Genomic DNA, 144179 nt, shown 5'->3' with positions numbered 1-144179 from the left:
TCTTTGACAGATGGCCACACATTTTCTCCGCAAATACTCCAGGTTTATTGCCCTGCACTTGCTTGGCTGGCCTTGGGCATTATCATGTCTCCAGTGCTATCTGTGCCTTCATGTCCTCCTCACAACGTGCTGCTCTATTTATCTGTGGTGGGGCACCTATCGAAGTGAATGCATCTACAATGGTGAAGGGTATGCATGATTCATGCAACACTACTTCCTCAGACTGATGCTCCATCTCTGAGCACTGCACTGTCTTCTCTCTCAACTCTTAGTGTACCTCTTGACAAGATGAAGGACATATGTCATGTAGGTGACAGTAGGATCAGTTTAATATTTAATGCTGGTGATAATGGTTCTCCAATAGCCAGGAGTCAGTCAGCTCAGTTGGCTAGTTTGCAATACAGTATGACACCAACGGAGCAAGTTTAATTCCTGCCCCAGCTGAGGACAGCATAAAGGCCCTACTCTCTCAATCTTGCTGGAGTTGTGGTGACCCTCAGATTAAATGAGAGAGCAGCCTATGGAACTATGGCAACTTACAGTTTTCATCATTGACAATTAGTGCTCAATGGAAAATACTTTTGCCCAGTCTCAATGCCAGCCCATCTCACCATCAGTGACAGCCTGGCATCATCACTACACTGTCAATTTTCAATGCAACTCCATTCCAATTTCTCCCAGAAGATGTAACACCAGAAGATGCAGTCAAAAAAAAAAGCAGAGAGTTAGGACTTATAAGAGTATAGCCTTTGACCAAGACATGGTCATGAAATTTGGTGGGTGGGGGCTGGTATTACTGCGAGTTGGGGAGCACTGGGTCAGTGATGTTTGTCAACATAAAGTTGAGGAGGAGCTTTGGGAGACTTGTTTCTTCAAAGCTCCACATTGAATACTTCAAAGGATATCTGTCCTGGAGTCTAAGGAGCTGAGAGTTATACAGTGCCTGACTTCCAGGAATTCAAGTATGCATGTCCTAAATGTGATCCACAATCTTTGACCCTAGTAGAATTGCTCATCTCCTCTGCAACTAATGATAAATTCATATATAATTAAGAACATATGAACCACAATAGGCCATTCAGCCCCTCAAACCTGTTTCACCATTCAATTACATCATGGATAATCCATGGGCTCTTGGCCCATATTTGTTCATTTTTGTTAAACAAAAATTTATCCATCTGAGGTTTAAAATTAACAACTGAATGTTCATCCACTGCCATTTGTTCCAAATCTCTATTACCTTTTATGTACTTCCTAACGTCTCTCCTAAACCATCATTCTCAGATTATGATTGTTAAGACTTAATCCTCAGACTATAACAAGGTTTAAATTTTCTAAGTGTTTTAAAGTGAGATTAAAAATGTAAAAGCAATAAATTTTCTGGAGAAGCATAGAATCACAGACAAGAAGCTCTAATTTCCACATGATTCTGCACATGTGTGAACTCCACAAGTTGCTGAATTTGTACTTTCGTTTTAACTAAACATGACGGACATTTAACTGACCACCTCCTTCAGAGAGCACAAGAGCTTTCTCTATCTCCAAACTCATCACCTTCTGAAATAACCCCACACAGGCCAGTATCCCATCACCAAGTCACCTTTTATTCAAACATGGAGAATCGATGACACTAATCCAGTTCCCTCAGAGCCAGCACTCAGAGTGAACAGAACCTCTGACTCTCCTGTTTTTTTTTCTTTTTTTCTCCTTCTTCTTCCTCCTTCTTTTTCCTCCTTCTTTTTCCTCCTTCCAATACACTGGCTGTGGGCCAGCTAGCTCAGAGTTAGTCCCCTCCTCTGATACAAAAAAGGAGAGTCCTTGACACTGAGCCAGCTCTCAGAGTGAACAGAACAATCTTCTGTTTATCTTTTTTTTACATTACCCCCACACTACTGCCTAACTGCGGTAGTGCTTATTTTTCCCCCCGACTCTCCTGTTTATATCTGTCAGCCAGGGCTCCCTGATTGGAGCAGGTTAACAGCCCAATCAGGGAACTCCTTTTCTGTGAGGTCCATCTGGCTGACCTCGTTACAATGACTACACCATCAATTTTCAACCTCTCACTGACCAAGCCATCCCACACAGTGCTGTCAGTGAGAGTGCTGCCAGTGTTCCAAGAAGTACAAGTCCTTTTCAACGCTGCATTCTTTGGGTGGCAATTCTGCAACGGACGCTTAATTGTTTAGTCTCCATAAAGAACCTCCACAAAGCTTACTGCTCTGGGGGAGCATTCTCTATAGTCTTACTCTTGCATTAGGGATAGCATCTGTAAGTTTCTGTGATTTCCTCCCCATTCAAGTCCCAAGTAATGCCAGGCACAAAACGCCACCCTCAATTGTGAATCTAAATGTTAAAAAAAAAGCTGCTCTCAGTTAATCAGAGCACAAATGATTTACATCATTATGGCCAGTTTGAATCTGACTCTAGCTACAAACTAGTGCAATGAATTCTCCCATCCCCCAAATATATTCAATGTCATGTATAGAACAAGGCAGCTTCAGATTATCTTAATTTCTGAATTAATTCAGTTCCTGTATTGCCTTATTGGGAAGAAAACTAAAATGCATTGTGTGAGGCCAGTTTTAAGTGGAGTTCCACCACCAGAGCTACCTTAACAAATATAATCAATCAAGAAATATTTTACACATTTTTGATTCTGAGCTCTGTTTAACAACTGACAAAATGATCCAGTCTTAGTGAAATTCTATTTTTCCTTCATACTATTAAAGCATTTAAGTTTTAAAAACCAACATATTCCTCTCCCAAGCATATCTTGTTGCAAGTTGCAGGCTGTTGAGATTCCCTTTTTTTTAAAAGAGGGGGAATATTTAAAATCCCTAAAGTCCCAATAAGTCTTCTGAAGGATATAAAAGACTAATTCAGTCTGAGGCTGGAAGGACTGGGGGAGGGGAAAGGTTTGAAAATCTCAGACAAGTAAAATTTCTGGAGGAAGGGGAAAAAAAAAGTTGAATTTTGAAGAAACTATTCAGATTAACACAGACTCCACAACGCTAACAAGTTAATATGGAGACTTTGATAAAATCCAGTCACCTTAGGCTTTTTTTTGTGGGCACTGAAGAAAAGGAAAAGAAAAGTAATCTTGCATATATTTTGCACATTTCATGATGTTAGGAAATCCCAAGGTACTTTCTAGTCATTTAAAAATTTCTAAAGAATCCACACAATGCAAAAGCAGGTCACTTGGCACATTGAGGCTACACTAACACTCTGAGGAACATACCCACCTAGACCCACACCATCCCTGTAACCCTGCATTGGTGAATCCACCCATCCTCCAGCAATTTAGTATGGCCAACCCATCTCGCTTTGGATTGTGGGAGGAAACCAGAGCACCCAGAGGAAACCCACACAGACACTGGGCGAATGTGCAAACTCCACACAGCCACACAAGGGTGGAATCAAACCAGGTCCCTGGCACCGTGAGGCAGCAGTGCTAACCACTGAGCCACTGAGCCACCAAGCTGTTGTGATTAGTGTCATTGGAGGAAATGCAGCAAGCAGCCATTTTGTCCATGGCAAACTCCCACAAATAGAAATGTTGACCATGACCAGTTTTATCAATGTTCATTCAGGATAAATATTTAGCTTCCCTGAGCTCGTCTGAAATAATGCAGAGATATTGTGTCTCTGTTTCCATGACGTATGACTCGATTATGCTTTGTCCACCTGAGAGGATATGTTGGTCGACCCAACTTATGGATTTCCATGTAATTCTGCACATGTGCAAACTCCCAAGACTGTTATCAGTTTCAGGAGAAATATGACAGCAATCAATCACTGATTAGTATATCAGTTTGATGATCTACCCTCAGATCTTGACCCTGATCTGTTCTCATTGGTCTAATCTTTAACACGTTTAATATTGAATTGAGCGAACCCTCAGCTGGTCACCAGACCTGGAGAGAGTGTCTGTGGAAGGAGAATAATGTGCTTAGCATTTACACGCAAAAGACAGCACCTCTGAGAGTACTGTACTCCCTCAGTGTTAAAAGTATCAGCCTAGGCCCTATCTTCTTTTTCCATGAATAATACTAAAAGCATCTTCAACCTCAAAGTTAGGATCTAGAAAGTGTGAGCAGTGATGAGACTATTGCAAAAAGCTAAAATGATGAAGAGGAAGAGGGTTAAAAAGAAAATAGAGAAGCATGATGCTGCTACAAGTAAGAGTAAGGAGGAGAGAGATGGGGAAAATTAAATATCTCTCCTCTGGCCTATGCAAAGGGAGCTGATTTGCAACTTGCCGCCCACCAGCAATATAGATCAGTCACCAATATGGAAACTGCACATTCTCATTTCTATTAGAATTGCATAACCTTTAGACAAAATGGGCAAATGAAAAAGCAGATACATAGTATTTCAAGAAGATGCAACATGTAAAGTTGTTAAACAAGGTTAGGGTTCATATGATTGAAGGCAACAGTGTAATGAATTGCGTATCAGTTGACAGACAGAAAACAGTAAATAGGAATAAATAAGTCATTTTTGTGTCGGTAAGCTGCATCCAAAGGGATTAATGCTTGGGCCTCAGTTGTTTATTATTAACACATATATTGATTTATATATAAATTAAATTATTTATAATCAATAATCAGTATCAATTATTTAGATGAGGGGGCTGAGAATAATGTACCCAGGCTTGCTAAAGATACAAAGCTAAGTGAGAATGACAACTGTAAGATGTACACAAAGGGACATAGGCTAGTTAAATGGTTAGGCAAAAAAAGTTGTACTGAGGGGAAACGCAAAACTATCCACTTTGTGAAGAATGGAAAAGTAAAATATTTTTTACAAAGTTGAAAATTAAGTTAATCTTGGTATCTCAAAGAGTTTGGGTTTCCTTGTCTGTGAACCACAGGAAGTTAACATGCAGATACAGTAAGTAATTAATAAAGTAAATGGTTAAAAGAGTTGGAATATAACAGTGAGATTTATTGCAATTAAAGAGGCATTTCATGAGATCACTGCAGTTTTGATCTACTGACTTCAGGAAGGATGTACTAGCCTTGAAGAGGTTACAATGATGGGTTTGTTAAATTGATTCCAGAGATGAGAGGGTTTACGAGGAGAGAATAAGTAGAACAGGTTTATATTCTCTGGAGTTTAGAAGGATGAAAGGTTGAACTTGTAAATGAATGAGGTGGCCTGACCAGATAGATGCTGAGCAATTGTTTTCCCTCGACTCTAGAGTCTAGAACACTGGAGCATAATCTCAGCATAAGGGGTTGGCCATTTAAGACTGAAATAGTCATAGCATACAGCATGGAAACAGACCCTTCAGTCCAAGACAACCATGTTCCCACACCAAACTGGCCCCACCTGTCTGCGCTTGGCCCATATCCCTCCAAACCTTTCCTATTCATCTACTTATCCAAATATTTTTAAATGCTGTAACTGCACCTGCATCCACCACTTCCTCTGCCAATTCATTCCACATAAGAACCATTCTCTCTGTAAAGAATTTCCCCTTATATCCTTTTAAAATATTTTTCCTCTCATCATAAAATATGCCCCATTGTTTTGAAGTCTCCCACTCTGGGGAAAAGAACTTTGTTATTCACATTATCTATGTCCTTCATGATTTTATAAACCTTTTGCTCTTACTATAAAATGGTTTTGTGTAAGATGAGGAGAAATGTTTTCCCAAAACCTATTGTGAATCTTTGGAGTTCTCTATATCAAAGTATATAGGTCCTCAGTCAAAAATGCATCCAAGATTTACATTGATCGATGTTTGAGAATTAAGGAAACCTAGTGATGTGGGAATGAGGTGGGAAATGAAGTGAAAGTTGCAGCTCAGATAAGATTGAGTGGCTCAGTAGGCCTGAAGGTCTGGATGTTTTATTCCTGGCATTATTTTTTAAGTTCTTTTGTAGTTTTCTAATATGTTATTAAACAAAACCCAGTATTGTTTTGTGTAAAATAAATCTGCAACATATTCCCACAAGTCTGTTTTCTAACTCATTGCAGATGGAAAACCGAAGAGTCGCAAATGGGATGGAAATAGTCTTCCCCGTGGCAAGTAATACTGTCTACACAGAAAGTCTGATACTTCAAATAGATTTCATGTAGTTAAGATTCCTTTTCAGCTTATGTATGAAATCGTACTACTCTGGTGCTTTGGAGAAAAGGAAGAATGCAAAAAGAGAACAGTAAGATTAGCAGTCAGCTCTGTATAACAGCCGTTCCCTTAGGCACTAAAGTTCATTAGAGTTAAAGAGACACTTTACACTAAAACTGGATGTGATTTCACTGTAAAATCATCTAAAATACTGCTCATGTAATTTTGTAAAGACTGGCATAAACCTGGGGCAATGTTAAAACTCTGGAATTGCAAAGGAGGATCATATTTTGATGAAGAAGCGTGGGCTTGAAACATTGACTCAATTTCACTCTCCACAGTTGCCTCAAGACCTGCTGAGTATTTTCTGCATTTTGTTTTATATTGAGTGAAAAGGCATCGGCACAGTGATAATATCCAATCACTGGTCACTTTACTAACTATGACCAAATGCAAACTTGCCTATTCTCAATCTTATACATGTTGATTTGACACCAGATTAATAAATATCACTTAGTGATATCATTGTGCAAAAGTTAGCACTATCAGGGGAGGGGAGAAAAGGTCAACACTTAAAATGGGAGAGAAGGAAGAGAATTCATGCAGCAATCGTTGCAACTTCCTTTTAGTCAAAATTATTGCAGAAGGTTAACCCAATTCAGGGGGATTGGTGATCAGAAGGGTAATTTGTTAGAGTTCCCACTTTTTTTGACAGTGCAACAATGTACACACCACGATGGGTTAACTTTGTGGTACCGCTGATGGAGATGACTATAAAGGATGGGGAAGTGGTGAAATTAATGAGATATGAAAGCAGTGCAAATACATTTAATTAACTTTTGAAGAAAATTTAGTTTCAGTTAAACAACACAGTTTAGATTAGATTAGATTAGATTAGATTACAGTGTGGATTATGAAGAACCTTATTTTATTCTTGAATGGGATGTGGGCACCGCCATTTGTTGTCCATCTGTAATTGCTCCTGAATTGAGTGGCATACTAGGTCATTTCAGAAGGCTAAGGCAGTGGATTCCCTTCCTTCCAAGATATTAGTGAACTGAATGGGTTTTTACAACAATTGATGATCATTATCATGATCAATATCATTGACATATTCCTGATTTGTTAACTGACTTTAAACTCCACCAGCGGTTGAACCAATGTCCCAAAAACATGAGCCTCGACCACTAGATTATTAGTCCAGTGCATTACCATTGTTGCCTCCAGAATGAAAAAACAACCTATTCAGAATGTGCTGGAGCTAATTTGTAGGAGAAGGTGAGGACTGCAGATCAGAGTCGAGAGTGTGATGCTGGAAAAGCACAGCAGGTCAGGAAGTATCCGAGGAGCAGGAGAATTGACTTTTCGGGCCAGAGCCCTTCATCAGAAATTCCTGATGAAGGGCTCTGGCCCGAAACATCGATTTTTCTGCTCCTTGGATGCTGCTTGACCTGCTGTGCTTTTCCAGCAACACACTCTGGAGCTAATTTATACCCAGAGTTGCTTTTTCCAGCTCTCTCTTTTTTTTTCTCCATAAATGTAGTTCAGACTGAGGTACACCATTCTTTAAATCATCAGCAGGAAAGTATCTAGTCATACAATAATGGGATAGCACAACATCATGCTTGATCATGTTCATGAAAATAGGATACTGTACAAAAATACATTGAGTATTTGTTTTGCCTTTGAAGGTTTTAAAGTAAAGCTTGAATTAGATGAACAGGACATAATGGATTTTGAAGCTTAAAAAGATCTTAGAGATGCTTACTTTGGAACAGCTTAAGCAATTACTGTACATCCGTTACATCTCAAAATGAAATGATTTTATTAAATTAATGAACTGATCAGGAACAGCTTTCTGATGCAGTTATGCTTCAAGATCTCAGTCTAATTTCTAAGTTCCCCGTCCTGTCCCTCTTGCATCCCTGTCACCGTGATAGCAATGACAACATATCCCCCATGTGTTAAGCAAGACCCTCAATGTGACTCCTTGGATTAAAATGAATGCTATCCAACATTGCATGCTCCCCCTTGTGCTTAACCTGACGAGAGACACTGTGCCTTCCAGACCGAGTTTATTTTTCTTCTGTACTCGTCTGTTCATCAGTGTCTCCACCTCTATGACTCTATGTTACACTGTAGGGATTCTATGATTCTATTAGTCAGTAGATGGCTTTCTCACTGTTTAAACCACATTAGTCAGAAGATTTGATGTCCAATTTATATTGTGTGATCATCTCAAACTAGGGCATTCACATACATTCCAAAACTACAGCAATAAAAAATATTCAGGTACTCACTCCAGAACATGATCCAAAAGATATGCTAAATATGTACCATTCTGGGGCACGCTGGGGTAAAGTCCAAATTGAGATTGGCCCTGATGTCCATCCCTCATGGACAAACTTCCTGCTGTCACACATGCTACAGAGAGAATCACGTTGGGAGCATTATTGACAGCTAACATTCAGCCTTCGGGAAAGCAGTTTTGTCAAATGAAGAAACTAACAAGCTTGGAGTCAAGGCAAGGCAAGTGAAGGGAGCTGAGGAGATCAGCCATGATCTCAAAAAGAAGCAAAATACCACAGATGCCAGAAATCTGAGACATAAACAGAATTTGCTGGAGAAAGTCAGCAGGTCTGGCAGTATCTGTGATGAGAGAATCAGAGAGAATGTTTCGAGGCTGGTATGGCTCTTCTTCAGAACTCATGCATGCCCTTGAGCTTTTGGAGTTTGCGTTCCTGAATTCATGAAAAGTAGAGAAAAAACTTTTTGTTAAAGTGTTGAATGAGATAAAGAATGAAATGGAACTGGGGATGATGATAGCTTAGAGATAGTTTGAGATAGTGCAGATGGGGTGAGGGGTCTAGAGTGTCCATGTGGCAGTGCGTGTGGGTCTCTGGGTTCGGGGGGATTTGCTGGCTGAGGAGCTGTATAAATCTTGGAGATACCTCTGATTCTGGCTGTGTTTGAAACATGAAGGATGGAGCTTGAGTTGGAATCTGTTCAGGGTAAGGCAGATCTTAAGACAGTCACTGGTGAAGGAGTTATGGCTGTGAAAGCCAGCTGTGTACCATTCTGGGGCATGCTGTTGGGAAAAATCCAAATTGAGATTGGTTCTGATGTCCATCCCTCATCGTAAACACTTTATGAAACACTCAGAGGGAGATAGAAAACAATGAAAGTGAACAAACCAAAACATTGAATCGGAAATCCCATCGGAGAGAAGTCTTCAAGGTGAGTATGCTTGAAAGAGAAACGGCAGTGAATTAAATGCCCAAACACTGCGGATGCTGGAAATCTGAAACAGAAAGTGCTGGAGAAATTCAACAGCTCTGGTGGGATCAATGGAAGAGAAAAACAGAGTTAACGTTTCAACTCCAACATGACTGTTCTTGGCTCCCTCTGACACAGAGACAGGAGAAATTGTGATGGGCAAGGAGAAAATGACAGAAACATTCAACAAATTGTTTTGTATGTCTTCACAGTCAACAACACAAACCACATGGCAGCATGGTGACTCAGTGGTTAAAACTAGTTCGATTCAACCCTCGGGCCACTGTCTGTGTGGAGTTTGCACATTCTCCCGTGTCTGCATGGGTTTCCTCCAGGTGCTCCAGTTTCCTTCCACTGTCCAAAGATGTGCAGGTTAGGTGATTGGCCATGCTATATTGCCCACAGTGTCCTGGGATGTATAGGTTAGGTGAGTTAGCCATGGGAAATATAGGGTTACAGGGATAGGGGTGGGTCTGGGCGGGATGCTCTTTGGAGGTCAGTGTGGACTCAATAGGCTGAGTGGTCTGCTTCCACACTGATTCTATGAAGTGGAGGTTAGGCAAGAAACTAATAAGAACTTAAGATAATTAATATTAATCATGAAAAAGTATTAATCAGAGTCTATTATTATTATTATTTCACATAATGGAAATTGAGTTTAACAAATTTATTTGAATTTTTGAGAATATAACTAGTGGTGATATAAAGGGAGCAGGTGGCCTTGCAAAATGCACTCAATGATAAGGTACCATGTAGAAAGTTTGATGGAGTTTGCTTGGGTGAGGGTCAAGGATTAATCGACAGGGAGCAGAAAGTTGGAATCTTCAAGTTGTCAGGTTGTAATTAGTGGAGTGCTGCTAGGAGTTAACACTGTCAGGGTCTTAGCTATTTATAATTTCCATTAATGAACTAGACAAAGTTACTGAGAGTATCGTCTTGGCCTTTGGGCTAAGATCAACTCGAGAGTGTGTCGTATCCAAGTTTGCTGATATTATAAAGTTGGTGAGAATACAAGCTGCAAGAGGCTGCAAAGTAAGGCGGTAGATGGAGTACAAGAAGACAATCTATGAGGATATTCACAACATCATGAATAAAGGAATAGAAAAATAATTTTAAATGGTGGGAAGCTTCTAATTGTTGGCATTAAGAAGTTTGGGTGTACTTGCACAAGAGACACAGGAGATTAGTTTACAGGAACAGCAAGAAATTAGAAGGACAAATGATATACTGGTCTTTATTGGCAGTGAATTGGAGTACAGTGAAGAAGTCTAGTTATGGTTGTATAAAGCTACGGAGAGATCACATCTGGAGTATGGCATGCAGATTTGGTCTCCATCCTTAAGGAAGGGTATGCATTGTGTATGGATATGGTACTCAATTAGTTTCTGGCATGGCAGGATTCTGTGATGACAGGATGAGTCAAATGTGTCTACAGCGACCGAAGATTAGAAAAATAAACGATAATCTAATTGAAACATGAAAGATTCTGACGGTGCTTGAGAGGATGTTTCCACCTGTCTGTTAGATCTAGGACACGGGGGTCACAGGCTCAGGTTAATGGTTAAAATCATTTGAGTCATAGAGATGGGCAGCACAGAAACAGACTCTTCAGTCCAACATGTCCACGCTGACCAGATATCCTAAACTAATCTCGTTCCATTTGTCAGCACCTGGCCCATATCCCTCTAATCTCTTCCTATTCATATACCCCAACCAATGCCTTTTAAATGCTGATATTGTACCAGCCTCCACCACTTCCTCTGGCAGCTCATTCCATATGCGCACCACCCTCTGCATGGAAAAGTTGCCTCTTAGGTCCCTTTTATATCTTTCATCCTCACCCTAAACCTATGCCCTGTAGTTCTGGACTCCCCCATCCCAGGGAAAAAAACTTTGTCTATTTATCCTATCCATGCCCATCATGATCTTATAAACCTCTATACTGTCACCCCTCAGCCTCCAATGCTCCAGGGAAAACAGCCCCAGCCTATTCAGCCAATCCCTGTAGCTCAACCCCTCCAACCCTGGCAACATCCTTGAAAATGTTTTCTGAACCCTTCAAGTTTCACAACATCCTTCCGATAGGAGGCAGACCAGAATTGCACGCAATATTCCAAAAGTGACCCAACTAATGTCCTGTACATGACCTCCCAATTCCTGTAGTTGAAAAATGTGGTGCTGGAAAAACACAGCAGGCCAGGCAGCATCCGAGGAGCAGGAGAATCAATGTTTCGTGCATAAGCCCTTCTTCAGTGGCAGATGGAGTTTAATTCAGATAAATGCAAGGTGCTGCATTTTGGGAAAGCAAATCGTAGCAGGACTTACACATGTAGACACGGGGAGAATGTACAAACTCCACACAGACAGTCACCCAAGGCTGGAATTGAACGTGGACCCTTGGTGCTGTGAGGCAGCAGTACTAACCACTGAGCCACCATGCTGCCCCTTTTTCAAGAAACAAAAGGATGTCGTGAAACTTGAAAGGGTTCAGAAAAGATTTACAAGGATGTTGCCAGGGTTGTAGGATTTGAGCTGTCAGGAGAGGTTGAACAGGCTGGGGCTGTTTTCCTTGAGCATCAGAGGCTGAAGGGTGATCTTATAGAGGTTAATAAAATCATGAGGGGCATGGAGAGGGTAAATAGAGAAGGTCTTTTCCCTGGGGTGGGTGAGTCCAGAACTAGAGGGCATAGGTTTAGGGTGAGAGGGGAAAGATATAAAAGAGACCTAAGGGAAGTTTTCACGCAGAGGGTGGTGCATGTGTGGAATGGGCTGCCAGAGGAAGTGGTGGAGGCTGGTACAATTACAACATTTAAAAGGCATCTGGATGGATATATGAATGGGAAAGGTTTGGAAGGATATGGGCCAGGTGCTGGCAGGTGGGCCTAGATTGGGCTGGGATATCTGGTCAGCATGGATGAGTTGGACTGAAAGGTCTGTTTACATGCTGTACATCTCTATGTCTCTATGACTCTATGCCATACTCACAATCCTATCTACCTCACAATCCTATCTACCTGCTACTCTTCTTTCAAGGAACTATGAAACTGCACTCCAAGGTCTCTTTGTTCAGCAACACTTCCTAGGTCCTTACAATTAAGTTGTAAACCTTGCCCTGATTTGCTTTCCCAAAATGCAGCTCATCACACTTATCTAAATTAAACTCCATCTGCCATTCCTCAGCCCATTGGCCCATCTGATCAAGATCCTGTTGGACTCTTTGCTGTCCACTCCACCTCCAATTTTGGTGGCATCTGCAAATTTACTAACTATATCTCCCATGTTCACATCCAAATCATTTATATAAATTACAAAAAGCAGCAGACCAGGCACTGATCTTTGTGGCACACCACTGGTAACAGGTCTCTAATCTGAAAAGCAACCCTTCACCACCACACTCATCTTCTACCTTCAAGCCAGTTCTGTATCCAAATTGCTAGATCTCCCTGTATTCCATGAGATCTAACTTTTCTAACCAGTCTCCCATGGGGAACCTTATCGAATGCCTTACTCAAGTCCATATAGATTACATCTACTGCTCTGCCCTCATCAATCCTCTTTGAGTTTTTTGAAGGAGTAACAATCAAGTTCATAAGACATGACTTCTCATGTACAAAGTTATGTTGACTATCCCTAATCAGTCCTTGCCTTTCCAAATGCATATAAATCCTGTCCCTCAGGATTCTCTCCAACAACTTGCCCACCACTGACGTCAGGCTCACTGGTCTATAGTTCCCTGGCTTTTCCTTACCATCTTTCTTACATACTGGCACCACATTAGCCAACATCCAGTCTTCCAGCAACTCACCTGTGAGTATCAAGGATACAAATATCTCAGCAAGGGGCCCTAGCGTCCCACAGGGTACACCTGATCAGGGCTGAAAATGTGTTGCTGGAAAAGCGCAGCAGGTCAGGCAGCATCCAGAGAACAGGAGAATCGACATTTCGGGCATAGGCCCTTCTTCAGGAAGCCCTGATCAGGTCCTGGGGATTTATCCACTTTTATGCCTTTCAAGACATCCAGCATTTCCTCTTCTGTAATATGGACATTTTTCAAGATGTCACCATCTGTTTCCCCACATTCTGTATCTTTCATGTCCTCTTCACAGTAAACACTGATGCAAAATACTCATTTAGTATCTCCTTCATCTCCTATCATTCCACACAGAGCTGGCCCTGCTGATCTTTCTCTCCCTAGTTACCCTTTTGTCCTTAAGGTATTGATAAAATCCCTTTGGATTCTCCTTAATCCTATTGCCAAAGCTATCTCATGTCCCCTTTTTGCCTTCCTGATTTCCCTCTTAAGTATACTCCTACTGCCTTTATATTCTAAGGATTCACTCAAACTCTGCTGTACATACCTGACATAGGTGTTCTTCTTTTTCTTAAGCAAAACCTCAATTTCTCTCGCCATCCAGCACTCCCTATACCTACCAGCCTCGTTCTTTTATTTCTGTTCCATTCCTGTCATTGTGACTCAAGCTAAGTGTGCTTTTGTTTTGGACAGTAATGTAATTGATGTTAAAAGCCCAGGAGAGCTGAGAAAAAGGAAACAAGGGGGTAGAGTAAATTCAAAACTTCAACCGCTGCCTGGAGTACATTTGAACATGAAAATCCAGTTGAACGAGCAAAAGCAAGTACATTGGAATGTCATGCTGCATTAATGCCTTTCAACATACAACAGTTCCCACAGCTAACCTACTGTTGCAAGAAAATGTTAGTACATTTCAGTGAATTTTTCCTTTTCCCTGCCTCTCCACATCACAGTGAGATTTATACACCTCCTTCTACCTGGAGAGAGCTCCTTAGGTAATGAGAATGATGAAAATGTTCCTTGCTGCAGGATATAAAGGGTAATAACCACTTGAAATTTAATACAACGTGCTCTATCAGTTCATATTGCCGTGACTAATGATATGAAGTTACTGGCTGCGTTTGCCATGCAAGTACTCTCTTGAGACAACGTTCCAAATTGAGGTAGAGCATCTCGGAGCTGAAAATAAAACTGATGTGTACGAAGTCAGCATTTAACAATGACATATTTCTGACTGTCACCACTTAGGAATTACATGACCCAAACATGGAAGACTGAACTGAACAGTGGTACTGAGCAATAGACTCAAACATGTTTTTAAAAATTCTGCTACTAGGTTATGTTTCTAACTCAGGAGCAGCAATGAGAGGGGCTGGGGAGATATTTATCAGCTCCATTAAATACGGAAGAGAAAACAAGGATCACAGAGAAATATAAGTTGAATAAAATTTTATTCTGATACTTAAATTGATTAAGAATGTAAGAAAACAGAGGAGGAACAGATCATTCAGTCCCTCAGGCTTGCTCTGTCATTCACAACATCCATGGTTGATCCAATCATAGCTTCAACTCCTCTTTCCTTTTTGTCACCCATGATCCTCAGTTCCCTTAGAGACAGACTCTCTTATAGCTTGGCCTGGATAACAAACAAACAAGCACAAGCCTCCTTCTTCAAGAGAACTCAGGCAAAAACCATCTTCAATGGACTGGACACTATGGCCAGGCAGTTGAGAAGCATCTCTCCTGCCAAATACAACTGTCGAATGGCCACTGTTGAGGGCAGGACAAAGAAAGTGCTTTGAAGATGCTCTGAAGTCATCCTTGAAATGTGATGCCATTAATATTAATGACTGAGAGGGGCTTGCTATCAATCATTCAAAATGGCGACAACTTGTCCATCAAGCTGCACCCCACTTGGAATCGCAGTGTCGAAATGCTGAAGCAGGACAGTGACGTGGAAGGTTCTGGATCCCTTTATTCCACGGAACATACATGGTGTTCATGCAGGGAATGGGTGCAGATTGCAAGGGCTTGAGGAGGATGGGTGAAGGTCAAGGATTGCCAGACTGTGGTGCTGAGGATCCTGGTGGGTGGGCCAGGGTGAGGAGTGTGAAGGTCTGGGGGTTGGACTGGGAGGCAGTGGCAAATGTGGATGCTCTGTAGTGGATCAGGGATATACTTGCATTGTGGTATTTATATATCTGTAAATGAACACTGGCTATATCCCACATATGTCTGTGATACAGACGATGGTTATAATCAGTACTGTATATCTATAAGCCACACATATGTAATGTTTATGGTGATATAATCAGCTCTATAATCCACACACACACAGTGTTTAAGGTCTACCCAGTTATTATATGTCACTAATACATGATGTTGATTATTGACATATAAAGACTGTGTAGATTTTAAAGTGTTTCTTGTCTTAAATGAGAGGTCCTTTATTCTGAAACCGTGTCCCTAGTTTGAGATTTCCTGAGGAGGAGAAACATCCTCTCAGCATCTCCCTGACAAGAATATTACGTGTTCCAATAAGATCACTTCTCATTCTTCCAAACACCAAAGAGTAAAGGGCCAACCTAGCGTCAGACATTGCACAAGAAGCAACCTTTTCAGTCTACCCAGTCTAAGCTGGCTGCTCATGGGACAATCCAGCCAGTTTCATCCCTCGCTCTACCCCAGTAGCCCTTGACAGGAGGAGGCCGTTTACCTAGCTCGCCTGCACTGACTCTCAGAATGAATAACTCATCTCACACTGTTCCCTGGCTATCTCCCTGTAAGCGTGCACATTCTTCCCTTTTGATTGCTTCAATTGAAGCTGTCTCACTCTCCAGACTTTAATCACTTGCTATGTGAAAGAGTTTATCCTCCTGTCCTTTTTGTTTCTTTTACCAATTACTTTAAACCTGTGCTCTCATTCATGACCTTTTCAAGCGGTCGAGCAGTTTGTCCTTATCGACTCAGCCCAAACCCCTCATGAATTTGAATTCATCAATTTCAAATCTCCTCTCAGCCTTCTTTTCGCTGAGGAAAACAGCCCTGACATCTCCAATATATCTTCATAACAGAACTTCCTCATCCCTGAAACCATACACATAAATCATTTCTGCACTCTTCTCCCAGTGCCTTCACTTGCTTCCTAATTGTGGCAGCCAAATATCAGACACAATACAACAGCATTTTTTGCAACATAACCTCCTTGCTTTTGTACTCTATGCCCCTGTGAATAAAGCCCAAGATACTGCATGTATCCAGTGCTCTCAACCTGTCCTGTCACTTTCAATGCATAATGCACATATATATACTCAGATCCCTCTGCTCCTGCATCACCTTTGGTAATTGTGTTGTCTATTTTATATTGTTTCTCCATATTCTTGCTGTCACAATGAATCTATTCACATTACTTGGAATTGGACATAAATTGTTACCCCTCTGCCCATTCCACCGACTTGTCTATGTTATTTTGAAGATCGACACCACTCCCCTGACAGTTCACAATGCTCGTAACGTTCATACCATCTGAAGTCTTTGAAATTATGTCCTGTACGCCAAAGGTCTACATCATTAATATATATCAGGAAAAGTAAGACTCCCATCACTATTCCTGAGGGAGTTCATTACAGACTATTCTCTAGCCTGGGAAACATCCTCATTCTTTGATGCCTGTTACAAACAATTGTGCACTCATGTTGCTACTCTCCTTTTAGTCTATAAGCTATAAATTTGGCGGCTTGACCTTTTGGAAGCTTGAGAACGCCACATCAACAACATCAACCTTGTTTGCTACCTCTTCAAAAATATCCTATAAGTTAGTTAAACATCATCTTCCTTTATATCTATATTGGCTTTACTCAATTAAATTATATTTGTCCATGTGACTACTAATGTTGTCTTGACTCATTGTTTCTAAAAGTTTTTTCCAGGCCTACTTTTGCATTTTCTTGAACATGGGTATGAAATTAACAATTCTCCAGCCCCCTTGCCATCATCCTGAGGCTAGGCAAGACTGAAAAGTGACGGTCAGTACCTCTGCAAGATCTACTCCTAATCCCTCAGTATCTTTAGATACATCTCATCCTGTACTAGTGCCGAAGCAACTTTTAAGTACAGACACTTATCTAAATACCTCTTCCCATCAATTTTAAACCTGGTAGTCTCTGGAATTACTTCTTCTTTCATGACTTGGGCAGCATCTTTATCCTCAATCAAAACAGCCGCAAAATATTTGTTTAATTCTTCAGCCATGCCCCTCGTTGCCATGTGTAAATTTGTTTGGTCCTTCTACAGCTCTTATTATTCTTTCAGGGGATTTCGGTGTCGCTGGCTGGGCTAACATTATTGTCCAACCCTTGCTGCCTTTGAGGAGGTAGTAGGGAGCTGTCTACTTGAACCACTGAAGACCATTTGGTGTATATTGGTCCACAATGTTGTTAGGGAAGGAGTTTCAGGATTTTGATCCAATGACACTCAACAATATATTTCCTGAACAACACACTTAGTGGCTTGGAGGGGAACTTACAGGTGGTGGTATTTCCATATATTTGCCACTCCTACTCTTCAAAACAGCATCTGGAAGATGCTTTCCAAAGAGCCTGAGCAAATTTCTGCAGCACATCTTGCAAATGCTGCTCCTGAGGCTCATTGATGGAAAAAGCAGATGTTTGTAGTTGTGGTGCCAATCAAGCAGGCTGCTTTGTCTTGAGTGGTGTCAAGCTTCTTCAGTATTGGAGCTGTACTCATCCAAAAAAGTGAATAATATTCCATCGCATTCTTGACTGTAGATGGTAGACAGGTTTTGGGGATTTACAGGATTTCCAGCCTCTGATCTGCTCTTGTAATCACAATATTTATATGGCCAGTCTACATCAGTTTCTGGTCAATGGTAACCCCCAGCCCCAGGAAATTTGTAGTGAGGGATTCAGTGACAGTGATGCCATTCAATGTCAAGACATGATGAATAGATTCTGTTTTGTTCTTGGTGGTCACTGCCTGTCACACGTGTAGTGCACCTGTTACTTGCCTTGTCAATCCAAGCTACGTATGGACTCCTTCACTATCTGAGGAGTTGTGGATGGTACTGAACGTTATGCAATGCTCAGTGGACATCCCCACTTCTGAACTTATATGGAGGCAAGGCCAATGATGAAGCAGCTGAAGATGGCTAGACAAAGGACAATACCTTGAGGAATTCCTGCAGAGATGCCCTGAAGCTGAGATGACTGACCTCCAACAATCGTCTTCCTTTGTGCTAACTATGACTCTAACCAATGGAAGGTTTTCACCCCAATGCCCATTGCCTCGAGTTTTGCTCCTGTTCCTTAATGCCACACTTGGTCAAATGTGGTTTTGAGGTCGGGTTGGTCACTCTCACCTTACCAGTGGAATTCAGCTGTTTTTTCTGTGTTTGAACCAAGACTGTAATGATGTCAGGGAACTGAGTGGCACTAGCATAACCCAAACGGATCATTACAGAGAAGTTATTTCTAAGTGCTGCTGATAACGTGATAATGTCTTCCAACACTTCACTGATGGTCAGGAGTAGACTGATGGGCCAGTAATTGGCTGGGTTACCTTTGGCCTGCTTTGTGTATACATGAAATATCTGGACAATTTCTCACATTGTTGGGAGGATGCCGGTGTTGCAACTGCACTGGAACAACTAGACTAGGGTCATGGCGAGCTCTGGGCACAAGTTTTCAGTACCATTGCCAGGCCTGTTATTAATGACAAGGCCTTCCTATCAACAGTTATGTGATTCATTCACAGGTAGCTGAACAGTTTGGGGCTGTGAACAAGATAGAAAGAAGCCAGAGGATCTCCAGCAGCTCCAGTGGGGGTATGGACTCCCCCTACCCCAGGGAAGAGATTTTATCTATTTATCTTATCCATGCCCCTCATGATTTTATAAACCTCGAAAAGGTCACCCCTCAGTTTCCAATGGTCCAGGGAAAACAGCCCCAGCCTATTCAACCACTCCCTTTAGCTCAAATCCTCCAGCCCTGGCAATATCCTTGTAAATATTTTCTGAACCATTTCAAGTTTCACAACATACTTCCCATTGCAGGGAGACCAGAATTGCACACAGTATTCCAATAGTGGTCCTAACCAATGTCCTCTACAGCTGGAATATGACCTCCCAACTCTTAAACTCAATGAACTGACCAATAAAAGCAAGTGTACCAAACACCTTCCTCACTATCCTATCTACCTGTGACTCCATTTCAACGAATGATGAATGTGGACTCCACGGTCTCTTTGTTCAGAAACATTTCCCAAGACCTTACCATTAAATGTATAACTCCTGCCCTGGTTTGCGTCTCCAAAATGCAGCACGTCAAATTTATCTAAGTTAAATTCCATCTGCCATTCTTTGGCCATTGGCCCATCTGATCAAGATCCCGCTGTACTCTGAAGTGACCTTCTTCACTGTCCACTACACCTTTCAATTTTGGTGTTATCTCCAAACTTCCTAACCATACCTCCTATGTTCACATCCAAATCATTTATGTAAATTATGAAAAGCACAATAGCAGATAACACACCATCAGAATATTTCCATTTTGATACATTTCATATTAAGATTTGGAATATCTTAAACCTCTGTCACTGCTGTTCTACCATCTCCCCTTTTAACTAATTTTTGCAGTTCTACTTTAGCTAATGCACTCTTCACACCTTTGCAGTTACCTATCTCTTTTCAGACTCAAGTTTCCCACACTTAGTGAGAAGTTCAAACATGTTACACTCATTCTTACCTAGAGGCTTCTTTACTATGTAACCATTAATTCGTTCTGAGTCGTTACACATCATCAGGTATGGAATAGATTGTTCACAATTCTAAGAAACAGGTCAAATACATTCTGTGAACTAATCTTCAGTTACCTTTCCCTATCTTATTTGATTAATTTTTATGAATAAAATTGCCCACATTTATTCTTGTATCTTTCTTACAAGTCCCAATCATTTCTAAACTTATACTTTTACAACCTAACATAGTTAATGGGCTTATAGTGTATTTCCACCAGTGATTTATTTCTCTGGCTTTTAAAAAGTTTCCATCCAAACTTATTCCAAATCTTGACTTCTGAACCAAGATAATATCTCATTACAATTGTCTGGTCATCTTTTATTAACAGAGCTACCTCACCTCCTTTTCATTACTTCCTGTTCTTCTGAATCGTGAAATACCCTTGAACGTGTAGATCCCAGCATTGATTACTTGACAACCATGTTTCTAAATAATTATATCATACCTATTTATTTCTATTTGCACTGTCAATTCCATCACCTTGTTATAAATTCTGTATTTTCAGATTTTTAAAAAATCTTTGAATTGTCTTTTTTGTATTTTCTTTAGTCTAATCTTATGTGCTTGCGCACTCTTTGGTATGTACATTTTCCCTGTCACACTCAGGTTACCATTACCCATATTACTACCTTGCCTTATCCTTTCTTACTAACTTTGTAAATCTTCCCTCACACGAAATCTGCCCCTTATCATGTAGGTTAAAGTTGTCTCTACAGTCCTAGTTATGTGTTTTGCCAAGACCTGTTGAATTCAAGTGAAGCCCCTCCTTCTCCAGTACTGGCACCAGTCTTTAGTTGAAATCCACATCTCCCATAACAATCTTTAAACATGCATCAATTTATCTTGTATAAAATTGCTTAAGACTCAAGTAAAAATTTGCAGACCAATAACAGTTTTTTTTTAAACATTTTGCCACTTGCAGTTTATAATCTTTCAGGATGTCTTTCTTAGGCCTTTCTGTGTCTTTGGCTCACATGTGGAATCATTGGACTTTTAGCCTCCAAGATACTTTTGCAGCTTCAAGCAAGCAACACAGCTTTTGGGGCTTATGCCCTTGGCTACTGAGGTCAGTATCTATACTTCTAAAAATACTTTCCCTTACTAGTACTATGTTTCTTTTAACACTCTCCTCCAATTTGAATAGTCCCCATTGTATGATTTTATGTTTGATTTGCTTATCCGCTATTCAAGCCCCTTCTGATGCATGCAGGCCCACACAGACTGCAACAACCTTGACCTTTGAGTCCATAACTTGGACACCAGTTTGTCAACTCTTGGTCCAAAGTTTCTTGAGCTGCAGATATGGTTTCTGTGTATCACAGTAATGTCCAGTATTTCCCACATTCTACAGCTGCAACACATCACCTCCTCTGCCATTTCAGTTGTATTTTATTTAATCAATTAAGGTTTCAAGTTTAGAAACTGTTACTTCTACTTATATTAAGTCAGATAACCTCTTCTTCAAAAATGAGTGGAAGCAGAATGTTTGAATATTTTTAAAGGAAAGATAGTTGAATAAGCAGGGGGTGAAACATTGCTTTGGGTAGTCAGGAGAGTGGAATATTCACATCAGCCAGGATCAAATTGAATAGAGGAGCAGGTTTGAACAACCAAGTCATCTATCCTTGCTGCATGTTCCTTACTTAGTTGTGATAAATTTATAGTAATTATATCTCCAACGTGAGTTCATATTACTGTTCTAATTTAAAGAAAAAAAGTCAAAAGCAATTAACATACTCACTCAACCAGTAAACGCTTCAAGGCCTTCACTCTTAGATCATGCTGCTTTTTATTCCTTCTCTCAGAATACTTGTTGCATTATAAAAGGCCAGTGTATAAATAAATGGAAATTTCAATGTAACTGATTAATTTTCAATTGCACACCATTTAAGTTATACCTATTGCGATATCAAAGTGTATGAGGCATGAAAAACAGAGTCAAATTCAACACATTTAAATTTGCTAGCTTGGTCTTTGTGGGAATACAAGGGTTAAGTGAATGGAAAATAATAATGGTTATTTCAACCAAACAAACACTTAACAGGAATGTCCTGTCTTCTGCATTCTTAATAGGATAAAAGCAGTAAAATGCCCAAAAGCATAAAATTATGAGAAATCAGGTATGAAGGTCTGTTCTTATTGTAAACATTGCAATGGTACACATACCTATTAAGGGCATCGTATAACTTTCTTTTGGTTCAAGGGTCATCATGAGGAATGTTGAAACAGTATGAAAGAAGACATCTGGTTGATGTTTAGTAAATGATGGAATTCTCGGCCTCCTTGGGAGCTTTGTTCCAGTCAAGAAAGGTATTTTGAGGCAGTTCATAAGGACTCTGTCTATAAGGGATGATAACGACTCATAGATCCGATCATGTGGGCAGCAACCAATCTAATTGCTGCAGATTTTGAAAACAGGTACAGAGAAATTTAAGAAAGGCCGGCCTTCCCTTGTTCCTTGCCAAACAGCCAGATGTTGGCCAGCACGTTAAAAGTATATCTTTTTCCCTGCGGTTCTGACCAGGTGTGACAGAGATTAGGGGGAACCATCTCAGAGAGGTGAGAGAAAAGCTCTTGTGTATGTTGAGGGAATATGTAACCCTTTAGTCACTTGGTTGAATTATAGTGGACAATTAGAAGCAAAGTTTCAGTTTTCTGTGGCCTGAGTTAAAGACAGAGTGCCTGGGTGAAAACAGACGAGTTTTTCTGTGAGTTAAAGAGTTTGAAGGACAAGACGGGGACAGCTGGAAGATTTCACTGTTCACCACACTACTGGAAGGATGTGCTTGCAGTGAAAGGGGTGCAGAGGAGATTCACCAGGATGTTGTCTGGAATGGAGCAGTTTATGAAGCGATGTTGTATAAGTTCAGGTCGTAATCTTTGGAGCCGAGAAGGCTGGATGGCGACCTGATTGAAGTATATAAGATTACAAGGGACATTTGCAGGATGGATAGAAAGCAGCTGTTCCTCTTTGTTAAAGAAAATTTGAGGTGTCGTGGACAGCGAAGAGGGTTACCTCAGATTACAACAGGATCTGGACCAGAATGGGCCACTGGGCTGAGAAGTGGCAGATGGAGTTTAATTCAGATAAATGCAAGGTGCTGCATTTTGGAAAAGCAAATTTTAGCAGGACTTATACACTTAATGGTAAGGTCCTAGGGAGTGTTGCTGAACAAAGAGACCTTGGAGTGCAGGTTCATAGCTCCTTGAAAGTGGAGTCGCAGATAAATAGGATGGTGAAGAAGCCGTTAGGTATGCTTTCCTTTATTGGTCAGAGTATTGAGTACAGGCGTTGGGAGGTCATGTTGCGGCTGTACAGGACATTGGTTAGGCCACTGTTGGAATATTGCGTGCAATTCTGGTCTCCTTTCTATCGGAAAGATGTTGTGAAACTTGAAAGGGTTCAGAAAAGATTTACAAGGATGTTGCCAGGGTTGGAGGATCTGAGCTACAGGGAGAGGCTTGAACAGGCTGGGGCTGAACAGGCTGGGGCTCTTTTCCCTGGAGTGTCGGTGGCTGAGGGGTGACCTTGTAGAGGTTTACAAAATTATGAGGGGCATGGATAGGATAAATAGACAAAGTCTTTTCCCTAGGGTCGGGGAGTCCAGAACTAGAGGGCATAGGTTTCGGGTGAGAGGGGAAAGATATAAAAGAGACCTAACGGGCAACTTTTTCATGCAGAGGGTGGTACGTGTATGGAATGAGCTGCCAGAGGATGTAGTGGAGGCTGGTACAATTGCAACATTTAAGAGGCATTTGGATGGGTATATGAATAGGAAGGGTTTGGGGGGATATGGGCCGGGTGCTGGCAGGTGGGACTAGATTGGGCTGCGATGTCTGGTCGGTGTGGACGGGTTGGACCGAAGGGTCTGTTTCCATGCTGTACATCTCTATGACTCTAAGTGGGTATAATTTTAAGGTGAAAAGTAGGAGCTTTAGAGATTTGGGGAAAATCTTATTCAGCCAGAGGGTGGCGGGAATCTGGAATGCACTGCTTGGGAGCATAGTTGAAATGGGAAATCCTACAAACTTTAAAAAGTACTTGGATGAGCACTTGAAATGTCATATCATTCGAGGCAGTGCACCATGTGCTGGAAAGTGGGACCAGTAAGTTTACAATAGCTTTTTTGCCAGTGCAAACTCAACAGACCTCTTTGATACTGCATGATTCAGCTTTGCAGCATGTGTAAACCTCTCACTTCATAGTTTAAATCAAGCCAGACAAATCATTCTATGTTTTGGAAAGTTTCAACCTCTGTGGAGTATTTATAAAATGAGGACAAAACAGAATTGAGAGACTTCTGCTTGTTTGCTTTCTCACTGATGGGTTACATGATATTATTTGCTTCTCCTATTTGCTACTTATGCTATTTCCTATTCATCAGTGTAATGTTGATGCATACTTCAATAAAGTTAATCATTTTGTAATCTTGTATCTTTGCCTGTCATATAGTTCAGATTCTCACAGCAGTTCATGCGTTACTCCAGAATAGCAACTCCACCCTCAGTGCATTCAATTCCCTCTTACAATGTTCAGCAAATCTACGAGTGTTGAATTTGTAATCTTTTGAATTAATTGTCAAGCAACTTATTCCATGTTAGCAAAAACATATTTTATTAATACAGTAGTAGAAGATCAGCCCAAGATGACCAGGATATCAGTCCCAACTAGTCACCCAACTAACCGCAGCTTTCATTATTCAGCAGTTTGGTTATGACTGATTAACACTGTAAAAGAAACAAAGTCTGGTAGAACTTGAATGGTAAACACAATATTTGACTAAACTTCAGAAAGAGGTCAACCTTTAGTACATTTAGAATTCCCTCACCACCAAATTCCTGAAGCAGGTCCTCTGTTGAGCTGGTCTTTGTGCTACTTGACTGCACCAGAGAGACTACATGATTCAGTACATTCAGCCTGCTTTTCACACGTCTCCATTCCTTCTCAACGTTTCCTCACTTATGAAAGATTTGACAATGCTTTACAGAAATAAGCAGCATTAGGATTATTTGTAATAACAACGTACACATACATGCTTAAGTGTAAGAATAGTTCCTGCTTACCCTACAATTAATAATATGCTATATTCCCTACTATGTGTCATCTTTGCGTTTGTGGAATATCTAATCATATCAAATTGCATTGAAGTGTTGCAAAATGTGTTCCTTTTGAATTTCAATTGTTTAAATAGGCAAATGTAGCAGCCAAGTCTCAAATAATGAGATATGAGACCAAGTAATTGATTTTATTTTGCTGGTGTTGGTTAAGAGAGAAAAAAATTGTTGAGAAATGGGGAAATTCTTAAAATTTTATCGGTGTAATATATTTTTAACATCAAGACCATCTTAATGCACATTCCAGACAATTATGAACTTCTGAAGCATAATCACTGTCACAATGTAGGAAATTTGTCAGGTAATTTGTACACAGCAAGTTCCCACAAGCAACATGATAACGACCAGATAACCTATTTCTTGATCAATATTTTTGATGTTGATCAAGAAATATTCTGTTAAAAGATCCCATTAATGTCCACTGAGAAGGCATGATATCTTGCTTAAAAATCTAATACAGAAGATTGCATCTGACATGGTAGCACTCCATCACCTTGCACTAAAGTGTCAATCTATATTTCACTGAATAGGGCAAAAACCCAATAACTTGAAGTGCAGTATTGCCAATTGAGCCATTATGACTTTAACGAAACAGCAGTTCCTCAGTGCAGCAGTGGAGTATGAAGATTACATTATGAGCAAAAAGCCTTACCCAAAGTCTTAGATCTACTGGAGGAAATTGACGGAGGCCAACTCTGTACTCAATCTTATGTTAAGTTCGATAGTACTTCGGTTTATGTGAAATAGTTACTTTTGCCTTTACTTGTCAAGGAATGCAGAGACCAACTTTCATACTAGATAAAACCAGCTTACTCGACAAAGGTACTATATCACCTCTAAGGAACTGACTTTACCAATTGGCTCATTGGAAGATCTAATGCAAAAAGGATTTTAGCAATGTTAAATAAAAACTGAGACAAAGATGGAACTGAAGTAACTGGATCGAATTGCCAAGGAAAAAGTCTCCATGGATCCACTGGCAGTTGAATGAAAGCTCAAACTTTTTTTTAAAGAAATAGAAAGCCAACATGACTTGGTGTTTTGAGATGAAGCATAATTAATTCCTTTGGCTCAGTGTTGAATAGCACTTATGGAAGAATTACGCTGTTATTACCAAAAAATAAACACTTGTTTCAGTGCCAAGGTGACAACAAAGAAATGAGAACCACTAAAATTTGTTTCAAATCTGTATACATGATTTCATATATATTTAAATCAAACAGGCACTAAATGATGCAAGAACATTAGAATGTCCATAAAATACCAAATTTCATTACAGAAACAGTTCTGTTTTGCAAGTGCTGTAAATAAGTATTTATGCACACACCTAAACATATTGCAGTGTACAGTATCATTTTGTATCCTTTCTGTTGAGTTTCTCACTATTACTGGATCACCTTGGATTAATCTCAGCTTCTTTTCTCTACAGCAAACTATATGTTTAAACACCTCTTTTACAATCAGGGACCCCGGTTCAATTCCAGCCTTGGGCAGCTATCTGCATTGAGTTTGCACATTCTCCCAGCGTCTGCGTGGGTTTTCTCCGGGTGCTCCAGTTTCCTACCCCAGTACAAAGATGTGCAGGCTAGATGCATTAGTCAGGGGAAACGTAGAGTAATAGGGTAAGGGAATGAGTCTGGGTGGGTTACTCTTCAGAGGGTGATTGGGCCAAATAGTCTGTTTCCATACTGTGGGGATTCTCTGATGATCTCCTCCAGCTTCACCTCTACCAATAGGAGCTCCATCACTAATCTCTAAAATCCCTTGAACTTGTAGTTGTCAACCAAAACTATTTTTCATCTTTCCTGGAACTCCATTTTTGAATCTCTCCAATCAGGTTTCCACCCTGTTGTAGTACTAAAGTAGCTCTTATCAAAGTCTAAAGATGATATCTGATATGGTTGCAGCTAAGGTATCCGTTATCTTTCTCGACCTATCTGCAGTTTTTGACACAGTTCATACACTGTACCCCTCCAATGCCTTTTCATTGTCATCCAGATCAGTGGAACAACAGTCAGCTGGTACCATTCTTATCTAAGCACAACCAGAAAATCTCAGCCCATTGTATATTACCACCTTTGTTGCCCCTAGGCCTTGGCCCCGTTTCCCATTACTCATCTACATACTACCCTTCGGCAACATCAAAAAGTAGTTTTTCCCGCATTCTGACAATACCCAGCTCTACCTCATGATTGGCTTTCTCAACTGTTCCACGGTTGCATAAATAATCAGATTGCTTACCTAACTGCTAGTACTGGATGAGCAGAAATTTCCTCCAAAAATTGAAGCCATTGTTTTCAAGTTCTGTTGCAAGCAGTGTTCCCCATTACCAACTGCTTCTCTCTCCCCAAAAAACAGCTTGAGATGAAGCCCGGCTCTTTGCAGCCTTGGCATCATATTTGAATCTCAGATGAGCTTCTCACCACACAGCAGTTCCATCACTAAGAATGTCTATTTCCATCTGTAACATAAAACAATCCTGCTCCTACCTCAACTCATCAGCTGCTGAAACCCTCATTCATGTATGAATTACTGCTAAACATGATTTTCTAATGCATAACCGGCTGGTTTCCCGTATTTTAACATATACTTGAGCTCATCCACAACTCTGCTGTGTGCCCTGATTCACATCATATCCTGTGTTCTATTACCTGTGTGCTTGACCTATATTGGCTCCCATTTAAGCAACATCTTGATTTTAAAATTATGTGTCTTGTTTTCAAATCCTTGTTGCCTCATCCCATCCAAGACATCCATCAATCCTGATCCCTTGAGCATCTTGGTTTTAATTACCCATCATTAGTGGTGAAGCCTTGAGCTGGCTAGGCCCCACAGATTCCTTTCTAAACCCACTCACTTCTCTTGATTCCTTTTAAGATGTTCCTTAAAACATAAAGCTTTGATCAAGCTTTTGGTCATCTGCCCAAATATGATTGTGTGTCTTGGTGTTGAATTTTGCTTCATAATGCTTCTGTGAAGTGCTTTTGGATGTCAATACAGTAAAGACTGCATAGAATATTGACATTTCTTCCTCCTTTTATATTTAGTGAGGAATATTAATGTTCAGGCAAATAAGCACCAAGCAAGTATTGCATATACTGAACAATGGATACTTTCCAAAAGGTGCATCTTAATCCTAAACTCAGACAAGCATCTTGTACCACACCACTACAAATTTTTCCATTACTCACACCAACTGTCCTAATATTGCTGAAGAAATTGCTAATTTAACATTACTTTCTATTGAATAAAGAACTTAACTATTCAGAACCAAGTTAGCTGCCCAGGCTAATTTCCCATTTGAGGCTTTCACCACATTTGGGCTAGATTGTAACTCAAGCTCCAGTACTGAAAGTGCACAGAAACAACCCACTGCTATTCATTCATGAAGGACTTTTGCGACATTGGTGTCATCATGTTTGCATTTGTTACCTTTGTCCTGGAGCTCAAAATTGAAAATATCCTCAGCTAACTTCAGTAATGCAGTCCGTGACAAATTAGTTATTTCAATTTCACTTTTAGTAATCGCAGGCTAATGGATGTTCAATTGTATGTCGAAGCAGGCAAACCTTTGCAACTGAACATTTTGCCAACTTGGAGGGGGGGGGCGGGGGGGTTTGGAAGGTGCCTCAAAGACAATACAATGAAACTAGAGTAAGGGGATAACCATCTTTCTTCTTTCCTCTTACCAAATTAAAAACCCCAGTAAAATAAAACTCTGAGGTTCCTGAATCAAATTAATACTCAAAGAGCTTTCTGTGGCTTCTCAGCTGAATGATTACACAGGGTTAATGCAGAAAGGCCACAAGACACAAAAGGAATTGTTCATGTCCATGCTTATTTCTGTTGTCTGTTAAGGAAAAGGACAGTTGACAAGGTGCCAACTGTGTAGAAATGTTGTGCTTCAAATAATTCTCATTAAGAAATTAAGCGCAAAACACAAAAATTTTATTCCTGACCGCTGCTTAAATCGAACTCTCTTCGCCAACAGATCACTGCGTTCCACGTACATAACCAACATGTTGAACATTTTCCTTAAGAATCAAACTGTTGACCCCTCGCATGAATAAAAGGCTACCATTCAAAGGTGGCAATTTAAAATTAGACCAAAGAAAAACCTCAAGAACTATAAAGTGTTAGATTTCAAAAAGTCTTCATCTGTTTAATATTATTGCATGGGCTTGAATACTTGGAACATATATAAATTTGCTCATCTTTACCAAGTTAATAGGAGGGGAAGCTTTGTAACTATCTGTCCAATCGGAGACGCCAAATGTACCATAAACCCTTGCTTGGCATAATGAATACTTAAACAGAAGAAGTACAAACCTTCCAAGACAAATTGGATGTCTGAATCCAAAGTCAGAATCACTCCAAATAATTTGTATTTTATATACCGTTATCATACACATTCTACAAATTTCTGTATTAGCATTTCTTCAATAAATTGACTTATTTACATAATTGTTAACAAAAACTCGCACTGTTTTACAGGCCAGTGTCTTGTGGAGTTCCAGTTAAATGCTTTCATCAGTGACATTGAGGCACTGGTATGAGGCAAGTGCAAATCATATCATGTCTTCTGTTTCTTCTCAGCTGGTGAGTAGTCCGGATCCAGCTCTTTTCGCAACCTTTTTAAGCCTCCAGAAGGCTGGCCAGCCTCAGCTGGTGACAGGGTCCCTTGGCGACAATCAAATATTTTCTGCAATGCTATCATTTTTTTAGCGCACTCGTAATGCTCACTTATCCCAGATTGGGAACAGTCTTCCTTGTGGTGTAATGAAGCCACCTGTACACAGCCACCGGCTTCGGATTTGGAGGCCACTGCGGAATCCATTTGCTCTGAGCACATTTGTTCACAGTGGCCTGCACACTGCCTTTCAAAAAGGCCGTTATTGCAGGAAGTCTCTGAACACCTGTCTTCCACATCACAAGTCCTGGTTTTGGATTTATCAGTGTGGTCAGAATTACTTCTTGCTCCAACTAAATAGATTTCTGGAGAGAATGTGGACTTAAATTCCTGACCAGATTCTTCTCTGCTTATCTGCTGTGTAGTTTGTGCATTCACACATTCCAACACCTGTGCGTGACCACATAGCTCTTGTGCCTGGCTGCCAAATGCTTGACACTGGTTAGTTAGGTTACTGTTGCTTCCAACACAGACCGATTTGCCATTAACCTTTTTTGCCTCATAACAATGCTCAGCACAACTACTGGGGGCATCTTCAACAACATAAACCTGTTCTCCAGGTGTAATTTCCTTTACAGGTGTTACAGTACTGCATTCATGACCAAGTGAAAGTGAATGCTTGCTCTTTGCCTGTACTTTTCTATTCTCTGCTGAGCTGGTGCTTTCACCATTGTGTTCGTCAAAACAACTTTCCTCTCTAAGTCTGTGAGGTACTACTGGACCTTTCCTTGCAGAATCATTTTCTTGTGTTGAAGTATTTATTGAACTGCCTCTCTCACTTGTGTTTGGCATATCTGCCAGTGACAAAAACGCCGTGGTGTCTCCCTTTGTTTTCAACTGTGATTTGAAAGTGTTCTGGATTTTGCTGTAGGCTTTATAAACCTTTCTGACCTCAGATTCGCTGTCTGAGTAAGGAGATACTCTTCCCCTGTTGTCAAACTCAGTGCTGCTTCTTTCTGGGGAGGACGAAGCTGACGAATTATCACCATCACGTACTTGGGAATAGTTACGACGAGTCTCAGCACTACATTGCTTTAACTTTTTGAGCAGTGAAGTACTCCTTTTCTCCCGACGGAGCTTCTGTTTGGCTCTCGCGGCGTTCCTCTGCCGCATAGATGCACGGCGCCTACCATTACTGCTGGAACTACTGGAATCATTTGCCTCTGGGCTCGGTGACCGAGGCCTCTTCACAGGATCGGCATCAGAATCTGTATTTACCTGTTGGTAGTTGTTCTCTGAGGAATCAGAGTCATTTGAGAGAGTTCGAAGCCGCTCGTCTTGGTAGCGCCGGAGGGCGGACAATCTCTGCCGACGTGACCGCAGGTCTTCCCTGACTGCGGATGTATTCAGCAGCTTCTGTCGGTCCAGGGTGTAGGTTGCCTCATCCGAGTCATCCCCCTGCTGGGGTGACAGTGGCAACGAAGCAGACGATTCTGTATCGCTGTATCCTGAACGCTCACTCGTCCCTGCACGCAGCTGAAGAATTGTACTCTCGTTCAGGTCACTGTCCGAGTCAGAACTCCAACCTTCAATCTCACGCCGTACAAGAGAGTCAAAAAAAGCCATCATCCTTGGATCTTCCTGAACAGACTGGTTAGCGTAGTCATGAGACAGACCACTCCCACTGTTTAAGACAAGGCTGATGTACTCTTCATGCGTGTAAAGATTGCGGGTGTCATCTTCCACTACTCCTTCTAAGTCTCCAGCACAATCTGGTTGGAGGTATGGACTCCACACCTGTATTTAGAAAGCACAGAACATTGTGTTTACCCTAAGAGCAACTCTTCCGGAACAATGTTTTTTTAAGAAAACAGGATTTACATAAAACATAAATAGACGATTATTTTCAGATTTTATAATATTATGCACTATTAAAATTTACAGCTCTCGCATATCCTTATGGAAATTCACTGAAGGTAGACAAACTTTAGCCTCAATTGTAAGAGAGAGCTTTGCACTTAAATCACAATACTACAGGCCACAACAGTAACAATGCATAAGCATTTACTCTGTGATCAAATAGCTGATTTAAATCAAACTGAGAATCTTTTTATAGTGATCAGTTTTATCGCAATCTTGCGAGAGAATTTCACCAATACCTATACCATCACTTAATTATTTAATCGAGGACCTTCAAATGAAAAGAAGCTGCTTTGAGAAACAATATAAATTAGGGAACAAAAGGGATAGGTAAGAAGGTTTGGTTGATCCAAAATATGGATTTATAGCTATTTATTTTTTAAAGGGTGGCTATAAATATGGAGAATTCCATCAGCAAGTAGAGACAGATGAAGATTTCCATCAACATGACCGTGCTGTCGAGAAAGGCACCGAGTATATCAGTATAAAAGGTAAAACATAACATAGATAATTGTACCGAGATGAGAAATTCATACAGTCAAGAGAAATTTGAGAGTGGATTCAGAAGATATTGCAGTGGCAACATGGTGAGTTATCACTGCTTGACAGGCCATGTCCCAAAAGACACTGGACACTCACCGGCAGGCACGCAGGGCCAGATGACAGGAGGATGTTGTGATTGGAATATGAGACCCAGAAGTCATAAATATTTATCCTTCTGCTTTTCAGATGCCGAAAGTAATAAGCATATAAAATGAAATGATTTTCAACTGTGATCTGAAGATATTCTGGATTTTGCTGTAGGCTTTATAAACCTTTCTGACCTCAGCCTCGCTGTCTGAATGAGGAGATGCTCACCCCCTGTTATCTAACTCAGTGCTGCTTCTTTCTAGGAAGGATAAAGCTGACAAATAATCACCTATGATATATCTTCCACAATCTCAGGGCACCTTATGGCCAACCAAGTATTTTTAAAATGTAATTAATGCTGTAATGTGAGAAATAGTCTGATCAATTTGTGCACCGCCAACTCGTACAAGTAACCATTTGATAATGACCAAATCTTTTATGATGTTGATTGAGGGCAAAAACTGGCCAGGAAATAGGGGGTAACACTCTTGCTCTTCTCTTAAAACACCCCAAGATAATTTTACATGAATCCAAAAGAGAAATTGGCTAGCATCCAAAAGCAACACCACTGACAGAACAGCACTTCCACAGTATTTCGCTTTTAGGTTTCTTATAATCTACGAACTCCTGATGTCGAAGTGAGTGTACTCCTGGCTGAGCCATGGTTAACAGCAGTTAACCAATGCAACCAAAAGCAACAGGCTGGTGAGAGCTGCACCTGTAGAGAAGGCAGACGATCATTTCAAAAACAAACATATATCCAGCTCTCATGTGAAGCCTCCACCACTCTCCCAGGCAACTCATTCCAAACCCTAACTACGCTCTGAGTAACAAAGCTTCACCTCTCCTCACTCCTAGCTCTCGTACTGACAGTCTGGAAATCATGACCCTTAGTTACTGACATCCAACTAGTGGAAACTGAATACCCTTCTTCACCTTGTCAAAATTCTTCACAATTTTGAACACCTCAATAAGCTCACCTCTCAATCTTTTCTGCCCTAAAGAGAATAAACCCAATCACTCTAATCTTTCCTTGTATCTAAAATCCTCATGCCTGGTATCATTCTAATAAATCTCCTTTGAACTGTCTCCAGGGATTTAACATCCTTTCTTAAATAAGGTGCCCAGAACTGAACATGATGTGATATATGTGATCTACCCAAAGATTTATATAGATCTAGAATCACTTCCCTGCTGTGGAATCTAAAATTGTAAATTAGTTTTCCTGTGAGTTCATCACAAATTTGTGGGAGAAAGAAAGTCAAAGCAATTTTATTTTCACTAAAGTGTCAAACATCTTTACTCCAGAGATTGGAGTATTTTGGTATGTGTCATTTCAGGTCCTCAATATCTGTATTGCAATATTGCAGAAGCGATCGCAGGTTGGATATAATTGACATAATTCCACAGTGAAGCACTAGTCCAAAAGGTGCACATTCCAAATTCAAGAACATTTTGACTACAGAGACATTTAATCCACATACAAACAAAAATCACATCTTTAATTTGTGAAGCAGTCATCAGTCACCAGTCCATATTTCTTCTATTCCACCTACAGACAAAATCTGGCTTGGCAAGGAACTTTTGGGGACCCAATGTGATGAGAAAGAAATTGCATTTATGGTCCTTCATGTTCTCTCAGCACAGCCAGTCAATCTTTTAAGGTTCATGAGTGATCAGTGATGAAAGACCTTGGAAAGGAAGTTAAGTTTAAGTGGATTCCACAAGTCACAGAGCATTCCTGCAGTAGAATGTTTGTACAATGCCACTATGACACTCAGTAAATGTTCTGGTGCCTGAGCTATATGGCACACTAATTACTATCCTTTAATTAATACTTTTGTCCTGGAGAAACAAGCTAGCATGACTCAAAAATGTTTAGTTCCTTTGGTTTGTTCTGGACCCACAATAAAACGAATCCCCTTGACAAGTGTCAATCTTTGATCTTAGCTTAGGAGGTGGATGGCCTAGTGGTATTATCACTAGACTATTACTCAATGATTTACGGACCCGGGTTCAAATCCTACTATGGCAGATGATGGAATGTGAAATCAATAAGTTCTCAAATGGAGAGTCTAATGATGACCATGAATCCATTGTCGATTGTTAGAAAAAAACCCCATCTGGTTCACTAATGTCCTTTAGAGAAGGAAACTACCATCCTTAACAGCTCTTGCCTACGTGTGACTCCAGACCCACAACAATGTGGTTGATTCTTAACTGCCGTCTGGGTAATTAAGGATGGGCAATAAATGCTGCCTTAGCAGTGACACCCTCATCCTGCGAATGAATTTTTCAAAAATGCCATACTTGGTCAAATGCAGCCTTGCTATCAAGGTTTGTCACACTCACCTCACCTCTGGAATTCAGCTCTTCTGTCCATGTTTGAACAAAGGTTCTAATGAGGTCAGGAGCTGAGTAGCCCTGGCAGAACTCAAGCAGGGTGCCAGTGAGCAGGTTATTGCTGACAGCACTGTTGATGACTCCTTCCATTACTTATATTTGATAGTAGACTGATGGGGAGGTAATTGGCTCGGGTAGATTTGTCTTGTTTTTTGTGCATAGGACAAACCAGGACAATTTTCCACATTTTTGGGTAGATACCAGAGATGCAGCTGTACTGAAACAGCTTAGCTAAGAAAGTGGCAAGTCCTGGAGCATAGGTCTTCAAGTACTATTGCCAGAATATTATCAGGGCCCATGGCCATTGCAGTATCCAGTGCCTCCAACCATTTCTTGATGTTCAAACTGCCTGAAGACTGGTATCTGTAATGTTGGGGACCACTTAAGGAGGCCAAGATCGATCATCACTTGGCACCTATGGCTGAAGATTACCGCGAATGCCTCAGCCTGGTCTTTTGCATTGATTTGCTGAGTTCTTCTATAGAGGATGAGGATGTGTCGAGTCTCCTCCTCCTCCAGTGAGTTGTTTAATTGTCCACCATTATTCATGACTGCATGTGGCAGGTCTGCAAAGCTTAGGTCAGACTGATTGGCTGTGGAATTGCTTAGCCCTGTTGAGCACTTGCTGTTTATACTGTTTGGCATGCAAGTAACTCTGTTTAGTAGCTTCACCAGGCTGACACCTCATTTTCAGATTTTGCCTGGTGCTGTTCCTGATATGCCCTCCTGTACTTTTCATTGAACCAGGGTTGATCCCCTGGCTTGATGGTAATGGTTGAGTGGGGGATATGCAGGCCATGAGGTTGCAGGTTGTACTGGAGTACAATTCTGCTGCTGATGGCCCGCAGTGTCTCATGGATGCCCAGTCTTGAGTAGCTAGATCTATTTGAAGTCTACCTCATTTAGTATGGTGATAATACCTTACATTGTGGTGTGTGGCACTATCAATGTGAAGGTGGGACTTCACAAGGTCATTCTTACGAAGTGTCATGGACAGATACAGCTATGGCAAGCAGATTGGTAAGGAGAAGGTCAAGTATGTTTTTCCTCTTGTTGGCTCCCTTACCAACTGCTGCAGACCCAGTTTAACAGCTATGTCCTTTATGATATAATCAGCTCAATCAGTAGTCCTTCTGCTGAACCACTCTTGCTTATGGTCACTCAAATCCCCCATCTACCATAAATTCCATGCCCTCTCCATCCTTAGTGCTTCCTCTATGTGCAACATAGAGGAGCACAGAGTCGTCAGCTGAGAGAAGACTGTGCATGGTGATCAGCAGGAAGTTTCCTTGCCCATGTTTAACCTGATGCCATGAGACTTCATGGGGCCCAGAGTCAATGTTGATGACTCCCAGGGTAACTCCCTCCCGTCTGTATCGCACTGTGCTGCCACCTCTGTTGGGTCTGTCCTGCCAGTGGGACAAGACATATCCAGGAATGGTGGTATCTAGGATATTGTCTGTGAGGTATGATTCCCTGAGTATGATTATGTCAGGTTGCTGCTTGACTAGACTGTGAGACAGCTCTCCCAATTTTAGCACCCGCCCCATAATGTTAGTACATAGCACTGTACAGGGCTGACAGAGCTGCTTTGACTGTTGTTTCCGGTGCCAAGGTCAATGCCAGGTGGCCCATCTGGTTACACTTCTTTTTGTAAGAAAGTGACTGAAGCAACTGAGTAAGTGGCTAGCTTGGCCACTTCACAGGGTGGTTAAGAGTCAACCACATTTGTGCGTATCTGGAGTCGCATCTACGCCAGGTCCCCAGAACACTACTTGAGTTTCTGGATCAATAGTCTAGCGATAATATAAGGCCATCACCACTATTCACTTACGTACAGTCAGCCACAAAACAGCCTCAATTAGAAGAGAGCAAGGAAGTCATCTACAAGCCTTCCCAGGCAGGGACCTAAATCAACATGGAAGGAGGAAAGTGACAGTGCTCCTACCAAAATAAATGATCTTTTTGCCAACAAACCCATTATTGAGGACAGGACAAGATGCCAACCAAAATCAGCAGCACTGGTGTTAAATGCTGTTGTCACTACCTTCTTTTTGTGCAAACTCCAGTAGAGCTTCCTGAGAGCAAGCTAATATTCACCACCTCACATTCTGGAACTAAAACAGCTCATATGCCAAAACCTAGGTGCTCAAGAGCCACATTGCAAGGCTGTAAACACTTATTAAAAACAAATAGAATGCAGAGATTCAAATATGGCTCCCAAGTTCCTGTGTCAATCAGCTGTGGTAGGCGGAAGTGTCAGCAGTTGATTTGATTTATGTGAAGGTTGGTAGGGTGGAAGGTGAGCACCGGGGGGCGGGGGGGGGGGGGTTCTGTCCTTGTTACAGTTGGAGGGGTGGAGTTTGAGGGCGGAGGGGCGGGATGTGAACGAGATGCATTGGAGAGCATCTTTAACCATGTGGGAAAGGAAATTGCGGCCTCGAAAGAAGGTGGCCATCTGGCGTGTTCACCTCCAAACTGCTCTTCCAATGCAGAGGATCAGAAATGGGACTTTTTGTAGCCCTGAGAATTATCACAGGGAGCCCAAAGAAGATGCTAATATACACAATTCCAAAGGCAATCAGGAACATGCTGAGGGGACAGTTTTCCTGCAATTAATCTTTCCTATCAACTACTCTGAAGTATAGGAAAAGATCAATTAGTTGATTTCAAAGGCAATTTCAGTAATAGGGAATTTCAACACAATTTCATTTAAAACTGAATATTCAAGTCGAAAATCACTAAGTGGAGACCCCACAAACAGTCAAAATAACTATGTGGTTAGACAGCATGCTCACGTGTAAAACTACACAAAGATTAAAACAAATTAATGCAGGAATAAACATTGTATCATGATATACATACAGATAAATCTAGAACTCAGAACAGTTTAATCCAGGCATGTAAAACAAAAAATATAGTTATCCAGAATGAGCCAGGTTCCCGTATTAAAAAGTTTACTGTCTACATTACCTGCTATATTAAAATGGTAGTTTTGTTAAGGAAATCTTCAAATAATGTAATCTCAGTTTATATAAATGGCCAAGTAGCTGAAGTCTAATTTGATCAACAGCAAACTCTGATTCATTATACAACATACCTTGATAATCTTTTCCACACCTGATGAACAGATCATGTATGAATGAGAGTTAAAGCGCACTTGATTGACGATGGAACGATGGCCCTTCAGCACCATAAACGCACCATTCACAATTCTGGCAGGGCCTCCTGCAAACAATTTACAGAAGTATAGTTACACATCAGCTTGACTTTAAACACTTCTAAATGTTGCCAGTATTTTTGACAAATACACATTAGATTCCAGTGCATAGTCAGTCACATAGTCGCATAAGTAAACCAAGATAATTTTGTCTCCCAATTATCACTCGCTTTTGTCAAAATTGCTGAAGGTGTACTACTGCTTTCAATAACCCGATGAAGAAAGAAAATTGGGTTTATCCAAGTGCTCAAAAGGTTTAATTCATTACTTGAAGGCCATACTCAAATCTACAATTAAATTTTAATCATTCTTCTTGCTGACAAGTTTCCCAAATGCTAACCATCATCTCCCACCATGATCTCTTGACATTCCAAAAACAAAGTGCCATGGTAACGTTCTTGCTGCAGTTGCAGTGTTAAAAAAAAACCTTAAGTTCTTAAATAATATGCAAGGGAGCCACCGCATACAATGCCATGCACATCCACCACAAGAACATGTTTTAATGGCTCCTAGCAAAGTGTAGACTGGCAGCTTAGCTCTCCAGTAAGAGGCCCAGACCATCTGAAAGATGAGATATGGCTAAAGTCTTAATGTCCTGGCTGTGGGACTCTGAAGTTAAAGGAGTTGGATCCTCTGTGGCAGGGCACCTGGCAGAGCAGCAACCCAGGCCAGTCCTGCAAAATTAGGGAGGCACACTGTTGCTCTTTCTGCCTCCCCAGAAGTAAAGTCCAACCTATGCTAATGCTCCACAATGCAAGATCCTCGCAGTTCTACCCAAGAATGCCACAGGGAATGCCTGTTTTATCATAAAATATTGTACGCAGCTGGACTCCTTCTTTAAGCAGCTGTTTGGTACACGTAAATAAGGACCTCATTGAAGAATGTCATAACAAGGATGCAACAAGATCTTCCATTTTATCTTTAAGCTGCTACTGTTGTGATGGATGGAGGCCCATTAGATTCATGCTCTAATTTTAGCTCCAAGTGTCAATTTAAGCTCACAAACTCAAGATGTCAATCTCCACCAATTTCTGCATAAAACAAGCCTGGGCTGTTTCCAACAGGCACAGACTCACACCAGAAGTCTATCAGAATTTGCTATAAATTAGTAATGTCATCCAGAAAGAACGCAAAAGATTGTTTTATGGGGTGAAAAACATAAATTGCAAGAACCAAATAATAGCAATTTTGAATGTTTTCTTTATTCATGTAAAGCAAAATTTATGTACACCACCCACCCTTTCCTCCCAAAAAGGATACAACTGCTGTTGTTTTCCTGCAAATTATCACAACACTCTTTTGCTTAGTCTTCTTTACCCACTTCTCTGACAAGTGAGTCACTTTCCCAGAGTAACATGACTATAAATACAGATGCCGAGAAGGTAAGAAGAAAAAGTAAATCTACATCCTTCCATTTTGTGCTGCTATTCGTTTACAATCCAAGAAGGTACCATTTTGATTTCATTTTGTCGAACTGCATGAATGTAGAATTCATACCATTTGTGAGAAAAGGTAAACCCCCTTATGCACCTTCCTTTCAAGCGCCTAACAGATCATTAAATTTCCAGGCTAATTTTTTTTAAGAAGATGGATAAATGGTAAAGAAAATTAGGAAAATTTGACTCAAGGATTAATTTGATCTGATTACAGAGATTTAGTTCCATGCTCTTATTAAAATAACATCCTTAAGTTTGGGGGGGGGGGGGGGGCGCACAGTGGTTAGCAGTGCTGCCTTGCAGCACCTGGGATGTGGGCTCAATTCCAGCCCTGGGCGAGTGTCTGTGTGGTGTTTGCACATTCTCCCTGTGTCTGCGTGGTTTCATCCGGTGCTCTCCGGGGGACAGAAGAGAAATGTTGCTGTAATTGGGGAAGTATAGTTAGGGACTTAGGCACTGTTCTCTGTGAACAGGATCAAGAATCCCAAAGGCCGTTTTGCCTGCCTGGTGCTCAGGTTCCGGTTATCTCATCTGGACTGCAGAGGAACGTGGAATGGGAGGGTCAAGATCCAACGGTTGTGGCCCACTCAGGTACCAATGACATAAAGAAAACTAGGGCAGAGGCTCTGCTAAGGGAGTATGAACAGCTAGGAGCTAAATTAAAAGGCAGAACCAAAAAGGTGGTAATCTCTGTATTAGCACCTGAGCTAATTGACACAGGGTCAGTAAGATTAAGCAGGTAAATACATGGCTCAAAGATTGGTGTGGGAGAAAGGAGTTCAAATTCATGGGACATTGGTACCAGCACTGGGGCAGAAGGAACCTGTTCCGATGGGATAGTCTTCATCTGAACTGTGCTGGGAGCAGAGCCGTAGCGAATCTCACAATCTCAGCTGTAGACAGGGCTATAAACTAAATAGATGGGGGTGTCAGTTATAGGCAAAATTAGAAATCCCAAATTAAAAGAGGAGTTAAGAGTGCAGAACTCAGGAGAGGTTATTTAAAATTGCCAGCATAGACACAAATAGGAGAGAATCTGGAAAGGGTTAGCAATCAAACTTCAAAGTACAGAGGAACCTTGATTATCCGAATATCAATTATCTGAATTTCGGGATTATCTGAAGAAGATTTCAAGGTCCCGCAAAAACGTAACATCAAAGAGGTAAGTATGTTTGATTTATCTGTATTGAAGAACATGTGAAAACACTGGCAAAAACAAAGAAACACAAGCAGCAGCGACTGGATTTTTTTTTAGGTAAGGTTTGTTACACAGCCCTTTGCAAAAGTAAGTGTTTTACAGTACACGGTATTCCCGTCACTTTACCGGGCCGTTCATGAAAAAAAATGCCAAGAACATTAATGCATGCACAAGGCGATACTTCTGTATTTCTATCGCAAGACTGAGTTCCTGCAAACTGACAAAGGCTCTTGCGATCATAGAAGCTGTTCGGGACCTTGTTTACAAGGAGTCTTCACCACTCCTTGCCAAATACTAACTACTGCTACATTTAAAAAGCTTTCTCGTTTTATCATTGCTTTATTTTGTTCATTATGTGAAATCTGTGTTCTCTTGTGCTCAATACATTAAAATTATAGATTTAAACAAATTCTCTGGTAAAGCACAGCGTTAGATCAGCATGGCTTCCCTTGTTTAAGGTAAAGTCAATTATCCGAATAATCGATTATCCAAACAAAATAGTGCCCACCCATCTTGTTCAGATAATCTAGGTTCCTCTGTACACTGGAGAAACGAATGACAATGTAAAGAGGGATGGTTAATACAGGACTGAAAGTGTTATACTTGAATGCATGCAGTGTAAGGGATAAGGTAAATGAGCTTGTAGCACAGATCAAAATTGCCAGGTATGACATGGTGAGCATCATAGAGACTTGGCTGCAAGGGGATCAGGACTGGGAGCTGAATATTCAAGGATATACATCCGATTGAAAAGGTAGGCAGGTGGACAGAGGGGGTGGGGTTGCTCTATTAATAAGTGAAATTACATCAACAGTAAGAAACGACGAGGTAGGATCAGATAGTGTAGAGGTACAGGGAGGAACAGGAGAATGGGGTTGAGAAACTTATCAGCCATGATTGAATGGTAGAGCAGATTAAATGGGCTGAATGGCCTGATGTCTGCTCCTATGTTTTACGGTCTTATGGACAATATTAAAGTATTTACCCAGATTAAAACCTAGACTTCCACCTCATCACCATTAACCTTACACACCTACCATCTTCCATCCCAGCCATTCATCCATCCAATCATAAACATTCAAACTGGACATTTAAAACTTATTGGACACCTTATGTCATAAAAAGGAAACTTGTTGGATCTTTCCCCAATTTTAATCCACTGGCACGGAGCTCACTGGAGGATGCTGCGCTCTGCATTTCTGATAAGGCCAAGCTTAGGTGATTGAAGAAATGCAAATCATTATCAAGTACTCAGGTGGAGCAGTAATCTGATGATGATTGCTACTATTCAGATTATTCAGGTTATATTAACTCTGCTGGCAGTAAAGTATCAGACAAGTTTACATAAACAGTTCTGTTATATTTGTGGGTATTGAAATTAGTAGTAGACAAAGTTGGGAGAAAACACATCTCTACAAAAGATTCTACACAAGATACAGGTACACAATCCTTTCTGCGAAATCTTTGGGGCCAGTTGCTTTTCAGTTTTTGGAATAAATGACATTTTCACAGCGAAATAAGAAAAACCTAACAGCAGATGCATATGTGAATAGTACAAGCGCTGAGACACAATTGATATCTGCTAGTGCTAGGCCACACTGCCACATTACAGCTGAGGGACATGGTTCGAGTGGTGTGAAGTTGGGTCACCTGTTCGCACGCCAAATTGACACTCCACGAAAAGTATATCGTATTTCGGAATTTCGGCTTTCAGGTAAAGGATTGGGTACCTGCATTTTTTTTTTACTTATTCAAAGGCCATGAGAGAGACAACGAACAGTCGCAAGACATAAAACCGAGCAAAATAGGCCAGATCTTGAGCCAGGTGAACAATTTACATAATTATCCCAGGAACCACTTGCTCCAGACCCTTCAGCTTAAAAATATTTTGCAACATAACTTGCTGGAAGAGCATCTCCTTAACTGATGAAATTTCAGGGTCAAGATTGAAACAGTGGAATGACTAAGATGGGAGAAAAATAACCAAATCAGGTAGAAGAGGAGAATGGAGAGAAAGGAAGATTAGATTAAGATCACATAAAAACATAAAAGGGAAACAATGTTATCAATTTAGCACCTGAAGAGTCCCCAAAGCTTAAACTGTCCCCCCTCTAATGCCATCACATGACAATCATCAGCAAATACTTTGTTGCTTTTTAAATTACTTCACTTAACTCTCTATGGTGAGTTTAAAATGTAAGTAACATGCAAATCCAGCAAATACTTAAAAATAAAGGGGAGGATATGGGTGACATACATCCAGTGCAAAGCAACAGCAGAATGTCATAAAATCAATCAGCATGTTCTGGAGATTCAGAATTCATGCTGTACCTCATACCCCTGAAGGGACTGGCTGACTTGCACATTAATAACTTTGTTTCTTGTTAACACAGCTTCCCCCTCCCACCATTACAATCCAGCTGAACCCGAGGGCAGGCTGAAACAGTACACTCCAGTCAAATTATGGGATGCTAGGCTTGAGCAAAAATATCCAATTACCAACTTTTCTTACCAGCTGGTATTTAAAATTATAGTGATAATACCCCTTAAATAATAATTTTCAAAAAGCTAATGCTTAAAATCTAACATAGTCAGTAGAAGTAACATAGAAGTAAAATCTAACATAGTCAGTTTCTACAAACCGATACTTCAAAAGTCAAGGCTACATCAAACAAGCCTGCAAATCATTACACATTTCTCTCTCTGCACATCTGAAATAAATAGTTAGAAAATTAAATGTTCACACCATAGAACTGCTTTAGGATGGCAAACAGAACCTCAATAGCAATGTGACACTGCTACTGGCAGAAGTTACAATTGCAGTTAGAAGCAAGCAAAATATGTTTCAGTGAGATACCTTAAAACTCAGAATACCTAGAGAGCAATTGTTGATGTTGACTTGAATTTACAACAACCTAAATCAGTTTTAAAAACATCAAGGAACTATGTAGACTGCTGTCAGATAACAATGGAAGTTATATATTAAATACTCATTTAGAATGCTGCTCACCAGGATTGGAATTGTTTTAAAATAATCATTCATAATGGTTTTTCAGATCTGTATGTATTTTTCCTATGTGGGAGTGTAGGAAATACCAAAACCTATTGCAACAACGCAATGAAACAGAAAAATAAATTACAGTTATAGAGCACCTTTCAAGATCTCAGAATAAATCTCCTGTTACATACGAAATGGGTCAGTTGAATTGTGTGCAACCAAGTCCCACACCCAACAGATAAACAACAGGTGAGACAGAGAATTAACATCTCATTGGAAATGTATCTTCAAGTACTGCACTGATGTGTGGGCTGAATTATCTACATATATGCCTGGAATGAGACTTGGATCCCTAACCATCTTAATGTGAAGCTACCATTAAGGCAAGGCTTAATTGGTACACCAACACTTATATTAAAGGAAGCCATGACTTGGAGATGCCAGTGTTGGACTGGGGTGCACAAAAGTTAAAAATCACGTGCCAATTTATGGTCCAACAGGTTTATTTGGAGGCACTAGCTTTTGGAGCAGTGCTTCTTCCTCAGGTGGTTGTGCCTTACAATCTTATTCTCCACAACCACCTGATGAAGGAGCAGTACTCTGAAAGCTAGTGCTTCCAAATAAACCTGTTGGACTATAACCTGGTGTTGTGCAATTTTTAACTTTATATTAAAGGATGCAAGTTAAAAAGTTGATAGAAGGGACTCTTGTGGTGCAGCGGGTGTCCCTACTCATGGACCAGGAGACTCAGATTCAAGTCCCACCTGCTCCAGATGTGTAATAACATTTGTGAACAGGTTGATTAGAAAAATAGCTTAAAAAGCTGACAGAAGCAATCAAGAGTAATCAATAAAGCAAGTAGCTGCACATATCTAGGCAACGGTCTTTGCCATCACCCATCAGGGTGTCAAGCAGACAGCATTTTCAAGTTTGCTTTATGTGGAATACATATGAATTCCAAACAGAAACAAAAGGAAGACCTGCAGATGATGGAAATCAGAAACAAAAACAGAAACTGCAGAACAACTGTGAAAGTGTGTCACTGGACCCGAAAGTTAGCTCTGCTTTCTCTCCACAAATGCTGCTGGACCTGCTGAGTTTTCCCAACAATTTGTTTTTGTTGCTGCCACACGTGAGTTGTTGAGCAGGATAATAAGGCTCTACTCAGAAGTTACTGAAATATAATTTTGATTGATAATTTTTATTTATTTGTGAACACCTTGTATGACAATTAAGTTAAAAATCACACAACACCAGGTTATAGTCCAACAGGATTAATTGGAAGCACAAGTTTTTGGAGCGCCTTCATCAGGTAGCTGTAGAGCAGGACCATAAGATACAATTTATGGCAAAAGATTACAGTGTCACACAACTAAAATGATACATTGAACAAACCTAGACTGCTATTAAGTCTTTCATCTTTTTGAATGGGTTGCAGGTTTCGGTTCATTAGTATGTAAATCCCAGAACTTCTTTTACGTCACATTCTTGAGATAACAAGGTTTTATAAAAAAAGGTGACATCTCAGCTCAGATGATGCATTAAAGGTGTGAGGTTAGAGCCTGTCTGTATCCTAATCTTGAGTCAGACTGGTTCTATTTCCGAAGTGGAATTTACAAAATATTACATGGATTGACTGCCTGCAGATTGTACATTTTTTGAGCAAAATAGCATGTATCTGCAAATACAATTTCACCCCATAAACATATCTTTGTGTGTGCATGTATGAGAGAGAGAGAGAGAGAGAGAGAGAGAGAGAGAGAGAGAGAGAGAGAGAGAGAGAGCACATGACTGGGAAACACTTCAGCCGTCAGGAACATTTGGCATCGGATCTTCGAGTGACCATCCTCCAAGGCGGACTTCAGGATAGGCAACAACACAAAGTGGCTGAGCAGAGGCTGATAGCCAAGTTCAGTACCCATGAGGATGGTCTCAACTGGGACCTTGGGTTCATGTCACACTACAGGTGACCCCACTACACTATACACTCTCTCTCATGCGCACACACACACTCTTCCATACTCTCACTCACGCAGACCCTCTCTCATAGTTATGGTCCCTCTCATACACACACACATACACACTCCACACTCTCACCCACGCACACACCATCTCACAGGCTTATACTCCATCACACTCTGACTTTACCAAGCTTGCACACATGCAAACACATTTTTACGTGCACTCACATACACACTCTCTCATGCACACACACAAAAGTCTATGGGGTGAATTTTTATTTGCAGAATTATATTTGTAAATACATTCTATTTTGCCCACAATCTGCAGGCAGTCAATCTATGTAATATTTTGTAAATTCTACTTCGGAAATAGAACCAGTCTTACACAAGATTGGGATACAGACAGATTCTAACCTCACACTTTTAATGCATTGTCAGAGCTAGGATGTCACCTTTTTTTTTATAAAACCTCGAGTTATCTCGAGAATGTGACTTAAAAGAAGTTCTGGGATTTATATATTAATGAACCAAAACCTGCAACCCATTCGAAAAGATGAAAGGTTTAACGACAGTATAGGTTTGTTCAATATCTCATTTCAGTTGCATGACACTGTAATCTTTTGCTATAAACTCTGTGTCTTATGGCCCTACTCCAGAATTACCTGATGACGGAGCAGTGCTCCAAAAGCTAGTGCTTCCAAATAAGCCTGTTGGGACTGTAACCTGGCACTGTGTGATTTTTAACTTTGTCCATCCCAGTCCAACATTATGACAACCAAAATATCATTTTTAGTCTACCTTTTGTACCAGTTTATCTTCAAAAGAAGCAGAACCATCTAAACAGAAATGCATAAAGGCAAAATACTACAGATGCTGGAAATCTGAAACAAACATGAAATGCTGGAGAAACTTCCTCAGAACATCATCCCAGACTCAAAATGTTAACAGATGCTGCCAGACCGGCTGTAATATATGTCTGAGGACTAACTCCCTGAACATTTGCTGCGTATTAACTGAATTCCAATATTTGTATCCCATTTCTTGTTTCAAGTTGACCATGAAGTTGTTCTGCTCTCCTAAGCTGGTTCAGGTTCTGCACTCAACCTGGACAGAGTTTCCAAAATTGAGCACCTTTCAGGACACTTAACACATTTTGCTTTTTGAAGAGGAGTACAGGAGTGCTTAAAATAGATTAGAGAATGGAAAAAAACCCAGTCACAATAAATTAACTTTTTCAAACATTGCTATAAAGTACAAGTTCAGAATTTGCTCACTCAAAACCACACACAAAGAGTCCCTAACTCAAAACTTAGAGCTCCTGTTAAGACTGTCACGTTTTTAATAATGATTCCCATAGCTGGAAAGAGACTGCCAAGTAAACATTAAACAATGAAATGTTTCGTACAACACCACTAGGAGACTGATTAAATCCACTTCTAGGCAGACTTTTACAACAGGAAGATCAAGGACACTCACCTCATTAGTCCAGGCTTCTATTAAAAAAAACATTGCAGACAAGTTTAAAAACAAAACAAATTCATTCTCCTAATTACGTATTGGGAAAATGTCTATATAAACTCAGACTGAGTGTCTCTTCTAAAAGAGCTATCATATATTCTTTATTTACCACAAAATTAGATATAAAAACAAATCTAAGTAAATCACATTAGGTTAAATTATAACTCACCTGTCTCCAAACTGGAAGGAATGCGCCACATGTACAGATTAAAGTCATCAGAGCCAGACAGAACAAACTGTAACGAGAGAAAAAGATTGCTTATTTTGTAAAGATTAATTTAAGAAAACTTGCAGATGGGGAAATCACAAACAAACTTTAACGTAGATGAATCAGAGATGATATACAACAGACTAGTTAGGTCTGTTTCTGTGGCTTATAAGGACTGGGAGAAAATTAGGACTGCAGATGCTGGAGATCAGAATCAAAATGTGTACTGCTGAAAAAGTAGAGGTGGTCAGGCAGCATCCGAGCAACAGGAGACTTGACGTTTCAGGCATAAGCCCTTCATTGGGGGCCCAAGGGGGCTGAAAGGTAAATAGGGGGGAGTTAACTCTGCATCAATGTCAATTTCACCAGTTTCCTCATCTCCCCTCCTTGACCTTATCCCAGATCCAACCCTCCAATTTGGCACGGCCCTCTTGAACTGTCCTACCTATCCATCTTCCTTCCCACCTCTCTGCTCCACCCTCCACTCCGACCTATCACCATCAGCCCCACCCTCACCGACCTATCACCTTCCAAGCTACCTTCCCCCAGCCCCACTCCCCTCCTATTTATCTCTCAGCCCCCTTTGGCCACCCCCTCCCATTCCTGATGAAGGGCTTATGCCCAAAATATCAACTCTCCTGCTCCTCGGATGCTGCCTGACCTGCTGTGTTTTCCAGTGTCATACCTTTTGACTCTGTGGCTTCTAAGTTACATAACTTAAATTCTTCACCCCTTAAGAAGCATTTTCAGTTTCCTTTTCCCATATTTTCTACATATACATAGTTGGCTATTCGCACTCTTTTAAGTGGAAGTTTCACAATTGAAACAATTAAACTGTTTTCATTGATCAAAAATCAACAATGAACAAAAACTGAAATGTTATTGGCTTAGCTCTGTTGTTTCCTCAACACTAAATACCAAAAAAAAGCGATACTATTCTTAAAAATTAAAAATCAAGTTAGTTAAAGCAATGCACCATTGAAATCTATACACACTGCATTGCATTACCCAATTACGAATTTTACAAATCCTATTTCACCTCATTCCAACCCTAATTTCTGAAGCTGTAAGGTATAAATGTGATTTATAGAACTAACTTTCCAAATCAATGTCCTATCACAAATGGATTTTTTTTAGTGTATAGAAGGAATTTTCACATTAATTGCATTCTACAGCCAAAACAAAAACATGAAACATAAATGGATGAGGTTGGAAAGTGTAGATATATAAAGGAACCCCGGCATTCTTGTTGATACTTCAGTGAAGGGTAACATGCAGATGCAGCAAGACTTTAGGAAGGCTAATGGAAATGTTAGCGTTTATTGCAAGGGAATTTGAGCATAGGCGTAGTGGAGTTTTCCTTCTAGGAGCTGGGTTAGACCTGGAGTACGGTGTACAGTTCTGGTCTTTGCATCTCAGAAAACAGATTATTGCCATAGGTGAAGTGCAGCAAAGATTCACCGGATTTGTTCCTGGGATGTTGGGGCTGCCCCGTGAAACTGGGCTTCTGTTCTCTAGAGTTTCAAAGAATGAGAGATTATGTCATTTGAAACTTACAAAATACTTAAAAGGGATAGAAAGGGCAGGTGCAGCTAAGATATTTCCCCTGATTGGGGAACTGAGACCAAGGCACACAATTTAAAAAATAAAGGGGATGCCACTTATGTTACTGGGTACTCATGTTGAAATCCTGCCATAGCAGATGATGAAATTTGAATTCAATAAACATCTTGAATTAAGAGTCTAATGATAACCATGAATCCATTGTTGATTGTTGGAAAAACGCATCTGTTTCACTAATGTCCTTCAGGGAAGGAAACTGCCATCCTTACCTGGTCTAGCCTATTTGTGACTCCAGACCCACAGCAATGTGGTTGACTCTCAACTGCCCTCTGGGCAATAATTGCTGACCCAGCCAGCTATGCCCATCTCCCATAAATACATTTTAAAAATGTCTGAGATGAAGAGAAACATTTTTATTCTAGGATTGTGAAACTTTGGAATTGTCTACCATTGAGGGGTGTGGAAGCTCAGTCTTTGAGGATGATAATGTTGAGTTTGATAGATTTCAGATTACCAGTGACATAGAGATATCAGGACAGGGTGAATAAGGCATTGAAATATTCAATCAGCCATTATCACATTGAATGGCAGGATAGGCTCGATGGTTTCCTTGTTCCTTGCCAAAGCCATTGCTGAAGTTGTTTAAGAAGAAGAAAACAAGATCAGAATTGTAGTTTTAGTGCCATTTTTAATTATTGCGATGAGTATTGGGCGGTGGAATTTAAACAGTAAGCATTAAATGAGAAACATTTTTGGATCCTTAGCAGAGCACAGTCATGGTAAGTGACTAAACAACAGTCACAAACCAGTTTCTCCCATCCAAGTTCATTCTTATTTTAAGCTTCTGAGATCAGACAAAAGGCTGGTATGGCCACAAGTTTGGCCACAAACCAAAGTTTAAATTTGGTTACAATACCATCAAACATAACTTTTTGTAAGAACAATTAGCACTATTGAAGCACATTTCCAGTTAGCCATGTATTAAAACAGGCAGACAACAGGAGACACAAATGATTATCCCTGCCATTTTCAGCTACAAATAAAATGTAATGATATTAGCAGTAGGAAGAAGAGCTGATTCAGTGTGTGCGCACATGCATGTGTTAAAATGCAGTAATGTTGGCAAATATTTTGGAAAGCACTGACAGAGGATACAGATTATATAAGAACCTAAGAAACACCTTAAGTGTCTTCAAGTGTGTTCTACAAATTTGTAATGATTTACTGTATCTTAAAAAAAATTTACAAAACGAGTGCATTGCTTAACTGTCGACAATATTGAATTTCACTTTTCACCTTAGTCCATCAACCTATACTTTTAAATAGAATGGTTTGAAAATGGTCACTAGTGTTTTAACACTACTTGTGGCATGTTTTATGACTCAGTTACATTTTTATTACCAATTCTCACACTTGCGTTAGGCATTCTAAAAAAAGATCCTAAGATCATTAGAAGTACAGGTAGCTCTTTCATAATGCGATGGTTGTTTTCTTGTGCAACCCGTGTTGTAGAGAAATCAGGTTTTAGAAACAGCGCCCCCAACTCATCAATCACGTTACAGTGAATTTGTGTCAATCAAACACACATTATATATCAGAACAACCTGTAAGAGTAGGAGTAGCCATTCAACCCATCACACATGCTCTATCTTTCAATAAAGTCAAGGCTAATCTAATGGTGACTTGAGCTCTGCTTCTGTCCGTCTCCCATAACCCTTCCGTGTTGATTCTAAATGTTTCTTACTCAATGTTAAATAAAACAAATATCCCAGCCTCAAGTGCTCTCTGAAATTCCACCTCATCATCTCAATAGGAAGTCTGTTATTGATAAACTGTGCCCCTGAGCTCTCACTCCACCTTGCCTCTTGTTTTTCTTCTACTCTTGTTCTATGCTGTACCTTCTACTATTGAGGATGGGTACACAATATTTGTTCAAATTCTCTGTCATTTCCTGGTTGCCCATTTTAAATTTTCTCTAGTTTCACTAAGGAACCGATGCTTACTTCAGCTACTCTCTTCCTTTCCATCAGATCTTAACACCTTTGATTCAAAGTTCTCACAATTGTGTTTAATCTCCTCATGGTCTCACCCCTCAGAACTTACTAGAAATTTTCTTTTCTCCAAAACTAGCCTGTTACAAAGAAACCTCTACATCAACCGTAGCCATTGCTTTCTCTGACTCATAGTGGTTGCACCATCTATTGGTCAAGTCCTATCTCCTTTCCTAGAGCCCACTGTCTAAGGTCTTTAAGACCCTTTTTAAAACCCGCATTTGTCAGCAAAGATTTAGCCACTCAATCTAACAGCATCTTCCTTGTTATGCCTGATTACACCTCGATAAAAACTTACGGGGTACTTTTACATACAATAGATGAACAAATGTACACAATGCAATTTCTGATTTGTTCTTCCCTTTTAAAAGTGTTTACTTAAACCCATTATCTAATGGGTCTAGAGAATTACAGAGAATAGCTTCCCAAACTATTTTCTATTCACCACTTATGGATTGTTGATGCTATACCTCTTTGTTTTTAGCACTGTCTATGAAGTAATTATATCAGGACATGCTCAAAATTCAACTAAGCATTGTCTACTTGCACTTGTTGAAAAGAGAAAATCAAACCTTTGCTGAATCCACTTAAATTTAAAACTTGAATTGGTGCCATCATTGTAGGTAAATTTTACAATTTATGAATAGTGCCCAAATGTGAGAAACAATCTTAGTTTATTACCAAGGAGAGAAAAGCTTTTAAGTTTTCATCTACTTTTACCTGGAGCAGAAATAGCATGAAGCAAACATTATTTCTAGCAGTGCTGTAACACCAGTATATTCAGAGTATACTATCCTTTTGTTTCAAAGAGAAAAGGAGGCTCGACAATATTAAGGATTAAATGCATTTTGTTTAGTCCTCATCATTACAACTTCCCACATTAAAGTATATTGAACTGATGTTTTCCCACTGGTACAGTGAACAGCTGGCAATTTCCATGTCAAAGGGAGGAAACATCACAAACTACCAACGGCAGAAGGAACAGCCTAAGGCACTTTATAGAGATGTAAACCAGAGGCATATCATAAGATGAATGGCAATGGTAACTTGCAGTCTGAAAAGCAGTAATAAAACAATCTACAATAAGCAAAAATTATTAACCTCTTAAGCGTTTCCAATTTATTATTTCCGATTTATTTTAACCGCAGTATTACTTTTGCTTTAGTGTAGTATAATGTGAACAGAACACCACAGTGCATATGATTCATTCAATGCTCAGTCCACATTACTATCAAGTCAGCTCTGAAAGCCTGGCTAAAGCACTAGCAATGACTGTGACTCAAGTCGCCCCATGTTTCAGAGAGCAGGGTGACACGGTGGCACAGTGATTAGCACTGCTGCCTCACAGCGCCAGAGACCTGGGTTCAATTCCCTCCTTAGGCAACTGTCTGTGTGGAGTTTGCACATTCTCTCCGTATGTGTGTGGGTTTCCTCCGGGTGCTCCGGTTTCCTCCCACAGTCCAAAAATGTGCAGGTTAGGTGAATTGGCCATGCTAAATTGCCCGTTGTGTTAGGTGAAGGGGTAAATGTAGGGAAATGGGTCTGGGTGGGTTGCTCTTTGGAGGGTCAGTGTGGACTTGTTAGGCTGAAGGGCCTGTTTCCACACTGTAAGTAATCTAAAAAAAATCTAATAGACTTTTGACTGGTTGGAAAATTTACTTTTAGAAAGGCTTTCAGCCATAAAACGACTGCAAAATTGTGAGAATCTTCAAAATTAATTTAAACACGAGACATAAATATGAGCAGACGGTAGAAAAGTGGAGGGAAATGAGTCAACACAACAACAAATTAGCGCTCAGTGAATGTATTTTTCATTAAACATTTTCCCTAACCTTCAACAATAACAAAGCTTCATTCATCAATTTAATGCAGTGACAACCTCCGCTATGTTTATTTTGCAGTCAAGAAAGGGAAAGAGCAAGAGGTCTGTTCTCAGACTTCCACTCAACCCCCTCGCATACAGTCACCCTTCTAACGCGTGCATCTGACCAAGACTGACACCCTCTCCCCGCCGCTGCAAACAAAGCATTTCAAAAAAGGGAGGAACAGCAAGTTGGCCATCAAGTCTGCTCTGCCATTCAGCAAGATCAACAATCTTCATTTCCACTTTCCTGCCTTTTCCTCTTAAACCTTGATCAGCTTACTCGAAGATTAGGGTTACTGGTCCTAGATTCGCTTGCAAGGAGAAACAACCTCTCAGTAGATTCTCTATCAAGCCCCTACCCTAAGAATCCTATATGATTCAATAAGATCTCCTCTCATTTTTCCAAATTTCACTGGATACAAGCCCAACCCACTCAATCTCTCCACATAAGAAAAGCCCTCCAGATGTGGGATCAACCTTGTCAATCTTCTCTGGATTGCTGCCAACATCCTTCCTTAGATGAGAGAGCCAAAACTATTCACAGGTTCAGTGCATTCTCTTTACTGACATGATTCTGCTTAATAAGTGTTTAGATTTAAATTTATGATATTCCAGTAATCCATGTGCCTCTATACTGTAGCCATGAAGCAGCAAAAGCATGAAGCATTCAATTTAACGTTAAGACACACCACGTAAACACAGCACGGCAGGAGACTATGGAACTCTGACTCCATCACCTTTTGAGGAAGAGTGTCCTTAAATATTTATAAGACAGAGGTAGGTAGATTCTTGATAAGCAAGTAAGTAAAAGTTCATCATGCCCATCTGGTGTGCAGAAGCATAAAGTAATAGATCAGCAACAATCTTGTTGGATAGTGGAGTAGACCCAAGGAGCAGGGTAATCCACGCATGCTCCTAATTCGCATGCTTATGTGAATGTGTGTATGATGTCCAATCTTCCACCCCACCCCATACATCATTTTAACCTATTGCTTTCAAACTAAAAGCTCTTATGAATTCACCTCTTATCACTTGTTCTCATATGGAGTTTCCATTTTAGCAACCATTACGATAATTTAAAAAAAATTCCTGATCTGCCCCTTCATTTTTTTTGGATAATTAGGTTTTAGCCACTTCTCTTTTTAAAAGCCACTATGTCTGGTAATGACATGGCTGAGCTCAACAACTTCTGTGCAAAAATCTACTTCCAGCTTCTCCTTTCACTTTATCTCATTAAATTTCTGCTCGTTACTGGCTCATTGACTAGTGGGAACAGTTTATTTCTTAGTCATTGAATCAGGTCCCTTCCTAATGGCCAACACTTACATAATATTCTTTTAAGAACAGAAAGAATAGACTCATTATATTTGGATTTCCAAAAGGCTGCATTATAGACTCATTATTAAGGTCAGAGCATGCGAAGTCAGGGAACAAGTAGGAGAATGCATAACACACTAGCTCTAAAACAGAAAACAGACTAAGGGTGAAAGGTAGCTATTCAGAGTGGTAGAAAGTTTGAAGTATTGATGTGCAACAATTGTGCTAGGATCACAGTTGCTCACTGATGCAAATCACTTACATGAATTTTTTAGACTCGAGAATTAAAGCACAATTTTAAATGGAGGGGAGGCTGTGGTGAAACAGAACGTCACTGGACAAATAACCCAAAGCTCTATAGAAGCACGGGCTGAAATCCCATCCCAGCAGTATCAAAATTTAGATTCAATTAATTAATGTGGAATATAAAGCTCATCTCTGTAATAATGACTATGACAACTATCACTGGTCACGGCAAAACCCAACCTCCCTCCCTTTAGAGAACATCTGCCATCCTTTCTTGGTCTAACCTATGTGTGATTCCAGATCCATTGCAATGTGGTTGAGTCTTGACTCTGAAACGGCCAGGAGACCTCTCAAGGGCAATTAGGGATGTGCTACAAATGCTTATCCAGGACACTCACATCCCATTAATGAATAATCCCTTTAAAGAAGAAAAATTGTAAATAACACCAAGTTGGATGAATACAGCTAACAGAACAAAAATATGACAAAAATAGAAGAAGCTATTAATCTACTTGAAGAATAGGTGTCTAACTGGAAAATTAATTTCAGTATAACTAAGTGTAAGGAAGTACATGTTGGTATGAAGAATAATGGGCCATATGTGTTTCGGAAAATCAGTTTCTAAAAAGGAGGGACAGAACAGAAGGAATTGGCAGTCAAGATACATAAATCATTAACTTGAGTGGTACAGGCTAATAAGGAGATTTATTAAAAAAAGACAAGGAGATTAATTTCTAGGATAGAATTGAAAAGCAGAGAAGTTACGTTAAAAAAAGACTGGAATGATACCAGAACTGAAGTATTAAAGTCATCAAGAAAAGCTAAACAGGTCAGAACTGTTTTCCTGAAATGTGGAAGACTGAGGGGTAACCAGTGCTCCTCAAGATTATGAAAGGGTTTCATAGGGAAGACATGGAAGATGGCTCTGAAAACTGGACACAATATTGTAACCATTTCACTATTTTAAAGAAATTAAATAGAAGCTGCTGCTGCGGATTTGCTTTCTCCTGCTCCTTCAAAGTGTTTGCTTGAGGCTCAAGTTGGCTTCGAGTAGGGTCAATCGGAACAGGAGATTTGCGAAATCACTCAGTAACCAAGTGAAGTTAACAATAAAGAATAGCAGGTTAATTTGATTAAAAACAGAACAAGATATCACTCACTCCATCGCCTGGATACCTTAAATATAAAGTTCAAGGTGCTCTCAGCTTTTAAATAGAGGCGTGTTCTATTTGTAGGAAAAGTAGAGCTTGGTCATTGCTTAGACAAATCAAAAACCACTCCATTCAACTCTCTTTCACATAGAATTCACACTACATCTCAGAAGTATGCATTCTGTGCAAGTAAACCAATCTGTGGAAAGGCATTAAACATTGCTTTTGATATTGTTTAAACAAGTAATTTGAGTCTATTTAATAATGAGGAGGGCTTTGAGATTAATTTTATTATTTTGGATAGAACAGGAAGCAAAGGAGAATGAGAATAATTAATACTTTAAGTAATTTTTAAAATGCCAAAGTAACACAATTTTAATCATGCATCACATATATTTAAAAGATTGCTCAACACTTGAATGTATACAACTGACAAACAGAAATGAAACTGTATTTCATTATATAAACTTTACCAAACAGCTTTTGAAAAGTACAATGAGATGATGTTAGGGCAAATCTTAAGCAGCTTTACAGCTCTGTCATTCATATGGCAGCCAATCTTTTACACCAAGATGTTAAACAATTATATGCTTACATGATAAAAACAAATTCGCTATAAAATATATTTTCATACCGTATATCAAATGGGATGTGTTTTGAGCAAGTTTCTGAAACTGATACCTTTCTTTCCCAAAATCTACATAACATGCAAAAACAACATTGTAGAGAGGTCTCATACTATGCCAACATTTTACATATTTTATAATTACTTTCACCAGGTGAAAGTTGCTGTTGCAATGAAAAGAACTTGATCATGTTCAGGTACAACTTTCCCGATTCTCTTCCCTGGACAGTATAGCTCTCTGCTTCATTAAAAGAAACTCACCTAAATTCAACCGTTACCCTCGCAGTTCTGTTAAATTAAATATCTCTATACCTTGTTTGGCTCCTACTCCACACTATATTGAATCTATAATCATCAGCTTCAAATCCTTCCTCGTACCACCTGACTGTGCACTGTTTGCATTCTACACTATTCAGAATAGAACCAACACAGCACTCTCCTTAGTTTGACTGCCTTCTGAATCATGCAGCTATACTCTGCAATTGTTTCTCCAACTTCATCTACTTCTGTAGATTATACCTTCGAAAATCTCTTCAAAGTTACGTCAATTTGACTCAGTTGGTAGTACTGTCGTGCCTTAAGTGAAAGATCAAACCTCACTGCAGAGTAGTGGACAAAATTTCGGTCAAAAATCCAATCCAATCCTGAAAGATTTCTGCATTTTGGAATGTATCATGTTTCAGACTAGATTATAAATCCTGCTTCTATGTTCTGTTAGACATAGATCCCACAACATTAACTAAAGAAGACGACTCATGTTTGACACATCAGTGAATGCATGCCTCTCAAAGTCACTGTCTGAAACACCCAAAAGATGAAAATGATTGATCTATTAGAAAAAGTGACAGAAGCAGCAGCAGGAAGAGAACTAAATAAATTCCAGAAGATGCAGTACAGAAGAACCTCACAGGAGGCTCCATAGCACTGAAGACATCAAGTAGACAGGGGACAAAATGTCTGCAGATCAATTTCCCAGCTCGGCGAACATACCCACAACTACGGCAAAGTGACAGTAGCACGACTTCAACAACTACGTCTTCACAATGAGTGGTGACAGGATAGGAGAAAGTAGAAGGGGGTCAGATGCATTTTGCCTTGCAAGACGTGTTCCATTGTTGTCAGCATTATGTCTAACAGGTGGTCACGCTCAGTAAGTAAGCCAGAGCACCTGATGTGAAGGACAAGGCAACAAAACAGATACCTGTTCACACACCATCTAGTGGGAACTGTCCTGAACCTTATTATCTACTGTCGTCGTTCAAGATTCTCTTACCAATCTTTTCCGCAAGAATTATCTGCAGCTTGCTTCCTTATTACACAAACAGTGGAAAAGGCGAAATATTTGTCTCCAGAGAAAAGGCTTTTAGCCATCACCATTCATTAGACTATTTATCACAGTGTGCATGATTACAATAGTGGAGGGACAGGAACAACTTTTAAGAGTTTAGTGATAAGCAGAAAGTAGTCACAACAAGTGTTTATTTTTCAATAATGGGTCAATATAGTTGGGGGGAGGCAAGAGAGATGTGCTGGGGAACAAGCAAATGCCAAATATATAGAGATGGAGAGAAGGTTATATGTTGCTGCAGTACATTCATAAGAAGATGCATGCCTACTTTTCATAAGTTCATTACATCAATATCGCTAGGTTTTGGTGTACATAGGTACAGCTTCTATACTTGCCTGTGTGGTATAAATAGTTACCAATGAACGCATCATGAAAAAATCCCAATTTGCACCATCATGGTCTCCACTGCCGTTTTAGAGAACCTTCAATACTTCAGATACCCTTCTCCACTTCTTAAGTCATGATGTTACAGTCGGCTGCTAGCCATTTTAATTGCCTCAAGACAAAGTTACCAAACCTCCGGGAAACAGCTGCAAGCAATTCATGAGAAAAATTATCTAAGTATTAAGAATAAATGTTTCTTCACTAGCTTTAACCACTTTTAACTATTAATTCTACAAAACATTTGAAATGAGGATATCATTTCAATTCAAAGGTCATCCAATCTCTGTTAGCTTTCAATTGTTGTGCAAAGGCAGTCTAGAGTGAGGCAGGAGTTGCCATAAAGCCATTACAGCGAGTATGGGAAATGACCTGTTAGAGTGACATGCCATATGATGAAAATGCCAGCAATGATTCTGGCTTCTCTTAGTAGCCTTGGTTTAAGATGATGGAGTAGCATCTGGCTTCCTATACCCAGAAGGAAAGCTACCCATGGTGTACACTTTGAATATTTGCTGCATGCCCATCACATGCAACTGAAGAATAACATGGAAAATCATTGCGGGTCTGTGGTGCCTTAGATGGACAGCTACCAAACCTGTGAACCACACACACACATCAAAACCAGTTTCTACGTATTTACCAGACTACATCTGGTAACAGAAAACCAACTGCAAGTTTAGTCTTGAGATTTGTAGATTAAAGTGAGGTCTTAAAGAGAAGTTTATTGTGCTACCAGCAGGGTTCAACACACTCCAAACCAACAAGCATATCCAATCCAATCTAGGAAGACCAATCTGAAATTGATCTCCAGGTATGAAAATCAATATTCTGACTTTCCAGAGAAAGCAACGGGATTAAACTCAACAAGTTACCACTTGTCATTGGCTGCATTTAATTTTCAACTAAACACCTAAAATGTACTTCTGGGATAAATGTTTCCAGTGCAAACATGTGGTGTGAATGCTTTGTTCTGCCAAGTGCGTATTAAATAGTATTTAGCAGTGACTATGAAATTTACTCAATTTACTTGCTGTTCCATGTAAACGTGTTAATTTCCTCTCTGTAACTCCTAGAAAGTCATCAGGGAGATTGTGCAAGTCCACTCAGCAGCTTGAAAAGTTTCAGACAGTGAATTGAGCTGCTATCACCAGAGTTAGCAAGGCATTGGGCAAGTTCCTGTACAGTGCAGCTGGATCAATCTTTAGATAATGGGCTTTCATTCCATTCATGATCTCAAGCCCCAAGTATGGTGATGATTCCTTTTACTTAATATTCTATTTAAGGAGGTAATAAATTATACTCTACTTACCAAGAAACATTTGGACAGGTGGGCACAATGCTTTTGAAGGGCAAGATTCACTGGAGACTCTCATTGATGATGTTACCTACTCATGGTGATGAAACATCTGAAAACAAACCTTCAAGCTCAGCGAGCTAACCTATCATCAACCTGAGCTACAAATCTTCTCAAAAACTGCAAGCAAGATTTGTTCATTATGAAATATTGCAGTCAATACATTCATAGGGATTTATTTGGATTTAGCACCATGGAAGAACCAGCCATCGTTGCTGACATCAGCTGAGGCATACCTTTGGAGTATACCCACCCAAAAGGTATACCTCAGCTGGTGTCAGCAACGATGGCTGGTTCCTCCACTGTACTAAATCCAAATAAATCCCTATGAATGTATTGACTGCAATATTTCATAACGAACAAATCTAGCTTGCAGTTTTTGAGAAGATTTGTAGCTCAGGTCAATAAGTAAGTTAGCTCACTGAGCTGGAAGGTTTGTTTTCTGACGTTTCGTCACCATGACTTGCTCAGTTGGATGGACAGTTAGTCTGCAAATCAGAATAATGCCAACAGCGTGGGTTCAACTCCCATATCAGCTGAGGTTACCATAGGATTCTCCTTCACAACCTCTTCTCTCGCCTGAAGCGTGGTGACCCTCAGGTTAAATCACAACCGATCATCTCTCTCAGATGAGAGAACAGCTCTATGGTATGGTGACTAAAGCAACTTTACCTCTACTTACAACTTTAAGATGGAGCATGCAGTGCAGGCCATAAAACACAGAAGCAGATGTCAGTCATTCAGAATCAAGTCAGTGCCATTCAATGAGATCTTGGACAATCTGAATGTCTTCAATTCCACTTTCCAACTTTATCCCTATAAACCTTGAATCCCTTAAAGATGTGAAATCTATCTCAACTTTGGATATATTTAATGACCCAGCCTCAAAGACCTCCTATAGTAAATAATTCCACAGATTTACAACCTGCAGACAAATTTACTCCTTATCTATGACGTTAATTTGAGATTATACCCACTGGTCATGGGGAAACAATTTCTCTGCACCTACTCTGTCAAGCCCCCTAAGATTCTGATACTTTTCAATAGGCTCTCCTCTCATTATTCTAAACTCCAAAGAGTACAGGCCCAATGGACTCAACCTCTACTTATAACACCAGGGATCAACTTGGGGAGCCTTCTCTGGACTGCCTCCATTGCCATTCCATCTTTCCTAAGATAAGGAGACTAAAACTGTTCGAGTTGTGGTCTGACTAATGCTTTACATAGTTTAGCAAGACCTCTCTATTTTTATTTCTCATTCTCTTGGAAATAAAAGCCAACATTCCTGCATTCTAGCTTTTTGCAACTCATGTTTTGGATCCCCAAATGCAGCCTCTGTGCTGCAGGTTTTCTACATTCTTCCCCATTTAAATAATATTCTTCCCGTCCAAGTCTTTTCCCATATATGCCAAGTTTTGTATTCCCTGCATTACGAACTACATCTGAGCAGGTACAAGTAGTGCTCACCTCTAGTCCTGTGGCACAAAATATACACAAACTAAATTCTTATCGCTGGTGTTAAAGCACTGAAGGTGGTCAGTAGAAATCCATTGGAAAAAGGAGAGTAGAAGATAAAGGCTGAAGAGTTTTTCCCAAAAGCTTTGAAATTTAAGTGTTGCATGAAATCCTTTGGGGCTAAACACTTGATCAACAGTGGAGTAAAAATAACCTACTCAGCCCTGGAACATTTTCAATTAGGTCATATATAGTTCACCTTTATTTCAAAGTCCATTCACCTGCCCAGGACCGACAGTTCTAGCTATGCTTACCAAACAGAAATCTAAGCAATAGGCTTCAAATTCCATCAGCCATTTTTTTAGATTTTTGTACCTGCTCACCAATAATACAAAACTCAAAGACGAGACCATTTGTTCCTCCACGGTTCTTAATCTCCTGATAGCAACTTTTTATTTAACCTACTTTTCTAATCTACCTGCTCAGAGAGGTTATCACACCTCTAACAGCAACTGAGACTTGAACCTGGACCTTCCAGTTAAGGGGTAAGGACACTACCACTGTTCCACAAGAGGGCCCCAGAAAAAAAAATTCAGATGTGCGTTTCCTGGAACGAGGTGGATGACTTCACAACAGCCACTAATAAACTGAAATCAGCTCATTTTGACTATTCATGCAATCATGTTCCCATCATGTCTGCCAACCTAGTGTCACCTGCCAACTTGAATTTCTACAAGCCCCTCTTTACCCAACTAATCGATAGATATAGAGAAAAGCTATATTCTCAGTATAGATTCCTGGGACTTGTTATATTCTTCTGAACAAAATATATCTCTTTCTCATGCTTTCCTTGCTCTTCATAGATCCCTTTTCCTACATTTTGCTTCCTACCTTCCAAATAATCACTGACCCATATTACCCTTCGATTTTGTGTGCTTTATTTTTGCTAAGAATCTATCATTAAAAAAACCTTCTGGAAATCGATTGAAGCAGCAGCTACTACAGTAGGGGACTTTAAGTCCAGGAGGTATAACGCCAAAGGAAACAAATTGACAGCATTCCACACCAAATCCTGCCGTGTATGCTTCATCAAGCTGTCAACTACCTGGAGCCAGAGAAAGTAAATTAGTACACTGCGTTTATTGCAGCCCACATTCCTGGTTAGGAAACGTAAATTCCCAATGCAGGGCTGATCTAACTCCCAAATGAACTAAGTTTAGATGAAATTATAGGAGGCTGGTCGGTTATCAAGATTAGAATACCAATGCATTTCAGATTTTGGGTCGCAATTAGCACTTAAAGGATAAATAAAAATTTCTAACTTCTGTAACACCTCTCGACCAGGTCTCCTGGCCCAGAAATGCAGACAGTATCACTGATCCAGAAGAGTCCTCAAAGCTACTTTGTTACAGATATTTTTAATCCACCTTTTGTGATGACACTCCTCTGAAGCAAGGGAGGCTTGAACATAGGCCTTCTTCTGGCTCACTACTACTATTCCACAAAAGTCCTTAAAATTCACAACCTGTGATGGTCAGGAATTGAATTAGGTCAACCTGCTCAGAAGGCAGCAATGGTCACCACTATACTATCATTGCTGACTAAATCGGACTTGTATATACTGTTATAATCACCTCAATATGACACACATCTGGGGCCAATGGGACTTGATTCCCTTGAATCCAACCTTCTGGCACTATTTTGTTATATGTTTACCAATTGTTAGAAAACTACCCAATTAACTTCTCTAAAAAAATACAAAAAGAATATGTCATTAATTTGTTCTATTCAAATTAATTTGCTCTCAGTAAGGAGGCTGGCTCAAGGTTCAAGCTCCACATGCTCCAGAGGTGAGTAATAGCATCTCTGAACAAGTTAATTAGAAAACATTTGTTGCGTAGTCAGGTGGGAGATCAACACCAAAACTTCACTCCTACTGATTCAAGCGATGTCTTTATTGGCTACCACACCAATGCATTTACAGTGGAGGTAAAAGCTACATCAGGGCACGATATCCATATTGGAAGGTTCCTCTTCAAGTTTACTTTTTGGTTTTCAAGGGCTGCTTTTTCATTCTCACTAACTCCATTATAAATGATGCAATCACATGGTAACATTACTTTCTGTATTGATATATGTACTGTGTGATATTTTGCAAATGGACTGAAGAGGAAGCAGAATTAGAAGAATTCACCAATACCAACATCAATAATCAACAAAACACCATTAAACTTAAAGCCCCGACACACAAAGAAGCATTAATTACACAGACACACAGGATTTAAATTGGCAGAAGACAACACATTATAAGCTGGCAATTACTTCTCCTCAAAAATAACTTACGTAAACTTGAATACACAAAAATCTATCAACTTGCAGATTTGTGAGATCACATCACATATCCACAATATTTTAACCAACCTTAATACACCTACCAATAATTTAACAGCTGACTTACTGATCATTACTAAAGCATCCATTGTGTATTCAACACATAGCCCCTGAATATACGCAGCATTAAGCTAGAGATTCCACATTCATGTGGAAGTGATTTTCTTAGTGATTTCAAGTTCTCAAAGATTGTTTGAAAGGTTTAAAACTATTCTCCCTGCATATTACTTGTCTCTCCCTCCCAAACTTTGTGACCTTCCAGTCTACTCACCACATCCACCCCTCACCTTGCAGCCCCTGTCCCTCTCTCCTTGCTCCCATCCCCTTGTGGCTTACCCATTTCCTTCCAAATTCCCCTTGTGGATTTCATATCTCCCCAACTCCTTCCCCTTGTGGTCTTCCCATCTACATCTCCAGCACACCACCTGTCTCTCCCTAAGCATCTTCAGCCTGTCCTTCCTCCACAGATGTGGCTTCCCCTCCCCCTGCGACCACCCCGTTTCCCTTGCTAAAACCCCCCTTTCCCCTTTTTAGCAATCAGGAACCACCACCACCTCAGCTGCTTTGGCATTTCCTCCTCCTCATCCCAACAGCCTCCCTGTCCCCTCCCTCCACCCCTGCTTCCTCTCCCCACATCCTTTTGTGATTCCCCCGCCTCACTTCCAACCCCACCCTCCCACACAATTCCTGCTCCCTCTGCAGCGTTCTTGGCATGATCTCTTCCCCTCAGTGTCTCCTGTACCCCTAAATCCCCCAGCTGCCGTCTCCCTCACCTCTCAAAACCCTTCAGCCATCTGCTCTGTCCAACCCTACCCGCACTGCACCCTCCCGCTTTCCCAACTTTCCCTTCAGTCCAAATCCTCTTCCCTTCTCTTCTCCCAGCATCCATTTCCTGCTTTCCCCCATTCCTTGCTGTCCAGTAAAATCCCGCCTATGTAAGATAAAACTGTTTCTGAAAACATCTTATCGCTAAACCTTGAGAGTTTGGACAACTGAAACATATAGTAGCACAGTCACCTCCTGATCAATAAGCTCCCTCTCCACCTGAACTCTGATGTGGAACACACACTGCTTTTAAGTTATACTGATATGGGTTTAAATTGTGTCTTCAATGCCTGCAAAATCTCTCCTTTTTCGTTTTTCTGCCATTCGATAAGGCCTGAAAGACTCTTTGTTTAGCATTTATAACAGGGCTACTCATCTGATTTGCTCATTGTTTTTACTGAATTCTGCAGCTACTTCATAGTTTTACCACTCAGTGTGGAAAAAGTTTCAATACTGTTTCATATTTAATTTCTGCAGAAGTAGGGATGGAAGATTTATCTGCTATTTTGACCCAAATCCAAAACTGCAAACTAATTTTTTTTTTAAGGTAAACTTCTTTTTTGTTTCCTTCAGTAGTTGACACTTACAGCTCTGTAAGTCCATATATTTTCAGCTTACCATTTCCGACACAACGTAATAAGCGACATCTGGGATGGTTGCCATAGACTGCACACAAAAGAACTTAGAGTCAGAGTCCTCCAGCACAGAGACAGATTCTTTGACCCAAACTGGACCATGCCAACCAAAATGTCCATCAATGCTAATTGCATTTGCCTGCTCTGAGCCGACATCCTTCCAATCCTTTCCTATCCATGTATTTGTCCAAATATCTTTTAAATTTTGTTAACGTACTTGCCTCAACCACTTCAGCTGGCAGCTCATTCCATATGTGTACCATTCTCTGTGTAAAAAAGTTGCTTCTCAGGTTCCCTTTTATTCTTTCCCCTCAAACTTTAAATTGATGCCTTCCAGTCCTCGATTCCCCAAACCTGAGAAAAAGACAGTGCATTCACCCTATCTTTGCCTCTCAGGATCTTAAACGCTTCTATAAGAACGCCCCCTCAGTCCCCTACACTCTAAAGAAAACATCCTACCTTGTCCAACCTCTCCCTATAATTCAGACTGTTGAGTCCTGACAACATCCTTGTAAATCTCTTCTGCACTCTATACAGTTTAATAACATCCTCCCTAAAGCAAGGTGACCAGAAACAAACACAATACTCCAAGTACGGCCTCACCAACGTCCTGTACAACTGCAACATAAGTTCCCAAGTTCTATACTCAATGCCCTGATTGATAAAGGCCAGTGCGCCAAAACTGCCCTGTCTACCTGTAACTCCACTTTCAGAGAACCATGCACCTGAACTTCAAGGTTCACTTACAACAGAGGTAGAGATCAGATGACTGGCAAGCCAGTTAATATGTCAAGTACATTTGCATTTCTTCAAACACCTACCTTTCTCAATTTTGGTCTCAATGATTCTCCCTCCTATTCCTCCCTACTTCGAAAGATGCCAGTTCATCCTAATCTCTGCTATACATGTCTCACACCAGATTTCACTAATCTATGTTGATGCTAGATAATGTTGGATCCTGGCATCCCAGCACATCCTTTTTAGAATCATCAATCAGATGTCAAATTCTCCTCAGAATCATACTGCAAATAATCAGACCCTTCAATCACTCCAGGTCCATGCTGAGCATAATCCCATGCCAGAGTAGTCACGCCAGCCCTGGTGTCTGTCTGTCGTACATGCTCACACACACTAAAAAACGTGCACATGTTCATCAGCCATGCCATGCCTTTAGCCACTAGAGTTTGAAACCTCCCTCTTCTAAAGCTACAGGACATGCACTAATGAGCAGACATTCAGTTCACCCTTGCTAAATTTTCTCTTTTGCTTGATACCCAGTTTTCTCTGTTTCCTCCTCCACCATTTTTCTACATTAGGAAGCACACAAAAATGAAAATAGTTCTGCCTCCAGGGTTTCAATAGCTATTTGACCAAAACACTTTATCAAACAAGCAAACTATTATTCTGAATTATTTTCAGGCTTTTAAATCAGTTCAGACTGATGATATAATGATTCAACTTATTTAGACACCATTCTGTTTGCAACATGCAATCTTGCCAAAAAAAAGAGTAAACTTGGCTGCCATTGACACAGCCTGAAACATGACCAGGAACAGAGAGAGAGAGAGAGAGAGAGAGAGAGAGAGAGATGGAGAAAAAGAGACAGACAGACAGACAGCTACATCTAGACAGGAAGCTATCTTAGGCAGCACCCAGTACCAGATATGCAATGCTGGATCAGAAGTTACTATGAAGTTTGATGTGAATGGGCTATGATCATACTGCAGCTAATTAAGCACAGATTGAGGACTGAACCTTGTGCCTTTGAGTCTCTATGGTTCAACTATACATTGGATAAAGACATGAAAGTGCTAAACTGAGACAGGATAGTTTTAAACACACCAGATAATGTGAGTTGAAAAAATAATTTTTGCACTTTAGCTGCAAAAGGCAATGTACTCCCTGGTTTGACAATACTAGAGGAATTATTACTGTGTTTATATAATAGGAGCATGTGCAGCCATATGAGCCTTCTCCACCACATTGCACCATCATGGCTAACCTCCTAGTGGCAGTAATTCTACTTTCCTTCCTGCTACCCAGCCCTCAATCATCCTCAACTTCCTTACACTGCTCTCCATGGAAGAGAATTCATGTACTAAATGTCACACCTTTTATTTGTAAGTTGTGCTCCCTAATTCTAGAATGTCCCTTAAGGGGAAACATTCACACAGCATCTACCTTGGCAAGCCCCCAACATATGTTTCAATAAGATCATCTCACATTCTTCTAAATGCAGAATATAGGCCCATTAACCTTCAGCCCAATAATCAGCATAGTAAACGTTCTCTGAAGAGTCTCCCACACCTTCTTAAGGATATCAAATCTGCACACAAGACATTCATGCACTCACACCAATGCCCTATATAACTTTGATACTCCATCCCCCTTGCAATAAAGGCCAACATTCCTTTTGCCTCACTAATGATTTCCTGTACTTGCATGCTGTCTTTGTGCTTCAGTTACAAGGTGTCCCAGATCCCTCTGCACCATAGCAGCTTGCAGTCTCTCAAATTCTCTGATTTCTCACTCTTCCTGCCAAAGTGGGCAATCTCACAAAATACTCCATCTGACACATTTTTGCCCCATCACTTAATCAAACTATATCCCATTTTTGACTCTCTGTATCCTTTCCTCAATTTGGTGTCCCAACTATCTTATTAGCATCAGCAAACCTCAATGCGATACTCTCAAGTCGTTTCATCAAGTTCATTAATATAGATTGTAAGTGCTTGAGGCTCTAGAACTGATGTCTGTTGCACTCCACAGGTGACAGTTTGCTGAAAAATGACCACTGTTTCCTGTCAGCCACAGCCTTCAAATCCTCCTGAAAAACTGAAGGAAAGCATGCGTTGTACCTTTTTCAATAAAAGAAAAGGATAAATCTGGCAAGTATGGGTCAGTTATTTTAATGTTAGTGGTAACGAAGTATTTTAGAAATTAACAGTCATTTGGACAAGCATGGATTTAATATAAAAAAGCTGAAAAATGTGTTGCTGGAAAAGCTCAGCAGGTCAGGCAGCATCCAAGGAGCAGGAGAATTGACGTTTCGGGCATAAGCCCTTCTTCAGGAATGAGGAAGGTGTGCCAAGCAGGCTAAGATAAAAGGTAGGGAGGAGGGACTTGGGGGAGGGCGTTGAGAATGCAATAGGTGGAAGGAGGTTAAGGTGAGGGTGATAGGCCGGAGAGGTCGGGAAGATGATTGCAGGTCAAGAAGGCGGTGCTGAGTTCGAGGGTTGGGACTGAGATAAGGTGGGGGGAGGGGAAATGAGGAAGCTGGAGAAATCTACATTCATCCCTTGTGGTTGGAGGGTTCCGAGGCGGAAGATGAGGCGCTCTTCCTCCAGGCGTCGTGTTGCTATGGTCTGGCAATGGCGGAGGCCAAGGACCTGCATGTCCTTGGCTGAGTGGGAGGGGGAGTTAAAGTGTTCAGCCACGGGGCAGTTGGGTTGGTTGGTGCGGGTGTCCCAGAGGTGTTCTCTGAAACGTTCCGCAAGTAGGCGGCCTGTCTCCCCAATGTAGAGGAGGCCACATCAGGTGCAGCGGATGCAGTAAATGATGTGTGTGGAGGTGCAGGTGAATTTGTGACGGATATGGAAGAATCCCTTGGGGCCTTGGAGGGAAGTGAGGGGGGGAGGTATGGGCGCAAGTTTTGCATTTCTTGCAGTTGCAGGGGAAGGTGCCGGGAGTGGAGGTTGGGTTGGTGGGGGGTGTGGACCTGATGAGGGAGTCGCGGAGGGAGTGGTCTTTCCGGAACACTGTTTGGAGAGGGGAGGGGAATATATATCCTTGGTGGTGGGGTCTGTTTGGAGGTGACAGAAATGACGAAAGATGATACGATGTATATGGAGGTTGGTGGGGTGGTAGGTGAGGACCAGTGGGGTTCTGTCCTGGTGGCGATTGGAGGGGTGGGGTTCAAGGGCGATGGAGCGGGAAGTGGAGGAGATGCTGTGGAGAGCATCATCAACCACGTTTGAGGGGAATTTGCGGTCTTTGAAGAAATGGCCATCTGGGTTGTTCGGTAGTGGAATTGATCCTCCTGGGAGCAGATGCGGTGGAGGCGAAGGAATTGGGAATATGGGATGGCGATTTTACAGGGGGCAGGGTGGGAGGTGGTGTAATCTAGGTAGCTGTGGGAGTCGGTCGGTTTATAGTAATTGTCCGTGTTGCGTCGGTCGCCCGAGATAGAAATGAAGAGGTCTAGGAAGGCGAAGGAGGAGTCTGAGATGGTCCAGGTAAATTTGAGGTTGGGGTGGAAGGTATTAGTAAAGTGGGTGAACTTTCAACCTCCTCATGGGAGCATGAGGTAGTGTCAATACAGTCATCGTTGTAGCGGAGGAGAAGATGGGGGGGTGGTGCCAGTGTAGCTGCGGAAGATGGACTGTTCCACATGTCCGACTAAGAGGCAGGCATAGCTGGGGTCCATGCGGGTGCCCATGGCTACTCCTTTGGTTTGGAGGAACTGGGAGGATTGGAAAGAGAAGTTGTTCAGAGTGAGGACCAGTTCAGTCAGTCGAAGAAGGGTGTCAGTGGAAGGGTACTGGTTGGGTTGGCGGGAAAGGAAGAAGCGGAGGGCTTTGAGGCCTTCATGATGGGGAATGGAGGTGTATAGGGACTGGATGTCCATGGTCAAGATAAGGCGTTGGGGGCCGGGGAAGCGAAAATCATGGAGGAGGTGGAGGGCGTGGGTGGTGTCCCGAACGTAGGTGGGGAGTTCTTGGACTAAAGGGGACAGGACTGTGTTGAGGTATGCAGAGATGGGTTCGGTGGGGCAGGAGCAGGCTGAGACAATGGGTCGGCCGGGGCTGTCAGGTTTGTGGATTTTGGGCAGGAGGTATAAACGGGCAGTGCGGGATTGTGGGACTATGAGGTTGGAGGCGGTGGATGGGAGATCCTCTGAGGTGATAAGGTTATGGATGGTCTGGGAGATGATGGTTTGGTGGTGGGAGGTGGGATCATGGTCAAGGGGGTAGTAGGAGGAGGTGTCCGCGAGCTGGCGTTTAGCCTCAGCAGTGTAAAGATCGATGCGCCAAACTACTACCACGCCTCCCTTGTCTGCTGGTTTGATAGTGAGGTTGGGGTTGGTGCGGAGGGAGTGGAAGGCTGCACGTTGCGAGGGTGAGAGGTTGGAGTGGGTGAGAGGGGTGGATAGGTTTGAAGAGATCGAGGGCGGGTAAGAGGCCAGTTCCAAACCTCGGATTCAGCACCGCCTTCTTGACCTGCAATCTTCTTCTCGACCTCTCTGCCCCCACCCCCTCTCTGGCCTCTCACCCTCGCCTTAACCTCCTTCCACCTATCGCATTCCCAACGCCCCTCCCCCAAGTTCCTCCTTCCTGCCTTTTATCTTAGCCTGCTTGGCTCATCTTCCTCATTCCTGAAGAAGGGCTTATGCCCGAAACATCGATTCTCCTGCTCCTTGGATGCTGCCTGACCTGCTGCGCTTTTACAGCAACACATTTTTCAGCTCTGATCTGCAGTCCTCACTTTCTCCTATTTAATATAAAAAAACCAGCCAGCACAGGTTTTTTCAATGACAATTTGTGTTAAACTGATACAGCGGTACAGTTAAATGTTAATAGTAGGAACTTTCAAAGGGTGTGTGATAAAGGGGAAGGAATACAATGGATTGAGAATTAGTGAAGGAATAGGAAGTGGAAAAGGCAGCTGAGCTGCTGTTTGTAATCTTCATTGCAATAAAGTTCCTGAAGTCCTTGTACTTGCTGGAGCTGAGGGAGGGTGTAATGGGTGTCTTTAAAATAAATAAAAAATACTGTCATCTTATATCATTAACAACGAAAAATGATACAAACACAGTACACTTAAAGAGAACAAAGTGAAAAATGTTCAGTTTTAGCAGCGTGAATAAAAACTGGCTTAATTACAATGGAAAATTCTGAAGTGACAGCACTTCTGCTAAAGAAAAACAGCAAATGCATATTGTCAAACAATTCATATGACACATAGTTGTTTTAGAATTCAATGTCGAGGGACAATAGTTTTTCAAAAGAAAAATAGTGTCATTTTAACAGGCATACCAATCACATTTCAATGGCTTTGAATTAAAATTTCCAAATATTAAATGGCCATTTAAATGCTGATATAACAGGAATTTCATATTCAATGATACACAAAAATCCATCATTACGTATGACTGCAATCTCAGGGCAACTGAAACTTTGGCCAGCACCTCCACAAGTCTACATGTGAATGTGGGATATCAGTAAGGTGCAATAGCATACTTTTAACTCAAATGGAAACTTTCACCAGCATTCCAACAATCTGTAAGCATGTTGCAATTTACATGCTGAGCAATATGCTCAGTTACTACCTGAAGTATAATCCACAATTAAAGTTGCCATAGTTCTTCTGGACTTGCCTCTCATTAGAGACCGGTGACTAATGGTGGTTTAACCTGTGGGTCTCCATGCCTCAGGCGAGGGGAGAGATTGAGAAGGACAATCTCAGCCAGTGCAGGAAATGAAGTCACACTACTGGCATCACTCTGCACTGCGAACTAACCATCCAGCTAAATGAACCCCCACCCTACAATCTACATTTCACTTCTGCTGATTCTTATCATGAACAGAAATGCTAATCCAAACACACCCACCCTGTTAAAGTCTAATTTACCACTCAACTTGTTAAAGAACATTAATTTTTGTTTTATTCCCATTTACTCAAAGGAAGAGAACTAAAGTATTTTAACAGACACTGCACACAATACTCAAAAGGTCTTGCCAGTAACTATATTTAACAAAATCTCAAGTCTATGAGCTCATCCATAAAGGCAAAGCTCTCACTACGTAGGCAAATAAAAATATAACAAGTCCACCAGACATTCCAAACATACTGCTACACTGAATAACAGAAACAACATAGTCTCGTATGAATGCCAGGGAAATATGTCCAAGAAATGCAAAAAGAAATAGGCATTTTACCTCCATGGAAAAAGTTTCCAAATCCTGGTATAGCACAGCTCTTAGTTACCCCCATTGTTAATGTCAATTTTTTTAAAAATATGACAATTTCTTCTTGCTACTGGTCATATGGTTTAACAGACTACTGAACAATATGATACGTTGCCTAAAACAGCTCAGTATATCACCTTTATTTATGGACACATAACTCGACTCAGCAATTCTTAATATAATTTCATTCAATGGTGAGCAATCAGCTTACTCTTAAGGTCTCTCAGACCCTGGATGACAATGTAAGTAGCTAAAAGCTACTTTTCCAATCATTCCTTTTAAATGGTGTTTACTTACTTGATCACGGTCTCCTGCAAAGCAACAGCTCTTCATAGTGCAGGAATTGAAATATCCTTGGTTATCAAACTCAAACACAGACTGTGGCGAATGAATGTCATATAATACTGGAGGGAGGCGACGCCGCAGTGCCAACAGCTGGGTCCCACTACTATTGAAGCGGACACTCATGGCACTCTGCATAGGAAGTTTTCCTCCATAACGGAGCAAGGAGCTACAAGAAGAACACAGGGGGTTACAAGAAATCCTAGCATACTACCCACCTGTACAAATTCTGATTATTAATGCACTTTTATCTTTGCCACAAGTTTCTGTTGTTTAGAAATCTGTAATGAACCCATCTGCCTCAGACAAGGAACCAATGTTTTCAGAGAAAAACAACTTCTGCTCAGACATGTGAACTCTGCACGTTGATTAAGCAGCAAGATCTTTTCACACCACAATTAACCGATTGCAGATTTGTCCAGAAACAGAAGCTCAACTGATAATGCAAGAATTCATATTGTCCTCAAATTCACTGGTTGAGAGCTAGCAAAACGCCTTCAGGAATTTCAAGTCAACCCTTTCACGCTGGGATTGAAATCACTGGAATCCAGTGTTGCAGGTTTAGAGTTTCCTGACTTTTATTTCATTATTTCAATTAATGTGCCAAAATCATAAATCTTTCATAATTCTCGAATTTCACTGCCCACCAATCACAATCTCCCCTTCCAAATATCAACTTTAGCATCATCGAAAACATATTTAAAAAGTGAGAATCTTAATGCAAATAAAATTAGGAACAGAAATAAAATCTTCAAGACATGTTAGATACTCAAAGATTTCTGGATGCAATGCAAACATACCTATTCTGTACAGTGAACACAGTATCAGAAAATATTTTGATCTACAACAGGATATTCATTAGATTATTTATTTGTGAACACCTCAGGCTGTAAAGCTGATTATAGTGCATTAGAAGACATTAAATGTCACACAATCAGTCAATTAGTATATCACAATAAGCCACAGTATTCTACCAGAACTGTCACAATGAATTCCCAGTTTTTTCCAAAGTTCAGGCATTGTGACACATCTCTGAAGGAGGTGATACTTGAAGCTAGGTCCTGTCGCCCAGAAATAGGGACAGTGTTACTGCGTCACAAGAACCCTTTGACATTACCAATCAAAGTTGACTGCCCCTCAGTCTAGTGTTTAGTGAGAGATTATGAGCATGGGAGAGAACAACAGAGGCATAAATAGATTGAACTTTGCCAGGTAGATTTATTTGTATCAATAATACATTTATCCCATAAAAAAATGCCCATTCAACACCAACAGAAATAAGTATCCTGTTCCTCATGTGACCTGTAGCTTTTCAATGAAAATCTACAAGGAGCATTCTAACTTAACATTTTTATTCACTGCGCGAGTTTAGAATTTCCTTGACAGAAATTGGTACTCGTGTATCGCTGATATGACTGCACAATACAGCCAAAGTCAGATGTCCTAGAAGTTAAAAATATTCACCTCAAGGATGACTAACTAAGTGCTGAGAGCAGTTCTAGAAATAAGGGAAAAAATATTTTCTAACATCAATAAATCAAAAAAGAAAGCAAGAAGCTCTAACTCTTCTAGTTACTCAAACCTCTAATTATAGCAGTAGTCTCAATTTTATATATTCTTGTTTTCTCCAGGCTACAACTGGAATCTCGTTGTGTATGGATTCAATTTATTATAGGAGGATCTTACTAAATCCTGCATCTTCAGTTGACAGCTTCCCATAGCACAACTAACCATTTTGAAATTGGTTTTGAAATAACCACTTTGAACCTAATATAAAAATAACTAAAATCTAAGAATTAAGATACTAATTTTGCTTCCTCCAATTTAAAAGTTATCCATTTTTTTTCCTTCAATTATATTTCTTCCACTACTGGATTGCTGAATAATGACAAATTTACAAGAAAATGTACACATCCTCCTTCCTTATTAACAGATTTTCTGAACTAATCAATGAGAATATTTTGCTTAAAAGTTTCAAAAAGAATTTCTCATTACTCTTGGCCAAGGCAACAATGTATGGAAAGTTGATCAAGCATTCTACATTTGTAAACAATAGAGAACAACCAATCTGTATCTGCAATCAAAAGCCATTCCAACACAAGTCGTATAATTTGGTCAATAAGTATAGAACTAGTCTTGCTTCCTGTTGAAACGTTTGTCTTTTCAAACTTCCTCAGAACAAACTGATAAAAGTTTGGGCAGCACAGTGGTTAGCACTGCTGCTTCACAGCACTACGGACCCAGGTTTGATTCCCACCTCGGGCAACTGTCTGTGTAGAGTTTGCACATTCTCCCAGTGTCTGCGTGGGTTTCCTCCCACAACCCAAAGGTGAACTGGCCATGCTAAATTAAGGGCTACGGGGAGAATGCGGGTAAGTGGAGTTGAAATGCTCATTCAGCCATGATTGAATGGCGGAGTGGACTCGATGGGCCGAATGGCCTTACTTCCACTCCTCTGTCTTATGGTCTTATTGTTGCATTGGTCAGGTGTAAATGTAGGGAAATAGATCTGGGTGGGTTACTCTTCAGAGGATCAGTGTGGACTTGTTGGGCCAAATGGTCTGTTTCCACACTGTAGGGAATCTAGTCTAATCAAAATGGCAGACTCGATCGAAAAGATACCCAAAATGTTTACTTCAGCCATGTATTTCCCTACCATGGTTTAAGGCACTAATTTATAAGTAAAAGTATCATTATTACAAATTAGAAAAAGCTGGTATGCTATACAGATCATAAATTGTTTTTCTAAGACTTTGAAGAGTTCATTAAAAACTCTCAGTTTGTTCATCTACAGAAGATAACCTTTTAAAAATATTAATTGTAAACCCATGCTAGCCAATGATATGGTTGCTGATTTACAAGCCAAAAGGAGAATAACACATTCTACTGCTTAGTGTTAAAACAATACAAAGGCACCCAGTCTAAAAAGACCGTTAGCTCATCTTTCAACTGCGGAATCAATTACTTTGAGAGATTTACACATACTTATTCAGCCACAGTGAAAGTGCCTGCGAGAGAAAGGAGAGTGTCATAAGCTTTTTCCAGTTGTCTGATATGGATGATTTAGCAAGTGAAATGAGCAAATGTGGATGTAGGTTTGCTTGCTGAGCTGGAAGGTTCATTTTCAGACATTTCTTCACCATACTAGGTAACATCTTCAGTGAGCCTCCAGGTGAAGCTCTGCTGGTGGTTCCTGCTTTCTATGTTTGGGTTTCCTTCGGTTGGTGATGTCACTTCCTGTGGTGACATCATTTCCCGTTCTTTTTCTCAGGGGGTGATAAACGGGGTCCAAGACAATGTGCTTGTTGATAGAGTTCCGGTTGGAATGCCATGCTTCTAGGAATTCTCATGCGCGTCTCTGTTTGCCTTGTCCTAGGATGGATGTGCTGTCCCAGTCGAAGTGGTGTCCTTCCTTATCATATGCAAGGACACTAGTGAGAGAGGGTCAGGTCGTTTTGTGGCTAGTTGATGTTCATGTATCCCGGGATAAGGAAAGACACTACTTTGACTGGGGCAACACATCCTAGGACAAGCCAAACAGAGACACGTATGAGAATTCATTGAAGCATGGCATTCCAACCAGAATTCTATCAACAAACACATTGACTTGGACCCCATTTGCCACCCCTGAGAAAAATAAACAGGAAATGACATCACCACGGGAAATGACATCGCCAACCCAAGGAAACCCAAACATATAAATAGAAAGCAGGAAACACTAGCAGTGCTTCATCTGGAAGCTCATTGAAGATGTTACCTAGTTTGGTGACGAAACACCTGAAAATGAACCTTCCAGTTCAGCCAGCAAACCTATATCCAGAACCTCAACCTGAGCTACAAATCTTCTCAAAATGAGCAAATGTTTGTCAAAAGGCAACCATTTTTTGATCACCAGCATCAATAGTACTTTCTGCATTTAATATTTTCTATGCAGAGATCCAAATAATCAGCAGAAATATTTTTAATGCTCAAAGATATTAAGCTGTCAACCTCTTTTCTCTTAAATTACTTTATAACTAAAAGGATTCAACTTTTATGTGGCACACATTACATGGGGAAAATATCAAAGGAGTTCACACAATTACTGAGAGTACAACTACTAACACAGGTAACTGAGAGAAAATACGAACATTTAAAAGAACTCCTGGAGTTCAAATTACACATCCATCATTATTAGCTTTTATAAAAGTTCAATTTCTCTACTTATTTTTTTTAAAAAGTCATATGTAATACCACCAGACTGACTCAAAGCTCTTACAATCCCACACTCTCTCCTCAGAAACATACATCTTGAAGTAATTCATATGGGTGGCACGGTGGCTCAGTGGTTAGCACTGCTGACTCACAGCACCAGGGTCCCAGGTTCAATTCCAGCCTCGGGCAACTGTCTGTGTGGAGTTTGCACATTCTCCCAGTGTATGCGTGGGTTTCCTCCGGGTGCTCCGGCTTCCTCCCACATTCCAAAGATGTACAAGTCAGGTGAATTGGCTGTGCTAAATTGCCCATAGAGTTAAGCACATTAGTCAGAAGGAAATGGTTCTGGGTGGGTTACTCTTCGGAGGGTGTGTGGACTTGTTGGGCCGAAGGGCCTGTTCCCACACTGTAAGGAATCTAATCAGTCACCCAACAACATCCCTTCAGTCCTAGTCCTAATCATCTTCATGCCCAGTCATTTGGCCCCCTACAAACAAGACCTTCCAGATACAACAAGAAAAATGAAACAGTTCGAAAATCAAGTCCAGCATGTCTTAAGCTGCAATTATTAACTATGTAGCCGAGAGTGACAGCTAATGCATTTAAACCAAATCTACAAAAGAAACAGTAATCGTCCAGATTGTAATGAACAAATTAGACCCCTGGATTCCTAAATAAATAGTGTATTTTTAACTGAAAAATTAAAACATTCTGAAGTCATTTCAAAACTTGAAACACTAACTCTGTCTTTCTTTCCACAGCTGCTGAATCTTTCCAGCACTTTGCTTTTATTCCAGATTTCCAGAATCATGATTTTTACAGCTAGCACTCATTAAATTTACCCTTCATATCCAATAATGCTTTAGGGAAGTTCTTTTTTTTTCCCAAAACCTTGCTCATAGGATGTAAGTATTACTTGCAAGGCCAACATTTATTGTCCATCTCTAATTGCTTTGAGGAGGTACGATGAGTTGCCTCCTGAACCAGTGTAGTCCATGCGGTTTGGTTTTAGGGAGTTCTAAGATTTCGACACAGAGACAATGATGGAACAGTGATAAATTTCAAAGTCACACTAATGGATAACTTTGACAGGAACCTGCAGATAGCAGTATTCCCATTTGCCAGTTTGTTCTTCTGGATGATCAAAATTGTAGGTTTGGAAAGCAACATTAAATATGCCTTGGCAAGTGCATCAACAGTGGTTCTTTTACATGATACACACTGCAGCCACAGTGTGCTAGTGGAAGAGTATGTGAATATAGTAAATGAATTGTTAATCTACTATTTCATAGTAGATTACATCAAGCTTTGAGTGTTGTTACAATTATATTTATCCAGGCAGATAGGGAAACACTCTGTCAGACGTTAATTGTACCTTGCTGATGCTGTACAGGCGTTAGGAAATCAGAAAGTGGTTAGTCCAGAATATCTAGCTTCTCAGTATTTATGTGGGGTTTACCCTGCTTATTTTTTGTTCCAACGGTGAATCTCAGGATGTTGGCACCAGTGGTTTCAGCCAAGGCAATGCTATTGAATATTAGGGGAATACGACTAGATTCCCTCATTGGAGAGGGTCCTTTCCCAGCATTTGCATGGTAGAAATGTCATTTGTCACTTATCAATTCAAATATGAATCTTGTCCAGATCTTCTTACCCATTTCATTCTCCGAAGAATTGCAAATGAAACTGAACACTATGTGACAATTAGTGAATATCCCAGTTCTGTTCCTACAGCAGAGCAAAGGTTATTGATGAAGCAACTGTAAATAGATGGGCCTCGGACAATGGTCCCAGGAACTCCTCTACCAATTTCCTGGGACTGAGATAATAGGTCTCCAGAAACCACAAACAACTTCCTTTGTGCTAGCTATGATTCCAGATAGTGGAGAGATTTTCCCATGCTTTACATTAATGAGTTTTTATTGTGGGTTTTTAATGTCATACTCAGTCAAAACACTGCCGTGATGTGAATAGCATTCACCTCTGGAATTTGGTTCTTTGCTCATGTGTAGATAATAATTGCAATAAGGAACAAGTGGTTCTAGCAGGTCTCAAACTAGGTAGAGGTCAGGTTACTGCTGCGGAAACAACTGATTGTATAGAACTAATTATTTTGCAGATAGTTGAGTATAAACTGTTGGAAGATAATTGCCTGAAGATTCAAAACACTAAATCTGTTTCTTAATCATGTCCTCGTACAATAGGAAAAGGATTAATCAACTGATCTACAGAATCGAACTATGAAAACAGTACTGAGCTGAATCCCTGTTCCGAGGTTTCATCACATCTTTTTAGATCTGCTCAGAAAATGCCAAAATACAACTGTATAAAATAGGACTGTCCTCGCAATGGTAAAATGGCCAATTGTACCAAATTTACGGGTGAAATTGATCAAATATGCAGTAAAGAAAATTGAAATTTAAAAGAAAGTAAATGTTTTATTTACTTATTTTCATTTGTGCAGTTTATTTTAAACTTACAATTTGTAATGGTATCTGCCCATCTTTCACAAATGAAAGAATAATGTTATTTAAATCCACAAATCTGGTTAGCTCATTTTCACGACACCATTATAAATTTAACCCAAGTTCAGCAAGTGTTTTGAAAAGTCTCAACTGCCTTCTAAATAGCCTTCAGGATAAAGTTTTTGAAACACAAGAAACATTCTTGAATCAGAGGTTCGAGTAAGCACTTGATTAACATGTCTCATCAGTGATTTTATCTTTTCTCTGTTGAGACTGGTCTCGTGTTTAACTGCAAATTACTGACAAGAATTTAACTGCTTCAGTATGGTCTTGAATTGATTTCTTGATATGCCTCGTGCATTCTTCAATAAATTCAATTTGTCTCTTAGGTGAAAAGTCATGTACCTGAAACTCATGAAAAGTCATCTAACTGAAATGTGAACATTCACTCACTCTCAAGAAGCCTGGCCAGTTGAGTACTTGCAGCATTTTCTGTTTTTATTTCTGATTTCCAGTATTCACAGTATCTTGCTTTTGCTAAATTACTTCAAGTCTTTCAACTTGTGTCTCTCCCATTTTCACAGTCAACATGATCAGACTAAATCAATAACAGAAACTCAGTGGGTCTGGAAGCAGTGTTCTAAAAAAGAGCCAGACCAGGCTTGAAATGTTAACTCACTCTCTACAGATGCTAACAGATCTGCTCAGTTTCTCTGGGTCTTTTTGAGATCTCCAGCATCCATGGTATTTTGTCTTTATTCAAATATGATTACCCTCGGTTTACGATAAAACCTAAAATACTGACATTCGATTGGGGCTTGTGCTTTTTGCTTCTCTTTTCTTTTCAACAAACAACCAATGGACATCTTTTCAATCTCTTTCTTGCATAGTGCATTCCTTGTGTGTGTTTCTTTTTCATGGTCAACTTTTCCAGTTGCAATCTGCAAAGCATCCAGTTTACATTGCTAAGATTGGAAGTAAAGCTTGCATTGCTGCATGGAATCTCTGCATTAGGAAGAATGTAGAGAGAAGTACGTGGGGAAACAGTTTCCATTTGATATCACATTTTGGATGAACTTTTATTTCTGAGTTACATGTCATTCTATTCTAAAGATCTTGCAATTGAAAGAATTTCATGAACTGTAATATGAGGTGGCTCACATTCATTTATTTTACTCTTTCTGCTAATCCTCCAGTGCTTCATCTGCACTTGGACTAGGAGAATTAGTACCTTCAATTTTAGACTCAAACTGATGTTGTTTCATAAAAATCAATAAAACTGACGGCAGAGAAATTCACCATTGGGCATGTAGTGTTTGTGCTGCTTTATTTAAAGTGTCATGTTTAATCCCACATTTCTGCCTTCCATATAGAATCCTTAAATTTCCTCAAGTACTTAACTTAAAATTACTTATGGAATCAGCTTTCACCACCTTTTTAAGGTAATGTCCCAGATCCCGATAACTTGAGTGAGGACATGACTCATCTTCCCCCTATTTTTGCCAATTATTTTGAATCTATTACCTCTCGTTGTGAACCCACTTGACATGAAAAGACTTTTTCCCCCTCAATTACATTTCAAAACCCCTGATCTTGAAAACTGATGCCAGCTCACATCTGAGTGTTTGCCTTTCCAAGGAAAACAGTCCGAACTTTTCCAACGTCTGTGTGACTGAAGTCTCTCATTGCTGGTAACAGCAACATAAACCTCATGTTGTCACTTTTAATGTCATCTCATTTCTCCTTAATTGTGGTGCCCAGAATTACCCACAATACTCCAGGTGAGGCCTAATCAGGGATTTACAAATTTAGCAGTGAGCTCATTGCTTTTATAAGGGATATGGGGCGGGTACGGTCTGTTTCCATGCTGTACATCTCTATGACTCTATGACTATTCCTCTACTTAGAGATCCAAGTAAATCATATGTCGAGAATACATTATGTGCTAATTTTTCCTTTAAGGACATATAGGCCAACCGCTGTATCCACGGGTCCGGTTTCCACTGTTTCAGTTACCCGCGGTTTACCGTGGCCTGAACATATTACAGGGAACATTCCAGAACCAGGAACCGGGGGCTGCCGGGAAGGTAAATTTCCTATTTAAATGAATGGGTTTGTGACTATCCATGGTTTCGGGCTTCCGCGGTAGGTCTTGGAACGTATACCCCGTGGGTACCGGTGGTGGTGGTGGGGGGGGGGTGCTACTGCAGTTTGTCTTCTCTGAATATTTTCTACTGCTCTATTTTCTATTCTTCCTTATCCTACAATCACCTTTTCTAATCCACTTATGGTAGCTCCCTTAACTTACTAAAATGAACTCTGACCAATAAAGTACTTGTACCTCCAATTCTGGTTAAAAAAATTTCATTGCAATTATGCAATCTTTTACTAGTTCTCCCTCATGTCCTTTTCAAAAGATCTTTCTCCTCTCACCTTAAAAATATGCCCCTTAGTTTTGAACTCCCCTATCTTAGGGAAAAGACCTCTGTTATTCACTTCATGATTTTATAAACTTCTAGAAAGTCACTCCTCAACTTCCTACGCTCCAGTGAAAACCAGATGTAACTCCACTTTCCTTCTTGCTAGACTTCATACATTGAGAAAATTCTCCTACACCAATACATGAGAAATTATTTATTCTCTGACCAGAACTTCATGATATAAATTGCATAGAAACAAGTTTCTTTTTACTATTCTATTCCTGCTAGAGATCTTTGAAGCTTACCAATAAACCCCTTATCTCTCTATATAAAAAGAATGCCCCCAGTGCAACAGCTGTTCCTCAACTCAGGTCAAATTATCTGGTAAATCCTCCAGTAAATCCTCTTTAGACAAGTAGCACCCTTAAATCAATATCACCACACCTACTCCACCCCTGCCTTTTTTCATCATTTTTGGAATAATTTGTAATCAGGATTATTAAGAACGCATTATTGAGTCTGTTTGAACCATGTCTCTATTAATGCAGTCACATCATAGTTCCATGTGACAACTGGTGCTACAATTCTTGTAATCTTATTTGTTAAAGTCATTAATTTACTGACAAATTTGTATCATCTTTACCACTTCTGCTATTTTTCTCCATCTGAGCTAATCAGTATTTGGAATATTTCTAATTTTACCACTGTTCATATCTATTTTGCTCATTTTCGCTCCCCTGTTATCTTCGGGTTACCTTCTCTCAATAAAATTAGCTTGATACCTTCCCGGCCACATTAGTTAACCTTTCAAGTGACATTAGCCCAGGCTCAGTGTAGGTGCAATCATTTTGTCAAAGTGCCCTCTCTCCAGAGCCCAATCAAATACTTCAAGAATCCAAATCCCCCTCTCTTGAAGTTCCCCAACATTTACCTGCACCATCTTCCTGTTTCTGTATTCTGTAAGAGCAAACCTGAAATTTTGACTTTTGGAGGTCTTTTTTCAAAAAACATTTTCATTGAGAAATTTTTTCTTTACAAAATTATACATTTACAAAAATATAACAATTTAAAATTATAACAACAATTACAATGAACTAACTACTACCCCACTCCACAAATCAAAACTATACTCACTACAAATCAATAAATAAGTAAATAAATAACGCCACTCAATGCACACACACCAAAGCTCCCAACCTTCAGAAGTATTACTTATTACACCCCTTTTAATTCAGGATTCTTCCTCTCAGGGCACAAGGCTCACTAACCCTAATCATCATGGCTAAACAAAGGCCCTAATTAAAATGGCAGACAAATCTGCTTCCAGGTAATTCAAAAAGGGAGGTCCTATTTTTAACCTTTTCCTAATTGCTGACTGACGGTCCTCAGAAATGTTTGAACACTGATCATTAAATTCTGGATGCCCCTGTTTCCTCATAGAAAATCTTGACTTGGTGATATTCTTCAGCTTGGAAACAGGGAGACAACATGCCATTGTGGTAATCACAAAGGAATAATAAAAATGTTTGTCCAAGTAACTCGCTAATGAAGCCTCAGACAATTGCAAATTTTGCCCTTACTTGCTCCACCACCGTGTACAGTAAAACTTCCCATGACCATGCGAGACCTTTGTTTCTGCATTCTTCCAAGATAAAATCAATCACCCTGATTTTCAAAATTGAAAACAGGTTAGTGAGTGCCACTAGCCTGAGGAACCTCTGCGATGTGCTTTCTATCTAACTGGTCTAGTAGTCACCTAGCCCCTCGCCTCTTGCATTCTGTTGAAATGCACATTTGAGGAAATGTTCAGGCTCCCAGATGCATGGCACTGAGTTCAAGCAATTGGTGCCAATCCTGCATATTTGTGAATTATCCTAAAGTTTTCACACAGAACTGGACATGGGTTCAGTAAGTCCAAACTTCAACAAGAGAGAATGCACTCATCTCCTCTTGACATGCGTAGCATTATCATGGCCATGGTTGCTAAAGCACATAACAGAGCTCTCTAAAAATCTAAAACTCACCTGAGACATTAACCTTCAAAATTTATAGAAACCAGCCATAATATTCTGCAATGTGATAACAGCAACTTAACTATAGGTGTTAGAAATTACAATCTAAGTCAGAAAAGAAGACACAGATAAGTAAATCTCATGGCTGAAAAGCCAACAACTTCATAAAATGAATCCACCAGTGCTCCCAGTCCATGGTAGGTAAATAATGTTTTTGAATTTCTTTCCCAAATCTTCATGCTCCTCTTACTCTAAATCATTGCTCTCCCTGACTTTCAGCCATTCTAACTTTTATCTGTTGTCCTCTCATACATTTAGTTCCTCCTTGCGCTCTTGCACCCCACTTGCACTGAACCTACTGCCAGTTCTTTCAATTTCATCTCCTGTCCTTCTGCACAACTTCCCCTCAGCATCACTAACCTTCATGCTATTTTTCCTCAGGGCTGCACCTTTCACTCTCTGATTTGGCCACCAGCACCGATGCTTTCAGCTGCTGTCCTCTTGCACCTGTTTCCTCTCAGGCTGCCTTTCTCACCTCACATTATCATCACTAGCACCAGAAATGAGATGTACTGGACATTGCATCATGCTCTATAATCTCCCTAACTCTTTTGATACATTGAAGATTTTTCTTAATTGGTCTCCATGCAAAAGCAGACAGCTGCTTTCCATTTCATTATTCATTAGTCAAGTTAGCCTGACATCCGACAGATCTCTGCTTACTAATCAAGAAACAAAAAGGTCCACAATTGTCCAAAAACACTGGGTGAACTAGTTTGGGTGCCCAAGGCTAAACAAATTATGATGTCATCCTATGACATGCTGGCACTGTCGAGTAGCTGGTGCAAAGATCAGTAAGTATTACAAACCAACAGAATTATGGAAATCAATGATAATTTTTAACTTTCCAAACATAGACTGGGACTGCCATAGTGTTAAGGATTTAAATGGAGAGGAATTTGTTAAGTATATGGATGTATCTATTAGAGAAGCTGCAAAGTTTGACCTACTCTCGGAGAAATTAGGCAGGCCAAGTGACGGAGCTGTCAGTGGGGGAGCACTTTGGGACCAGGGACCATAATTATATTAATTTTCAAATAGTGATGGAAAAGGATAGACCAGATCTAAAAGTTAACTATCTAAATTGGAGGAAGGCCATTTTTGACAGTATTAGCCAAGAAATCTGAAAAGTTAATTGGCGATGGACATTTGCAGGTAAATGCAATGAGGGGTTGCGATGGCCTAGCAGTATTATCGCTGAACTGTTAATCCAGAGATCCAGATAATGATCGGGGACCTGGGTTCGAATCCCACCACGGAATTAAGAGTCTAATGTGACCATGAAACCATTGTTGATTGTTGGAAAAACCCATCTGGTTCACTAATGTCCTTCAGGGAAGAAAACTGCCATTCTTACCTGGTCTGGCCCATGTGTGACTCCAGACCCACAGCAATGGAGTTGACTCTCAACTGCCCTCTGGGCAATTAGAGATGGGCAATAAATGCTGGCCTAGCCAGCGACAGGCCTGATCCCATGAATGAATAAAGGGACAGCTGGAAAATGGGAAGCCTTCAAAAATGAGATAGCGAGTCTCCAGAAACAGCATGTCCCTGTTATGGTGAAAGGCAAGGCGGCTAGATGTAGGGAATGCTGGATGACTCACGAAAATCAGGTTTTGGTCAAGCAAAAGAAGGAAGCATATGTCACGTATAGACAGGAGAGATCGAATGAATCTTTAGAAGAGTATAAAGACAGTAGGAATATACCTAAGACAGAAATCGGGAGGGCAAAAAGGGAACATGAGATAGCTTTGACAAATAGGGATAAGTAGAATTCAAAGGGATTTTGTAAATACATTAAGGATAAAAGGGTAACTAGTGACAGAACAGGGCCCCTCAAAGATCAGCAAGACAGCCTTAATTTGGAATCGCAGAAGATGGAGGAGATACTGAACGAGCATTTTGTATCTGTGTTTACTGTGGAGGAGGACATGGAAGAGAAAGAATGTAGGGAAATAAATGGTGATGTCTTGAAAAATGTCCATATTACACAGGTGGTGGTGGTGCTGGATGTCTTAAAATGCATAAGTCCCCTGATTACGTGTACCCCAGAACTCCTGAGGGACAGGATTTACATGTATTTGGGAAGTCTAGGACTGATTAGGGATAGTCAACACGGCTTTGTGATTAGGAGATCATGTCTCAGGTAACTTGATTGTGTTTTTGGAAGAAATAATGAAGATGAGGGCAGGGTAGTAGACGTGATTCACATGGACTTCAGTAAGGCGTTTGACAAGGTTCCTTATGGTAGACTGATTAGCAAGGTTAGATCACATGGAAATAGACAGGCAGGAGGCTGGAAGAACACAGCAAGCCAAGCAGCATCAGGAGGTGGAAAAGTTGACATTTCGGGTGTAAACTTTCTTCAGGACTGGGTTGGTGTAGGGGGAGCTGCAGATAAAGGGGGAAGAGTGGTAAAGTGGGGATAGGTGAAGACAGGTCGAGGGTATAACCTGGTTGGTCACTGGGAGGAACGAATCTGGTTGGTGGGAGGGAGCAGTGGAAGGGAGAGAGGGGAACTGGGAAGGGAGGTTATTTGAAATGTTGAGTCCTCCGGGCTGTAGAGTGAGGTGTTGTTCCTCCAAGCTGCAGTTTGGTTCATTGTGGCAATGGAGGAGGCCAAGGATGGTCATGTCGGAAAGGGAAATAAAATAAAGATATGGAGGTCCGGTCAGCCTCTGCAGGTCTGGCCGAGATGTTCGGTGAACCTTTCCCGGAGTTTACGTTTGATCTCCCCGATGTGGAGAAGACCACACTGGGAGCACCTAATGCAGTAAACTCGGTTGGAAGAGAGGCAGGTGAACCTCTATCTCACCTGGAAGGATTGTTTGGGGCCCTGGATGGAGATGAAAGTGGTGGTGTACTGGATGGGTGAGGAGGGAGAGCTGATGTGCTGGCTGGCTGCAGGTTGGCTGTAGGACCTGGGGTGACCCTTGGAAATGTAGTCCAAGTTTTGGTTGCAGAGTAGGCGGAGCCAAAAGTGGAGGCAGAAGCTGGAGGGAATACAGGGAGAACTCGCCATTTGGATACAGAATTGGCTCCAAGATAGAAGACAGAGGGTGGTGGTGGAGGGTTGCTTTTCAAACTGGAGTGCCACAAGGATCGGTGCTGGGTCCACAGCTTCTCATCATTGATATAAATGATTTGGATGTGAGCATAAGAAGTATAGTTAATAAGTTTGCAGATGACACCAAAATTGGAGTGTAGTGGACAGCGAAGGTTACCTCAGATTACAATGGGAACTTGATCAGATGGGCCAATGGGCTGAGGAGTGGCAGATGGAGTTTAATTTAGAAAAATGTGAGGTGCTGCAATTTGGGAAAGCAAATCTTAGCAGGACTTATACATTTAATGGTAAGGTCCTAGGGAGTGTTTCTGAACAACTCCTTGAAAGTGGAGTCGCAGGTAGATTGGATAGTGAAGGCGGTGTTTGGTATGCTTTCATGGAATACAGAGAGAACTAGCCATTTGGGTACAGAACTGGCTCAAAGAGTGGTGGTGGAGGGTTGTTTTTCAGACTGGAGGCCTGTGACCAGTGGAGTGCCACAAAGGTCAGTGCTGGGTCCACTACTTTTCATCATTTATATAAATGATTTGGATGTGAACACAGGAGGTATATAGTTAGCAAGTTTGCAGATGATTCCAAAATTGGAGGTGTCATGGACAGCGAAGGTTACCTTATAGTACATGAGGATTGTGAACAAATGGGCCATGGATTGAGGAGTGGCAGATGGAGTTTAATTTAGATAAATGTGAGGTGCCGCATTTTAGAAATGCAAATCAGGACTTATACACTTAATAGTAAGGTCCTAGGGTGTGTTGCAGAACAAAGAAACCTTGGAGTGCATGTTCATAGTTCCTTGAAAGTAGAATTGGAGGTAGATAGGATAGTGAAGGAGGCATTTAGTATGCTTTCCTTTATTGGTCAAGCATTCAGTATAAGAGTTGAGGGGTAATGTTATGGCTATACAGGACAGAGATTAGGCCACATTTGGAATATTGTGTGCAATTCTGGCCTCTCTCCTATAGGAAGGATGTTGTGAAATTTGAAAGGGTTCACAGTGGCAGTGGTTAGCACTGCTGCCTCACAGCGCCAGAGACCCGGGTTCAATTCCCGCCTCAGGTGACTCTCTGTGTGGAGTTTGCACGTTCTCCCAGCGTCTGCGTGGTTTTCCTCCGGGTGCTCCAGTTTCCTCCCACAATCCAAAAATGTGCAGGTTAGGTGAATTGGCCAGGCTAAATTGCCCGTAGTGTTAAGCGAAGGGGCAGACATAGGGGAATGGGTGGGTTGCGCTTCGGCAGGTCAGTGTGGACTTGTTGGGCTGAAGGGCCTGTTTCCACACTGTAAGTAATCTAATCTAATCTAAAAAAAAGATTTACAAGAATGTTGCCAGAGTTGGAGGGTTTGAGCTGTGGGGCTGGGGCTGTTTTCCCTGGAGTGTCAGAGGCTGAGAGGTGACCTTATAGAGGTTTATAAGATCATGAGGAGCATGGATAGGGTAAATAGACAAGGTCTTTTCCTGGGTTGGAGGAGTCCAAAACTAGAGGGCATAAGTTTAGGGTGAGAGGGCAAAGATATAAAAGGGACCAAAAGGGCAACATTTTCTCACACAGGGTGGTACGTGTATGGAATGAGCTGCCAGAGGAAGTGGTGCAGGCTAGTACAATTGCAACATTTAAAAGGCATCTGGATGGGTATATGAGTATGAAGGGTTTAGAGGGATATGGGCCAAGTGTTGGTAAATGGAACTAGATTAATTTAGGATATCTGGTTGAATTGGACGAAAAGGTCTGGTGTGTGCATCTCTCTAACCCTAAGTTATGCATGCTTTATGTCAGATTATATCAATTATTCTGTGAATTGACAATTATGTACCACACAACAGTTTATAATTTCTTGTAGCTTTCTGTTAAAGGTAAATAAACACATAAACATGAATAAAACTTGCATTATTCCATTTAAACATTCAAACTTTTAAACATTGGTTTCCTAAATACCTACTGCCCAATTTGTCAGCTGAATTTGTTGAATACCAGAGACCTTTGAACTAAATACCATGTAATAATCCATTGCAGAGGGTATCATTGTTCTTTTAATTCATCTCAGCAAAAATTACTGAATACAAAATGCCATATGCAAAATTTCGACAAGCTCCAGAGTTGTAAGTTGCCTTCCAACCCCTCTCAACCAGGTAGCATTCACATTGACTGGCAGCTTTATAGCTTTCAACACAACTGGTTCTTACAATAGGGCAAAAGTTCAAAAAAGACCCGCCAAAGCTGAGAATTAGCTCACCTTCGAGGCTTGCGGATGTCCCACAGGCCCACTCCTTCTTTAGAATTTGCAGTAGCCAGAAGTCTGGGCTCAACAGGGTTAAACATCACACTGTGAAAGGCTGAGGGGTAATTTGCCAAACAAAATGGTTCTGGAAAAGTGAGACACAACTGCAGATTAATGTTTGGAGATGAGGATTAATGTTCCATAAGAAGTTTCACTCAGGATATTACTTTAAATTTTTGGTAGAGAATGGGTAATCAGAGTGGCCCCAGATTTGCTGCAAAAGACCATCTCATTAGATTTCAGTTCTGGTTGCACTTCTTCACTCACACTAGAGTTTGTGCTGCAAACTAAACTAATTGATAAATCACCATAAGCAAATAAATTTAAGGATTTGAATGGCTCACTGAGTAATGTTTTTCCTTGAAGTTAATGTAAAAGAAACAATCTCAGTGATTCTGCTAGACACAGAAATTGGATATTTTCTAGCAATTCACAGCATGTTGACTTGAGGAAGCAGTATATTAACGGTTGGCTATTTACAAATTATACATCCTAATAGTTTGGGGTGGAGAGAGGGGCACAGGCTGAATGAGGCAGATGGTTTCTGCCAAGTTCGATGAAGCAACTGTTTGCAAACATAATTCATTGCATATCATTTTGCAAGTCAATTTAACTTGCATACTTTTTGGATGATTTATTTGGCACATATCGAATAATGGTAATTTAAATCAAACTTGTCTTTAGAGGATGATTGTTTCCAGTAACATTAAATAACAGCCCCAATAGAATTTGCAGCACAAATATAGAAATTTCTTGTCACACATGGGGAAGAAGATGGAGAGTTCTTGAAAAGCAGACAAGTGCATGTCTAGCACTTGCAGCTTTTACACAATTCCAAGATTTTGGATTTGCAATTCAATCATATTTGTACCTGAATCAGAAAGAAAGAGTTAGATTTCAACGGAAACCTACAGCTCTTCAGCAAACATATCAGCATAAACATTTCCATTGCATTTCCATTTTTGTTGCCATATTGGATAATGTGGAAAGCTCAATTACAAAAGGTGAAAGGTATTGCACTAGATTTGATCTGTAATTTAAATAATATTGACAAAACACAAAGTCAAACAGTCTTGAATTTAGCTCTGATATTAGAAGATAATATTCTCAAGCATTTAATCCAGAGACCAATTTTTAGTAACATTTTCATTAACAAAAATAAACAAATAAAGAACAAATGATGATTGCTAGCTGATATACTTCAGTTATCGGGTGGAAAACTGACAGGTGGTATATTAACTGCAATGAATTGCAGTTTGGAGATAGTAAGGACTGCAGATGCTGGAAGTCAGAATCGATAAAATGTGGAGCTGGAAGAACACAGCAAATCAGACAGCATTGGAAGAGCAGGAAAGTCAATGTTTTGGGTTAGGACCCTTCAGGAGGCAGTTTTTTTGGATCAATATAAATGTGGAAAAGCCTCAAGACACTTCATGGAAGCACAGCAGAAAATAAACTGATTTAAAATGGGGTGACTGAACATTTGTTCAGAGCTGAAAGTAGACTTCAAGGAGAGTGGAATGGTTAAAAAGATGCAAAGGGAGAGAGTTCTAGGGCTTCTTCTTGTCTTCTTTTTTCACTTATCTTGTATAATCTTCAGTCCTTTCAACTAGACCAGAAATAGCTTGCAAAGAGCAGAGTTTGTGGAATCCAGCTGAGCTACTGAACAGAGACCATTAAAGTCCTGTGAGATAGCCCAGAAATAATCATGTTGATTAAAAAAAAAAACAAAAAATAAAATCACCCTATCTCTGATTCTCTTACACATGCACTCAAGGGCATTGAGGTCACAAATACCATAATCAATGACAGCAATCATCAGCTCAAGATAAAGAACCATTCGACTCCAAACCATATACATGTTCTCTTGAAAGACAGAAAAACAGATAAATACCCAAGCACTCCCATTGCATCTTTAAAATGTAAAAACACACACACGTACAGTGACTGCTATGTAGGCAAACAAAGCATGGTTATAATCTAGTTAACAGAAGCTTAGTACATTTCTTAAATTGGATTATATTATGCACAAGTCAATTCTTAATACTTGCCTCCATGTGAATCTCGTATATCCCAGATAAGGACTCTGCCATCATCTGAAGAACTAGCAAACACCTTGTCATTCACAGGGCTCACAGACAGGCCATATACAGCATCATCATGGGGAAAAACATTCACTATTTCTGTGCTGAAAGAAAATTACAGGTAATGAAAATTTGCACTGTTAATAATTCCAGCTAAGCTGTTAACTGTGGAGGAAACAACAAAAAAGAATAATTAAGCTCACATCACAACAGATAGAACGAGAGACAGCACAACATTGGCAACAAGTAACAATGCGTATAAACATACAAAAACCCCGTATAATCTATTTGCCACATATGCAAAACAACAATAATCTTCTCATCTCTCAAAATACACAGCCCTTTTTCAGAACATCTTATGTAACTTTCCCATTTGTACTGTTAAGTAAATATTACTGAGTCATTCTTTTAGATATTTTTGAATTAACTTATCCAGAGATGTTATTATACACCGCTGCAACAGACAGGACTTGAACGCGAGCTGCCAGGCTCAGAGGTAGGGACCTCTTATCAAACATCAAAACTGACTATGCAGTAAACCCAAAACCATTCAAGACAGACTGAAAACAGCAGCCCAATATCTATCAGAAAAATTACATGCAACTGCTGAACTATTAACCACTGAGCACGATTTGAATATTGAAAATAACATTCAAAGCTTTTGGGTAACACCAAACAGATAACATACTTATTCAAAACTGTCTGCTTCACAGATCAGTGCACTCAAAACATTGTTGCCGAGTAATCCAAGTTCAGTATTTAAACTCATGTGGCTGACTGAGTATGCACAGCTGACTGTCAACAGGGCAAACACTATTTGAACACTGGCCTATTCTTACTAAATATTGGCACAACTATACTTGAAACTAAGGATTCTAATCTTTATTCTGTCAATCACTGGATCTGCTTCCTCGAATACAGCTAAATGGTACACTAGTTTGTGTCATACCTTGAGCTGACGAGCAAATCTCACATCCAGTTAGTCATCAGCAGTGTCAAGTTTAATCTCCTGAATATCATCCACTGCACGCATGCTCCCACTTCAGCCCACAATGTTGCCATCTTGAAGTACTGTCAATCTCCAAGATTCCATTTTATAACCCATCAAGAACTCTATTGTTTGCATCTTACCCTGCACTGAGTCCAAATAGTCCATCACTTAATTGTCAAGAAAGGGACATCAAGATCACATCCAAGTTAGGCTGGCATTCATCAAAATTCAGACTGGCACAGACTAGCTCCAACCATCTTTATTAAATCAACACAACTTAGAACACAAAAATGTGATTTGCACATTCAGGCATGAGTTTCAAACTGCTGAAACTAAATAAACAGATCTTCCTAAACAGCACAACTCAATCAGGAAACTAGAATTATAGTGCAATCTAATTGCTCCCATCACCCTATTAGTTGTTAGCTTAACAATTCCTGTGAAAGGTTTTTGCTTTTCTCTTTGCTTGCTTCTTTGGACTTTATTGCCCTTTTATAAATGTTGTGATGCTGCTTTACATGGAGCTTATTTTTTCCTTTCTTACCTTTCAACATCATGAACAATCACTTGCTCATCATTTCCTACAAAAAGGAAAAGAGAAAGGACATTAACCTTCAACACAATAAGTTTGTTCTAAAGATGCTGTTAGAAATACCGTTTTACATAAGAGGTGTCTCTTTATGCATACACCAACTACAAGGTTATAATGACCACAAGACCAATGGTGAAGTCATGATTTCTTTTGTATTTAAAATATGGTCGCTGTCGCAAACACCAACCACAGTGCCGTACATTATTCCAAAATCTTAAATAATTGAATACATAATCATCATGCAGCTTTTTGTCCACAATACACCTCTGGTCTGTGGTTTTAACTATCATCTGTTCAGTTTTGCTACCTACTGCACTGGGTCACTTGATGCCAAATTTCATTTCTGGTTTTGACCAGCTGGGTGTCACATAGTAAAGTTTAATAATGCCTCTCTCTCCAAGCCAGTTTTTAATTTTTCTCTTTGACATAAATGCGTTCCTCGAGATGGATTGCTCAAGCCTCCCAAAAACTAGGCTGCGAGTTAACACACTTCAAAACTTTAGAACATTCGATATCGGTTCAGAGAAACTGCTAGAGATTGAACAGTGATAAGCTGTAAGATACTCACATAGAATCAGCTATGGAGTCAGCTATTACGAGGGGGCGTAGCTTTAAATTAAGGGTGGTAGGTAAACGACAGATGTTAGGGGTAGATTCTTTATTCAGCGAGTCGTGAGTTCATGGAATGCCCTGCCAGTAGCAGTGGTGGACTCTCCCTCTTTATGGGCAGTTAAACGGGCATTGGATAGGCATATGGAGGATAGTGGGCTAGTGTTGGTTAGGTGGGCTTGGATCAGCGCAACATCGAGGGCCAAAGGGCCTGTACTGCGCTGTATTTTTCTATGTTCTAGAATCATACAGCACTGAAGATATTCTTTGGCTCATCAAGTCCATATCAACGTAGCTACACTAATCCCATTTCCCAGCACTTGGCCCACAGCCTTGAACATTATGACATTTCAAATGCTCATCCATGCACTTCTTAAAGGTTGTGAGGTCTCCTGCCTCTACTGCCCTCTGAGGCAGTGCATTCCAAATTCCCACCACCTTCTGGATGAAATTTATTTTTCCTCAAATTCCCTTTGAACCTAGTCTTTAACTTAGATTAGGCTAAATCCTGGTGAATGCCCTTTACACTATCTACAGTGCAGGGACTGATGAACTGCATGACTGACTTTATTTAAAAATAATAAAAGACACGGAAACATTCCAGCAGAGCTCCATGCGATTGAAAATGCTATGGAAGCTGAAGATCCAAAATAAAAATTGTTGGAAAAAAGCATCTGTGGAGAGATATAGAGAGTTCCACAGAAGAGTCATATTGGACTCCAAATATTAACACCGCATCTCCCACCATGGATGCTGTCAGACCTGCTAAGATTTGAGCACTTTTATTTAATCGGACTTCTTTGTGGCCTGCCTGCACATGTCCAGTCAGATTGATTGGCAGGCAGAGCTGCAGCCATTTATACCTTTAACAATTTTAGGCACTACATGTAAAGTGCCTTAAAGGAAAAGATACAATATCCTTTCTTTACGAAAGGAAGTTAGACTATTTACCATTACAAGTCAACCTAGAAGTGGCTATAACATAAAAGTAATTTTCTGAAACCTGTAGAACTCATGGTGATGGTTTTGTCTGGAGATGATAACTTCCATCCTCGATATTGTCTGCCATTTTGACTTCTCAAATTGCTTTTTCTATTTTGTTTTCTTGGAAGCCTAGTCTTCTTATATTTGCTGCTTCAATGGTTGCTTGGGTTCTTATATACCCTACTTCATTTCTCTAACCAGAACACCATTGCTGACATTTATTTCTGAAATGATCATCTCCTGATTGGTCTTCCATACCTTGTTATGAGTGCAATGCATGCTATGTATCTCCACCTGTTTTTACAAGGCTGTAATGTCCTCAAATGTGCTCTGGGTTCAAGCCATTGTTTCTGCAGTTGCTCATGCTAAGCCTGATCTGTGTTTTGTCGGAGTTGTGCAAGTCTTCCAGCAGATGGACAATTGCGTCAATGGATTGGTGATGCACAGTTTGTAGCTCATTGTGCTTCCTTGCTTGGTCTTTCAGCCCTTCATTCATGTTTGAGGTCGAAACACAGACATCCCATAAAAAATCTTGTTCATTTCCAAGATGGTATTCTCAAGTTTACATTTATCTGAGCTGGTTGTTCACCGTTTTGCTCTTGGAGTTTCATTTTCCTCTCCACAGCACAGAACTGAGTTTTTAGTTTCATTAATTCAGCAGAAAGTAAGACATTCCATTCTTTTATCATCCAATTCTACAAGTGCTTCTTGAATGGTCTGCTGCAGTTTCTAATGCGTCTTTGATAATTGATTGATCTCTGATTGTGACAATTAATTATTGAGCAAGTACCATCAACATCAACAGTTGAATAAATAACAGCTTTTGTTATATGAAATAGGTTGCATCAATGTTGAGTCATGCCATTTGCTTTGAAAAATATCCCAGTTATATTCTAAAGACTTATGAATCAAGTAGTAGTTAGTATGCCTAATTGTGTATTTCATTTAGGCAATATCTAGATGTACTGCAACACCTGGAAAAAAAACAATTTGAAGGCGTATTTAAAGTGAATTATATGTAGCTGGTTAAGTAATATATCTTGCTAAGAATGAGTTTGCAAAAGTGAGGATAATTGACCCAGGCCACAATGCATAAGGGCAAGTTGTCAAGAACAGTGTAAATGAAGATCAGATAGAATTCCTATTCCTAAACCTAAATGAGAAATCATCAGATTTCTGGGGATGCATGGCTTTTATCAGAAATATATACCAACTTTAACACCTCAATGTCGAACACCTCTAACAGATTTATTACAAAAAATAGGTAAAGGCAATATTGTCAAAACGTATGTCAAACAGTTTTTACAATCTAAAGGAAATCCTAATGGATGAAATTGTGTTGGCTCCCCCTGTCTTCACTGAGCCTTTTAAAATGGCAATTGATGCAACTGACTTGGAGGTCAGTGCAGTTTTATTGCAAGATGACAAATCAGGAATAGGGAAGTCAGTGGGATACTTTTCTAAGAAATTTCTAACCAATATTAGTAAGTATACCTACAGGAACCTCTGGCATTGTTACTGGTTGTTAATTCAATCTTATAAGAATTGCTCATATTGCTGGAAAAGATAATGTAATTGTAGATATATCAAGAATTAAATGAAGCAGAACAGGTTGAAATTTGAAAGGAAAGATAAGGATAAATTGTACCAAACCTAGCACAAAGGATGATTGAAGGACTTTTTTTGTTTTTTTTTCCCCTCATAACCTGTCATGTTTACCTTGAGATGAAATGCATTTAAAAATAGTGATTCATCTTATCAAGGATGGATAAAAAAAATCAGCTGGGAAAATGTAAGTGAGGGCTGTTATGTTGCAGAGAATGAACCAAACTTTTTTTTCATAATAACTCAAAGGAAAAATGGAGCATAATGCTTTTACCTAACAGTTACATAAAGGCAAGTAACCTTTGGAGAAGTTAGATTTCATACCTTTGACAGCCTGCTGACACCAAATGGCTTTGAATTGAAATAAAGAACTGCCCAGCAACAAGCTTTTGTACCTATTTGAACTTCCAGTTTTGTAACAGAAATCAGGAGTGTGGTTGTACTGAAACTCTCAAGAGCTGCTAAGCCACTACAACTCTAGTACCTTCTGTGAATGGAAGAAAACCAGCACTAAAAGTCTCTGAAAAGAATCATTTCACTTAAGCAAAGAACCTAGGGCCAACTGACTGGCCACCAAATTACAATTTGCCACAAGCTACAGCAACATAATATCATCATCAAAAGCGACTTTCATCAAATGAAAGTCACTTCATTCCATTCTTGTGGTCTGGACTCGATCCACAGAATTTATTCCTTTCTGCCTATATTTTCTACCCACAATGTTTCTGCAAAACTGTCCTTTGTGAATGAATATGTGTTTGTTTGGATTTAAAGGGGGCATAGTTTAAGTTTCCATGTTAGTAATTAATCTATTTTGCCACTTGTTTGATGATAAGCTTGTTAAAAATAAGTACAATTTTGTTTTATTTATTGATGAAACCTGATGCGAGCTTATTTTATTTTACGAAGTGGTCAAACTCAGAAAATGCACAAACTTAGTGATTAAATTGAACATTCGTAACACCTTGTAGAATAGTAGCACTTGATTTCCTGCACACTCTTGGATGTTGAACACTTTAATAGTGCATGTAGCAGGGATATCTTGCAAAATTGAGCGTTCTAGTTTAGCCCTTCTCAATTTTTTTCCTGCTGTGACCCCATTTTGAGACTCAAAAATTGTCATGACCCCATGGTGAGAAATGAAGGTAGAGGGAGCGAGGGTAGAGAAGACTGATGACAGTTGGAGGTGGCATGTTGATCACTGGAGCCTCAGAGCTTGCAACCCCTACTATTTAAGTTTGTGACCTCACTTGGGGCCCCAGCTCCCCACTGGAGCTGTTTCAAGTAGGACACCCTTTTTTTCTAGCTCTTTTCTTTTATACTTAAAACCTGTAAGCTTCATCAACCTGCAAGAATTGCTTTGTATTTTCACACATGCTTTTTGACGCTAACGGTCTTAGATTTGCTAGACAAACCATTCTAGAAATTTTCACAGGGTTGGATAAAATCACAAACAAACAAAAAAAATTATGCATCAGCTCACTGGAAGTAGTCTACAGATTCTATCAGCTTCTATCTAAACACTGTGAAATTATAGTCAAGGAATACACACACTTCAACCAGCTTGGAAATGGTTTTGCTGTGGACCTACCTTCAGTGGATTTTTTTTTAGCTCTTCAGCTGTTAACCGTGACATATTAAGTCTGCATCATCATTCCAATTGTTAAGAAAATCATAATTTCCTGCTTTCCTGCAGAAACATATAAGTCTAGAAACCATAGCTCTACATGCTGTTAAAAAGTTTTACATTCTGCTAGCAAGTCCGTGGCATCCCAGTTTAATATAGGGAATATTGTGAATATACTGACAAAATGCCCTCACAACCTTCTCTTACTGGCTACTGAAATTGCACAAATGCGACCTATTGTTGCCTTTCAATTTATTTCTCTCAAAAAGACATGTTTTTAAATCATCTAAACACTTAGACTTCTCCAACAGAACATTGTTGTGGGAATAAAGTTAGAGATGCTTTAAATGTCTTAATACCATAAATGCAGCAATATTGTTGCAATAAAGCATTCAAAATGCCAATTTAGTTTCAGAAAGGCTCTTGAACAGTTTGTAAATCTCTTGCCCAAGCTTTTAAATCTAATCAGTCCTTTTAAAATAAGAGGAATATCCTCCATAATTTCTCTTTAGCTTGAAACAAAGTGGCAGAATAGACAGGTATCTTTCCCACATTTTCAAAATGGTGACACAACTTTGAAAAAAAAATCCTGACTTTAAGTGATAAGAGTTTTCTCAGATCTGAAAATAGTTTCCCCGATCTGAATGGCTTGCTTTCGCTTCCAAAACAGGTTTCTTGAAGGTCCAATTTGGTTCTGCTTCCAACGTTCACTTTCAGGGTTTACCTTTTGGGACTGTCAGCCTGCTTCTTCCTTAAAGACATATCTCATGGAAGTTATACTCAGCGCTCTATATTGCTGTTCTGCAACATTACTTTTGACAGACCTTCTCACATTTTTAATGCACTCTTCACCCAGTTGTTTAAAGCTTTGATGTAGTCAACAATGTCCACTACTGGTCACCACATCAGATTGCGATGGTGGTACAAAGAATCAAATCACTCATGTCGATGGATGGGCTCCTAGCTCAACCTCCGATGCCATCACCCAAGATGGAGTGGGGATGGAGATACATGAGGCACTGGCCCCCCCCACAGGATACCATCAGGAGGCAGCCCCAGGGCAACCAAAACCAAAAAAACAAACTTCACTGAGCAGCAAAGACAATAATGAAGCTGTGTGGATGAACCATGAGCTGCCGAAACCTGGACTCAGGAGTCTAATGCTGTCGATCCCACTGCCACAACACGGTCATGTAATAATTTGACAAAATGATATAATAGCTACACCTTCAGGCAAAAAGAGTAATCACACCTTTAATACTACAAAGAGAGTTATATTAAGGCTACAAATAATATACCAGAAACCTACAGTTACGTGAACAGCTGAATATGATGGATAGTGTGGACATGTAATCTGCACGCAGATCAATCCTAAGCATCACAAGGTGATATTATGGTAGTCACCCAACCACATGAGCTTCCTAAATAATGAACAAAATATTTATACAACATCTTAGATATATCCTCGATGGAAATGCTTAGGTGAGATAAGTTGCACTTTGGGAAAGTCACTGCTTAGGCCTTTAAATAAATATCATAAAAATGCACCTGGCCTTGTAGATTAGCAGATTAGTTAAATCATTGTCATGAATAACTACTTATACAGACCACATATTGTTCATTCTTTACAGTCTAACAATACATCCCATAAACATATAATACTCAATTTTCCCCAGATATTTAAAGGTCAAATATCATCTTTCTTGAGCATGACCAAATCATGCTCCTGTTTCCTGTCTTTTTCATTCAAAGCTTATACTGGTTACTCAATAAAAAAAAATACATTAGTAAAAAACTACAAGTTATTGTAATAAACTTCAGTACCAAAAGTGTTATTACTCTTCTGACATCTTCAAAGCACGAGGTATTTGAGAATATGTAGTCAAGTGTCATTCAGAGTTAGCATTTTAAAAACTAAGGGGATATTGTAACAAATTCACAAACCAAAATAAAAGCAGCCAGGTTTTCAACATATCGTTCCAGATCAGCTGTCTAATATCTGCTTGAACTTTAGTCCAGCCATATGAATACAACCTGAACTACTTGGCTGAACTACCATTCGACAATTACTCCCAGTTAATGAATCTTCTCGATTTGAAATTAAAACAGAAATTGTTTGGAATTCTCAAAATACCAAACAGCATCTGTGAAGAGAAAGAGTGACAGTTTAAAGTTAGTGCTTACGAAAAGTCACAATGACCTGAAAGTTTATGCTTTTCTCTTCACTAACGTTGCCATGCCCACAGTGTAGTCCCAGCATTTATTTTTATTAAATTTGCAAAACCTGCATTTGTTCTCAATTTTAAACACTTTGTGCTGCAACAAAGCATGAGCTACTACTAACAGGACTCAACCTTTTGAAATTTCTTTCCATTATTTCCCTGGGTTAACACAACTATCCAACAATCCCAGCCGGCTGCATTTCCAAATGTAATCTTTCAGCCATAATTACCATTTATGCACCTAAATACAGATGGGCTATTTATCAATGCTAACTAGCAATCATCTCAGAGGGAACTTTTGAATTAGTGTTGAAAAACAACCTTTATAAAGAACCAAAAAAGAGCAGTTACAATCTAAGACATAAACCATCATCATCTAGAACGTCAACCACTATCTATAACTGGCTAATCAGAAACCGAGACATTGTTCATTGCATCCTGATGAGCAAAACAAGCGAGTAACAGACAGACGTTGGATATATGATCTCCATACACTTGCACATGAAGTTAGAATGTGCATTTTTAATCTTGTGCACATGCTAGTTAAAATCAGAAAGGAGAGCACATGTGATTATCACTGGATTACTAAGAGTACATTAATGTCTACATTACTAGATGGTGCCGTAGTCAAAAAGTGTGGCACTGGAAAAGCACAACAGGTCATGTAGCATTCGTGCAGGACAGTCGACGGCTCAGGTATAAGCCTTTCATTAGGCATACGCCCGAAATGTCGATTCTCCTGCTCCTCAGATGCTGCCTGACCCGCTGTGCTTTTCCAGCTCCACTTTTTGATTCTCCAGCATCTGCAGTCCTACTTTCTCCAAATAATTACACACTTGAAGCATGTTTACATAAGGCATTTTTCACTGAAGGCTGGTTTACCCTAACATTTCACCTCCCCACATATTGCTTTTTTAGCTGTCCTTTGCTGATTTTTAAGAGGCTTCTCAATCCTCTGATTTCCCACTAATCTTCACCAAATTATATGCTGTTTCTTAAGCTTTTATGCTGTCTCTGACTTCTCTGGTCAGCCATGATCCTCCCCTTGGTATGCTTCTTCTTCCTTGGGAGGGATTTCTTTCTGCTAAGCCTCCAAATTATCCCCAGAAATTCCTGTCATTGCTATTCCACAGTCTTCCCTGCTAGGCCTTTCTTCCGATCAACTCTGCTCAGCTCCGCCTTCATGTTTTTGTAGTTACCTTTCCGCAATTCTAATATGGGGAGAAAGTGAGGACTGCAGATGCTGGAGATCAGAGCTGAAAATGTGTAGCTGGAAAAGCACAGCAGGTCAGGCAGCATCCAAGGAGCAGGAGAATTGATGTTTCGGGCATGAGCCCTTCTTCAGGAATGAGGAAAGTGTGTCCAGCAGGCTAAGATAAAAGGCAGGGAGGAGGGACTTGGGGGAGGGACGTTGGAAATGTGATAGGTGGAAGGAGGTCAAGGTGAGGGTTATAGGCAGGAGTGGGGGTGGGGGCAGAGAGGTCAGGAAGAAGATTGCAGGTTAGGAAGGCGGTGCTGAGTTTGAGGGATTTGACTGAGACAAGGTGGGGGGAGGGGAAATGAGGAAACTGGAGAAATCTGAGTTCATCCCTTGTGGTTGGAGGGTTCCGAGGCGGAAGATGAGGCGCTCTTCCTCCAACCGTCGTGTTGCTATGGTCTGGCGATGGAGGAGTCCAAGGACCTGCATGTCCTTGGTGGAGTGGGAGGGGGAGTTGAAGTGTTGAGCCATGGGGTGGTTGGGTTGGTTGGTCCGGGTGTCCCAGAGGTGTTCTCTGAAACGTTCCGCAAGTAGGCGGCCTGTCTCCCCAATATAGAGGAGGCCACATCGGGTGCAGCGGATGCAATAAATGATGTGTGTGGAGGTGCAGGTGAATTTGTGGCGGATATGAAAGGATCCCTTGGGGCCTTGGAGGGAAGTAAGGGGGGAGGGAGTGGGCGCAAATTTTGCATTTCTTGCGGTTGCTGGGGAAGATGCTGGGAGTGGAGGTTCGGTTGGTGGGGGGTGTGGACCTGACGAGGGAGTCACGGAGGGAGTGGTCTTTTCGGAACGCTGATAGGGGAGGGGAGGGAAATATATCCTTGGTGGAGGGGTCCGTTTGGAGGTGGCGGAAATGACGACGGATGATACGATGTATTTGGAGGTTGGTGGGGTGGTAGGTGAGGACCAGTGGGGTTCTGTCCTGGTGGCGATTGGAGGGGCAGGGTTCGAGGGCGGAGGAGCGGGAAGTGGAGGAGATGCGGTGGAGGGCATTGTCGATCACGTCTGGGGGTAAATTGCGGTCTAATGGGTTCAACACGCGGCGTGACATCGAACAATTCTACCGCCGCCTTCACCTCCGCGCCTACTTCTTCAACCAGGATTCTCGCCCACTCTCTGACGACTCCTTCTCCCGCCTCCAACACACTCCATCCACCTGGACACCCCGTGCTGGCCTCTTACCTGCCCTCGATCTCTTCATAGCCAACTGCCGCCGCGACATTAACCGCTAAAACCGCTCCACCCCTCTCAACCACTGCAACCTCTCACCCTTGGAACGTGCAGCCCTCCACTCCCTCCGTTCCAACCAAACCTCACTATCAAACCGGCAGACAAGGGAGGCGTGGTAGTAGTTTGGCGCACCGACCTTTACACCGTTGAGGCTAAACGCCAGCTCGCGGACACCTCCTCCTACTGCCCCCTTGACCATGACCCCACCTCCCACCACCAAACCATCATCTCCCAGACCATCCATAACCTCATCACCTCAGGGGATCTCCCATCCACCGCCTCCAACCTCATAGTCCCACAACCCTGCACTGCTAGGCAGGTCGGACAAGTCCGGACAGGTCAAGTGGACAGTGCGAGCTGGAAGTTTGAAACTAGGATGGTGCGGGTGTCTCAGAGATGTTCCCTAAAGCGCTCTGCTAGGAGGCGCCCAGTCTCCCCAGTGTAGAGGAGACCGCATCGGGAGCAACGGATACAATAAATGATATTAGTGGATGTGCAGGTAAAACTTTGATAGATGTGGAAGGCTCCTTTAGGGCCTTGGATAGAGGTGAGGGAGGAGTGTGGGCACAGGTTTTACAGTTCCTGCGGTGGCAGGGGCAAGTGCCAGGATGGGAGGGTGGGTCATAGGGGGGCATGGACCTGACCAGGTAGTCACGGAGGGAACGTTCTTTGCGGAAGGCGGAAAGGGGTGCGGAGGGAAATATATCCCTGGTGGTGAGGTCTTCATCTCCGAGACACCCGCACCAATCAACCAAACCGCCCTGTGGCCCAACATTTCAACTCCCCCTCCCATTCTGCCGAGGACATGGAGGTCCTGAGCCTCCTTCACCGCCGCTCCCTCACCACCAGACGCCTGGAGGAAGAACGCCTCATCTTCCGCCTCGGAACACTTCAACCCCAGGGCATCAACGTGGACTTCAACAGCTTCCTCATTTCCCCTTCCCCCACCTCATCTTAGTTTCAAACTTCCAGCCCGCACTGTCCCCTTGACCTGTCTGGACTTGTCCGACCTGCCTAGCTCCTTTTCCACATATCCACTCCACCCTCTCCTCCCTGACCTATCACCTTCATCTCCTCCCCCACTCACCTATTGTACTCTATGCTACTTTCTCCCCACCCCCACCTCCTCTAGCTTATCTCTCCACGCTTCAGGCTCTCTGCCTTTATTCCTGATGAAGGGCTTTTGCCCGAAACGTTAATTTTGCTGCTCATCGGATGCTGCCTGAATTGCTGTGCTCTTCCAGCACCACTGATCCAGAATCTGGTTTCCAGCATCTGCAGTCATTCTTTTGACCCACTGTCTCAGCCTGCTCCTGCCCCACCGAACTCATCTCTGCATACCTCAACACGGTCCTGTCCCCCTTAGTCCAAGAGCTCCCTACCTACGTTCGGGACACCACCCACGCCCTCCACCTCCTCCATGATTTTCACTTCCCCGGTCCCCAACGCCTTATCTTCACCATGGACATCCAGTCCCTGTATACCTTCATCCCCCATCACGAAGGACTCAAAGCCTTCCGCTTCTTCCTTTCCCTCCGTACCAACCAGTACCCTTCCACTGACACCCTTCTTCGACCGACTGAACTGGTCCTCACCCTGAACAACTTCTCTTTCCAATCCTCCCACTTCCTCCAAACCAAAGGAGTAGCCATGGGCACCCGCATGGGCCCCAGCTATGCCTGCCTCTTCGTAGGATATATGGAACAGTCCATCTTCCGCAGCTACACTGGCACCAACCCCCACCTTTTCCTCCGCTACATCGATGACTGTATCGGCGCTACCTTGTGCTCCCACGAGGTTGAACAGTTCATCCACTTTACCAAAACCTTCCACCCCGACCTCAAATTCACCTGGACCGTCTCAGACTCCTCTCTCCCCTTCCTAGACCTTTCCATTTCTATCTCGGGCAACCGAATCAACACGGACATTTACTATAAACCGACCGACTCCCACAGTTACCTTGACTACACCTCCTCCCACCCTGCCCCCTGTAAAAACGCCATCCCATATTCCCAATTCCTTCGTCTCTGCTGCATCTGCTCCCAGGAGGACCAGCTCCAATACCGTACAACCCAGATGGCCTCCTTCTTGAAAGACCGCAATTAACCCCCAGACGTGATCGACGATGCCCTCCACCGCATCTCCTCAACTTCCCGCTCCTCCGCCCTTGAGCCCCGCCCCTCCAATCACCACCAGGACAGAACCCCACTGGTCCTCACCTACCACCCCACCAACCTCCATATACATCGTATCATCCGTCGTCATTTCCGCCACCTCCAAACGGACCCCTCCACCAAGGATATATTTCCCTCCCCTCCCCTATCAGCGTTCCGAAAAGACCACTCCCTCCGTGACTCCCTCGTCAGGTCCACACCCCCCACCAACCGAACCTCCACTCCCAGCATCTTCCCCAGCAACCGCAAGAAATGCAAAATTTGCGCCCACACCCTCCCCCCTTACTTCCCTCCAAGGCCCCAAGGGATCCTTTCATATCCGCCACAAATTCACCTGCACCTCCACACACATCATTTATTGCATCCGCTGCACCCGATGTGGCCTCCTCTATATTGGGGAGACAGGCCGCCTACTTGCGGAACGTTTCAGAGAACACCTCTGGGACACCCGGACCAACCAACCCAACCACCCCATGGCTCAACACTTCAACTCCCCCTCCCACTCCACCAAGGACATGCAGGTCCTTGGACTCCTCCATCGCCAGACCATAGCAACACGACGGTTGGAGGAAGAGCGCCTCATCTTCCGCCTCGGAACCCTCCAACCACAAGGGATGAACTCAGATTTCTCCAGTTTCCTCATTTCCCCTCCCCCCACCTTGTCTCAGTCAAATCCCTCAAACTCAGCACCGCCTTCCTAACCTGCAATCTTCTTTCTGACCTCTCTGCCCCCACCCCCACTCCTGCCTATAACCCTCACCTTGACCTCCTTCCACCTATCACATTTCCAACGCCCCTCCCCCAAGTCCCTCCTCCCTGCCTTTTATCTTAGCCTGCTGGACACACTTTCCTCATTCCTGAAGAAGGGCTCATGCCCGAAACATCAATTCTCCTGCTCCTTGGATGCTGCCTGACCTGCTGTGCTTTTCCAGCAACACATTTTCAGCTCAATTCTAATATTGCTACATCTGATTCTAGCTTCTCCCTCTCGAACTGCACGGTGAGTTCTATCATAGCAGGACTTATACACTTAATGGTAAGGTCCTGGGTTGTGTTACTGAACAGAGACACCTTGGAGTGCGGATTTATAGCTCCTTAAAAGTAGAGTCGCAGATAGATAGGATAGTGAAGGTGTTCAGTATGCTTTCCTTAATTGGTCAGAGCATTGAGTACAGGAGTTGGGAGGTCACGTTGCATCTGTACAGGACGTTGGTTCGGCCACTTTTGAATACTGCGTGCAATTCTAGTCTCCTTTCTATAGGAAGAAAGGATATTGTGAAACTTCAAAGGGTTAACAAAAGATCTACAAGGATGTTGCCAGGGTTGGAGGATTTGAGCTACAAGGAAGAGGTTGAATAGGCTGGGGCTGTTTTCCCTGGAGCGTCGGAGGCTGACCATATAGAAGTTTGTAAAATCACGAGGGGCATGGATAGGATGAATAGACAAGTTTTTTTTCCCTGGGGTGGGGGAGTCCAGAACTAGAGGGCACAGGTTTAAGGTGAGAGGGGAAAGATTTAAAAGGGACCTAAGGGGCAACTTTTTCACGCAGAGGGTGGTGAGTGTAAGGAATGAGCTGCCAGAGGAAGTGGTGAAGGTACAATTTCAGCATTTTAAAGGCATCTGGATGGGTTTATGAATAGGAAGGGATTCTTAGATTACTTAGTGTAGAAACAGGCCCTTCGGTCCAACAAGTCCACACCGACCCTCTGAAGCGCAACCCACCCAGACCCATTCCCCTATATTTACCCCTTCACCTAACACTACAGGCAATTTAGCATGGCCAATTCACCTAACCTGCACATTTTTGGGTTGTGGGAGGAAACCGGAGCACCCGGAGGAAACCCACGCAGACACAGGGAGAATGTGCAAAGAATGTGACACAGAGTGTCACCTGAGGCGGGAATTGAACCTGGGTCTCTGGCGCTGTGAGGCAGCAGTGCTAACCACTGTGCCACCATGCCGCCCACGGATATGGGCCAAGTGCTGGCAAATGGGTCAGATTGGGTTAGGATATCTGGTCAGCATGGACGAGTTCGACCAAAGGGTCTGTACTTTATATTATATTATATATTCTATATTATAGTCATGGCCTCCTAGGGTTCCTTTACCTTTGAGAATGTGTGTGGGAAAGCGTTAAGTTTTAAGTTTTGTTAAACAAGAGGTTCAGCTGAGCATGACTCCGATCAGATAAGAACTTGCAATTAACAATGGGGTGTTGGAGGCAACGGTAATGGGTTAACAAGGTTTCATAAAAAGCATTCATTACGTAGAGCCATTTAACAATGTTTGAAGCATTCAATCGTAAAGTCGATGAACAAGGTGAAAAGTATTCATTATGTGAAGCCAGTTAAGGTTAAGAACATTCATTGTGTAACAGCAGATGGCTTAATCTTTACTATTGGTACTTGCTGATTGTAACGGTCACCCAATCAATATGTATGTTGCTTTATCTGGATGCTCCTACCCATAAAATGACTATATAACTCATTAAGAAATGGCTATTCCAGACAAAACCGAGAACTCATGTCTCTGTGTATATGGGTGATTGTTCTCTCTCCCTCCAGGGCCCATGAGAAAGGTGAAGGAGGTAAAACCACTGTGTCTTAGAGCACTTTGCTTCATCTGAGAGAGGAAAGCGGACGACACCTTGAGCTCCCTAATCAAATCTGCTCATGACATCACCAAATCCAGAATTGCGTGTTCCTTGGTGGGCTCTACCACAAGCTGCTTCAAAAAAAACTTCATACATTCCATGAATTACTTTTCTTGGGATCTGCTACCAACGTGATTTTCCCAGTCCACCTGCACATTTAAGTCTTGCATGACAACTGCAACAGTACCTTTCTAACATATTTTCTATCTCCTGATTTATTTTCTGTCCCACCGCGTGAATACTGCTGGGAGGCCTGTATATAACTCCTACCAGAATCTTTTTCCCTTTGCAGTTCTTCAGATCTACCCACACAGATTCTATGCCTTCCTACACTATATCACATCTTGCTACTGATTTAACTTAATTTCTTGCTGACAAAGCAACCCCACCCCCTCTGCTCACTTGCCTATCCTTTCAATAGGGTAAAAACAATGACTGCAGATGCTGGAAACCAGATTCTGGATCAGTGGTGCTGGAAGAGCACAGCAATTCAGGCAGCATCCGAGGACAGGCAAAATCGACGTTTCGGGCAAAAGCCCTTCATCATTTATTCCTGATAAAGGGCTTTTGCCCGAAACGTCGATTTTGCCTGTCCTCAGATGCTGCCTGAATTGCTGTGCTCTTTCAGCACCACTGATCCAGATATCCTTTCAATAGGACACATATACTTGGATATTTAGTTCCCAATCCTGATCGCTTCAAAGCCACATCTGTGATATCCACATCATCATATCCGCCAATTTCAATCTGTACCACAATCTCATTTGCCTGGTTTTGTATACTGCGTGCATTTAAATACAGCAACCTCTTGCATTCACTGCCACCCTCCTTATAGATGTCCTCTTACCTGCTGTGCCCAAGTTAGATTCCTGACCCTTTCCATTCTCCCTATCCTATTATTTGCTCTTGAAACTAATAACCTTTGCTGAGCCCTCTCCCACTTTAACTTGCTCCATAATTTTCCATGTAACTGAACCCACTATTTAATTTAAAGCCCTATCTACAGCCCCAGTTATGCCATTCGCCAGGTCTCTGGTACTACCTCGATTCAGGTGGAACCTGTCCCATCAGAACAGCTCCCTCCTTCCCCAGTACTGGTGCCATTGTCCTATGAATTCGAACCAGATCCTCTGACACCAATCTCTTTAATCCAGTTTACTCTGTGTCAATTAGCTCTTGGCTCAGATTGCAATGCAGAAATTACCTCCTTCCTGGCTCTGCTTTTCTAATTCAACCCCTAGCTGCTGATATTCCTTCAGCAGACCCATTTTCCTCTTTCTACCTGTATCACTGGTACTTACATGAACCATGAGAACTGGAACATTCCCCTCCGATTCCAAGTCCCTCTGCAGCCTAGATGAAATATCCTGGACCCGGGCATGCAACACAGCCTTTGGGACTCTCAATCCTGGCCGCATAAATGTGTGTATTCTCCTGACTATACTATCTCAAATTACAACTGTATTTCTTTTCTGCTCCCTGTATCATGGTGCTATGGTCAGTTTGCTCATCTTCCCTATAGTCTCTGCTCTCATCCACAAAGGGAGCAAGAATTCACACCTGTTAGACAAGTTCAATGGCTGACTTTCCTTCAGAACTACCTCCTGGATCCCTCTACATGCCTCAGAGTCACACACTCCTATCCCTGATCACCGACTGAATTCGAGGTAGTTAATTTAAGGGGTGTGACTGCCTCTCCCCCTCCCTGATGTGTTGCAGTGTTCGGAGGTCAGACTCCAGCTCATCAACTGAGCCAGAGTACCTCGAGGCAACCAATGTTTGCTATAGATGTGGTCACTATGAACACAATGGGATCCACCAGCTGCCACAACATGCAGGTACAACACATTGCCTGCATCTTTACTTAATTTATTTAGTTCTTAATTTGATTTTATAAATCTTACTGGTCTTTCAGTTTGTAAGTATTTGCCCTATGTACCTTCAATCTGAAAGCGAATGTAACAGATAGTTAAATTAATAGCTACTACCAACTAATGAACTTTGGGTTTTCCTGTAATGTCACTCTTTCCCCCTGATCTTGGGGTTCAAAGTCTCCTGTAAAAAGACCTTACAAACAATGAACTAAAGAAAGCAAGCAAAAATAATCTCTTCCCCTCTGCACTGAATTCCCACTGCCTCCAAATTCCCCAAACTATATACACACTTTAGCTGTGACTCACTCCAGATGTGACTCTCCTTCTTGACCGTACTTAAAAATGGATTAGCGTGCACCAATTCAACTAAAAAAAGTCATCTACTCAATCCTCTCCGGGATGCAAGACTAGGTCTGTATTAAGCTGTATACTTTTGTGATAATTAAATTTTCAGCTGCATTAATAGAACTGCACCAGGTACGACAATGTTTTAAATGCTTTTTATGCTAAAAATTAATTCTTATTATATCAAACAATTTTACTGAAAAATGTTGTTTATGCAAAACCGTTTAGTAGAAAGATAAACTGTGACTGCAATTGCAAATGCAATTTGGCCAAATGTCCCAAATGCATCAATACTGGTCTGTAAATAAATGCAAATTTGCATGCCTATAATAACAACCAAAGACAAAAATGACATATATAATAATATATTTTTGCTCCTGAATTTTGTGGTTACAATTTTGATTCTTCTTGGGTACCCATTTTGTGACCCACAATAAAAGGCTCTGAACCGCAAATATCATTCAGACCAATTATAAATCTCAGGTTGGACTCTATTATAAACTACATTTATTATGTAAAATTGATTAAAATAAACATAGCAAATTAAAGACTGATTTCTTCCTGTAGTTATCTACCAATAAAATGGAAATGTTTCAAATCTCTAATAATACTCTCAACATGGAATACAAATCTTTGGGGGTGACGGTAAAATTTGAAATTGTCACCAGTTTTACTTTTCTCAACTAAAAACAGGAAATATGACCAAGTTAATGATGTTTCTTTCTCCATGGACCCTGCCAGACCTGCTGACATTCTCCAGCATTTTGATTTCTTTCAGATTATCAGCATCCGCAGTATTTTACTTTTACTCTAGCTTTCTCAACTCCTTGGAAAAACAGAGACGCCCTAAGATATATAGATACAGATTACGTCCACTATTAGCTAAGATGGCCAAACTGACAAAGTAAAAGCAGAAGTGCTTTCGCTACCTATGCAAACTTTGCACCTATCACTCTAAAGGCAGGGATGCCAGACGATTTAAGTAGTAATCTGTAAATCAGCCAACATAAAGTGCATTTCTTGTGACACAAAAGGACGGACAGTTCAAAAAAATCTCTTTAGGCAGAGAGCTCCAATAACCAATGTATGGATGGTCATCAATCTGACACAGAAATATAAAAAAATTGGGAAGAAGATAATGAGGATGGCCATTAATAAAGGCTGCCCTAACCTAATGAAAGGTAAAGCAATCACTAAATGCAATATATTGTGAGCTATGAGCTGAAGATGTTACTTGTTTTTCCAATGGAAGCAAGTATCTAATACTATCAATTAAGTCTGGTGGTTTCCTTTCAGAAATTAAGACTCTGGGTTTGAAGTAATTGACGGGACACAGGTGTCAAATTATGGAGTGTGTGAAAGGAAAGTTGTTCAATATATCCTATCAGTTGCATGCATGACACTGTGATCTTTTGCTATAAATTCTGTGTCTTATGGCCCTGCTCCACAGCTACCTGATGAAGGAGCAGCATTCCGAAAGCTAGTACTTTCAAATAATCTGGTGTTGTATGACTTTTAAGTTTGTCCACCCCAGTCCAACACAGGCACCTCCACGTCATGAAAGGAAATAAGACTGAGTGGAAATTTGTGCATGGAACACATACCCAAACTCCCCATTGTCAAAACTGTTTCTACTCAGATAAATATGATGTTAAAATGTGTTTAAAAGTTGTAGCAGAATTCCATTGCATGATTCACAGCCCACCTAAAGGAGATGTAGTTAGGCTTTATTGAAAAGATATTATTTATCACTTATATGGACACATGAAATGTCAATGATTGATGCATTATCTTATTAAAGCCATGGGTGCTGGAAATTGTTTTCAAGGATTTATAATGCTTTTGTGATGCAGTGATAGTGTCCCTCCCTCGAGGCCAAAAAAACGATTCAAATTTGATCTGCTTCAACAGTGTGCAATAACATCGCTGAACAGGTTCATTAGAACATATCTAGAGACATTCATAAAGAGGGATGGGGGAGCACTGGTATGCTTCTGACCTTTCTTAACCAGTCTCAAATGCAAATTTTAATTTTAATTTACAAGTTTGATGTATAGTTTGATCTGAATTAGAGTTCTCCTTATGGGAAGCCACCTGTTTGTCTTGTTTTATTGATTCACTAATTTAGTTAGTTATTTAAAAATGGTATGAAGAGGGATGGTACTGCTATGCTCAAAGCCTTCCTGACTGGTGGGCACTTGCTCTGCAAAACCAAATCTTAAGTTTAACTTTTCAACTTTCAGTTGAGGCTTTGTCTTTTATTGTAATGCTTCTTTGCCGGGCTTGTTAATTCAGGTTAATTTGTTCACAAGAGTTACGTTAGTTTCATTGTCAATTTCAGAATAGTGTAAAGAGGCTGGGAGAGGGGCACTGTGTCCATTGGTTTGTCTTGAAGCATTATAAGGCCTCTGGGCAATGCAGGGGCTGGAGGCCTTCATCAGCTGGCAAAACCACAATTTTAATTTTAATTTTGTAAGCTTTCTTTGGGTAGGGCTTTTTTTTTGTTGCAGTCCTTTCGGGTGCTGTAACTTTGAGTTTAGTTTATTCATTTTGTTTAGTTGATTTCAATTTCAAAAAAGTATAAGGAGTGATAGATTGTGTACTGGGTTGACAACGAGGAGACAGAAGTCTACAGGGCCGCTTCCCGTGAATTAATCTGCCATCAATCAAAACATGGTAGTTTCTCTCATAGTTCACGTATGGCTTGAATGAATTTAACTCTTAATTGTCTGTTTCAAGATTACATTCCAGTTACAAAACCTGTTTTCCAAAACAGTGGGATGCACACTATGGACACTTCAAAAGATTAAAAATCAGAACACTGGTATAACAAACAAATCCAGCTGACCTTTTTAAAATCAATCTTTGCTTTAAATTTAACATGTGTCCAAAAAAAGTGGTCAATGGAGCAGGTGGTTAAAGTAAGTAATTGCACCAAGAACAGTGGTTGAAACATTTGATGCTTTTTCTGCCTCATTTATGCAGGCACCTCAAATTATAAGATGAAGCATTCCATAAAACAGTGGACATCACAATGGATTGCTTTGTGTGATATTATCTTGCTGTAATGATGTAATAACTGACGGCGCTAAGCCATTACCAAATTATGACGATATAATTTAAGTAATTTTTGGTAGAAGGGTTGTCCACCAGTGGTTGAGCAATTCAAGCTGAAATCTGATCCTGTAATAAGACAGCCTCAGTAATTAAATTTACTGTGAGACATCTCTTACAATATTTTAATTTATTTTTCATGTAACTGTATGAACTTGGCTGTCCATGTTTTTCCATGGAATTGCACTGCATAGTGCAGAAGCCTGACAGTACAGGTTAACAATATTCAGCAGCTGTGTCAACATCACGTCTCTGTAGCAGCACGGTGGACGGAGACACACACACACACACACACACACACACACACACACACACACAGCAATTGCACACTTTTTTGCAGCCCTTTATGAAGGAGAACTGGCAGGTTCAATATCAAAGTACCTGCCTGGTTCTTACTTGTGAAACCATCAATATCATAGGAAAAGAAATGTGGGAAAATCCTGGTAGAAGTAAACAAAGAGCTACGCAGATTGTCTGTTAAAATGATGCAGCACATAGAAAGAGACCAAATTACAAAGAACAAGCACTTCAAACCCAGTTATGCTCTCCACAATTGTCGGAGTAATGAAGAACTACAACCAAGATCCTATTCAATAGTGATTTACAGGCCATGGTTTTACAAACATGCATGGGCATTCTCAAATGCAGCATTATTTACAGATTTCTTTCAAATGAAACAGTTCTTTGCCTTATGAAACAAAAACGTAAAATGAATAAAATTCAAGGAATAAAGATAAAAAATTTAACTTTTAATGAGAATGTTTCTGAAAAGTCTGGTTTCCCATGGCCTTACACATGACGAATCAGATAATTCACCATTTCTAAATAACAGAGGAGTGCTCGTGTCATGTATGGAATAGCATCAGGTCCACTGATTTATGGTAATGAGTCAGGCAAGTTCTGTTTATATTAAACAGCATTTGGTGGTCTTTGCTGGCACTTTGAAGATTGAATGTTACAACAGCATTAAGTAGCAGTAGCCTACACATTAAGCCAATTAATTTTTATCTCTTACATTTTATGAATTGGAACACACAGCAAATTGTCATGCTAGTTCTACCATTTGGGTTTGGTACTTGACATTAATGAGTTCTGATGAGAGCTAATGGAATCTACTTAGTTTTAGGACTAGCAAAAACCTAAGTAGGTTCCTGGAGTTTGACAGGTACTATGCTGGCACTATAAAGGTTTGAAAATATAACATCACCGTAGGAGCAGCATTGGGATTGAGATAGTGTAGTGAGTGGAACCAGGTGGATCTTCTTGACTATGAGATCCTTGTTTGGGGTTGTTAACCTGGCCTAATCAGGGAGCCCTGGCTCAGCGATATAAACAGGGGATTCAGAATCTCCTCACTTCAGGGGCTGACTCTGAGCTGACTGGCCACAGCCAGTGTACTGTGCACACATACATAAAGGGTGACTCGGTGATAAGGTGCAGGCCTCTAAGCAGTCATTTCAGATACAGAATTTATTTTAAATAATTTTGATATTTTGTTGACCAGAATCAGATGCAATAATATTCCTGATGAGAACATTGTACAAATTCAAACTGAGATTTATATAACACTGATTTGTCAATAAAGCTGCATCTATAGTGTTCATGGTTAGAATGTACTGGTATTGAGCACTTGGGAGTCTGTCTACAACCTCAAAAGTACATTGGTTGATTAAGTGATTGTTCTGCGAAAGACTTCCTTCATCCAGGCAACAGAATTAAGAAATAGGTTTAATTATTAGTACAGTCCACTCAAATTTTAATCTAAAGTGCAGTTTGTCATTACTGCTCTGATTAACACAGGTCAGCTGAATGTTTTGTTAAGAAAGCTCCATTCCAAAGTTTAAGAAGCATTGAGACAATCATTTAATTCACCCGTGTGCACATACCAAAAAGAAAAAACAAATCCATATCGTGCAACCCGTTTCAATCATTTCAAACCAGATTTAAGCACAGCTGCTTGCCGAAAGATTGAATTGGTGGACATCGATTTAAAAGAGCATGTAAATTATATTAACAAAAGCTACACATCACTGAGTGTTCAAAGAAATCCAAGTTGAAGTAATGTAACACGTTTTTAAGATGCAAGATTTCTTACCTCCAGAAAAGAGATGGGTATTTGTGCTGTCAAATGCTAAACAGAATATGTTGGATAGATGTTCGCCTTTCAGTTGGACAGGTTTGGCTTTTGAATGAATAGCTTTATCAACATGCCACAACAAAACACGACGGTCATCTCCACCTGTCACAAAAAGCAAATTTGCAAATTACTCTTCAGTTCAAAGCACATTAAAGTAGACAGTAAACAACCCATTTATACAAGATCCCTAGAAAGAAAGGCATTGCAATGACACAGCACAAACCGAGAACCACAACTTGCAATAGGGCTTCAGGATGAGCAACTGATCAGCTACCAATCCACTGTGGGCATTGCTGCTTTGGAGATAAAACTAAGATGCAATGATATTTGATAGCAGCGACCTGACAAAGGTGCAATGCTCTGAAAGATGATCTGCTGGAGACAGCCTCTGTTTTGCTGATGGTGAGTTGGATCCCAATAGATGTTCAGATCACTTGTCTTTCTTGTGTCTTGCTCACCACTTCCTTCTTGTTGCCAATTTTACTTTGGGAAGTAGCAAGTCAAGAGGGAGGGAAACCGTGAGAGGTAGAGTCAATGAGCAGAAGCGAGGCAGTGAGAACATGGAGTTGGCTGAGGAATTTTCTTTTAGCCACTGCCATCAGCGAGCAAAACATCTTCCAACTCCCTTACTGCACTCAACTCATTCCTGACCACCCTCATCTGCCCTCAGGTTGCTGAAAGTTGAAACAAGGTCTATTTGAAAAAGAAATGAAAATGTGCTGATATAGAGTCTTTTGCAATCTTAACATGTCCCCAAAGCCAATCCGAGCCAGTTATCCAAGTCTAGTCACTGTTGGAATGTTTGCTTTGTGACTAGGATCAGAGTAGAGCAAGTGTTTTTTGTATCTGAGTAAGTAGGTTGCAGATTCAAGTCCTGCTTTATAGAGTTGAATGTAATACATATGCTGATATTTCAGCAAATACTTAGGGAACACTGTAGTGGCAGACACCTTTCAAATGGAATAACAAATCAAAGCCTCATCTGCCTACTCAGGTGAACGGAGAACAGAGAACAGAGCCAAGGGGGATCTCCTACCAGTTTGACAAACATTCCTTCCTCTCTCAATATATCCAAAAATTCGCTATTCCATACAGATAATCTGAAATTGTACATTTAATCCGATAAATGCTTGTTCTAGCAGCTCTGCACAAAGCAGACAGTTGCAAACATCTTTGGACAGAGATGTCGAGCGAATGATCCATTTTGGCTTTCTCCCCAGGTAGTCATTACTCAATTCAGTTCAGTCAATGACATTACAAAATGGCTTGGCATGCTGAATAAATAAAAAGCAACAAGCCATGATATCACCTCGACTGCTGTGTGGAAGATAGGCTCAGTACTAGGTGTACCTCTAACCAAGCAGTTTCAGTACACTTAAAACACTGGTACCAAAGCAGCCGGGTGGAAAACTACTTCGGTCCACAAAAATCAAGGCAAATTCAATTTGTCTAATGATCACTTATCAACCTAGTCTTGCTCATTGGCAAAGTGATTGAAGATATGGCTGACAGCACTCCGGATAATCTGCTCACTCGTCTTCAGTTTAAATTACACCAGAACAGCTCTGCTCCAGATCTCATTACAGCCCTGACTCAAACATGGACGAAGTGCTAAGTTACAGAGGAGAGGAGCGACATTCCTTGACATCAAGGCAATATTTGACAGAGTGTGGCACTAGGGATCCCTGTAAAATTAAAATCCATGGAAACCAGTGGGAGAAACTCTACCTAACACTAAGGAAGATTACTGTGACTGTCAGAGACCAATCATCTCATAGAACATAGGGCATTACAGCTCAGAACAGGCCCTTCAGCCCTAGATATTGTGCCGTCCTGTAAAACCAATCTGAAGCCCATCTAACCTACACTATTCCATTTTTGTCCCTATACCTATCCAATAACCATTTAAATGTCTGTAAATTTGGCAAGTCTACAACTGTTGGAAGCAGTGCATTCCATGCCCCTCCTACTCTGAGTAAAGAAACTACCTCTGACATCTGTTCTATATCTATCACCCCTCAATTTAAAGCTAGCCATCACCAAAAGACATTCCCTATCCACCTGATCTAACCCTCTGATTATCTTGTACAGCTCAATTAAGTGACCTCTCAACCTTCTTCTCTCTAACAAAGACAGCCTCTAGACCTTTCCTCGTAAGACCTTCCCTCCATATGAGGCAACATCCTGGTAAATCTCCTCTGAACCCTTTCCAAAGCTGCCACATCCTTCCTGTAATGCGGTGACCAGAACTGTAAGCAATACTCCAAGTGCAGCTGCACCAGAGTTTTGTACAGCTGCAGCATGACCTCATGGTTCTGAAACTCAATCCCTCTATTAATAAAAGCCAACACACCATATGCCATCTTAACAACCCTGTGGGTGGCAACTTTGAGGCACTGATGGACATGGATACAGAGATCTCTCTGCTCGTCTACACAACCAAGAATCTTACCATTCGCCCAGTACTCTGCATTCCTGTTACTCCTTCCAAAGTGAATCACCTCACACTTTTCTGCATTAAACTCCATTTGCCACCTCTCAGCCCAGCTCGCAGCTTGTCTATCTCAGGCTCAGATCTCAGGCAAGAGTGCCTCAGGATGGATATTCCCTAAACAACCTGTTCAGCAATATTAATACATACCCTCATCAGCAGGCAGAACTTAACCTAGGGCCCCTAGCTCATAGGTAGACACTACCACTGCTTGGGTTGATCAGTGACAAGTTAAAACTCATGCCACACAGTGTCTAACAGCAGAAATTCCCACTACCTCCCTTTCACATTCAATGGCAGAGTCATTAGTGAATTTCCCATTAATATCCTGCGGGCTTACAACGGACTAAAAACTCTACTGGACCTATCACATAAATACTGTGGCTATGAAAGCAGATCTAAGGCTGAATATTCTATAACAAGTAACTTGCCTTGCAACTCAGCAAAAGTTCAGAATGAGATGGAATTCTTCTCACCCACTTGATAAGAAGATCTGATACCACTCAAAACCAATACAGTCCAGGACGAAGCAGCCTGATACCCCATTCACCACCAATGCAACATGCCTGCAGTATATACCATTTTTAAGATCCACTGCACCAACTCAACCATACTTCGTATTGTAGCATCTTCCAAACCAGTTAAGATTAGATTAGATTACTTACAGTGTGGAAACAGGCCCTTCGGCCCAACAAGTCCACACCGACCCATCACAGCGCAACCCACCCAGACCCATTCCCCTACATTTACCTCTTCATCTAACACTACGGGCAATTTAGCATGGCCAATTCACCTAACCTGCACATTTTTGGATTGTGGGAGGAAACTGGAGCACCCGGAGGAAACCCACACAGACACAGGGAGAATGTGCAAACTCCACACAGAGTCACCTGAGGCGGGAATTGAACCCAGATCTCTGACGCTGTGAGGCAGCAGTGCTAACCACTGTGCCACCATGCCGCCCACAAAGAATAGGTAACAGGTGTACACAAACAGCAAACGTCAACAGCATGTTCCCTTCCAATTTCCTGGCCACTAAATCTTTATTCACCTTCATCATCACTGGGCCAAAATCCTGAAACTGTAAATCACACGCCCTTGTGGGAAAATCTAAACCAAAGCAGTCTGTGGCAGTCCAAGGCAGCAATTCCCTACCACCTTAGCAAAAGTAATTACGAATGGCAATAAATGCTGCTCTTCTTAGCAATAACCACAGACTGTGAAAGAATAATTCAACATTATACATATAGAGTAACATAAGACTATACAAAATAGGAACAGAGTAGACTGTTCAGCCCCTTGAGCCTGCTCTGAGATTTCTCAAGTCCACCTTCCTGTGCTTTCCCTATAACCCTCTATTCCCCCACTGATGAAGAATTTATCGATCTCAGTCTTAAATATAAACAAGGATTCTGCCCCACAGCTCTCTGTGACAAGGAGTTCCAAAGACTCTCAACCCTCAGAAGAAATTCCTCCTCATCTCAGTCTTAAATCAGCACCCCTTTATTCTGAGTCCACCTCTCTGGTCCTCTTCCACAAGGGGAAAATCCTCTCAGCATTTATCCTGTCAAGTCTCTTAAGAATCCTATATGTTTCAATGAAATCACCTCTCATTCTTCTAAACTGCAATGAGTAGTGACCCTAACTGTTTAATCATTGCTCATAAGACAATCCCTCCATTCCAGGGAGCATTTGAGTGAACATTCTCTGAACTGCCTCAATTGAAACAATATCTTTCCTTAAATAAAGTGACCAAAACTGTTCCTTACTCCAGATCTGGTCTCACTAACGCCTTGCACAGTTTACACTAAGACATCCCACTCTTATACTCTAACCTCCTTAATATAAGGGCCAACTTTTCTGATTACCTGCTATACCTGTGTGCTGGCTTTACATTTCCACACAGTACACTCAAGTCCCTTTGAACTGCAACTTTCTAAATTTTCTCTCCATTTAAATAATAACCTGTTCTTTCTGTTCCAAAAAATGACCAATTTTCCATTTTGCCACATTATACTCTATTTTGTCAACTTTTTGCCCACTTATTTAGTACTAATATCTCTGTTGTACCCGTCACAACCTGCCTTTCCATCTATTTTAATGTTATCTGCAAATCTGGCTACATTCGCTTCTTTCCTCCAAGTTATTAACACACATTGGAAAAAGCTGTGGTCTCAGCACTGATCCCTGTGGAACCTTACTCACCACCAACTTGAAAAAGAACCCAGATACCCACTCATTGAATCCTACCCCGAGCCAATTCTCTACCCATGCCAATATAATATCTTCAACACCGTGGGCTCTTATGGGTTAGGGATAAGATGCATTAGATCTGCCCTATCATATCTAACTATTAGCACCTTTTCACACATTACTGATTCATCTCCTATCATTAACAGCTAAGAAACATCAAAGAGACTAGTAACAAAAAGCAGCCAGTTCGAGATTCCTCTCATCTCCCAATCAATCACGGCTAGCTTGAAAATCACTCATTATAATGGGAGACATAATTTCAGGAACTTTCAGGTCTGTTTGAAAAGGACGGTAGCAACATTATACAAACCGCATCATTTGTTCCAGAGAATAAGAAGTTCTGATATCTACTTAATGGTTTCTTCATAAATTTACAGATGCAGCCCCTAGTCATGTTCTTCATATCAATTCTAAATACCGTATTCAACTTGTACCCAATCACTTCAACACTTTAAAAACCTTACCCATTTTCATGTCACGTCTGCATCATTCCAAACAACCCTATCATATTATGACACCCAAACCTCATCATTATCTAGAGACCTAGTTATTCAGAACTATTATTTCAGAAATACTGCATATGTTCAAAGTTTGTGCGAAGATTTGTAGCTCGGGTGCTCGTTGTTGTGGTTCTGTTCGCCAAAAACTTCCAGCTCGGCGAACAGAACCACAACAATACTGCATATGGTTTAATTCAAGTATGTTCCTGTCAGAACCATTGACAGCCTTCAATTCATGTTGAATGTGCCCTGCAAACCAACATAGAATGATCTCAGAAATTGCTGGAAAGGCTCAGCAGATCTAACAGCATCTGTGAAGAGAAATCAGAGTTAATGTTTCGGGTCGGGCAACCCTTCCTCAGAACTCTGATTCCTCTTCACAGGTGCTGCCAGACCTGCTGAGCTTACAGCATCTGCAATTCTTTCAGTTTTTAACCTACAATGATCTTCTTTATGCACCCCATAACCGGCACAAAAACTGCACACTTGTAATGACTGCGCAATGACTGATCCATATCTCTTCCTCAATTAAGTATTGTCAGATTAGAGAATTTTTCTGACCATTATTTCACAAAATGGATATAGGTTTTTAAAAACCTAGTTTTCACCAATAAGATTTTTTCAGAAGTTGGAAAAGATAACAAACACTGATGTTCTTTTCCTCAAACACCACAGAGAATAAGCAGTTTGTTAATGTAATTAGTGAACACCTTACATCCACTGTTCTAGGAAATGTCCAGCCTGTGTTCTAGCAGGCTCACAGTTATACTAACAGGTATAAAACAGATAAAGTCACAGTCATACAGCATGGACACAGACCTTCGGTCCAACTAATCCATGCCAGCCATAATCCCAAACTAAACTAGCCCCATCTGCCTGCATGTTGCCCCATCCCTCCAAACATTTCTTATTCATGTACTTATTTAAAGGTCTTTTAAACGCTGTAATTACACCCACGTTCAGCACTTCCTCTGGATGTTCATTCCACATATGCACCACTCTCCGTGTAAAAGAAATTTCCTCATGTCTTGTTCAAACCTCTCTCTGCTCACCTTAAAAATATGCCCCCAGTCTTGAAATCCCCCAACGCTAGGGAAAAGACACCTGCCATACACCTTATTTATACCCCTCATGATTTTACAAACCTCTGTAAGGTCACCCCTCAACCTCCTACACTCCAGTGATAAAAGTCCCAGCCTATCCAGCCTTCTCCAAACTCAAACCCTCCATTACTGGCAACATTCTGGTAAATCCCTTCTGAACCCTCTCCAGTTTAATAAAATCCTTCCGACAACCAGAATTGGGCATAGAACTCCAGAATGGAATGAGCTACAGAGGAAGTGGTGAAGGCTGGTACAATTGCAACATTTAAAAGGCATCTGGATGGGTGTATGAATAGTAAAGGTTTGGAGGGATGTGGGCTGTGTGCTGCAGGTGGGACTAGATTGGGTTGGGATATGTGGTCGGCCTGGACGAGTTGAACCGAAGGTCTTTTCCGTGCTGTACGTCTCAATGTCATAGAATCATCCAGCTCATGTTGCAGATACACCACTGTTCAACTCATGGATTATGCTGTGCAATGAGAGTCCACTCTGAAGTGTAAAAAACACATGGTTCAATTACAACCACCAGCATCACTGGCACAGAAGCTGCTTCTGAGCAAAGAAAATATTTTAATGTCTTGTATGGAAGGCAAGGGTGCAAGACAGCAAAGGCTGTAGTCAATGTCCTACTTGGATATAGTACCAGAGGACTGGAGAATTCCAAATATTCCACCTCTTTCAAAAAAAAAAGCAGAAGGGGTACACTCAGTAAGTGCAGCCCAGCTTGTTAAAGATAAATCAAGTATGACAAATGTAGTTAAGCTTTTCAGTAAATAAGAGGGCAAACAGTTTATGTTGAGCACATGGACTGTATCATATAAAAAGCCGGAGTAATTGGACAGTAACAGCATGGATACCAAATAGGCTAAGAGACAGGCTGCAGAGAATAGTGTGGAAGGACTGGCATATTAAATGCTAACGTCCAGGAGTCTGGATTGAAACCATTGTTTTAAAATAATTTACATGATTAGAACTTGGATGCAGGGGATGAGATTTCAAGTCCTCAGATGTGAAGACATGGATACATTGTACACTAAGAAGGATGTTAAAAAATTGAAAATGGCAACACATGATGGATGAAAGCAAATGCAGAGAAGTCCAGGGATGGATTTACAAGAATGAGGATAGTCAATAAAACGTGTATTATGATATTTTACTCCATGTGTCCTCTGCCTGAAGGCAGGTCCTTAGCTCATTGTCTGGTGCTTCATTCTGAGCCATTTTTCCCAGTAGCATTTTTGTCAGCGATGGTTTGACTACAGAACAAAATAGTGTAATATTAAAAATGATTGTAGAAATAGAAAGACATTGGATGTACACACACACACACATATCTCTGAAGGCTAAGGTGATAAAGTTGTTAGAAAGCATCGGAGTAGAGATACTATCCCAGATACTGGGTAGCACAGTGCTGCCTGACAGCACCAGGGACCTAGGTTTGACCCCAATCTTGGTTGACTGCACGGAGTTTGTAGGTTTTCCCTGTGTCTGCATGAGTTTTGTCCGGGTGCTCCAGTTTCTTCCCACAGTCCAAAGATGTGCAAGCTAGGTGGATTAGCCATTGTAAATGCAGAGTAATTTGGGATCCTGGATGGGATGTTCTTCATAAGGTCAGTGCAAACTCAATGGGCTGAACAGTATATTTCTGAACTGTAGGAACATTTTGATTCACAGTCGATAGCAAAGTGACAACACTCATCATTGGTCTTGAAGGAAGCTACCTTGATCATTTAGTGATGTCTGTTGTGCACTTTCTTTGGCCTGATATCTATTTGTATCTGATGCAAACCAGTGATGCTTCCCATATATCCAGCAACACTAATATATCAGGACAGATGAGGTAACCAATCATATTTAGGTATTCTAACAGACAGCAAACCAGATAGTAAAGATCAATGTAAAATGTTTATTAGAAAAAAAATATTAGCGTGTGAAATAAATGATTGGGACGTACAAATAGAATTAAGGTTGAAGCTGAAGCCAAAATAAATTTAACAGATTAAAAAAATGGGCTTCATAAGGCAAATATGTCTTTCAGAAATATTTTAAAAATAATCTTTTCTCATGGTCAATGAGGTTGTTCTGCAGTACCTGTAATCCAACATGATATTAAAAATCTACACGTATCTCATTCAACAAGATGTACCTTTCCTGGATTTTTAAAACTAGGTAAATGAAATAGAGGAGCAAGGATTTCTGATTTCGGTGATTTCTCCTTACAGTGTCAGGGAGTGAGTATCTACAACAGTGCACTCATGTAGAAGAGTAGAACCACTGACCAAAGCTTCTGCATTTTCACGTTTAACTGCACATGGTCAGATTCCCAAAAGTTGCTGTCACTTCACAGAAGCAATCACAGCAAATATACTCACTATTACTATATAGACCAGACCTGAAGGATCCAAAAGCAAGAAAGGAATATTCAAGCATTGTTAGGAGACAGCTGATACTTTTATTAAATCAAGAGGATAAACAACAAATTTCCTAGAATTGCATCAGGGGTGAGACATCAGAATTGTGGGACTGTTCTCCTCAGGTCAAGGGTTTAATTCCAATGTGTTAAAATTATGACTGGCTTTGGTACATGGGAAGCAATTGTTTATCTTGGCAGGAAAGGACACAAATTTGAGATAATTATCTAAAGAACCAGAAATGATGTATGCAGTGCGTAGTGATCTGGAAGCCACTGCATGAAAAGGTAATGGAAATTGTTTCAATATTAACTTTGAAAAGAAAGTTCAAAATCACAATGCCAGGTTATAGTCCAACAAGTTTATTTGGAAGTACAAGCTTTCAAAGTGCTGCTCCTTCATCAGGTAGCTAGTGAGGCAGGTACATAGGACACAGAATTTATAGTAAAATTTATACTATAAATTCTGTGTTCTCTGATCCTGTCCCAATAGCTACCTGAGAAAAGGAGCAGAGCTCTGAAAGCTAGTGCTTCCAAATAAGCCCGTTGGACTCTAACCTGGCATTGTGATTTTGAACTTTGTCGACCACAGTCACATCACTGCCACATCATCTTTGAAAAGAGTGAATCAATACTTCAGATGAAAAACAATTTGTAGGTCTGTGGGGGAAAAAAAAGCACAAATTAATAGGACGAAATGGGTCATTCTTTCAAGAAGCCAGTAGACATGATGGGCTATTGCATGTGAGACAGCTTTTTCACTGCTATTCAGTAATATTATGGTTCCATGTAACATTATAAAACCGGTCTTACTTTATGTCACACAATGTTGTGGTGATCCATAAATATTGAAAAATGTTGATAAAGCATTTCACTAGCAAGTAAAAAAGTTTCCAGGACCTAAGGCTGCACATAAACCAGAGGAATTAAAACATGTTAGGATGCCCAACATGTTACAAAAACCACACTGCTGACATCCAGTTTCCAAAAGCTGCAATTCCAGTACTTTCTTCAAAGTGAAATAGGTGCCAACTATCTCTTCAGAATAATGAATCGGAGAAGAGAGGGGTGCGGTCACAGGATTGAACAGGATTCAACTGCCCGGCATTACCTGTTGCTAATATAGCAGCATTCACAGCTACAAAAACCCTCATTACTGCACCAATTAATTCAGCTGATCTGAAGGGACACTGCACCAAAGGGATTAAAAGTGCAAACAGCCAAGTATTACAAAAACAGATTGTCCTAGTGTCATTCTGCTAAGGTTTGAATATCGTACAATACAATCTCTTGGTTTTCAGTCTCCTCAGTTGTTGTCGTTTCAAGAAGTATACATCTGAAAAGACACAGAGGTAGCTTTCATATAACATGAGATGCCAGCACAGCCAGCATTTGTCACCCAGCTCGACAACTGTCCTCAAGGAAGTGATGGGGAGCCACCTTCCTGAATCACTGTGGTCTATAGGAGGCAGGTACATCCACAGAGTTGTTAGGGAGTGCCACACTGGCGAAGACATTCATTCAATTTTCTCTCTCTCTTCACACTTGCTGCCTTTTCTCCCTCCCATATATCCATTCTCTCAAACACCTCCACTCAAACCCTTTGACAGATTCACACCACCACTGTACCTTCCTCTTATCATCTACTGCACATCATCTCCAGTATACCCTCTTCACTGATTGTGATCTTGTCTCCCATCACTTATTGCAAGGGTCTGTGCTATTATATAGTACCATCCACATACCTCCCTTTGGCTCAACCCACAGCTCCCTTCCCATCAATCCACTGCATCTTTCCATAAACCCCCCCCCCCCCCCCCACCACCACACACACACACACACACACACACACACACACACACACACACACACATAATCCTGCTGTCATCAACCCGCCTGTCACCCTGCATCCCTCCTCTTATCTAAACTGACTTCTGTCTGGCACTCTCTTCCCATCATCTATCACAGTTCCTACATTATCCAGGGAGCCCACTAACCTCTGTTTAACCCCGTTCCCACCCCAGCACCTCCCCTGTTGCCCACTCCATCCCAAAGCCTCACCCACAGCAACCTATGTGGTACTTCTCCCATTACATGCCACACCCTCATTCCTTTCCTCATCCTCTGCTCAAATTCCCTCATCTCCCATTGCCCCTCTCCCTCGCACCTCATCCCAATCTCCTCCCCAATCACTCAACACTGGCACAATTCCAACAGGATGAAAGAACCTCTGATGATTTCACCATCTGTGGTCCATGGCATGATAACTGCAGCATTCCCTTTTGAATTCCTAATTGCAGTGCTGCTGGAGATCAGCGGAAGTGACAGGAGATCAGGAATAAAATCAAGACCCTCCCTGAACCCATTTTGCTCAGTCCAATCCCACTGCTGAAGCCCCTTCATTTTTCATGAGATTATCATCCTGCAGGAGTGCCATCACTTTTAACAGAACATGAGCAACATACATTTCCTGTCTAGAAAGAGGAAAACCTCCAATGACATACATAATGTTTGAGTTAACCAATATACTAGTTAACCAATAATTTGCCAGAGAACCACTCTGTCTGCCGAAAAATGGGGCCAGGGTGAAAGCTGTTGTTGTTGTTGGAATATTCAAAACCACTGAGCAGGTTGTGGTCGAGGCCAACAAAAAGGAGAAACGGGGGCTTGTACAGCCCACCGTGCCCCCATCCAACCAAAGCCCGAACACAGACAGCACCAGGCCACAAAGTCTCCAGGAAACGGACAAAAGGTCGTATAGCTGGGCTCCAAGTGTCGGTTTTCTGGAGGCAGAGGAGGAGGAGGAGGAGGAAGAGGAGAAGAACGGGGCGGTGGGGTGGAGGCAGACGAGAAAACAAGGTGACGGTGGTGGTGAAGACGGGGGGGGGGGGGGGGGGGGGGGAGGCGGGGCAGACGGGGGAGGGGGGGAGGCGGGTGGGGCCGAGGGGGCGGGGCTGATGGGGGAGGGGGCTGGCAGGGGAGGGGAGGCTGGGTAGACGGCGGCGGAGGGTGTGGGGGCGATGGTGATGGTGGAGACAGTGGAGGAGGGGCGGGGGTGACAGTGGAGGTGACGGGGGAGGGGGTGACGGGGGAGGGGGTGACGGGGGAGGGGGTGACGGGGGAGGGGGTGACGGGGGAGGGGGTGACGGGGGAGGGGGTGACGGGGGAGGGGACGGTGGAGGGGGTTGGGGTGACGGTGGAGGGGGTTGGGGTGACGGTGGAGGGGGTGGGGGTGACGGTGGAGGGGGAGGGGGTGACGGTGGAGGGGGAGGGGGTGGGGGAGGGGGTGGGGGTGACGGTGGAGGGGGAGGGGGTGGGGGCGACGGTGGGGGGGGAGGGGGTGGGGGCGACGGTGGGGGGGGAGGGGGTGGGGGCGACGGTGGGGGGTGAGGGGGTGGGGGCGACGGTGGGGGGTGAGGGGGTGGGGGCGACGGTGGGGGTGGAAGGGGTGGGGGCGACGGGGGTGGGGGTGACGGGGCAGGGGGCGACGGTGGGGGTGGAAGGGGTGGGGGCGACGGGGGTGGGGGTGACGGGGCAGGGGGTGGGGGCGACGGGGGTGGGGGTGACGGGGCAGGGGGTGGGGGGTACGGTGGAGGGGGTGGGGGTGACGGGGGTGGGGGTGGGGGTGACGGGGGTGGGGGTGACGGGGGTGGGGGTGACGGGGGTGGGGGTGACGGTGACGGGGGTGGGGGTGACGGTGACGGGGGTGGGGAAGGGGGTGACGGGGGTGGGGAAGGGGGTGACGGGGGTGGGGAAGGGGGTGACGGGGGTGGGGAAGGGGGTGACGGGGGTGGGGAAGGGGGTGACGGGGGTGGGGAAGGGGGTGACGGGGGTGGGGAAGGGGGTGACGGGGGTGGGGAAGGGGGTGACGGGGGTGGGGAAGGGGGTGACGAAGGGGGTGACGGGGGTGGGGAAGGGGGTGACGGGGGTGGGGAAGGGGGTGACGGGGAGGGGAAGGGGGTGGGGAAGGGGGTGACGGGGAGCGGAAGGGGGTGACGGGGAGGGGAAGGGGGTGACGGGGAGGGGAAGGGGGTGACGGGGAGGGGAAGGGGGTGACGGGGAGGGGAAGGGGGTGACGGGGAGGGGAAGGGGGTGACGGGGAGGGGAAGGGGGTGACGGGGAGGGGAAGGGGGTGACGGGGAGGGGAAGGGGGTGACGGGGAGGGGAAGGGGGTGACGGGGAGGGGAAGGGGGTGACGGGGAGGGGAAGGGGGTGACGGGGAGGGGAAGGGGGTGACGGTGGAGGGATTGGAGGTGGGGGTGACGAAGGTGAGGGTGACGGTGGGGTGGGGGAGGGGTTGGGGGTGATGGTGGAGGGGTTGGGGGTGATGGTAGAGGGGTTGGGGTTGGGGTGGGGGTGACGGTGGAGGAGTTGGGGGTGGGGGTGACGGTGGAGGAGATGGGTGGGGGTGATGACGGGGGAGGGGGAGACGGGGGTGACGGTGGAGGGGGTGGTAATCTCCTCCCTGGGAGAGTCTCTGGGTGAACAGGGGGCCCTGGACCACCCTCTCTCAGGCCCATGGCCGGGTGTGAGGTTCCTGTCTCCCTCCATCCCGGGTGTCTGCCTCTGTCCAGGAGCCGCTTGTGGATCAGGCCTGTCCCCTCCCCCCGGGCCCCCAGCGGCGGCTCTCCCCATCCCGGGTGGTCCCTACGCCCCTTCCCTCCCCCTCTCTCTCTCCTCCCAGGGACTAGGTCTTTCCCACCTCGTCCCCAGGCTCTTCCCCCTAGGGCCTGGGCCTCTGTCTTGTCCCGGGGCCGGGGCCGCGGCCTCTCCCTCCTCCCCACCCGGGGCCTGAGTTTTCGGCCTCCCCGCTCTCTTACCGGACACCAGCAGCTCCCCGGCGCCGCTGCTGAACTCGATGGCGTTGACGCAGCCGAAGTGCCCGAGCAGGTCCTTCTTGAAGAGGTTCCTGCAGGCGGACAGCCGCTGCCGCTGGAAGGCCTCCCTCAGGAAGCGGTCGCCGGTGACCGCGCGGCGGCCCAGGAAGCGCAGCAGCGAGCCGGGCCCGGGCCCAGGCCCAGGCCCGGGCTCCTCCATCCTCCTCATCATCATCCTCCTCCTCCTCTTCCTCTCGGTGATGGCGGCGCCTCCTGCTCCTGCGGGAGCCCCTCTCAGCCGCGGGCGCCCGTGCCCCTCATCGCCGCCGCGTGAGGCCGCCGCCGGGCGCTGGCCTGCAGCTGATAAGGCGCCGGAGCCTGAAGCCAACATCAACACAGCAACATGGTGCTGCAGCCAGCCAGCTTCCTCCTCTCCTCCCCTCCCCTCCCTCTCCTCCTCCCCTTCTCAGGCTGGACACACACACACACAAAAAAAAACAAAACAACCACCCCCTCAATCACAAAATTAAAAATAAAAACCCCAGAATTTTTTAAAAAAAATAACACCCAACAAAAATCCAACGCAGTCGCCGTGCTCTGGCGCTTCCCAGCTGGGGCTCTTGCTGCCGATGTCACACAGCGATCGGCTTCGGGGGGCTGGGCAGGCGGGGACACAGGGAGAGCTCTGTCACCGTCAGCAATGCTCACAGGAAGAGCCGCACCACCACCACCACCACACGGACAAAAGGCGAGAGCGACCCCCACCCACCCACCGCGGGCAGGTCGCTCAGCGTCAGTGCGTTGGGTCCGCGGCTTGCAACTCGGCGGACCCCGAGCGTCTCCCCCGTCCTTGTGCTTCGGGATTTCCTGAACTTTGCACGGGACCCCGAAGGCGATTCCGCCCATCGTCGGCCGTGCTCGCTCCCCTCCCCGGGAAGGCGACTCAGCCAGAGTCACTCGTCGCACCCTGAACCCCGCAATTTCTTCTTCTTCCCGAACCCCAACTCTTGTCTTGTCCGGTTCACTTTCAGACAGTGCCTTCCAGATCTGTACCCCCCCCAAAACAAATGTGCATATTGTCTCCTCGAGTTTGTTTCACTTCAGTTATTGATGAAGGGCTTGTGCTCCAAACGTCGATCCTCCTGCTCCTCAGATGCTGCCTGACCTGCTGTGCTTTTCCAGCACCACACTCTCGACTCTAATCTACAGTCCTCACTTTCGCCTCACCTCAATTACTGCCCATTGGTTCTTGGCCTTGCTACCAATAGAACAGCTCGTTGCTTCTTGTTTCTACTCTGTCCAGATTCAATGTGATTTTGAACACCGACATCAAATCTCCTCTCAACCTTCTTTTGTCCAAGGGAAACAATCAAAACAATTCCCCAATCAACACTGAATTTCCTCATCTCCAGACATATTGTTTAAATGTTTTCTGGACATTCTCCAATGCATCTTTCCCAAAGTGCAAAGCTCAGAATTGAATCAAATTCTCCAGTTGATGCCAACTTACAGGACTTTCATGTTTTATGTGTTTGGTAAGTTTTGCAATTGTACCCTATGCAACCTAGGTCTAGGTAATTAACATAAATCAAGAAAAGTAATAGTCCTAAGCCATTTTTTAATGAAACCCCAATATATACCTTCCTTTGGTCCAACAAATGACTTTATCGCCACTCTGTGTCCTGTTGCTCAGCCACCTTAACCTTCATTGTGCTATTGTCACTCAGCCACCTATATCTTCATTGTGTTTTATTCTATGGAGTTCGACTTTCCTACCATGCCTGTATTGTAGCACTTTATCAAATGCCTACTGTATCAATCATCATACCTTCTCAGCCTTCGTTGTTGCTTCACCAAAAACTCAAATAATTAGTTTAACACGATTTACCTTTTTAAAAAAATGGTACTGATTTTCCTTAACAGATCCAAAGTGGCTATTCATTCATCTTGGGCTATTGTTTCTGAAAAGACATTTCTCATGACTGAGGTTATAACTGCAGGCCAATCAATTTAATCTTAATAATGAGTTTATCAATAAAATTACAGCCGATGGAATAAAAGGGACAGTGGTCATGTGAGTACATAGTTGGAAGGATTATTGTGGCTTAGTGGTAATTTCCCTACCTCTGAGCCAGAGTGCTGGGGTTCAGGTTTAACAGTTCCAGTGGTGTGTCATAACTCATCTGAACAGGTTGATTAGCAATATCTACAAAGTTGGCTGAAACATAGTCTGTTGGTTATTTTTCTTTCAGACAGGAAAATAATACATAATGAGGTTCCCAAGGACGAGGTACAAAGACCAAAGTTTTTCATGATATGTATTCATGACATAGTCTTCAGTTGTAGGGAACAATTGAAGATGAGGATAAAGTTGGAGATATTGAGAAGAGAATAGTAAAAGATATCAAATAGGAATGGTGTTTTGGATAGATTTGCGGCAAACTACATTTAATGAAAACCTGTGAAATGATACCTTTCGATAGAAAAAAAGGTAACGTAAAATAATAAGTATGATTCTAAAGGGAGTACAAGAACAAAAAAAAAATTTAGATAGATGTGTGCAAATTGTTGGAGGTTATGGGAGAGATTGAGATAGTGATTAAAAAAGCACGCAGAATCCTGGGATTAAGAATAGACAAGAATAGAGTACAAAAGCAAGAAGTTAAGATAAATCTTTGATGTTCAGCCTCAATTAGAATATTGTGTCCAATTCTGGGGCCCATACTTTGACAAGAATGTGATGATGGAGAAAACACCTAGCCGGCTTGTCCCAGAGAAAAACTTCAGTTGTCGAGATATCGAGTCGCAGCGTGGAAACAGACCCTTCGAACCAACTCTTCTATGCTGACCAGATATCCTACATTAATCGAGTCCCATTTGCCAGCATTTGGCCCACATCCCACCAAACGTTTCCTATTCATGTACCCAGCCAGATACCTTTTAAATGTTGGAATTGTACCAGCCTCTATCACTTCCTCTGACAGCTCATTCCATACATGCACCACCCTTTGTGTGAAAAAGTTACCCCTTAGGTCTCTTTTAAATCTTTCCCCTCTCACTTTAGATATATGCCCTCAAGTTTTGGACTCTCCCACTGCTGGGAAAAGACCTTAGCTCTCACCCTATCTATGCCCCTCATGATTTCATAAACCTCTATAAGGTCACCCCTCAGCCTCCTATGCTCCAGGGAGAACAGCCCCAGCCTATTCAGCTGCTCCCAGTAGCTCAAATCCTCCAACCCTGGCAACATCCTTGTCAATCTTTTCTGAACTCTTTCAAGTTTCACAACATCCTTCCTGTAACAGGGAGATCAGAATTGAACACAGCATTCCAATAGCAGCCAAACCATTGTCTTGAAGAGCCACAAAATGACTCCCAACTCCTGTACTCAATGCACTGACCAATTAGAGAAGTGGGAGGGATCAAGACAGAGAAGATAGGGCAACAGCAATCATATTGACAAGAGAGTAAAGACCATCCAAGGTGATTGGCAAAGGATCCAGAAGTGACATAAAAGAAAACCATTTTTACACTGCATGTGATTGGATCTGGAAAGCACTCGCTGACAGCATTGTGAAGCTAGATTTATTTGTCACTTTAAAGAGGAAAATGGTAAACTTTGATGAGAAGAGAACTTCCAAGGTTTTGGGGAAAAGGGCAGGGCAATGTGATTATAGAACTGGCTTCTCTTTGCTGGAAACATCCTTTGATTCTAATGATAAGGTGATTAAAATTCACTTTGGGCAGTAGCACACTTTTGAATCAATCACTCATTATGCACATCATCTGATTTGTTCTCCTATTGGTGTCAATGAAAGCGATAATGCAAGATCATTCATCATCAATATCAAGAAAATTGATTCGATTCATGATCAGGAATTGTGCAAGAGAACCTTTGGAAAGGTAATTCGGAAAGAATGGGTTATATCTCCCAAAATTAATAATGTTATTCGGTAGTCACCGATATGTGAACAAAGAGGCCATTAGTGGATCATGCAATGAAGACAGTGTGGAAGAGTGTGGTGCTGGAAAAGAGCACAGCGGTCAGGCAGTATCCGAGGAATTGATATTTCGAGCATAAGCTCTTCAACAGGAATGGAGTGTTATCATGTAATGAAGACATTCCATTGTTAATTTTCTTTTAAGGAGTTATGTTTAAAGGATTGTGGACAATATTTTGTTTGAAGATACTGAGATGTTAGGCCTGTTTTAATTTAAACGGATCATTTAAAGGCAGTTTGGGACATGTTTAAAAGACACTTCTTGGAAGCATCTCTCAGTCTCCAAACAAAATTGTTGGAGGCACTGGATAATTCAAAGGCCCTGACAATAGTACTAAAAGTTTGTGCTCATAACTTGTTACTCCCCAAACCATTTTTTTCCAATACAGCCACAACACTGGCATCTACCCAACAAATGTGAAAAATTGTCCTGGTATGTCACAAAAAGCAGGACAAATCCTACCTGGCCAATTACTGCCCCATCAGACTACTCTCGATCATCGGTAAAGTGATGGAAGATGTCACCAACAATGCTATCAAGCAGCACCCGCTCGGCAATAACCTGCTCAGTGATGCCCAGTTTGGGTTCTGCCAGGGTCAACCAGCTCCAGACCTCATTACAGCTTTGGTTCAACGTGGATAAAACAGCTGAATTCCAAAGTTGAAATGAAAATGACACTAAGGCCATATTCGATCAACTGCAGCATTAAGGAGCCCTCGCAAAACTGAAATCAATTGGAACTGGGGCAAACTCTCTACTGGTTGGAGTCGTACATGATAAGTAGGGAGATGGTTGTGGTTGGTTGGAGGTCAGTCATCTCTGCCCCAGGATATCGCTGCAGGAGTTCTTCAGATTAGTGTCCTCAGCCCAAACAACTTCAGCTGTTTCATCAATGTCCTTCCTTCCATCATAAGGTTAGAAATAAGGATGCTCACCGATGATTGCACAAAGTTTAGCACCATTTGCGACATCTCATATACTGAAGCAGTCCATGTTCAAACGCAACAAGATCTGGACATCGTTTTAGGCTGACAAGTGACAAATAACATTTGCATCACGCAAATGCCAGGCAATGATCATCTCCAATAACAGATGATCTAACCACTGCCCCTTGACATTCAATGGTCTTGCCATTACTGAATACCCCACTATCAACATCCTTACAGTTACCATTGACTAGAAACTCAATTAGACTCACTACAAGGGAAGGTCAGAAGTTAGAAATACTGTGGCAAGTAACTCACTTCCTGACTCCCCAAGGCCTGTTCACCATTCACAAGGCATAAGTCAGGAGTGGGTGGAATACTCCCCACTGGCCTGGATGGGTGTAACTTCAACAACACTTAAGAAGCTTGACACCATCCAGGCCAACTGCTTGATTGGTACCACATCCACAAACATCCATTCCCTCACCACTGACGCTAAGTAGCAGCAGTGTGTACACTTTATAAGACCCACTACAGAAATTCACCAAAGATCCTTAGCACCTTGCAAACCCACGACCACTTCCATCTCAAAGGACAAGGGCAGCAGATCCATGTGAACACCCCCATCTGCAAGTCACTCACCATCCTGACTTGGAAATTTATCGCTGTTCCTTCACTGTCGCTGAATTAAAATCCTGGAAACCTCTCCCAAAGGGCATTGCAGGTTAACCTACAGCATGTGGACTGCAGTTGTTCAAGGAGGCAGCTCACCACCACCTTCTCAAGGACAACTAGGAATGGGCAATAAATGCTGGCCAGCTAGTGACGCCCCCATCCCAATAAAGAAAAAGTCGCTGCAGATTGCGTTGGTTCACAGACTCCCAGCCCAACCTCTTGTTCTGTGGTGTTGTGGAGTCCATGGACCATGTATATATTGGGTATGGGCATTTGCAATCCCCTTTCAGTTTTCTAGAAAACTTTCTCCTCTGCTTTTGGTTGCACTTCAGTCCTACGCTCCTGCTCTTTGGGCACTCGTTGTGGAGGGGGGAGGGTAGGTCCTCGTGGGTTTGCTCTTAGGCCTGGTCAAACTGGCCATAAACTGGTCCAGGCAGCGGGCCATGGAGGGGGTTGTTATGGCTGATTGCCACCCCCTCTTCCGCGGCTACGTTCGAGCCCTGGTGTTTCTGGAGAAGGAGTACGCGGTGTCTACCAACACACTCAAGCTGTTCAGAGAGAGGTGGACACGCAAGGAGTGGAATGCTTTATTCCCCCTCCAACTCTATTTTTATTTAATCCCTGCACTCTTCACTTTTTTGATCACACGAGCAGAAGGGCACTGCTTGTAACTAGCCACTCTGGTGTTTCCTTTGTTCCTGGTGGTGGTAATTGAATAAAGATTTATACACCTGTTGTCTTTCACTGTGTCCTACACCTGCGCGCACACAACATGGGTATTGGGGAAAATACAAGCACTACCGCACTTAGGCGGTAGTGTGGGGGAAATAGGGGAAAAAAGGAAAAAGTCATATGGCTTAAGTGAATTGAAATTATTTACTGGAAATCTTACGCTTTATGACTGTCAGAAGTTAGTTTTTGTTCTGTATATTGTTTGTAATTCAGTTGGGGAAGAGAGAGAACAAGATACCCAGCTCTGCCTTTCTGTGAAAACCCTTTTGATAGGTCAGTGTGATAACTGGAATACTCAACATTTTCCTGAAAAGCCTCTGAAAGATTTCTTCTCAACATCTCCTGCATGAAATGGAGCTCCAAACTAAGAACTGCCTGTATTTAGTGACATGCTTATGTGTGCCATCGTGCCAACTGAAAATTATTTTGAACACTTCATTCCTTATCCTTCTTTCCTTAAAGGTATAATAATTATTGGCCAAAGTGGTTTTTCAAGATTTAACTTTACAGAAAAAGTTCTTTTCTATCATTTGTGCAAGTGTGTGTGGTTATATAGAAGGGTAAATATTTATGCTTCCACACTTCAAACTGTGTGTTAATCCAATTTGCATATTGGTCAAACAAAGCCTGTTTTTAAATAAATCAACAGATTTGGTGATTATTAAAGGATGCTGCCTCATAGATTTTTGTATTCAAAACCAAATCTGCAGTCCTGTCTCATTCAAGTGAATGGTAGTGAACAATTAAACAACTCACTGGAGATGAATGTTCCATGAATATTCCCATCCTCTATAATGGGGGAATGCGTCACATAAATGCAAAAGGAAGGCTGAGGCATTTCAACAATTCTAAGTTGAAGTGCCAACTGGATGATCCATCTCAGTCTCCTCTGGAGGTCTCTAGCATTACAAATTCTGATGTTCAGTCAACTCAATTCCCTGCATGTGATCTCAAGAAAAGGTTGAAGGCCTAGATGCTGCAAGGGCGATGGGACCTGTCAATATTCCCACAATAGCTCACTTTCTGCCTTTACGTGAAAGCCCTTTTGAAGAGTTAAGCTAATAACTAAAATAATGATTCAGCGTTTCTCCTGAAAATTCTCCGAAGGAGTTCTTCCCAATGATTCCTGGATGAAATACACCTGAAAAGATGCCAGTGACAATTGGTTGTGTTTTGTGACACATCTATGTGAGCCGGGATGCCAATGGAAAGTCATCTTGAATATTTCATATCTTGTTCAACTTTCCTTCAATAACTACATTATTGTCCAAAATAATTTCTTTCAAAATTAATCTCTGCAGAGAAAGTTTTTTTTCTTAATTAATGTGTATGTGTGACATATTTAGAATTTTTTTATTCATGTATGGGATATGGACATCATTAGCTGGGTCATCATTCATTGCCTGTCCCTTGTTGCCCTTGAGAAGATGGTGATGAGCCACCATTTTGAACCACTGCTGTCTATGTGCTATAAGTACACCCACAGTGCTTTTTGAAAGGAAATTCCAGGATTTTGATCCAATTAGCAAAGGAATGAGAATATATTTCCAACTCAGGATGGTGAATGGCTTGGAGGGGAATTTGCAAGTGGTGGTGGTGGTGTTCCTAAATATCTGCTGCTCTTGTCCTTCCAGATAGAAATGGGTTTGGAAGGTGTTGTTTCAGGATCTTCGGTAAATTTTTTTGCAGTGTATCTTACACAGCGCAGAACTTTTGGCCCTTGTTGAAATATAGTACATACTGCTGTTACTGAGAGTCTGTGGTGGAGGGAGTGGATGCTTGTGAATGTACTGCTAATCAAGGAGACTGCTTTGTCCTAGACGGTGTCAAGTTGCTTGAGTGTTGTTGGAACTGCACCCATCCAGGCAAATGGAGAGTACAAGGTATTCCATTACACTTCTGACTTGAACCTTTGGACAGGCTTTGGAGGGTCAGGAAGTGAGTTACTCATTCTTAACCTTTGACCTCTTCTTGTAGCCACTGTAGTTATATGGCAAGTTCAACTGAATGTCTGGTCAATGGTAACTCCCAGGATGGTGATAGTGGGATATTCAGTGCTGGTAATACCATTGATTGTCATGGGGTAGTGGTTAATTTGCCCCTTATGGGAAATGGTCATAGCCTAGCATTTGTGTGGTGCTAATGTTACTTGCCTTTTGTCAGCCCAAGCCTGGATATTGTGCAGATCTTATTGCATTTGAACATGGACTGCTTCAGTATCTGAGGAGTCAAAAATGGTACTGAACATGCAATCATCAGTGAACATTCCCACTTCTGACCTTAGGATGGAGGGAAGGATATTGATGAAGCAGCTGAAGACAGTTAGGCCTACGATACTACTCTGAGGAACTCCTACAGCGATGTCTTAGAGCTGAGATGACTGAACTTCAATAGCCACAATTATCTTCCTATGTGTCAGTTATGACTACAACCTGTGGGGAGTTTGGCCCTGATTTTCCAGTAATTCCAGTTTTGCAAAGGCTCCTCGCTACCACACTGAATTGAATGCGGCCTTAATGTCAAGGGCTGTCACTCTCACCTATTCAAACAGTTCTATAATAATTTGCTTCTTCATTGACAAAGTTTCATTGATTTTATTATACAATGGTTTTTGAAGAAACTAGGTTGGTGGATCTTTTTATTCTTCACTTAAGATCAACTAAGTATGTAACTACTCACATCAGCAACTGGATAAGGCTCTTAAATTCACGTTATGCCCAATGGGAGTAGTGGAACTGGATAGAGACAGTGTACTCCTCCAACTCTATATGTAGATATTTCAGAAAGTATTTGATACAAAAACTAAAATCAGAAAGAGCCTTGTAGCAGCATTAAGAAGAACAGGTTGGGATATTAGCTGATGAGAGTTAAGAAATCTGGTAGATAGAAAATGGTGAAAAATGTCAAGTAGGTCCTCAGGAGTGTTGCTGAACAGAGACCTTGGAGTGCAGGTTCATAGCTCCTTGAAAGTGGAGTCGCAGATAGATAGGATAGTGAAGATGACATTTGGTATGTTTTCCTTTATTGGTCAGAGTATTGAGTACAGGAGTTGGGAGGTCATGTTGCAGCTGTACAGGACATTGGTTAGGCCACTGTTGGAATATTGCATGCAATTCTGTCTCTTTCCTATCAGAAAGGATGTTGTGAAACTTGAAAGGGTTCTGAAAATTTTGAGGATGTTGCCAGGGTTGGAGGATTTGAGCTATGGGGAAAGGTTGAACAGGCTAGGAGTGTTTTCCCTGGAGCATTGGAGGCTGACCTTAGAGGTTTATCAAATCATGAGGGACATGGATAGGATAAATAGACAAAGTCTCTTCTGGCTGGGGGGGGGGGGGGGAAGGAAGGAGAAGAGATCACCCAGGTTCACTTCATACCCAGTTACAGTTGAGAGTTGGCTAGAGAGAGACCTAAGGGACAGCTTTTTCACACAGAAGGTGGTAGGTGTATGAGCTGCCAGAGGAAGTGGTGGAGGCTGGTACAATTGCAACATTTAAGAGGTATCAGGATGTGTACATGAATAGGAAGGGTTTGGAGGGATATGAGCCAGGTGCTCACAGGTGGGACTAGATTGTGTTGGGATATCTGGTCAGCATGGACGAGTTGGACCAAAGAGCGTGTTTCCAGGCTGTACATCTGACTCGATAAGTCTAGGGTGCAGGACTGGTGGTGTATTCTCAGATGTTCACCACAGATTTGGAAAGAGAGGAAGGGGGAACCAAGTTTATAGATGACTCTCCAAGGAAATACATTGAAAGATGAAGAGAACCACCAAAAAAAAAAAGTCAACAATAAATTAGGCATGTGGATATAACAATAGGCAGTTTGCCAAAAATTGAACATAATTTTTTAGATGATATCTGACCAGTGATCTGAATTATCAGAAGTGCACCCACCTAGTTTAAATATTCCGTTCCTCATGTGAAATTCAGCATCCATTTAAGCATTTTGTATGCCTTTTGCAGCTGTGATTACATAAGAGTTAACATATTTGGATTGGAAATTATCTAGAGGGATGAAAACTGCTGAGAGGCCAGTGTCCCATCACCAAGTTACCCTTTATTTGTACACACAGTATATGGTCTCTGACCAGCCAGCTCAAAGCCAGGCCCTAGACGGAGATGAATTTCTGACACCCCAGTTTAATAAATTTTTTAAAAAGCAGGAAAAAACAGTACAGTTTACAAACAGTTAACATTAACTGCTGTATACAGAGTCTAGTTCATCAGGCTCATTTTGCAAGCAGGTCAATGCAGATCTATATCCACATAAAGCTAAATCTCTTGTTTATTTTAAATTTTATTAAATACAGTTCACAAAACAGTTGTTAAACAGCAGTCTACAAAGGGAAAGGAGCAGCAAAGCCAGGCCCCAAACCCTACCATTCAACCAGTTTTCAGGAAACTGAAGGACACATCTCAAATCCCACTTAGTTATCACAACAGTAACATACAAGACAGTCCAGTCCAATCCAATTAGATAAGAAACAGTGCATAGAATATAGACTCCCCCAGCAAACCATCCATCCCTCCCACCTTCTGGCCACTCTAAGGCAGCCTGTCCCTACACCCCTTCTGGCTTTCAGTCCACCTGACACCTTCCAGCTACCTCTAGGACAGTCCATCCTGCTCCCAACCACCCCAGGACAACAGCAATCAGGACAACCTACCCACCTTCCAGCTTTCCTAACCACCCTTCACCTTCTGGCCACCTCTAGGACAATCCACCCTGGTAGCGACCCAGGGTGACAGCTTTAAGGACAGTCTACCCCCCTTCTGGCTCTGTCTGCCCCTACATACCATTGGTCTCTCACCCACCCTGACATGCCATCCAGCTTGTAGACTACACTGACACCTTCCAACCACCTCTAGGACAGCCCATCCCTATCATCCCACTCAGGATGATAGAACAGTCTACCCACCTTTTGGCTCTCAGGGTGAGCTACACACCCTTCAGCTTTCAGGACAGCCTACCAACCTTCAGGTTCACAGGACGGTCCACCCTCTGGCTCTCAGAGAGAGTGCTTTCAGGATGACCTATGAGCGTCCCAGCTCAGTAAGGCCTGCCAGACCCAGGGACACAAGAGACTGTGCAGGTGATAATTAACCCAACAAACTGTGTCAGTTATCAACAAACAGTCCTTTCTGATACACAATCCATTAGCATAGACAGTTCTCTTCAAAATAGAGTCCATTCCCAGGAATGGAGTCCACTCCAGTATAGAGTACCTTGTCAGAAATGAGTTCACTCCAAACTGCAGAGTCCATTGCTAAAAAAAATGGAGTCCACAGCAGAGGGCAGAGTCCACTCATGAAGGCAGTAAATGCACACCCCACAGGTGTTCAATCTCCATGGTATCCTGGCCCATCCCTGGAGAACCAAGCCCACTCACAGGAACACAATACATTGTAAAGATGTAGTTAACACAGGGGTTTGGTACACTCCCAATGGCAGGGTCCATTCCAAACCTGAAACACATTGTGCATCAGGAGTGTAGAAGACAGTCCTCACTAAAGGAATACCAGTTAACAAACTGGCTAAATAATTCAGCCAGACAAAACAGAAAGCAACAGTAACACACTGATTGTGACCCAGCCAGCACAGAGACAGTCCCCCAAATTGAGAAGCCTCGGAATCTCCTGTTTATTTTTTCTTTTATTAAACAATTCAGTTTACAAAACAATTAACATTAACAGCTATATACAGAGAAACAGCAATTTTACAAGGGAGAGGAGCAGCAAAGCCAAACCCCAAAGTTCAAACCAGTTTTCAGGGAAATTAGGACAAACCTCAAACCCCAGTTTCAACCATTACAAAACAGTAACAATGAATTTGTACATACAAGACAGTCCAATTACATAAGAAATAGTGCATACAATACAGACCCCCAGAAACCCAGCAAGCTCCCCCATCCCTCCCACCTTCTGACCACCCCAGTATCTGCCTGGGGTGACAGTGCAGAGGACAGCCTACCCACCTTCCAGCTCTGTCTTCCCCTACGTACCATCAGGCTCTCACCCACCCCGATGCACTCTGGCATGTAGACTGCCCTGACACCTTCCGGCCACCTCTAGGACAGCCTGACCCCTTCCCCAGGACGACAGGGTGCAGGTGTTGAGGAGAAAATAGAGAATCACCAGGAGATGCAGAGTGTTCTTTAAGTAGGTCTTATTTGCAAAAAAAAACCATGACACAAAGCAGATTCTCAAATGCCCACAATCTCAGGCTCTGTGGGTTTTTATATTTAGCTTATCAGCGTGTCCAACTATATTAATCAAAGTACCTCACTCTAGCTACACAATAAACCAGTGATGTTAGTTCCCATTATCTCTTTAATTGTACATTCTACTTATGTTATTCAATGTCACAGTTAGACATTTATTGTTAACTCTGCTAGTGATCTTCAATTCCAGACTAACCTGTCAGGAGATATATTTAGCTATTCCATCTGTTACAATAGTCTCCTGTCTAAAGCTGATTCTAACTATTAGTTAGATATTTTAATGTCATGTCCCAAATATTTATGGTCCCAATAGCACTTGAGAAACTTGCTTTACTACTGGTGTTATCTCAGCTCACCATCATGAGCTTTCAGCCTTAACCTTACTCTGCTAATTGGTGTAAGAACATTCCATTATTCTTATCCCATCCTGCCTTCCACAGACCACAGATTGCCAGCAATCTTCATACTTTAACCCTTCCCATGCTTTCATGCTTTTTATTTTCCATACTGGGCAGCCCACAAGCCTTCCAGATCTCAGCCTGCCCCATGCACCTTTTGGCACTCAGCCACCTTCCAACCCCCTCTAGGACAGCCTGTCCAGATTACCCCTTCTCAGGACAACACCACTCAAAGGCCTACCCACTTGGCTCTCAGGGCAACCAGCATCAGGATGGCCCACCCTCCAGCTTTCAGGACAGCCTACCAAACCTTCCAGTGCACAGGTTGGCCTACCCCCCCTCCAGCTCTCAGGGAGACAGCTTTCAGGACAACCTATGAGCCACCCAGCTCTGCAAGGCCTGCCAGACCCAGGGACACACAAGACAGTTAATTATCACCTGCCCTGTCATGTTGCTTATTGGGTTATCAACAAACAGTCCTTTTTGATACAGAGAGTTCATTAGCAGGCAGTTCCCTTAAAAATGTAGAGTCTATTCCCAGGAATGGAATCCACTCCAGTATAGAGTACCTTGTCAGAAATGGGGTCCACTCCAAATTGCAGAGTCCATCGCTAAAAGAAATGGAGTCCACAGAGGGCAGAGTCTATTCCTGAAGGCAGCAAATGCACACCCCACAGGTGTTCAGTGTCCATGGATTCCTGGCCCATCCTTGGAGAACCAGGCCCAGTCACAGGAACACAGTATATTGTAAAGGTGCAGTTAACTCACAGGGGTTTGGTCCACTCCCAAATTCCAGGATACAGCAATTGCTCACCTCCCAGCACACACAGGTTTCAATCTTCAGAGGCCCAGTCCCAGGGCTAGGCATCCCTACAGGAACAGCTCATCTGGTAAGATGTATTTTCTCACGAGGGCTCAGTCTAAACACCAAAACAAGGTGAAGACACATACAAAAAAGCTAGAGTCCAAGGGCTAAGCCCTACCACAAAAATCAACATTGTCCTTTTCTCAAAAGTAAAAAAGTCAAAAGTAACCAGCCAGTGAAACAACAATCCCCGAATGAGAACTGAAACACATTGTGTGCATTAGGAGTTTAGAAATCAGTCCTCACTAAAGGGATACCATTAAACAAACTGGCTAAATAATTCAGCTAGTTCAGGAATCAGGTGGGAATTAACCTAGTCCCATTTGTTAGCCTTTGGTTCATATCTCTTTAAACCCTTCCTATTCATGTATCCATCAGGTGCCTTTTAAATGTTGTAATTGCACCAGCCTCCACCACTTCCTCTGGCAGCTCATTCCATATACATATCACCCTCTGCATGAAAAAGTTGCCCCTTAGGTCCCTTTTAAATCTCTCCCCTCTCACCTCTAGTTTTGGGCTCCCCCCAACCTGGGGAAATGACCTTGGCCAATCACTCTATCCATACCCCTCATGATTTTACAAACTTCTGTAAGATCACCCCTCAGCCTCCAATGTTCCAGGTGTGGGATATAGGTAAATTAATGTTATTTCTGCAATTATAATTTCTGATACAGAGTAAATGAACTCACATCAGTGTGTAATTGTTTTAGCCAAGAGCTGAGTCAACAAGAATGGAAACTATGTGGAGGAAATATATAATTGTTTCTGTACTAGCTAAAACTATATGTCAACATGAAACGTAACAGCAAAACAATGGTAGATATTATGGACAAATAGATAAGATGTTGTGAGGGGATGCGGTCAAGCTAGAAAGCCTGCACAAACAGTAGGTTTCCCACTTTTACAGAGACACAGGAACAAACCCTAATTAAAGAGGTCATAAAGATTAGAGTGGTCTCGGGAGAAGCCCAGATGGAAAGAGTAGATACTGATGAAGAAAGAATATGCCTAACGATGACCTGCAGTGGGATGACGTCAAACGACCTTATGAGGCCAGAGATAAGCATTCTATCACGGACAAGGCCAGATAAGCAGGGGTGGTGGGATCAGTCTTAGGGAAGTGAATGATGTAAGCGGGGGGGGGGAACAATGAAATAAGAAAAAAATATGTAGGGACCCAAATTATATAAATTTCGAGAGTTTGTTGAATTTGGTGTGTATATGTTCTCTGCCTTGCCCGGCACTAGACATTGCACCCACTTGCAAGTGTAACAATAAAGGACACTACTGATTCAGATTTTCGTCTGGGACTGCAATTATTGAAGTGAGTGAGCTTTGTTTCTCACACAGGGAAAATGGCCCCAGCTATAAAGCCCCTCCCTATAGCTCAAACCCTCCAACCCTGGCAACATCCTTGTGACCGATTTTATGGGGGGATAACCAATGGAAAGTCCAATACTGAGGAACAGAATAAAATAAGAAACAGGCCATTTGGTGTCTCAGGCCTGTTCCCTCATTCAACCAAATTATGGCTACATTTTAATCTCAATGTCAAAATATTATTGATTCCCTTCATTTCCAAAAATCTATGAATTATTGTCTTAAATAAATTCAATGATTAAGTACCTGTGGTCACCTGTGGTAGAGATTTCTGGAGATTCACAACCCTCTGGGCCAAGAAATGTCTCTTAAACTTTGTCCTAAATAGCCAAACCCCTATCCAGAGCTATGTACAGTATTTCTTATCATCCTAGGTAGCCTCTTAGCATCTATATTGTCAGCTCCCCAAATTTGTTTTATGTTTCAATGACATCACCTCTCATTCTTTTGGACACTTCACAGCAGAACATTCTCATTGGATAAAGAGAGTTTAAGGGTTACTGCGGATTATATTTGCCATAAATGCTGTTGGCTGTGAATCTTATCAGATCGAATGGATTGGTTGGAGAGACAGTGAGAAGCAATGAGGAATTTGCAATAGCAACAGTATGTGATGGATAGCAGTTATAGGAAGGGGGAAAGTCTCAGATACAGTCACATAGATGCGTTAACTCCAGGAAATGTAAGAGAGGTAGACAGCTCATGCAGGAGTCTTTTGTGGATATCCCCATTTCAAACAGATATACTGTTTTGGAAAATATAGGGGTGATGGATTCTCAGGGGAACATAGCACAAACAGCCAAGTTTTTGGTATTGAGACTGGCTCTAATGCAACGAGGGGTAAGTTGGGTTCCAAGAGATCAATTGCATCAGGGGGTTTTCTAGTCTGAGACAGACAGACGTTTCTGTGGCCAGCAGTGAAAAATCAGAATGGCGTGTTGCTTCCCTGGTGCCAGAATCAAGGATGTCTCAGAGACGGTGCAGAATGTTCTTAAGAGGGGAGAGGGGCCAGCAAGAGGTCAGTGTCCACATTGGAACCAACGACATTGGAAGGGAAAAGGTTGAGATTCTGAAGGGAGATTACAGAGAGTTAGGCAGGAATTTGAAAAGGAGGTCCTCGAGAGTAGTAACATCTGGATTACTCCTGGTGCTATGAGATAGTGAGGGCAGGAATAGGAGGATAGAGCAGATGAATGCATGGCTGGGGAGCTGGTGTATGGGAGAAGGATTCACATTTTTGAATCATTGGAATCTTTTTTGGGGTAGAAGTGACCTGTACAAGAAGGACGGATTGCACCTAAGTTGGAAGGGGACTAATATACAGTCAGGGAAATTTGCTAGAGCTGCTCGGGAGGATTTAAACTAGTAAGGTTGGGGGTGGGGAGACGGTGGGACTCAGGGAGATAGTGAGCAAAGAGATCAATCTGAGACTGGTACAGTTGAGAACAGAGGCAAGTCAAACAGTCAGGACAGGCAGGTACAAAGTAGGACTAATAAATTAAACTGCATTTAGGATAGAAAGGGAGGCAAGAGAGGAGGGGGAGTGACATTTTTGATAAGGCATAGCATTACAGCTGTGCTGAGGGAGGATATTCCTGGAAATATATGCAGGGAAGTTATTGGGGTGGAACTGAGAAATAAGAAAGGGATGATAACCTTATTGGGATTGTATTATAGACC

The 144179-nt window shown here is 41.7% G+C and overlaps 1 protein-coding gene across 1 annotated transcript; it reads right to left on the bottom strand.

Annotated features, from left to right (window-relative positions):
* Positions 1–25212: 25212 nt before the first annotated feature.
* On the bottom strand, positions 25213–127717 carry dcaf5 (ddb1 and cul4 associated factor 5). Its single transcript, XM_043698096.2, has 9 exons — positions 127305–127717; positions 113686–113829; positions 91848–91884; positions 90280–90416; positions 88184–88313; positions 71692–71905; positions 47179–47245; positions 37779–37906; positions 25213–31522 (listed from the first exon to the last, which is right to left on the bottom strand). Exons 1-9 carry the CDS (start codon positions 127690–127692, stop codon positions 29669–29671), a joined length of 3099 nt encoding a protein of 1032 aa, XP_043554031.2. The 5' UTR covers positions 127693–127717; the 3' UTR covers positions 25213–29668.
* Between the last annotated feature and the right edge of the window lie 16462 nt (positions 127718–144179).

Source organism: Chiloscyllium plagiosum, unplaced genomic scaffold, assembly GCF_037043375.1.
Source record: "Chiloscyllium plagiosum isolate Xiang-an unplaced genomic scaffold, Cpla_swu_hap1 HiC_scaffold_8, whole genome shotgun sequence".
Lineage (NCBI taxonomy): Eukaryota > Metazoa > Chordata > Chondrichthyes > Orectolobiformes > Hemiscylliidae > Chiloscyllium > Chiloscyllium plagiosum.
This window is presented reverse-complemented; position numbering and strand designations above follow the sequence as displayed.

Excerpts from the sequence above, each read along its gene's own strand:
- dcaf5 (XM_043698096.2), bottom strand. The coding sequence starts at position 127,692 with ATGTTGGCTTCAGGCTCCGGCGCCTTATCAGCTGCAGGCCAGCGCCCG. Across the intron at positions 47,246-71,691 it reads TTGCAGGAGACCGTGATCAA|TTTGTTCTGTCTGGCTCTGA; the intron begins GTAAGTAAACAC and ends CTCTCGTTACAG. Across the intron at positions 31,523-37,778 it reads GTGTGGAAAAGATTATCAAG|GTGTGGAGTCCATACCTCCA; the intron begins GTATGTTGTATA and ends TTCTAAATACAG.